We start from the raw sequence: 141,751 nt of genomic DNA on the forward strand, positions 1-141,751 counted from the left end.
CCATAAGCCAGAGGGAATTTCCCTTCTCCTGGTGGGGCGTGCTGAGTCACGCTTGGCTTTCTGGTCGTGACATCATGCGCTTTTACAAAACATAAGGAAAACAAGGCTTTCACCAGCCTGCTGTTAGCTTAGCTCACCCATCACGGGACAGGGGTGACTCAGTGAGTCTTCTCCTTCTCCTCCTCCTCCTTCTCCTCCTCCTCCACCTCCTCTTCCTCCTCGAGGTTGGGGATTTCCTCCCAGTGAGCCCTTCTCCACAGCAGACCTTGGCCCTCGCTCTCCTGGCGTTTCCTATCCCCCCCAGCCCTGGGATGTGCCTCCAGGCGGATTCTCAGCCCCCTGGAGAGGCCCTGTGAGAAGCTGTGCCGTATTTCTACATATATTATTAACTTTATATTAAAGAGATATTTTTCCCTCTGTTTGCTGGAGGATCTGTGTTTTGGCACTCTCGGCATGAAGCACTGGCTGCCTGGATGTTTTCTTATGGTTCTTTAGGAATCCCATGGCATTCCAGCAACCCCTGCCCAAAAAGTGGCTTGTCAGCCTGCAACACAAAAGTGGCTTGTCAGCCATGGATGGAGCAAAGGAACGGCAAAGGGGATGGGAACAAAAAGCTGTTTGAGTTTAAAATTTCAAGGTTACAGAGGAAAGGCACAAAAAGGAGCAATTAGCATCCCTGCAGTGCTCTGCTTTCTCTCTACACCCACTTGCTGCTGGGAAGTGTTTAAAAATATTTGCTGAGATTCTTGCTCCGCAGGCACAATCACCAGAAATACTCCTTATGTCCAAACTTCTCATGTTTGCAGTAAAGTCTTGGCAGGATGCAGGGGGGTGGGGGGAGAACTGGTTTTGCTTTGCTTGCAAACCACAACAAAGGCCGATGATGATTTTCCAGAGGGAGTTCTTCCCCAAATCCTCTCGCCATCAGGCCCCTATCACTGCCCCAGCATTCCGGGTGAGGTTTGCCCCCCCCCGCTACGCCCCCTGGCTCTGGTGTGCGGTGATGGAGGGGCGATGCTCACCAGGCTGGAACCGGGTGCTGTGGTCCACAGGCTGCTGAGGTGCCACACGCTCCTTCCAGAGGCTTCTGGAGAGGTGCAGGATCCTCCGGACGCCTCGGGTCAGACGCGGGTGACTCAGCCCAGTCCCGTGACGGTTTCCCTCCTCCTCCAGCCCAGCGAAAACACCGTTCACCGCCTCCGGAGAGAAGCCCTCCTTCCGCGCCGAGCGGGAGCGGGGTTGGTTTGTTTTTTTTTTTTTTCTGCTGTGTCATTTTTGAGGTTGAGTTTTCCAGAAGGTCAGCTCTGCCACGTCAGGTGTTGACACAGGCTCAGCACCGGTGCTTGTCGGTGACACGAAACTTTTAACGGGCAGGAAACTCTGGGAAAGTTTTTCCCATTGAGACAGAGGAGCAGACGGGGAAAAGGGATGGAGAGCAGGCACAAAGTACAAACACGCTGTGGTTGCCATGAAAATACGTAGGGATTTTGCGTTCCCAAAGGTGAGAAGGGGCTTTTTTGCAACCTACACGAATTGCTGGGGCTGAGCGTTGCTTTGAGAACCCGACTCGCGGCTTTCACCCTGAATTTAAGCATCAACACGTCAAGGCAGGGAAGGTAAGCACCCTGTTGTGATCTTCATCTCTTGTGGCTGAGGAGAATTTGGAAACGTTTGTACTGCAGTGAAACAAGCCCTGGTGGTGTTTGAACACAGCCACCTGTAAAACACATAGAAAATGGATTTATTTTATTTTATGAGAAAACCAGCAAGTGCTCTTTGCTTAAAGGAGCTCGGGAAGGACTGAGCCTGACCTGCTCCCAGATGGGCCAAACTCCAGAGCCAAGCTCTTTAGAGAGCCAGATAAAATCAGCTATAGATCTGGATTACATTTTATATCTAAACCTAATAAATGTGTTCTCTTTCTAATTTTTATAATGGCCTCAGGACCTGTGGATTGCTATCAGGGTGGAAGGCCCTCGTTTCTGCAGCGTGCTCAGCATCACCGACATCAACTGTTCAAAAATCGTGAGATCACCTTAAAAAACCATCTTTGCCCCGTTTATTTGCTGCTGGGGTTGTGAGGCTCTGCAGTTCACATTTTAATCTTTGCTCTGCAAGAAGGACCAAGGCTCAAAAGTTGCTTTTTAAAAGCAGAATAAAAGTCAAAGATTAGGGTAGGAGGGAGGGACTTCAAGAATAAAAGTGAACTTTGCAGGTCTGATATAAAAATCACAAGTGCTGACAATTTTGCTGCGTCCCTCATTTTTTTTTTTCCAAGAGAGCCCAAGGTTTTTGTCATGCGAGGGTGGTGTAAAGCTCATTCACTTCTTCAGACTTTTATGAAGACAAAGTATAACAGCAGAAATTAGATTAAGCTTTATCCTTGGGAAAGAGTCTAATTAATTGTCTTGGGGAGATTATTGATGTTATTCCGTTCTCTCCCGCTGCAGACACACCACAAATCCTGAACGGGAGGAGCGTTTGGCACATCTGAAAATAAACACCCAGCATCCAAGGCACTAAAACGTGTCGTGTTATTTCTCTAAAGGCTTCAGCAGCGGTAGGGTTTCACACGCCTGCCCCACAAGCAGCCCCGACTTGTCTGCCACCTCTGGAGGCTTTTTGCCATGAATTCCTGCGAACCCTCTGTCGGCTCCTGGGTTTAACACGTAGGTTTAAGGCGAGGAAGGAAAAAAGGCTGGGTGGGACAGAGCTGCTGGGGCTTGTTTTCTTTGCTCTAATGGTGAAAACGCTCCCGCTGGTGTGGTCGAGGCTTTCCCTGCAGCCGAGGAGCGAGTTACGGTGGGTTTGCTGGGTTGGGGGTCCCAGCTGGGGATGCGGCTTCTCTCCCTGGAGCCCACCAAGCGCTCAAGGTCCGAAATGCTCTGACACAGGGGACATGCTGCTGGCTCTTCTTCTGCAGGGGACATCGCGTGGGCAAGGCCTTGTGAAATCCAGGTAAGGAAGCACAGATCCAGCCTCCCTCATTGGTGGTTTTTTTTCAGTATTCCCGAGAGTGACGTCCAGGGCATTTCCCTACTCCGGGATGGGTCCGGTGTGAGCAACCATCTGCGCTGGGGCCCCCCAGCTCCTCGCTGGCTTCTGGCAGCGGAGGCAGAAAATTATGGTGCCAGCCAAAGGGCTCCCCCTCCGATTTCCTTCCCAAGTTTCCTAATCCGCCAGCAGAGGCCATTTCAAGATTTGGAAAATGTGGTTTATTTTATAAACCAGAGAAGAGTCTGAGGATGCAGGTAGGGAGAGGACCATCTCTTGCAGAAATCATAGAATCATAGAATGGGCCGGGCCGGAAGGGACCTCCAAAGGTCATCTAGTCCAACCTCCCCGCAGTCAGCAGGGACACCCCAAGTAGACGAGGTTGCCCAGGGCCTCGTTGAGCCTCACCTTGAATATCTCAAGGGAAGGGGCCTCAACCACCTCCCTGGGAAACCTGTTCTAGGGTTCCACCACCCTCATAGTAAAGAGCTTGTTCCTAATATCCAATCTAAATCTGCTCTTCTCCATCTTAAAGCCATTGCCCCTCGTCCTGTCGCTGCAGGCCTTTGTAAACAGACCCTCCCCAGCCTTCTTGTAGGCCCCCCTCAGGTACTGGAAGGCCGCTATGAGGTCTCCCCGGAGCCTCCTCTTCTCCAGGCTGAACAACCCCAGCTCCCTCAGCCTGTCCTCGTAGCAGAGGTGCTCCAACCCCCTGATCATTTTGGTGGCCCTCCTCTGGACCCGCTCCGTCAGGTCCACGTCCTTTCTATATTGAGGGCTCCAGACCTGCACGCAGTACTCCAGGTGAGGTCTCACCAGAGCAGAGTATCTGGAAATGGGCGACCTGAGGACCCGTGTTCCATATTTCCCTGTTCCAGGAGGATTCCCGTGTCGCTGGAGCGGTGCCCGGAGGAGATGTGCCCGCGGAGTCCAGCTGGCTCCCAGCGCATCCCCGCCTGGGCCGGCTCCAAGCACCTCCATCGCCGCTCCCGCCTCCGGCACGGGCTTCGCTTCACGTCTCCCCCTCATCGATCCAAATGTTTCAAACAACAGACTCTGATCGCCGGGAGCCAGTCCTGCAGCATTTCCATGCCTGAGAAATATTTACTTACTAAAAGAAGTTCGGGGAATGAAAGACGACGACTTTATATCCAGGGGAATGATGTCCTCGTGTACGGGGCACACGAGCTGCTGCCTCCCGTTTTCCCTCACGGACAGGCGCAGCTCAGGCCATGGAGGCAGGGGAAGGCGGCCTTTCCAACCCGACCTCACTGTACGGCTCCTCCTGGTCTACAACGAAATAAAGCCAGATCCATTAAGAGAAGAAAACACAAGCCAAATAATTTTAAAATCTGATTTCTTCTGTCCTTCATCCAGGCAAGCAGCTTGAGGCCACAACCCCCGGACGCCAGGTCCTTTGGAAGCGCGACGACGTCCCGACAGGCGGCAGCTCCCGTTTGCGATATCCATCCGGCATCGATTTTCCCTCAATAAACATCAGACGCTGTTTCCTTCACCGGGATGAAGCGCTGCCCCGGAACTGGCAGCCAACACGCGCCCCACGTCTGCTCATCCCGCACCCCCCAGCCGTGCACATCCCTGTATGTGTGCCCATAGGGACACCCCACGCACGGGGGCTGTGCACACACTGCCGGCCACGGGCACCCGGGGGCTGCGAGACACGTCCACACACGTCCACACATGTCCACGCATGCCCACATACATCATGTCCACACACATCCACACACGTCCACACACATCCACACATGTCACGTCCACACACATCCACTCACGTCCACACACGTCCACACACACATCCACACACGTCCACACAGATCATGTCCACACACATCATGTCCACACACATCCACACACGTCATGTCCACACACATCCACACACATCCACACACGTCCACACACACATCCACACACGTCCACACACATCATGTCCACACACGTCCACACATGTCCACACACATCCACACACGTCCACACATGTCCACACACACATCCACACATGTCCACACACATCATGTCCACATACGTCCACACACATCCACACACATCCACACACGTCCACTCACGTCCACACACGTCCACACACATCCACACACGTCCACACACGTCCACACACGTCCACACATGTCCACACACACATCCACACATGTCCACACACATCATGTCCACATACGTCCACACACATCCACACACGTCCACACACGTCTACACATGTCCACACATGTCCACACACATCATGTCCCCACACGGCCACACACATCCACACACGTCCACACAGCCTGGTGCACGGAGGGGCAGACATGTGGGTCCATGCGTGCAGGGATGTGCGCTCCACCGTGCACGGGGACAGCTGCTGAAGGCAGGGCATGTGCAGGGACATGCACAGACATATGGACCCATATATATGTCCATATATATGGACACCCCCCGATATATGGAGACCTCCTATACACAGAGACATATGGACACCCCCCACACACAGAGACATACTGACCCATGTGTGCACACACACAGAGACATATGGACACCACACACACACCCCGACATATGGACCCAAGTGTGCATACACACACACAGACATATGGACCCAGGTGTGCACACACACACATACACACACACACAGAGACATATGGGCCCAGGTGTGCATGCACACGCACACACACACAGACATATGGGGGGACACACGTAGAGAGACATACGGGCACACACGCACACAGACATATGGACCCAGTTGTGTGTGCAACAGACACACACATGCATAGACCCATGCAGACACCTATAGATATATATATGTATGTTTTTATGGACGTGCATGTGCACAAGTACACATGGATGTACTATATGAATAAGCCTGTGGCTATATGAATAAGCCAAGTGTATAGGTATGTACATTTATGTAAGTAACCCATGAATGTGTACCTTTGCACACATGTACACCCACATATGTACATACACACGTATGTACCACACATGCGCACACGCACGTACACCTACACATGTACACAGATACATACACACATATACATACATACGTACACACACATACACATACGAAGGCATAGACACAGGTACACATACAAACACATGCACACACGTGTACACGTGCACACACATGTACACACACACGTACACACGTGTAGACACAGACACAGGTACATATACACACACGTGTACACACACATATACACACGTACACATGTGTAGGCATAGACACAGGTACACATACACACACACGTACACACAGGTACACATACACACACGTACACACACAGACATGTGTACACGTGTAGACATGGACACAGGTACACATACACACACGTGTACACACACACAAACACGTACACACGTGTAGGCATAGACACACAGGTACACATACACACACACGTACACACAGGTACACATACACACACGTACACACACATGCACACGTGTAGACATGGACACAGGTACACATACACACACGTGTACACACACATGCACACACATGCACACGTGTAGACATGGACACAGGTACACATACACATACGTGTACATGCGCACACACACATGCACACGTGTAGACACGGACACACACATACACACACGTGTACAGGCACACACACATGCACACGTGTAGACATGGACACAGGTACACATACACACACGTGTACACACGTGTAGACATGGACACAGGTACACATAGACACACGTGTACACATGCACACACACGTACACACGTGTAGGCATAGACACAGGTACACATACACACACGTGTACAGGCACACACACATGCACACGTGTAGACATGGACACAGGTACACATACACGTGTACACACACACACACGTACACACGTGTAGACATGGACACAGGTACACATAGACACACGTGTACACGCGCACACACACGTACACACGCGTAGGCATAGACGCAGGTACACATACACACCCACGCGCACACACACGTACACACAGCGACACACACACACACACACACACACACACGCTCTCTCACTCCCCCCCCCGCCCCGCTGCCCGCAGCAGCCCCGCAATCTCCCGCGCGGGGGCGCCCTCCGCCCGCTGCCGCCCCGCCCCTCGGCCCCGCCCCAGGCCCCGCCCCTCGCCCTCGCCCCGCCCCGCCCCGCCCCGCCCCGCCCGCCCGGCGCGGCCCGGCCCGGCCCGCCGCGGGCGCTGCATGCGGGCGGGCGGGCTGCGCGCCCCGCTCCGCTCCGCTCCGCTCGCCGGGGCCCCCGGGGCCGCCGAGGCCGCGCCGCGCCCGGGACATGCGGCCGCCCCCGCCGGCGAGGAGGCGATGAGGCTCCGCAGCGGCACGGCGCTCACCCTGCTGCTCGGCTGCCTCTGCGCCCTGCTCTCGCTATCCTGGTACGGCGCCTTCGGCGGGCACAAAGGTAAGGGGGCTCGGCCGCCTCCCCCTGGGGAGACCGGGGCTCGGCCGCGGCTCCGCTGGAGGCTGGGGGGGCTCCGGGAGTCGGGCCCGGCCGCAGCCCGTGGCCGCGGGGGGATCCGGACCCTGAGCGGGATCTTGCACGCATCCCCCCCAGCCCCCGCGGGACCACGACCCGTGGGACCCCCGGTGCGGGCGGGCCCGTGGCCAGCAGGGCGGGCTGTGCCAGGGCCGGGGGTCCCTGCTCGTCCCCAGGGCGCCCGGGGAGGATGGGGAGGCTGTCGGCAGGGTCGGGGCGCGCTGGGCTTCGCTTTGGTGATGCGCTTGTTCACACCCCCACGTTTATGGTGGGAAAAACTTCGTGGGCGGTGGGAACCACGCAGGTTAAATCCCCGTGGGAGGTGGTGATGCCAGAAACTGGGGGGAGCCCTCGGATGCTGGGGAGTCTCTGGGCAAACTGGAAGGGGGGGGGGTGGATCTGAGCTGCCCTGCCCTTCCCGCACCCCACACGGCTTTTGGGGCTCGGTGCTGAGTCCCGTAACTGAAGCGCGTGTGGGACGGGTGCGAGGGCTGCCGGCTTTGGCACTGAAACCTCGGGGCTGGTTTTGCACCGAGGAGGTGGCTGCAAAGCAGGGGTGCAGGGCCCCGTCCCGGCGAGGCGGCGGGGGAACCCCACAGAGGTGTCGGGAAGATGCTCGCCGCTGTTTTTTTCCTGACAACATAATAGTTGCTTTTCCCCATCCTGTCACTCACTAAAGCAGCGTGCTGGATTTATCCTGGCCTGGAGGACGATTCTGGTTGTTGCTTTGGAATTGTGTATCTGTCTCGTGGATGGGTGTGCAACCTCTCATGCCCATGCTAGACACTCAGCTCTTCCAGTTCCTTCCCAGGAAGGGTCGATAAGGGCGGTCGGTCGGGCTGTCCAGCCTTTGACCCTCTCTTCCCACTCACTGTAGGAGCATCTCTCCCTGCTACAGTTGAGAAGCAGCTTTTGCTGGGCGTCGGATGTGACTTGATGGCTTTGCAGCCCCGCGGCACACCACGCACCATCACAAGGTGCAGCTTCTCGTGGTGTAAGGCCGGTGTCAGGGCTGGGACGGCACTGGGGGAAACTTTTTTGGCTCCAGCGGGCAGGTTGACACGAGCCCCTGTAGATGCCCATCCAGCCCAGCCGGGGCAGGAGCGCCTGGGACGTGCCATCGTCTCCTGGCAGCTGTGGGTGTCTGACCGGTGGCTGCTTGGACTCCTCTGCCTCGTTCGTCAGCCGAAGGGCTCTCCTGTCGTGCTGCTGATGTGGTTTAAATCCCACCAGAGCTGCCTTCCCGCAGAGGTTTGGGTGCTGGGCGTTTGTGGTGCAGGGGTACCTCTGGTGGACCAGTCGGCTCCTGCTGGTGAGGTTTTTAACAGGACAAAATGTTTGCACGACCAGGCAATGTTGTATGAGCTTTTAGGCAGAAATGCTAGACCATGGCAAGTTGTGCAGGGGCAGAGGAGAGCTCTGAGAGCTGCTTTCTTGTGGTTACTGCTGAGCGGTCGCTTTGCTCGTAGCTCCCTCCCATAAATGAAGTGAAACCAGCCTGCGGAGCCGTGTGGGCTCCCAGCAGTCGCTCCTGGTTTGTGAAGCAGGGCGGCCAACCCCTCTGGGCAGTCTGTGCCGCCTGGGCCGTGTCATCCTTTGACTCACTTTTAGTTTTTTAACAAGTAGCTTTTCTCCATTGCTCGTTCAAGTGCCAAAATAATAACCTTGGGTACCTCTGTCCCTGTCCTTCTTGGTAGGACTCTCCCTGGGCTACCTCAGCAACAGATTGTCTCTTGCAAACAGTGATCACTACAACAGGTCACAAATAACGTGGGTCAGGCTGTGTCAGCACAGCAGGTTTCCGGCTATTATGGTCATTTACGTATCAGGCTGTTATTCAGAACAGAGCTGGAGAAGACCTTGAGAGGTCATTCCGTCCATCTCCTGCCTCTATGCAGGGTTGGTGATAACCAGCCCCTTCCTGGCAGATGTTTATCGCATTCATTCTTAAAATCCTCCCATGACAGAGCTGCCTAAGCTCCCTGGACAATCTGACATTTAGCAGCCCTGCCGTTAGATTTTTCTTAGGATCTGAACAGAAATGTCTTTTCCTTCGGTTTGGTTTAATGATTGCTTTTCTTTTCTCCCTGTGCCCAATAAATGGAAAAAAGTCCCTTCCTTCCTTCTTTGCAGGAGCTTGTTAGATATTTGGAAGTTGCTACCGTGTCTCCCCTTAGTCCCTGCTGATACAGATTAGACCACGCTGCTTCCTTTCATCGTTCTTTTTAGGTCACGTATTCTTGGTCTGCAGTTGTTCTTGTTGCTCTCCTCTGGACCATCATCCTTCATGAAGAGTGATGCTTAACCCGCGGTACAGGACTGAAGTCACTGCCTTAGTTTCACTTAGAAGAAAAAGGGATTACTTCAGGTCTTTTACATACAATGATCCTGTTTATACGTCCCCGTGTGTTTGCTTCCTGTTGTTGCCACAGATGACTTGTGTTTAATTTTTTTTTTTTTATCCCATTGGCCCTTCAGCCATTCTTCTCCAGAACTTTTTCAGCTTTTCATTCCTCGTCTTGCATTTGCCTGGTTAATTATTCTTACCAAATCACATTACCTCACGCTTGTCCTTGTTGAACTGCATCCTTTTTTTTCCCAGACTGCTTCTTCTGAAGTGTCAGGGTTGTTTTGAATTCTGATCCTGTCCTCCTGCGTGCTTGCAGTCCCTCTCAGCTTGGTGTAGCCTTCAAAGGCAATCAGCATGTTTTCTTTGCCGTTGGCTGAGATGTGGATGAAAACACTGAGTGGTATCAGATATGGGATGGGTTCTCCTCAAACCCACTTTGGTAAGGTCCTCCCAGTTTGTGCTCAAAGACCAACGACCAGGTTGCTGGTGGTCTTCTCAGCAGAGGTGCACCCACCTTCAGGTGGCTCAGTCCAGCCCCTGCATCCCTTGCTGGGTTAGGGGGATGTCCTGCGAGGCACTATCAGAGGTATCTCTGAAATCTTTGTTTCTTCTCCCCTTCCTACTAGTGCCGGCACCCTGTCGCAGAAAGAAATATGATAGATTTGCCGTGATTTGTTCTTGATAAACAGAGGTTAGCTCCTGCTCAAGTTCTCCTTGTCTTCTAAGCACTTCAACTGAAGTTAAGCTGATTATTCTATAATTTTGTGCATCCTCCTTATCCCCATATTTTTCAAAGACAGGCTTCGCGTTTGCCAGTCCTCTGTAACATCAGCTGTTCCCCATAAGTGGCTGGAGACAGTTCTTGAGCTCCTCGTATCATTGCATTCTGGGGAAGGCTGGCAAGGTGTCCATGTTGCCTCCAGTGGGGAATAAAATGATATTAAAACGCAGGCAAAGTATCACAGAGCCTGCTTGTCTTCCTGCGCTGTGTTGGGAGGACAAAATAATTAGTCGAAAGAAAATAAACCAGGTCACACCAGCTCTAGAGCTGCAGTTCTGTGACCGATGCAGGGTTTGTTTACCGGCTAATGGTGTTTTGCCATGCTGTGGTTATTAGTAAAGTTTTGACCTCATGGTCTGCAAAAACAGATGCTGCCTCTTTCCAGTTATAAACAAGGTTTGAAATAGTCTGCTGGAGTAGGAAGGGAAGGGCAGCCTCAAATAGCACATCCAGTCACCCAGGCGGCTGATGTCCAGCATCACGGGGTGGTTCGGACGTGGACCATGTGCTGTGCATCATGGTGGTGGGTGTCTTGGCCAACGTTTAATGTTCTCTCTTTGCTGATTTTGGGTTTAAGTACAGTTTAACTTTCAAAAAATGACAGCTACCTTGGAAGAAGCTCTTCTGTAACCTGCTGTCATCAGGTTGACCTGCAGGGTTTAACTGTGGAGGGCGACCTGCAGTCGGAGGATCAGTCCTTCGGAGAGGCAAGGGCAGGCTCGGGCATTAGCACGTCCAACATGGGGATCACAGGGGCTGTTTTACTGAGGGCTCCATGAAACCGAGAAGCTTTCATGACTTTGGATAAGCAACAAGTGGAAATGGGATGAGGGTCAACAAGTTTAACCTACAAGTTGTTGGGGTATTTTCTTTCCAATGATGAAAGCTGTTTGGTTCTTACTCCATAATGTTTGTTCTCCTCTTGACTGACCCACCAGCCATGTACTGTCTCTCCAGCCCTTCTCTTTGCCCCTTGCAGCCAACACCACAGCCACAAAAGCTGCAGGATATTTGGGTTTTTTTAGTTGTTTGGGTTGGTTTTTTTTTTATTATTGAATAGGAAATTCTAAACCTGGTGTGGACCTTGTAGGAGACTCCCATCAGGCTGCCCCTCGGAAATGCTGCGTTTTGAGGTTGGGATTGCACCTCCAGGTTAGCTCGGGGTGGGCTCTGTACCCACGCTGCCTGCGCAGGCTTCCCCTGGCAGGTTTTTCCCTTCAAATTTGAATGATTTCTAGTTACCCAGTGCCAGCCAGCTCCAGGTTTCCATTGTAGAACCACAACTGCGGGCACCTCCGTACCTGTAGAGTTGCCTGCAAAGTGGGGTTGCTCTTGGCACAGTGGCTTCGGGCCCCTGACGTCCGTTCTGATCGTGCGGTATTTTGGATGTTCATCCCGTGGGAACTGTTCATCCCGTGGGAACCGTTCATCCCGTGGGCGCTGTGAAAGCTCTTCACGATAGACGTGCACAGCTCCCTGAAGGTCTCACCGCTGGCATCCTGGGGGGCAGGTCTGAGCACGGGGTCTCTCCCTTGACTTGTGAACGTGGCGGTGACCGTGGGGCAGCGGGACAGGCTCAGGCGGCGGCATCTCCGTGAAGAAATACCGCTCGTGAGGCGGGATGCTCCCCTCGCTCGGGGTCTCCTTTGTGGGAAGCAGACTTTGTCCCGGAGGGACGTTCCTCTGAGCGTGTTTACAAAGTCTTCTTATATAATGCGTAAGAGCCGTGAAGGCTAATCCGCTCGAGAAGCAGCCGAGTCCAAGCCTGTCATACTGCTAAATACGAGCCCTGTCTTGCGGCACACAGCGCTTCCCCCTGCTTTTTCATTTCTCTTACCCGCACCAGCTCGGCTTCAGGTTTTTTGCAGTTTCTTTGAGGTCTCGGGCACAGGCTGCAGCTGGACGGGTGCGAGTGAGAGCCCTGGTCGGAGCCGGGCTCGTTTCACCGCATCCCTTGGAAACGTTTATCAGGAGAAGAGAGACGCCAGCAGCAGACCCAGCGTGTGCTTCTGGTGGCTGAGGAGGTGCAGGTGGGGAACAGCGGAGTTTAGAAGTCTATCATCAAAACGTGTAGCAAATAAAATATGTGCAGGAGCACTCAAGAAGGCCAACAGCATCCTGGCCTGTATCAGGAACAGCGTGGCCAGCAGGAGTAGGGCAGTGATGGTGCCTCTGTACTGGGCACTGGTGAGGTCTCACCTCGAGTGCTGTGTTCAGTTCTGGGCCCCTCACTACAGAAAGGACATTGAGCTGCTGGAGCGTGTCCAGAGGAGAGCCACCAAGCTGGTGAGGGGTCTGGAGAACAAGTCGTATGAGGAGAGGCTGAGGGAACTGGGCATGTTTAGTTTGGAGAAGAGGAGGCTGAGGGGGGACCTCATTGCCCTCTACAACTACCTGGAAGGAGGGTGTAGAGAGGTGGGTGTTGGCCTCTTCTCCCAAGGGAATAATGACAGGACCAGAGGGAATGATCTGAAGTTGCGGCAGGGGAGGTTTAGATTAGGTATTAGGAAGAATTACTTTACTGAGAGAGTGGTCAGGCACTGGAACAGCCTGCCCAGGGAGGTGGTGGAGTCGCCATCCCTGGAGGTATTTAAGGAACGTGTAGACATGGCACTTCAGAGCATGCTCTAGTGCCCGAGATTGTTGGTTTGTGTCTGTTTGTGGGTGGGTGTGGTGTGTGGTTGTGGGTGTTTGTTTTGGTTTGGTTTTGGTGTTGTTTGTTTTTGTGGGGTTTTTTTTCTTTTTTTTTTTTTTTTTTTTGTTGGTTGGACTCGATGATCTCAAAGGTCCCTTCCAACCAAGAAGATTCTGTGATTTCTGAGAGCCTTTACTTGGCCTGTGCGGTGCTCAGCAGATGCTGTGTATAATTGGTGGCTGGAATGCAGCAGCATTTGTAAAGTTATCCTGCATATGATTTGACCAAATTCATCCCAAGAGCGAGGGACACCATGCAATCTGTCCATACGCCTTTATCAAAATAAATCTTTCACTGTCTGGAGTCACCTGCATTTTTGTTTTTATTTCTTTGCAGGTTTTGTTAGGTCTTCAAGGTGGACTCTTGACCTGTTCTGCACGTGCACTTGTCTGCATCCCATTGCTGCAGTTGTGTGATGGAGGTTAAGTTATGGAAGGGGGCTTTCTCCTAACCCAGACAGCATTCCCCGGCATAGGAGACTTGGATTTGGGTCCCTGCTGTGCCGTATCCCTCCGGGTCTCAGGAAAGTCAACCGGCTGGTTTTATGCCTCAGTTCCCATCTGCTCTCTGGGGACAGTGACATCCCTTGTCACAAGGGCTTGGAGGACACAGCCGCACTTCTGTGACAGTGGGGACTGTGTCAGTGCGTAGGAGAGGAGCAGGCAGGGCAGGTTAACACACCCCCCCCCCCCCACTTCCATCAAGTGCTTCTCTTGGTTTACTTCTGTTACAGAACAAAACCCTTTCTCGTTTGTGATTCCCTTTGATTCATCTAAAACAAATCATTGATTTGTGCTTATATCCTGAATGTTCATTGATTATTCACTTAGTGCTTAATGTAAACCACATCTATAGCTGGCTAGTTTAAGTGAAGCTGCCAGTCATCTCCAGAAAGCTTTGAAGCCTGCTAAGTGATGGAGAAATTGCTCTAGAGATAGATTGGGCAAGGCTGCTAGCGGGCTACTGCAGGTGGGCTTGGGTTATCCACGGTTCTGCCTGTTCACAAAACCCAAACCAGTCCCCCAAAATGGATTTCTCTCTTCACGGTGTAGAGAAACATGGAACAAATAGCCGTCCTGGGGCTCCTGGCTTGGCACGGGGGTCCACAGCCACCCGGTGCTTGCCTGTCGGGAAGGTGCTGGTTGGGAGCACCGTGGATGCAGGGCGATGGGGCGCCTGGGGTGAGGATGGAGAGGAAAACCTTCTGCTGGGTGTGCTTGGGGTTGGGAGGTGGGATGGGACGGGACGTGTCCCCGCTGATTTTCACTGGTGGAAGACAGTGAAGTGAAATTCAAGGCTGGAGCCTACTTGAGGCTGCGTCGCTGGAAACCTTTGCAGAGATGTGGCTGAGCCACCTGCCTAAAAGTATTTGGAGACGGAGCTTTACGTTTCACGTGAAGATTTTCCATATCATTATCGTGCCAATTCTAATGTAGACGTGTTGTTTTTCGTGAGACAAAGCCCAAGAGGTCGGTGGGGCTTGGTGGGTGCAGAGGGCTGCCGCCGGGGCAGAAGTCACTGGTCAAATCAAAGGATTACGAAAGCTATTAAAATAAACAAAGGGCTTCAGCAGGGGCAGGCAGGTTAAGGCTGTTAGGACAAGAGGCTTTTCGGGGATTGCTGATCAAGTATCTGCTTAACAGCTTCCCAGTTCGGGGAGAGGATTGTTGTCTTTGATGAAGGTAAATGCATTTTTTTTCTGCCTTTTTTATTTGAATTAAAGTGTAGAGGGTGTTTTATGCAGCGATGCCCTTCTTGGGTTTGGTTTTGAGTTCATGCCAGGCTTCTCTTGAGAAGCAAAAAAAATCCAGGAGGGGCAGATTTCTGTTTTAAATCGTCTCTTTCTGCATTAATTGTAGCATCGGCTGCTTCCCCTCCTGCTTTTGTCCCAGTGTTGAGTCACATCGGAGTCTCCAGGATCTGTGCACTAGCATGGGCGATGCAGAGACGGCTCCGTAATTCCATCTTCCCTCCTGCCTGCCTTGAAGTGACTCCCCTAATATTTAAATATTCCTGCCCTCTTGTGCTACAGATGGGATGAATGCTTACCTAAAGGTTAATCTGCATTTTGAAGTGACCAGACACGTTTGTGCAAGATGTTTTCATTTCTGCTTATATTGAAGTGGACAGCAGTAGCATTAAAATGTAAATCGTTAGGCTTTAAAGAAGCTCCTGTGCGAAAATTAATCTCCACCTGCCTTTTACTTTCATTATGAGTTTTGTTGAGTTGCAGTGACCATTTACTTGTAATGTGTCACCAGCGTGACAACTATAATTGCCACACTGGTGGTTTAGGACTTGTTGGTAGAGGGATGGATGCTGAACTGGGGGAAGAGCTGGGTGCTGGCTTGTGTCAACTCCCAGAGTTGTGGACCTGGTCCATAACTGTTTCTCAGGGAGTTTTTAGACCATCCTGATCACATTTTCAAGACTGCCTTAGAGCACATAGGGTTTTTCTTCTCTCCCTGTGATGGCGAGAGCTTTCTGGAAGTAAGGCTTAACCTGGAGACCCCTTTTTTGTCACTCGCTACTTGTACGTACGCTGCAATAGATCCTCTACGTATCTTCACTGCTCCGAGGAGTTTCATGGCTCGGATGGGAGGCCTGTGGTACCAAAACAGTTGTGTAGCCCTCAAAAGCCCTTGTACATAATCAAAGAAATGCTTCCAGTACTGAGGTATGAGCTACTTAAGAGATGGGTAACAGCGCTGGGTGTCTGTGTAGCCTGTTCTAGTGAAAGCAGAGTAGCCACGCTAACCCTGCCGGTACCGAGGACTTCATACAGAAGAAGATGGAGAAGTTTCCCCAGTGAAGACCAAATTGCTGTATTCCTCCCCAAAAGACGGGCACTTGGGGAGCAGTGCTGCTGTGTGGTGTCCCCATGCCATGCCCCCACGCTGGATGTGAAGAGCAAGAGCAGTATTTGACTGTATGGGTTGCCTGGTGGATGGGTGGATGGACCTGGACAGTGTTGGACTCTCTCAGACTCAGCCACTGCCACTGACAAGCACCTGTCAAATTAATTATTCAGTTAATGCTGGCGAAAGTGGTGTGGTGGTCTCCCCTCCCTCCTCTCTGTGCCCAGACTGTGATCTTTTGCTTTTATTTGATCTTGCCTTTCGTGTTTTAACTATTCCTTTTTCATGCCATCTCTCATTGCGCTCTCTCCGGAGCTGGCTTTGATATCTTTTCTCTTTGTCTTCCATTTCCCTCCATTTCCTCCCTGCCTTCTTCCTTTGATGTTGCAGAAAATGACCAGGATGGACATCTTCCCACACGTCTCTCCCTCTCTTAATCTTGTCCGGTTCAAGTCATCCACCGTTTGAGGAACTTTACCAGATGTTCCCCTAATATTGTGGCTTCGTTAACTCCAGGCAACGATTTTTGGGTAGAAGATGGTAAAGGTTGGGCTGCCCGGGGAGGAGGTGGTGCTGGTCCTTGCACTGGGTGTCAGGGGTTGCTCTGGTCTCTCTGTGTCCCAGGATGGGGACATGCCATGGGGATGCTCGCACGGGCATCGCACTTGGGCGCCGTCGGCGAGAGCTCATCCCGCATCTCACGGACCGAGCTTAAACTGCATTGAAGGCGAAGCGAGAATCGTGTTTAAAAGCAGATTAATTTGCTGACTTTGAGGAGCGAGGGGTATTTAGAAAAAAAATAAAAAATAAAAAAAAAAATTGGAAACGCATATTCTCGCTCAGCACAAACTTTGTCATTTGATGGCTGAAACTCGCTGCTTTGTCTTGCCAGTGAAGCTGCCTGAAACATATATTTTCCCGGACCTAAAGAGCTGACCTGGGTGGGGGAGGTAAGTGCCCGGAGCGCTGGATGAGCATAATTGGGACACGGATTGTGGGTTGGCTCCATATAGATCAGTTTGTGTTTCGTTAATGTCTGGTTCCACCCTGTCTGTCTGTTTTATTAGATTAATTTATTACTTTCTGAAAGTGCCTCTCCAGTGAACTAAAATATCTATTTACTGGAAGTATTTGGTTACCATGAAAAAGTGTATTTGGCTTGCGTTTGGCAAATATTAACTACTTTCTTCTGTTTCTTTTGCAGTTTAATTGTCTATTTATCTTGGGTATTGATTGCTGAAGGCCTTGGTAATTATTTGCTGATTTTGGAAGTAATGATTTTAAAAGCTCGGATTACTTTTGTAATATTAATCATTACCTTGGTGCGCTTGCCTCAAAGGATGGGATCTCTCTGACGGCTCCAGTTGCAGTGTGGACATTTACTGTCTGAAACTGTGCCGCCCTCTTAAAATAACAAAATCATTACTGGCATTTTGTTCCTGAAACTAAGCAGATATTTGCAGAGACGCAGACCTGGCAGCCTCAATTAGCTCACAAATTTGCTGTTCCTCTTGGCGGGAGGAGTGGCCAGATTCTGGAGTCAAATAAAAAAGATAATTTCATTTACTTTCTGCTGTTTCACTCTTTCCAAATTAATTTCATGCCGTCTTGGTCTCGACTCCGGTGCGGGGTTGGAGGGGCGATGGGCAAGCAATGCAGCTTTGCTTTGGGAGAGAAGCAATATTCCGAGAGGGTGTTACACCGGCGAGGAAATGTGCTGCCGTACAGCCGCACATCTTGCTTTGGGGGAAGGTGAGAAATCGGAAAGTCTCTGCTGGGAGCTGAGTAATTGGCACCTGCTATTATTGTGTCCCCCCTCCCCCTTTTAATGACTTGTTTATAGAGACAGCTCTCCTACAGATCTCATTACACAGCCGTAAAGCATGCTTTTTTTTTTTTTTTTAAAAAATACATGCATTCCTATTCATGTCAGGCCCGAATACCTACATCTGTATGTTTCTCTAAGGAGGAGGGACAGATTTGGGGTGGTCCAGGCATCTTTCCTCACCGCTGGGCAGACTCACGGGTGCCCGTGGGGAGATGAGCTGCGTCCCCGCCGTACCTGGAAGGAGATGCAGTTCTTCCATTAATACAAAACCTGGCAGGCGGTTAGAGTGGCTGGGAGGGGAGTTCTGTCTTCTTGTTGTTTTAGGCCTTGAAGCAAGGGATTGTGTTGGCTGTGTGAATGACGTTGGCTTTATCTCTGTCGGAGCTTACACAGCGACATACGTTACTAGAGAGCACGGAGCGCGACGTTTAGCATCCGCCCCTGGGATCTCTAGTGCAGTGAATCCCACTTCTTTCTCTTGCATCAAGTGATTTATTTAATTGCTTTTAACAGTTTCACCCTTGTTCTTTTTATTAGCGGATCGTGGCACGAAAGGGAGCTGGGAGCGTTTTTGGATCCCATCCTGGGTAATTTGATGACTAAGTCTCGTTGAGCTTCATCTCTGTGCAGGTGCAGCGGTGCATCTCCTGCAGGGGATGCGGTGGGAAGAGCATCTCCTCCTACTCCTCCCCAACGCACGGGCGGGGGAAGGAAGAGGAGGAGAGGGCAAAATCATGTCCATGACAATTGTTTTCTGATTCTTTTCATCACCTTGCAGAACAAAAATGATAAAAGGAGCCTCAGGAAAGAGGGCATTGCAGCAAGCCCTGGCTGGGATGTAATCTCTTTTCTTCGTACGGAGGTATAAAGATAATTCCAATCGGGATTGAGACAGCGGATGGCAAATAATTCTTGAACAATCCGCTTATGGTGTTCCAGGATGCGAATGAAAACCACTAATGGGATAAAGAAGGATCTAGATAATTATCTCGGCTGCATTAAATCCTGTCCTTTCAGGAGAGTACTCTTATGTGGACACTAATTTCTGTGTATGAAATGCTAAAGCTGACTAGACATTTTCAGAAGTTAGCTGCTTCCAAAATAGCCATCGTCGCTTGGCAATCATCTATCTTTTATCTACCTGGTTGGTCCTAATGAATCCGATTTCTGGTCTCTGCTATCCTGTTTCCTTTTTCCCCACTCCCTACAGCAGGTTAAAGCTGCGACACACATTCTCTCCAGGGTGGATTTGAAACCTCCTTCATCCTTTTTTTTTTTCATTTGGTCTGCTGTTTTGGGAGACTTCCTGGGCTTTTTTTTTTTCCCTTTTACATCTGGTAATGCTGTTGTTTTAAGTCTGATGGAAGAGCTGCTTGCAATATTAAGGTATGTGAGATATTTTTTAATTTGATCCATTTTTTTTCCCCCAGCAAGAGCTCTGCCTTGCAGCGCGGGGGACGGCACTGTGCTCCAAAACAAATCCAGTTACAGTCTGTTAATGAGGCTCTTGTTGTAGGCTCTTTGCTGCCTTTGTGTTTGAACCTAATGGGTGCCCCATGGATGAAGTGGAAAGGAACAGTTTCGTATTGACAGCAACCGTGACATTTGGATGAGGTCGGATCAGTTGACAGCGCTGAAAGATCCATTTTACGGGATCTCTGCTCTTTATGACCGTGTGGTCGGAAAAAATCTGCTGTTGGGAGGTACGGGTGACAGAAATGCACTTCGTAGAAGTGGCTGGTTCTTCGTTATCCCTCATCAGCTTCAGGCAGCTGCATTTGCCAGCTGTCAGAGAGCTGCTTCTCTCCAGCCTCGCACCAAGCGAACTGCGGCACGGCTGAACCAGCTGCAGCATCCTTCGGTGAGCTGGGCTGGGCATCCCACAGCGGGAGCCAGGTCCAGGGACTTCAGCTGAGACGGCTGCCCATGAGCCATCCTCCAGCTGGAAGAGGAGGATGGGCAGCCGGCATCATCCCTTTGCACACTGGAGGACAGATGCTGTGCATGGCTGTCTTGTCAGGGAAGGGCTCCATCATTCACCACATGGAGAGTGCCCAAATGTAGTTTCTCAGCAGCAGACCCTCTCAAATCACAAGGTTCCCTGTCTTTTCTTGCTGGCATGGCAGTACAGTTAAGGCTCAGGTGTCTTTTGGAAGTACAGAAGGGCTTCCTTGCTTTTGGTGAGAAGTCAAACAAGAAATGCTGTCCTGTCCAAGGTGGACTTGGGTTTCCAAACTCTTTCATGTGGCACAGAGAGGTTACGAGGGCCAATCTTGTGTTGAAATCCGAGGAGTTGGTATGTCTGTTTTTCCTGTGGGCTGGGGATTGCTCTTGACACCAGATTTGCCATTTACACAACCAACTGGAGGATGTCCTTCGAATCAGACGAAGCTCAGCGCTGCCATACCAGGCATGGATTTGGGACAGGTAGGCTGCAAGAGGGTCTGATATCCAATTAGGCACACCTCAATAAGGCACATACCTAGGAGGGCTGCATGTAGAGAAAAGAATACGCGGGATCCTTGGTGCCTCTAGAAGACTCTTTAAGAAACTAAATACATTTAAGAAACGTGGTCACCTTTCATCTTGGTGACGTGCTTCTTGAACAGCAGCTCTTAAACTGAATTGCTCACACAGAAGAGTCAGTATCAAGGTTTCTTCACCTCCTGGTCACAGTTACTAGCCCTGCAGCTGCAGGAGCAGGGCAGAATTTAACAGCGGTGCCTGACACAGGCTTTTGGCCTAAAACCACTGGCATTCTGCAGGAGGAGTCTGGTGAGGTCTAGCAGTTGACCCCTAAAAATTGATGGATTGCTGTGTAGGGCAAGATGCCCATCTTATCTCTGAGAACACCAGCCCTCCCACATGCTCCTGACTTCCACGGAGATCTTAATGGGGATTTTTACCTGGTTTTTGATATCACCGCATGCCCTTTGAATGAACTGCTTGCTAAGAAGTCTCATTACTTGCTCCTCGTTAAAGGTGTCTGGTTAGCTGAGTTGCTGGTTGAAGTCTCCTTTCCTCAGCACTGCGCTGTGATGAAGTGGTACCTGGAGCTGCTGTGCCAAGTGTCACCTCCATAGAGCATAATAAACTATCTCCTGCCATCTCCTGCTTGGGTGAGCTGTACCCAGAGGGAAACGGTGTGTTTTTCTTGGTATCCGCAGGGCTCTCTGTCTGTGCATCCTACTAGTCACTTGAGAAAGGCAGATATTTCATGTCTCTTTGGAAATCTGTCAAGACAGTGGCAGATCGCTTAGCCTGAGTGCTGTTGTCTGGGCTGTGGTTCATAGCTTCTAAAATGCAGGTCAAGAAGTATTGCTGTAATAGCTAAAGGTTAGGCAAAATGACAACCTTTAGCCCTTCGTAGCAGGAGGTGTTTTACCGCTGGGATTGAAACTTCAAGCACTCATCTGTTGTTCCAGAGCGCTGGTTAATTATTTTTAAAGCCTTCAAACCAAAAGTGGTCGTTTCACCCTGATGGTGACCCTGTGGTGCTCAGAAGCCCCAGCCAAGAGCAGGATCCTCTCTGCTGTGCCTGGAACATGCCGGGTGCACGGGGACGCCTTCCACTGGGCTAGGAGAAGTGGGTCTGTGTAGGTGGGGCGGTCATCAATGGCAGAATTGGCCATTTAAAATCCATATCTACTCATCAGCATCGTTTGGTGGCCAAGATCGCTGCAGGGCCAGGGATGAGCATGAGGGTCGTTTGCATCAGGCCTATGGATTCGGCAGAGGGGAGGAAAGGGGAAGATGTTGGCAAGAGAGGGCTCGTAGGTGCTTAAAATTTGGATTGCCAAACAGTGCAGAAAAGGCCAAGAACAACTTCTGTCTGCTGGTGCGTGGCGCGGCGCACCGGTGGAAAGGTGTGGATTTATTTGTATGTGCGCTCTTGTTTAGTTTGGCTTCCAGGAGAAGTCCTTATCTCTTCTCCTGCTGCCAGCTTCCTCGGAGTTGCCCTCTTTCCCTCTGCTCTGCCTACGTTTCTTGCTGTGATTTCAATTATTTATAGTATTTCTTTTTCCCCTTAAACTACTCCGCCGCGTGCGCGCTGTTGAAGCGGCTGTCGCTTCCCGAGCCCGTTCCGCTGATCGGCGAAGAGACGATGCCTGTGCATACAACTCGTTAAGAGCGTTTCAGGGCTCTTCAGGATGGGCAGCTATGTGGATGTGAAATTGCAGTTGGATCTTATCTTATGGAAGGTTTTGATTGCGGCTGGTGAAATAACGATCTACTCGTTAATGTAACAGGAGGAAGCTGCCGAGGATAACGAGGGGAGAGGAGAAAGAGTTTTGCAGAGGAGCATGCCCCCTTTTTTTGGTGAAATTTAAGCAGCCTGAAACAAGAGGCATATTCTCCTCTTGGTTACATCAGCGTGCATCCGGGAGAACCTCGTTAAAATAATTTAATTTCTTTTTGACGCAGGCTGGTGTCACGGAGAGGGGAATCTTTGGTGGCAGGGAAGCGCAGGCTTGTCTGAATGCAGAGCGGAGGCTGGGAGAGGCAGGTTTAGCTGTTCCGTTCGGTACTGCCTCATTTTTTTTTACCTCTGCAGCATCAAGCTTAAGAGAGGAAGCAGAAAATACTTGTTTAAATCCCTTTCTTCATTGCTGCCGTGTTCAAACTGAATTAACTCCCATCCGAAGGGAGCCTGCGCTATAGGAAGCATCTGCTGTGGTCCAAATTGTGTTTGAGGTCGGAATTAAAATGTATGTAACTGTTCAGCGGTGAGCAATGAATACGCAAATCCTGTTCTTTGCCAGCCGTTGTTTTGCGAGACATGATTTGTACGCTCCCCTTGTACCGGTGCGGTTACACGGACGCGTTATTGGAACACGCACCAGCACAACGTGTCTCAGGAAATACTGATTATAAGGTGAAGCGGCTCGCTAGAATGTCAAATAGTTCCTTACTTCAAGCTTACGTTTGTTTGTTTATTTGTTTTCTACGAACAGTGTTTCTGGAGTGTCCTCGTAATTGCTGTGAGGATGTAATTGTATTCCGGGTGCATCTGTGTCGGGGGCAATATTTATGTGCAGTGACTGCTCCGTGAAATATTTGTTCTCTTGGCTCTTCTGTCCCATGAGTTGACGTAAGCTCTCAGGGAAAAAGTACGAACAATTTTTAGAGCCGTTCTAGATATAGTCCTTACAGATTTTTTTTTAATTTTTTTTTTTTTGATTGTGTAACTGAAAAGAGCTTTTGAAAAGATAGAACAAGTCTCACGTATAGACCGGCCAGGGAGAGGCTGGTGCTTTGCTGTACTTGATGAGCTTTCAGTCTGATTAAGAAAAACTAAAGCTCCCGTTTTATGGAGTATTGTCTAAGGACTGGGTCTCTTGGGGTGCATTTGAGTGCGTAGGCTTCCTTCTGGCTTCTTTTGGGTAAAGACCGTTCAAGTTTGAAAAAATTATTCAAGTTCTTTAAATTGTGTCCCGTCTTGCAGTGGGAATTGCAGAGATAATTGCAAAATAAACCGAGGAGCAAATGACAAAAATGGCTAAGGCAGAGGTTTGGGCAGGACTCGGTGGTGTGTGCTGATGCCGTATTTCTGGTGCACGGTGGGAAATCTTGGTACCACTTGTATTTCAGGGCTTAGTTCCATGATACTGCCAAATTCCCGATGGATTAATGGATGTTTTGGTTCAGTCTGACAGCTCCCGTGGCCCCAGGGCAGCACGGTGAGGGTGGTGGCTCCAGAGGTGCCTAGAGGTGGAGGTGGGTTGACTAAAAGCAAAGCCCTCTGTGAAGTTGTCTGGGTGTCGTTCAGGCTGTTTCACAGTGGGAAATCAAGGCAGAGGAGATGTTCCCAACCTGCAAGGTGCATAAATCCCTTTGGAACCTCCCTCTGACCGTCCCTCTGGCAGCCCCTCAAACACAGAAGCCACATCTATAGAAGGGTGGGTTTGCACCTCTCTGCTGGCAGAGCAATGACGTTTGTTGGGCTGTTGTGGAAGGTCTGCGCTTATACTAGGATGGAAGGTCTGCAGAGTTGGAGCAGGGACCTCGAACGCTGTGGTAGCCACCAGGAGGATGGATGGAGAAAGCATCCACGTACCCAGAGCTGAGATGCTGCAGCATCTCACCCTACTCAGCTGTATGTTCTTCAGCAAAGCTCCTGGTGCTAGACTAAATACATGTGTGGGGAGGCAGACGATGCCAAAGCAGCAGTTGGCTATTAATTTGCTCCTAAGGATGGGTGGATTGATTGTGCTGCTGTGGAAACCCAAATGGATGAAGGGGCAGGAGGACAGGGGTGGTGGGTCATACCAGAGTCTGCTGTCAGCACAGAAGAGGGAGATTTTAATGTTTTGTGGGGCCTCTTCTCCTATTTTGGAAAAAGCTTCCTTTTTATGTGCCTGTGTAAATGCTTTATAGCCTGAGTGCTGTGACTTTTGAGTAGCTCCTCGGAAATTGATGGTGAATTTTGACCACGTACAGCCGGTGTCTGCAAGTTCCTGAGGATTCTGCGCTCAGTTTGTGATGTGGTTTTTTTTACTGCATTTAAATGAGTGAATTTATATAACTTCTGAGTATTGGCAGGCTTACCATCAATTTTTCCCCCTTTTTTTTTTTCCTTTTCTGTTCAAGCCTGTTTTTTCTAAGGGACTGAAGCTATGCCCTTCTTCCCAACAGGTTTCAAACTCCTGTTCTCGCTTTAGCCCAATTGGGCCACAGTATGGATGTCCCAGAGGTGATCTAAAATCCTCCAGGTACTTTTGAAGGTAGCCAGGAGGCCAGAAGGGAGAAGGTCTGTAGATGGCTCTGCTAGAGAATACTGTGAACCCCTCTATCAGGCGTGGGTGATCCATACAGAAGACGTTATCTTCATAAAGCCCCAGCCACAAGAAATGCTTTTATCAAAGGTTTCAGTTGAGTGTGGGACGCTCAGATGATGTGTTCTTCCCCGGGAAGGGATGTGGTGGGGTGACCGTGGCCACCACTGTTCTCTGTGCCCAGTCAACAGCTCAGCCCATCCCTCATGAAGTCCTGCCAAGTGCAGAAAATAAACAAGACCAAGGCTGTTTTTTCCCTTATCACACCTCTAGCAAGGGTTAGAAGTAACCACAGAAGGAAAATAATCTGGTTTAGGGTGGGGTTTTTTTTTGTAATGGGACCGTCCATTTCGTTATTCCTACCTATGGCGAATGCCTCATCCTCTAATTTTTATTGCTCCAGCTGCTTTGTTTTTCTTTGCTGCAATCAAGATAACGCGGTACAATATTGCACTAAGAATTTCAGCTATTCAATTACCTTTCAGAAGTTGACTTAATTGGCTCTTTGAGTGATAGCTCTCTATTGTGTGCAATCAGCACGACTCAAGGAGGGAGCAGGAAGAGGATAAGGACTTTGTTTCTAATCAATAAATAAAGGTCTTTGAAATAATACTGCTTGCAATTTGTATCACCGGTTAAATTACACCGAAGATGATAGTCTGCATGCTCCTTGTGGAGCACAGCTATAACGGAGTAATAAGCCTTTGCTATCAGCAAGCATGCGGACTATTTTACTCTGAGTTTCCAGCAAATCCCATTCTCCCCTTGGATTTTTTTTTCCCCCAAGTATTAGAGAAAAAAAAACTAAAACAAAACTGCTGCAGAGCCCTGCACAGATGGTTTGGGAAAATCTAATATGTAATGACTAATCATTTCTTTTGCACCTCATAAAGTATGCAAATGAATGTGATACCTGATGATAAATAATTCAAAATGGAGATGCAAGGCAAGGGGACATTATAGATGGAATAAATATACAGTAAACCAACTTTAAAAAAAAATAAACGAACTCAAAAGCCTAAGTTATGTTCTATAGAAACAGCTGCTTCTTGGTGCAGGTTTGTCTCCAGTGCTTGAATCCAGGGGACTTTGGGGCAGCAGGATTTCTGGAGTTTGCCGCTGGGGTTTGGCCAAAGCTCCATATCTCACCTTTGCAGAGCTCTGTTGCACCTCAAGTCATCACTGACCTTGTTCCTGCCTTGGTTTAGGCAGCAGGAAAACTTTGCCAAACAAAGGTTTATTTTAAAATTTAATTTTTATTCTAGTTATAGTGGGGTAAAAGTGATTTGCTGCTTCATACTTCTTCTTAAAGCTAAAATTACTATTCATCATTGATAATTTATTTCCTAATTAAAAATATTTTTAATCCAGAAAGGTCTCCTTGAGATTGCAAGAGGCACAAGACTGGCAGCCACCCTCAGTGGTACTGCCACTGCCTGGGACAATTCCAGCTCCTGTCACCGGGGTCTCTTCCCAGAATCCATCCCCTTCCCAGCTGTGGGCGCAGGTGGGAACTGCAGGTGCAGAACTGAGTAGAGCCACAGGTTTTAATGTTTTAGCATCCAGCAGACTCCTGGGCACGGTGCATGTCTCCACACTCCCATTTCCAACACCTGCACGTGGAGGAGGTTTCCTTTCGTTTGGGGGAGCAGCCGAGGGATGTTCTTTGCAAGGATCGGCCAGCTCAGACCAAGCTGGGGTCTAATTGAGTAAAGATGCTTCCTCCTTTGCTCCCTGCCCCATCCTGGTAAGATGTGCCCCTCAGTGCCATGTTCTTACTGTGGGAGGGAATATGGTGGGGATCCAGATTTATAATCCTGCACCCAAGAGCAGCTTGGAGATCATTTCACGTGTACTGGTTTTCACGAAACCGTGGCGGTAAATTGAGCTTGCCCTTTTACCAGCTAGAAAGGGCGATGCGGCGGTGGCCTGGTCCAGCTCAGGGTTAAGCATGTCCTTAAATTGCCAGCAATCTTCTCCTGGCAGCCGCGGGCTGGTGTCGGGCGCCTCCGTGCCCAGACGCCCCGACAAGGCTGTGTTTGTTAGCGGAGGGCTGGTACGGTCTTGCCTCGCTGGAGAAGTGGCACTGAATGGTCGTTTTGTGATGACAGTAATTGCAGCATCCGTGTAGCTTCACCGTCCGAGTGTTTTGCTGATGATCCCAAGTGCTGGGCTGATTCCATATTGACTTTGCAGAACCCGGCGGCGCTGGGAAGGTGTGTAGCATCTATTTATAAGATGCAGTCACTGCTGGTTTGCTAGTAATTTTGTCTGTGTTGGGTTAAGCAATACAGGGGAAGAAGGGCAGAAGAAACAACTTTGTTGTTGTTGTTGTTGTAAATTTACTCTGTGGCTTCTTTCGGTCCTGGAAGGGGCTGTTATGATAAAGTCTGATAGATTTTTCACACCTGCCTATGAAGAATATAGGATTTATCTTTCAAATGAAATTTGCTTGGCTGCACTGCCAGCAGGTTGTGGTTTTGTTTTGGTTTGGTTTTTATTAGCTTCTTTTTTTGTGAAATATAACTTGAGAATTTATATTGGCTCAACGCTTAAAATGTAGCCGGGGGAAGATGGAATATTCATCTTTATTGTATTTGTTTCTCCCGTAATGAGACATTACTGTCTGTCGTAAAGGAAGCGGTCCCTCAGCCCAGGGAGCATGCCCGGTTATTTTCTGCTTGCTCCATTAGCTCGTGTGCAGACCTCCTGATTTATTTTTATTTTTATTTTTTTTTATGTGCATGTGCTTTTCTACTTGTTTAATCCTGCCAACTGCTCTTCTGGTTGGAAATCCATTTCCATAATGCTGGGTATTACACAAATTTGTGGAAGCTCTTACTGCAGATAACAGGGCTTGGGGGGGCTGGTTTGCCCAACCAGGCTGTGCCGACGTTCTGCTTTCCATCAGTCACAGGGAGAGCTGTACGCTGCAGCTCGCTGAGGGCATAAAATGCACGCAGTAAAGAAAAATAAAGTTTAAGGGACAACTAGAGTGCTGTAAACATCGCTTGGATTTTGATTTACCAAGTCCAAGCACAGCACAAATTGTATGGCTTGCTGTACCCTGTGGAAATCTCTCTTTGTCTTCCTTTTATATATATTTTTTTTTTTTTTTTTTTTGAAAAATTTCCATAACTAGTAATCATGGGATCGTAGCAGAGAGCCCTTCTGTAAATAGCTTTTTGGTCACCGCTGCTGTTTACTATTACTCTGCCCTGCACGGCAAGCGAAGCTCCTCATTCAGGGGAATATTCGTAATGAATTGCAGCAGGGATGCAGGCGGCGGAGCTTCGCAGCCCCGGATTTCGGGGGTTTGTTGTGTGCGGGATGCTTTGGGGAGCAGAGCTGGGGAGCCAAGAGGCACGTTCTCCCTCGGAGCGTGAGATCCGCAGCGTTTGTGTAGCTGTTTCCAGCAGAACCGAGCCCATCCCTGCCTGTTGTGCTGTTCTGGTTGTTTTAATCTGTTGAATTTATCCGTGGCACTTTGCCTGGTGGAGAGCGGTGGGAATGTTGTCAGCAGTGGCAGAGAAGGATGCCAGACTGCTTTTTTTTTTTATTATTATTATTATTTGTAGTGAAGCCATACAAAGTCCATCCAGGGCCTCGTGGCAAGGGTTTAAGTAACTCAAGCATGCACATGCCCTTTGTTTAACCAACGGATTAGGCGACCTGCTCAAAGTTTAGTGTGAGTTTATATACTTGTGTTGACTTCTGACTTAACTATCCAGCTTTATTAAAAATAAAAGGAACAAAAACATTCTGGCACACTGTGATAGCTACAGCCGTTTTGGAAACTCTTCAGTTTCTCTCTCTTCTCTTTCTTGATTTCTTCCCAAGGATAGTTGCAACACTTTTCTTTTTTAGGACTTTGCCCTAATAATTACATCTGTGAAGATCCGCTGGGATGGGTTATCCCACAAGCAGGATTATGCCCTTAAATGGAAAATAAGCCACTGCAACAGCCAAAGTTTGGGAAAAAAATATTATTGTGGGAAAAACTAAGTTGCTGGACGTATTATTCCATGTTGTGGAGCTGCACAGTCAGGAAATGCTTGTTAGTGCGGAGAGGAAACGCTCGTGTCTTCTAAGTGCTTGTTGCATTCTGGTTTTAATTGTTGTTAAAATAGGAAAACATACCTCTAATAAAATGCCAGCTAACAGACCCTCTGCAAAAGGGACGGGAGGCGTAAGAAAACATTCGAGGGAGGTGGGGAGGCCAGTCTTGCTTTATGAATTCCGTAATTTATTTGCTGCCTCGTGCTCCCTCCCGTCCCGTCCCGTCCCATGTGCCCCCCACAAGCCGGTGGTGGTGCAGGTCCTCTCCAGGCTGCCCGGCCGGTTCCCCGTCCCCGCTGCCTCTTGGCCGACGATTTGGGCTAAGTAATTCAATTAAGCTTTGCAGCTTATATAACTCTCTTGGCTTGAGGCAGCAGCCGGACTGACGGGGATACAAAACACATCTGGAAATCGTGTACTAAACATACTACCGCGGCCGGAGCCAAAACGATTTGGACAAATTTGCTCATACGCACAAGATGTCCTTTGAACAGCAAGGCGTGTGCGAACGGTCTCCTTGCTGAAGAAGTCAAAGTTAGAAAACGCTCCTATCCGTAAATCCTTGCTCTGGCTGGGGAACTGAACTGGCTTTTCTCCTTTCCCTTCTTCTTTGGGAGATCATCTGGCTCTTCTTCTTCAGCTCCGGGGGGATCAGCCAGTCCCCGTAGTATGCTGATCATAAATAACACGTATGTTTATGTATTTCAAAGGTGGGAAGGACTTCCAGCTTCATTTAGACTTGAGTTCTTATCTGATACCCGGCACAGGAGTTGCTTTTCATTTAAACTGAAATGTAACTTGCTGTATAACTGGAACACGGCTCCAAAGAAACAATCAAGTTTGTTTTTCTCTGAGACTTCATTATAACCCTGGTAATTTATGCTAATGGTTAATCACACTTACTATTAAAACGTGGGCACTTTACGTCAGCTTGAGGATTGGGGAGAAAGAAGAACTCAGCGATTCTGTATTTCAAGCAGACCCAACATAATCCCAGGAAAAACAAAGTGCACGTTTTAGCACTCTCAGATGTCTGTTCTCCTGTTGATACCCATTACTCTCAGTAGGGAAGTTATGGGCATTAGCAGCAGAATGAATTTCCCTTCGTGTGCAGCGATATGCTCTTGTAGCTTCATTTTTATAGTCTACTGTCTGATGTTAAAGTGAAGAATGTATTTGTCTTTGCAGGTGTAGCAGGGCTGGTTTAGCATCCTGCCCCGTTCCTGGCTGCTTCCGTGGCCGGCTGCCAAATCTGTGCTGGGGAAGGGGTGTAGAAATGCCACCCCCCGAAATGTGATATACCACACACACACACACACAGAGCTGCTGGGCTCGTCCTCGGGGAAAAAAACATTCAGGGAATTAGCTACAGCCAACGTGTGCTGGCCAGGCTGCAAACGAGCGGTGCCAGCGCTGCAGGGAGGTGGTTTGGCAGAGGGTGCGTTTCGGTCCCAAGAGGGGATGTGGTGGCTGGGGCGCAGAGATGCCAAAGCAGGGCTCTGTGGCATCCTGACTCCAGTTTGGCTTTTGAAGGGGTTTGGTCACCTCTGGGCAGTGCCCAAGGATAGGCACCCAGGAGGTGGTGTGGAACCCTGCTTGGAGCTGCGCTGGTCCACACCAACGTTGGGCTAATAAACACTCAACCCCACTGACAGCACCCAGATCCCTTCAGTATCTTTGCACTAGCAGGGCTTACTCTGGTTTGTTATGGACAACTCAAGATATTTTTTCCAGTGTATGATTTCTAAGGCTGTCAGAATGTCCCTGTTCCCACCAGGCTTTGGACATGGCCATGGGAGCCTTCTAGGAGTATCTTCATTGTCATAAATACCTATGTACAAAGTCATGATCTCACAGTTTATGCATTTTGGGTTTTTCCATGGTCATAAAACTAAACAGTGAGTTCCCCAAAAGAGGCTGTGTATCTTGAACTACTCTTTCCAGTCCATGCCAGTGTTGGAGGTTACCCATCTGCACTGCTCCTCTTCAGACATGGGTTTGCTGGAGACTGTGACACAGCTCTGCATCCACTTCTTTCACATTGCTGCTGCATCTGACAGACTGGCTGCCCTCTCTTGATGTTTTATCCTTAAAGAAGAGGAAAATTGGATTAGATTTTTCACAGCAAGGCACAGCGGTGATCCTGGGTAACGAAGCTGATCTGTGCGCGGGAAGCTCTGGGAAGCTGGGTGCAGGGGTAAGTTATTTGCAGGGGACTAACCCAGCGTGATTTGCTTTACGGATGTCTCACAAAGGGATGTTTTCCCTGTGCTGTGCCAGACCTCGCTCCCCTGCGGTGGGATTTTCCCTGGGTTTTGACCTCCTGGCACCCCAGGGCCAGCCAGACTGCAGCGAGGGGGGTCAGGCCCCATGCTCCGTCGCTCCCACTGGTGCAGTTTGCTGTGATTTCTTGCAGTTTAACTCCTTCAGTGTGAGCTGTGGCTCTGCTCGGTCCTGCTGGGGGTTCATCTTGTGCAAAGCCCCCCTCCTTCTTCCAGCTTAGCTAAGCTCCGTGTTCTCTCTTGTCTTCCCCTCACACCTCCCTGAGCTTAACAGTGTCTGGGCTATTTCAGCATCTCAGCAAATCCTCCTCTTCTGGTATAAAACCGGTTGGTCCATCGATTTCATCCCAAGGAGCAACTTTGCTCTCTGGACAGCCCAATCCAACCTCATCCCGCCCATGCTCCTGTGAGGACATACGGCTGCACTGGTGCTTTCTGGGCTGCCCCGAGATATAATGGGTTTGTTGTGGAAAACTCTCCCTGTGGGCTCCTGCGGGGAGATGGGGGCTCCTCTCCTTGCAGCAGGCAGCCCATCCATCTTCCATTCTCCTTGCAGCTCCTGAACATGTCAAACTGAATCTTTCTGTAACATAGCTTCCCTCTGGGTGGGAAGTCTGGAAAACTGAGCCACAGCAGCCCACGTAGCAATTAGCATTACCTTATATATGCCACCAGTAAAGGTAACGGTGTGTGAAATGCTGAAAACCCAAATGCATTTAAATAGACATGTTTGAAGGAAATGAGAGGCGTGAACTGCGCGTCCGCTCGCGGGGAGCGTGCGGCGTCCTCTGCCAGGGCTGAACAGCACTTTAGGAATAGTCATGAAATTAAGCATAAATACCATTGTCTTGCGGTCCCGGGCTGCAGGAAGCAGACCTATTTTTGGAGGTGGTAAGCAGCATACTGTAAGGCTCGGTGCATTGTCTTTAAGCCATTAGGTAAACCTGACGTTGCAAGAAAGAAAAACCTCTGGGGATGTGGTTTCACAAGTGGTTGGAACTGCTCTCCCTTTGGGCTGTTGTCCAGAACGGCATCCTCGTTCCCCTGTGCTTCCTTTGCAGCACCGGCTCGGTCAGCAGGATGGTCTGGTTGAAAATTAATCCCGTGATGAAGGATGCTTAATTTTCCAGCCGGACCAGCTCATGGATGCAGTGGACCCCAGGGCTGCGTGGGTGTTGGTGCCGTCAGAAGAGGCACAGCATGGGGAGCACCCTGGCTTTAGATCGCCAAAAGCCACTCGTGACACCCTGCCCGGGGCTCAGCACGGGAGAGCGGGAGATGCCAGTAACATTTCAGAGCAGCAGCTTGTGGAGAAGCTTTCAGGCATCATCAACCAAAGGTCTTAGCAGTAGGACACCCGCGTAGTCAGCATCATCCTCCTCCCCCCCCAGCTGTTGATTTTCTACCCTTGAAATGTCCTGCAGCCCCCAGCTTGTGCTGTGCCATCGACAGCATCTGTGCGGCCTCGCAGCGGAGCCCATCTGCTGGAATAACCCTGCTCCGGGCACGGTGTTGGATGTGGAGCCAGGGCCACCTACCTCTGCGCTAGTCCCTGCCTTTTCAGATAGGGAAAAAATAAATCACCACAGGTTGCTGTTGCTAGCAAGCTGGGAACTCCATCTTTTTATACTTCAGTGATGCATTTTCTGTAAGGGGAAGAAATACGGGAGGTTTTTTTCACTCTAAAGGTGGCTGGTGTGGTTCTGTGGGAGGGGGTGTCGGCGTTATTTGATAACCTTTTCTCATGTTTTCTTGGCTGCTGAATGAGAAAAGGGAGAAGTGGGTCTTCCTACTCCTTTAGCGGTACGTTTTTCTTCCCGGGAATTATCCTAGCATATAAAATGAAACAGGAGCCCTCAGATAGCATCGACACTTATAGTTGGTCTAAGTGTGCTATTTAATGGCAATGTCTTGTTTTTTCTCTGGAGAGAAGAAAATGTACCCCATTAAGTGCTCACGTTACAAGCCTGCACCCTGGGGGGTAAATATTTCAAATACTAATGCCAAGTAATTTTTAAAAGGTTCTGTATGCGTTTTATTTTAAGCATTCTGCAAATTATTTAAGACTACTAAACCAAAATGCAATTGATATCAGCTCATCCCGTGATCAGCATGTGGCGATTTAAAAATCTGCTGTTGCCCACCCGTGCGGTCGGGCGCGGGTACAATAGGGAAATTGTCATCTGTTTGCTGCTGCGGGTCTGTAGGTAGACAAGATGTACAATTTACATAGACAGTGGAGCGAAGGGACCGCTCTAAATATCCTTTCACTCTAATATTACAGTCGCATGCATTGCAAATGAGTTACTCTTTTGGAAAAAGAAGTCAAACTTGACTTGCATTGAAGTTCTGAGCTATTAACATCAGCGGAGCCAGGGACTCCAGCCAGAACTTCTGTGATTTCCTTGATATCCCTGTGACTTAGTACATCGCTTTAACTTTTCCATATGTGCTCTCTGATTTATAACACAGCACTTCTTTATTTTGCTGTTGTAAAATCATTTCATACGCTCAGCTGTGCCAAAAGCTTCATATGTTATTGATTAAACAAATTCCCCCTGTTCCAGGATTCTGGCTGTTCGGAGTCTGGTGGTAACTTCAGTGGAATGACAAGTGCGGTGGTCAATAGTACAAGGAGATGGGGAAATACTGTCCTGGCCCTTATTGCTGCTAATCAATAAGCTATCCTTCCATTTCCAAAGTGGAGCTGCTTTTTCCACCCACCACTGTCACATCTCTCCCGAGATGGGCTGAGCCTGTCCATCAGCTGCAAAGCACCGGTGGTTCGTGGTCATTTGGGGGGGGGGGGGAGGGGATGATGATGATGTTGGGTTTTAGTAATGTCAGGAGGAGGATTAACAGGAATTTCATTTCGACTCCTTCACAGGCAATTAGCGACAGCTGCTGCTAGAGAAAGGGCGTGATGATTAACACAGTGACCTTTGCAAAGATCGGCTTCCCTTCTTGGAGGGCTTCCTTTCGGCTGGACTTGCGAGCCATTAGCGCTACGGCACAGAGCGGGATGCGTGGGTGCTCTGGGGTTTGATGGAACAAGGTCTCTGTTTCATTATTAACATAATTAGGATGTAATAAAAAGGGGTTTCCTGTTAGACTGCGAGGCGTTAGCTCTGCTTCAGGATTTTCTGCTTCTTTCAAGCTCCAGAGTTGGGCTTTACCAGCACCCACAGGAACGTGGTCCTGCACCCTCCAGGCATCAGCACTTTCTTCAGGGCTGTTTCGGTTCATCAGATTTACTGACTAGCTTTGGGCTTTGGTACTCGTTGTGAGAACAAGGCAAAAGGGAGAGAAATCCAGTCCGGAGGTTTGCAAGTGGTGAGAGCCAAGCAAATCCAATTTGGGATTTTATTGTGTGTGATGGTTTGCAATCCAGCGTGAAGCTGATGGCCACAAGTGGCAAATGAAACAACCCGTGGCGTGGCCAGCACCGAGACCCGTGTGCCAGGACCTTGACAATCATGGACGAGGCTTCCATGGGTTCCTGCAAGTGCATTTTCAATACAGGAGAACAACACACTTTCCCCTGTAGGTCTGTTCCTGCTGCCCTTCAGTGCATCCAAGAGCATTTTCCCTTCCATGCCATGGAAGGACAGTGCTTTAGGCAAATGCATCTCCTTTTAAACCACACACAGGTTTGCTCGGTCAGGACTGACCACCTCTTTAAATTCCCAGCCTTTTCCATTCCCCTTTTCCTGCCTTTCTTTCTAACCCTCACCCAGGTTTGCCTGTGTGATGCCCTCCCTTAAAAATCCTGTAGAGCTGCAATTATTTTGAGGTTTAATGACCCATGATTTCTGTAATGCTTTATTTTGTTCACTTTCAGCATGTTTTTATTCCCCAATCAAATAAAGGGTATTAAAAAGCCCACCAAGAACAAAGCCTTTGCTTTCCATTATGAGAGGAAAAATGCTTCGAAAGCTGTATTTCTGCTATGCAGGTAAATAATTAGATTGCTAATGAATTAGCTTCGCTTTGAAGAAGAAAGCTGCAGTGTTCCTAATTAAGTTGTGAGGAGAGACACAGAAATTTGGGGTCTTTCTCCCAAACAATGGAGGGAAAGGGACTGCCAACCCGCAGGAGGCCAGGGACCACTGGCGGGGTGGTGATTTGTCCCATCATCTCATGGTGCCTCTGTGCTTGCAGCACCTTCCAGCTCTTTTGCATTGTTCAAATTCATCATTTCAGTGTTTTTCCATGGCAGTGAATTCAGAGAAATAATATACTCTTTCTCTGCAACACATTTCCTTTTTATCAGTTTCAAATTAGTATTTGAATTGAATGGTTACTTACTGCTATATTTTGAGACAAGGAGAATGAAAGTCTGCGATATATTTTCATTATATCACTCTATTTTATATGCTTTTCATCATGAGCCCTATTATTATGACCATCCTAAAATGAATAATCTCATATATTTTTTTCTTTCCTCACAGAGCAGGTTTTTTTTTTTTTTTCAATCCTTTGATCATTTTCATCACCCTCTTCTAAAGCCCCTTTTAAGTCTGTAGTAATACTCTTTTTCAGATGAGGTGAAAACTATTCTGGGATTAGGCAGCATCATTTTAATAATGTTATAATCTTCATACTATTATTCCCTATCCCGTTCACTAAGCAGACTAACGTCTTGTTTGCCTCCCTCTCCATCCCCCTTTTTTTTTTTTTCCCCCTGGATTGCTGCTGCCTGCACAGCAGCATCAAGACACTCAGATGCTCTGGTCTCCTTCCTAGTTAATATTGTTCATGAGGAACCATGTGAAAAATACCTTGATTTCCCCCCCGATTAATTTGTATCTGCCAATTTGGATGTTAATTTACCATTCTGCTGCCTTTTCTCCTGGTCATTTGCTTCTTTGCTGGCTTTGGCGAACTTATCTCTGTGTCATCTCTGTATTTGGCTACTCCACAAATTCATCTCCTTCTCCAGATCCTCGCTAAATCTATTAGACAGCGGGTTTAGTACCAATCCGCATGGCTTCCTCTTGATAGTTAACCTTTTGCTATGATGAAAATTCACTATTTAATTTTGTCGTCTTTCTCTTTAGATCAATGGCAGTATTTGCCCTCTTCCTTTCTCTTCCTTAGCTGTTTTGCAGCAAAAGAAATTGCCATCCGATTTGTCCGTTTTCTTAAATCTCCTGAACGGGTTGATGAAAACCCAGGAAAAATCGGGAGGACTAGTTCCTTCTGCAGAAGCTGATGGTGGTTTATACCTCGGGGATTTCCTCGCCCGCCAGCGCTTTTGTTTGTGGCAGGGTAAAACCCAGGGGATTTGCAGTGATCTGGGAGCTCTTTGTGTGGTTCCGTGTGATTCACCCATGGAGCTGGGTTGAAGAAACAGATCCCAAACCTGCTCTGCAGGTACCCGAGAGCGGTCCGACACCTTCTGCTGCACCCTCTGCCCTGATCTGAGATGTTTTAGGCAGAGGTGATGGGCTTCACGGTTTGCTTTCCTAATTTCTGAGTTTCTGCATCCTCACTTTGGAGCCTGCATCCCTCCTGCAGCTCCCTGGGGAGCTTTTTGGGTCTGGGCGCAGACTTGCTCTCTTCCTTGGAAGGGGAATTATAATGATCACCATCCATGTTATGGTTCACCATCCTGGTAATAGGAAAACTACCCAGCTCCACTCCTGAAAACTTACTACTTAGGACTTTGAAAGCAAAAAAAAAAAAAAAAAAAAAAGTCTTATTTTTGGAAGGATCTGTGTGAATCTTGTCTGAACTGGATCTCAAATGCAAACAGTTGCTCCTGCTTTGGAATAATAATATATGTATTTTCCTCTCTGCTTCTGAGGATGTATGTGCTGAGACAACATTAAACTCCAGCGAGGAGATGTGCAACAGGAACATGATCAAACCCTGCTGTTGCAAAAAGAAGAAATAGTGACTTAAGGGTGCCTGCATTTCCTGGGTAGAGCCCGACAGTGAAGAGATGCATTGCATTTCTATCTCATTACGCGAAGCTGTTGAAGGTTGAAATGCTGTTAAATATACCACAGGCTCTTATTAAGTGGCTATATTAAAAAAAAAAACAAAAAAAAAAACCAAACAAAAAAACAACACACGCGCACACACACCAGATTGCAGCCGGTGGAAGAACATTCTTTATTTGAGGATCATTTTTTCAGACAGGCTGACTTTTAATAAGCCTCTTGCGCCGGCTGATGTGTTGGCTCAGCGTGAGGGTGGTGCAGTGGGATGCTCAAACCCAGCAGCCGACCTGGGGCCGGCGAAGGAGCCTCCTGGCTCCGCTGGCTGCGAGGGATCGCTCCTGCTGCCATCGTCCACCCTGGCAGCCAGTGCCTTTTCCTGGGTGTGGAGGTTGGGGACCAGTTTTTGTAACATGCCACAGGGCCTGATGCTGCAGAACGGCGCTCGGGATGGTGCTGGAGTACAGGGCTCTAAGTTGGGGCATAGTGATGGCACCAAGAGGTTTAGGATGGATATTAGGAAAAATTTCTTCACCGAAAGGGTTGTCAAACATTGGAATGGGTTGCCCAGGGAAGGGGTGGAATCACCATCCCTGGAGGAATTTAAAAGACAGGTAGATGTGGTGCTGAGGGACATGGGTCTTGGCAACGTTAGGTTGATGGTTGGACTTGGTGATCTTAAAGGTCCTTTCCAACCTAGACGATTCTGTGATTCTATGTGTGTTGGGATGATGGTTGCATTGAAATACATTATTTGGCCCCAATTCAAGATAGCACACACCGTACGTAGTGGCTGAACTGAAACAAAGTGTAACTAAAGAGCAGAGGATGAACGTAAGGAACAAAACCATAGCTGCTATTTTTGATGGCTGATTTGACCGCCCATGCCCCATCCCTGGAGGGGTTCAAGGCCAAGGCTGGAGGGGACTTTGAGCAACCTGGTCTGGTGGGAGGTGTCCCTGCCCAGGGCAGGGGGTTGGAACTCGATGATCTTTAAGGTCTCTTCCAAAACAAACTGTCCTATGACTTTGTGATCATGGTGACTCTGGTTTCTTCTTTCTACAGCCAAATAAGCAAAGGGCAATATTTTGCTTTTAATGGTATGTTTATTGTGGAGTTACTGCCAATCCCTGTGCACCTGTGTGCAAAGTGGCTGACATCTGTGTGCTCAGCTAGCCATCAGATCTCCACGTAAAGCAGGACTATCCTTTTTCCCATCTCAGGAGCCGAATTTAATTCACCGATACGGCGCGGTAACTCCTTATATCCATTTTAATGGTCTGGTGAAATTCTGTTAGCAAAATACCTAATGAATGTTGCGATTCAATCAGGGAAGTCTAGAGTGTAATGTGTGGAGCGGTGCCAGCATTATATAAATCATTAAACATCAAAACGTAAAAAAAAAAAAAAAAAAAAAAAAATCCCTAATCATCATCTAACTCCGAGAGCTCCTGTAAATGGCAGGGGACGAGGCCAGGGGTGGGCAGCGCGGGGGCCTGGCTGGGACGGGGACAGGGGTGAGTTGGAGGCGGGGGGGGGGGGATGGCTCCCTGTGCTTCTCCAGGTGTTTTTTTGGATATAACGTAGATGCTGTAGCACGGAGAGAGGGTTTTTTGTGTGTTCCGGAGTCCCCCCAGGCCCTTGCAAGTCCTAGGAAGGGAACAGTTATTAAATAAAGGGGTGCTTTAAATAAAATGAAGGAGTATAGTCACTGCAGATAAGTTTTCTGCATGCGGTTTAGTCTTCAACTCCATTTGCGTTGTGAACTGGGGACTGACTACACTTTTATTTCAGCTGTTTTGGCCCCAGGAACTCTTGCAGCAAAAAAAGGTGCAGTTGTGCTCTTGAAGCCAAGATTTTATAAAGATAAACGGTCTAGAGGTTTGGGGGTTGTTTCTAGTTTTTAAACAAATCTCTTGAAAGACTTCCTAATGAGAGGCAAATCCAGCTAGCAAAGACTTTGCATTTGCTTTTTGAAAAGATTGAATTGGAGGGAAGTCTTTGGCTTTGGCCATGGGTCCGCTCTGCTGGGAGAGGTTATCTGCGGAGAACAAAACCAAAAGTAATTGGTCCTGAAATACGGACATGTTTAAAATGCACGGTGGGCTCGCTGGGCAGTTGGAGTGAGATTCGAAAGACCAAGGCAGAATACAGAATTATAACATTCCTGACTGTATATATAGATATACACACATATACATATATACACGCACATATATACATCTGCGTACGTGTCTATATATATAGATGTATATGTGTAGATATATATAGGGATGACTATGTGAGATTTCAAGGTGGGGGTCTGATTTTGTGCCTGTTTGCTGTTTTAGAATCAGATTAGGTATTTTGATTTCACTCATAAACAGAAGATGGATGAGCAGACTGGATGCAGATGTCCCTGCCCTCACCTCTGCTGGCAAACATGGTTTGCACTTAATAGTCACTGAAATAATAACAAAGCCACAGAATTCTCCATCACGGAGAAGTACTTTTTATTAAATGGATGCTGTCTCAGATGGATGGAAACCTTTGGGAAGGCTCTGCAGAGCCCCCGTAAGGCTCCTGGGGAGCATCCCCTGAGCCCCACCAGCGTGTGCCCGTGTGCTGTGGACCACTGCATCCCGGACCACTGCATTCCAGCCATCCCTGCCTGCAGCTTCACCAGTCCTTGGCGTTGCTGCCCAGCAAGCCCAGCACAGGGATCTCAGCTGGAGGCCCCCAGCTAAAAAAAAAAAAAAAAAAAAAAAAAACACCAAAACCTGAAGCCTGGCAGCTGCGGCTGAGCACAGCCGGGGCAAGAAGGGGGAAGCCAGCGATACTCAGCTGGATGCTTCCTATGGCCGCTGCCCCTGCAGGGATACACCCCTGCTCCGGGATGGATGGACAGATGGCGGCCGGCGCTCAGCTGTGCCCGGCGCTGCCTTCTCTGGCCTGCAGAGAGCTGGCTTGTACGGAGCCGCTCGGTGCACGCCGGGAGCCGTACAGCCAGCCTGTTCCTAAAGGCGGCTTGGGAAAAGACCGTTGAGTGCAGATATTAGGCACGGCGAGGTGTGAAACGTGCGATTTGCAGGGCACCGGGTGTGCACGTGTGCTGCAGACGCTGCAGGTCCCCCGTTCGAGAGGGTTTTTATTCTGCCAGGTCTGTCCTGCAGACCGTCCCCTAACACCGACTTTATTTCTTTATTAAACCAGCATATTTTAAGCCTGAAGCAGCGCGTTATCTCTCAAGAAAAAGTAAGCTGATTCTTTTTTTGTTGTTGTTTTAATATAGCTAGGAGTTTTTGTCCTGCAATGCTCAAGTCTGGGGATATTTTAAGAGCTTTGCCATCTTGTGCTGGGAGGGAGTACAATAAATATGTAGATAGGGAGTGCTGCTGCTTTGAAAGGTAAGTAAAGGGTCTGTGCTGAACTGACACTAGCTGAAAAATTTGTTCAGCCTAATTAGCAGCAAATCACTTCTGTGTCCAAGCCTGCTTGTAGAAATGGGAGCCAATTCCCTCCCCCCCCCGACTTTATCCCCTGCTGCCCTTCGTGGCTTTTCAGTGCCCTCCCTGGCTGAGCAGCTGAGGGTTTCTGCGAGGACGGCAGATCTGCATCCACGTGTCGTTGCAGACCAGCGAGTGCACAATGGCATTACTGGAAATTCATGGGAAACTGCACACCCATCTTGGGCTTTGTCTCGGACTGTTCAAGCTGTCACCGGAACCGGTCACGATCGATCAGCTTTTAAATTTCATGAAATTTTAATTAAAGAATGGAAAGCCTACGAAGACATCATAGGACAAGAGCACTGGAAACAAATACAATTTCACTTCCAACCATTAGCCAGAAAAGCAGCAAATGGTTGACTGCACATCACCATTGCAGTCTAATGAAAAGTACAGCTCTTGGCTTCGGCGGGCAGGTCATTAGTGACTAAATAATCAGTGACATTTCCCTTCTAAATCTGACACAAACGAAGTGCAGTGCTCTGGAAAAAGCCATTAAGTGCAAAGCCTTCCCTTTACTCTGCTCCAGGTATTGCAGAACAAGAACTAATGGCAGCCTTTAGCTGTGATTTGGCTTTGATAGCATCCGTGGGATAGTAACCCCCCGGTATGCCGACAGCCAAATGCTTCCAGCCTTGCACGAGCACGGTTCCTGCCATCATGTCGTGCAAAAACAGAGACTTGTTCCTTGCCGGTGTTCACCGATGCAGCCAGTAAAAGATACAAGTAGGGAAACCTATAATCTAGAGTGCTGGGAAGCTGAAAGGTATATTCTTACGTCTGAGAGGTAGCAGGAGGTAAAGGTCCAGCTCATCGTGGAGTCAGTTTAAAGCCTGACATCCTCCTGTGAATTCCCGTGGCAGCTCCCAAAGCTGGGTGTTAACCTGTTTTTCTGCAAATTTTTAAATGTTTTCTTGATGGGAGTGGAAAGCGAGTGGCACCGCACAGGAAAAAGGAAGGACTGGTCTTGTTTGTGTCTGTCCCTCGACTTTCTCTGAATAACGTGTTGTCAGATGGATGGAGCAATCAAATGGGTGTAACTTCCTCTGCTCCCTCCCCATGTGCCGCTGGCTTTGAAAATAACGCTGAAAGGTTAATAGGAGCCAGGCTGCCTTGAGGGGGGTCCCTTGTGTTGAAGCAGTGAGAATTTTAAGAAGTTTTTTTCTGGGGGGAAAGAGACCCAATGGGGAAAACTTTTCCTAGGAAAAAGCATTACTGGGAGCTGGATTGGGAAGCACTGTTGTCTTGGAAACTCTGTGCTTTGGAGCTGGGTATGTCTGATCTTCAAAATTCCTTTTTCTTTATGGACCCCAAAATAGAAGTTGTCGATGCAGTCAGTGTATCTTTTTTCAATGACTCTGATTTATATTTAGCCCTGTGTTGGGAAGTTCCAGTGCAGTATTTTTGGTCATTAGCTCTCCTGGTTGTGTTTGGGCTAGGGGTCAGCCATTCGGTGGATAAATCTGTTTAGGGTCTAGTCCTGTCAGTTACAGCCTCACTGAAAACACATGAGTGACCACAGATAAAAGTGGTTATAAAATAATGGGGGAAAAAAACGGCCTGGGAAAGTTCATTAATGGCTAACTCCCAGCTACTGTATAGTTAGTTCTGGCTGAAGGCTCTCGATAGTTTTATTGCTTAAAAAGGGCATGGGGATAAGATGTTGTTTCAAAGTAAAAAGCTTTATTTTCCTATCAAAAGTTTCTTTAGTGCATCCTTAAGGTCCATATCCAAACACTTGGATATATATAAGCACCCAGGCAGCGATTGCCATGTGATATTCTTTACCCTGCTGTGTTTCAGAGAGGCTAGATTCCCAAAATCCCTTTGGCTGTTAGCATTTGGGGCTCTTTTCCGAAGCTGCCTGTGCCTGCCCTTGTCTGACAGCAGAGCAGTATCCCCCTTTGCCAGCATCTCATTTCCATCACCAGGGTCATCCAGGAGATGCCCTGTGCCATCTGGAGAAGGCCTTCGAGATGCTGTTCAGGGATTCTCCCAAATTACCCATCTGAACGCCCTTTGATGCGTACTCTTAAAACTCTTTCCTTTGTATGCCATAAGGAAACCAAGGCAAGGAGCAAGGCGATTGAAAATAGTGATATTCCTTGAGTTTTTCATGGCTTTAACAGGCCATCGCCACCAGTGCTTTCAGTTCTTTTTCACTTGGCTTCGGTTCCCTACTGCTCGCTCCAGCGGTGGCCGTCTCACACACCCAAACTTCTGGATCTACAGGGAGATACAGAATATTGCTCGTAAAATTAATGCCAGCACCTAACTCTCCTTTTCCGAGTATATAGTGAAGAAGAATTACCATGCAACGTATCTTCTACGTGCTTTGGTCACAGAGAACCAGGTTGTATTTCTATGTGACCCCGAAACCCAAGCTAAAGAGAAGAACGGGAGCAGCTTTTTAATTGTAGTTCTGCAACTTAATCTGCCCTCACTCCAGCCCTCTCACCGATGGGTGCGTGCTGGACCACAGCTCCCTAGATCCATGTTTTAAGGATTGTAGAGTAGGGGAGATAGGGGTGATGGGCATTGCTTTTGCGACTTGAAACCCTTCAGAGCACAGAGGAGAAAGCTTCTCTTTCTTTTCCATCCGCAGGTGACGTTGTGGACATCTACCAGCGGGAGTTTCTCGCCCTCCGGGACCGACTGCACGCAGCCGAGCAGGAGAGCCTGAAGCGCTCGAAGGAGCTCAACCTGGTCCTGGAGGAGATCAAGAGAGCGATCTCGGAGAAGCAGGCCCTGCGGGATATAAACCGGACCTGGAGCAGCTTATCTGGTGAATAAACAGAGAAGTTGAGGATCTCGGGCTGTTTTGAAGCTGTTGCTAATGAGGAGGTAGAGAGGTGTGCGTGTGTGTGCGTGTGTGCAGGGCTGCGGACAGGACGTGCTCTTCTCTCCCCCGGCGCGAGCAAAGTGTGGAGTTCAGAGGAACTTGGGAACTCTTAAACTCCTGTTTAATTACAGGTGCATATGCATCATTAAACATTGAGATTTGCCTCTGACGAGGATATTTGCCAATTTGCTTGCTTACAAGTTGTTGGGTTGTTTTTTTCTTGCAAGTCATACACGCCGTTTCCTATGGCTGCATTGAATCCATATGGAAACGGGTAGCCAAAGAGAGGGGGGAGGAAGGAGTTAGGTTGGCTGAGCACCCCTTGCCAATTTATTTGTGTGGTGTTTTTTTTTTTAAGTTGCTCAGTTGAAGAAAATTGGATCTCTACAGAGAGATCTGATTTGACCTTCATTTGATCTTCATTCTCCCCGCTCCTTCCCAAATATTTTGGGACTTCTTTAAGGCCCTCATGGCTTCTGCTGAACTTCAATTGGGTTTGTGGTAGCATGTTAAAGGTTGGCCTGATTTTTTATAACCCAGCAGTAGTCTCGGGTGGCCAGACTGCTCTAGAAAGGCTTTTTGCCTTGCAGTCTCTTCCTACCTTCCGTGCCTTGCAATTGATTCCCTTTTCCTTTTTAAGACGAAACCAAGTTAAAACTGTGGAATATCACCAACAAGAATGTGCTGCACCTTCCCACCATCTTCCATCATTTGCCACATTTGCTGTCAAAGGAGAACAGTCTGCAGCCAGCCGTGCATGTGGGACAGGGGCGCACTGGAGGTAAATGGGAATTAGTGCTGCTTCTGGTGCTCTTCCTCACCTTGGTGCCTGTCCCTCCCCTTTCCTCCGGGCCTGACTGTGGTACGGAGATGAGCAGGACTGGAGGAACGGCTGCATGCATCATGCAAGCTTCTTGGTATCGTGGCACACGGGGTGGGTAAGCCATGTCATGTCTGCGAGTCTATGGGGGAGTGCTGTCTGTGCTCTTCACTGGCACTAAAATGTTCTCGATGCTTCTGCCAGATGTTTTTTGCTGCTTTCCATCTCCAGAGTGCTCTAGACATTGCCTGGAAGGTGGTCAGGTGAAAGCACAGTTTGCAGGGTGCTTCATGGAAGCTTGAACCAGTCTTAGGAGACAAATCCCATCTGGAGTAGGACTTTGGGTAGTAGTTGATTCCCCTCTTCTCCCAAATCCCAACTGAAAACCAAGACCTGACTTATCCCTCCAAAACTGAGATGCCCATGGGAGGGGTTTGGAGAACAAGGCGGGTCTTGAAGTTGACCTTCACAGGCTGAAAAGGCCCCTAGGAGGGAGAGGGGGTTTGGGTGTTTCCTTAGGCGTCAGTCTTTTGGGGAGAAAGGAGAGAGTCTATCTGACTGCCATGGGTGCCCTGCCAGTCTGGCACACTGGGGTGCCGCTGGTCGGTACTGGGCTGGGGGACAGGAGTATGGAGCCCTACGTAGCCCAGGAACCCACCAACCTGCTGATCACTGCTGGTTGTTAATGATGGAGCGTGGCACCGAGCAGGTGAACCATGAGGTGATCATAGGAGCAGAGCAAAGTGTCTTGTCCCAGGACACCCCCCCTCTCTAAAATCTCTCCTTGGCCTCGGGCAGTGTCTGTTGTGATGGGAATCCCCAGCGTGAAGCGGGAGGTGCATTCTTACCTCACCGACACCCTCAACTCCCTCATCTCAGAGCTCACTCAGCAGGAGAAGGAGGACTCCGTCATCGTCGTCCTCATTGCCGAGGTAAGACAGATTTTTGCCTGTTTATGCCATTTCCATGGCCCCCGCTATCTGCCAAACGGTGCCAAACAGGACAGCTGGAGGCCAGCTCTGCCGCTTGCCAGGGCAGATAAGCCCAGCCTTGGGCTGCCATCCGACCAGGATCATTAGGTGCATCCTGCCCAAAATGAAAGACCGATGGGGCCAGAGAGGGTCAGGATGTGAGCAGGCAAACATTAGTACTTGCCAGTGCAGCACATGTGATAGTCTTTCTGGTCTAAATTGTGATGGCTCTTGCAGGGTGCTTGAGTGGTTGGTCCCAAAATGTGCTGGAGCAGTCCCATGGCCACATCTGGGGGAGCTCTCAGACCCGCTCCTGAAGCAGCTTCATTTCTCCACGTACCTGTGAGACAACTCTAATCCCCTCTCCCAACCCAAGAGCCTGCTGATTTGGGGCTGAAGCTAATATGATGCCTCTTCCTACTGGTGGCTGGAGCCCAGAATCAGTTGCTGAATCCATGGGTTAAAAAGCCTTGATACGTTAATCCACAAGAGCTGCTTTTATCTATGTGTTTAGATGGTTATTTTTCTCCATGGCTTTCCCCTCAGGATTATTTTCTTGAGCTTGAAGTGCATTTGTCTTAATTTCCAGAAATCCGGTGAGAAAGATAAACCTCAGTGGCATGTTACTGGGAGCGGAACAAAGATAAATGTCTGGGTTTGCTGCCTGTTTACCCATAATTTGACATTTTGAGTAGCATTTGGCTTCTGGGTCTCTGGCTGGTATTTCATACAAGGAGAAGGTGTGCAATGATGGGTGTAGCCCAAAGTGCCTGGGACAAGGTTTAGTCCTGCCTGTTGTTTCTCGTTGAGCCAGGACAGGTTTGGTGGCTGTTTTCACAGGGAGTGAGCTAAAACATGAGAGGTTTTAAGTAACTTGACCAAAAAAATCTTCTGTTTGGGACTGCAGTAATTTTTTTTTTTTTAAGTCGACTTGAAAATAGGGTCTCGCTGTGATTACAGCACCTGACTTTCTGTGTGTACCTGTGACAACAGAAGTGAACAACAGAGAAATTAATTCTGGTACCGTCAAGTGCAGGAGCACACGTGCCATAGCCCAATAACAGCGATGGTAGTTGTTGTAGAACACCACCACGGTCACTGTCCTCTCTTGCCAAGCTTGCCCTTGTAGCCACACAACATCCTCCTCCCGTGCAAGTGTCAACCCCCGCTGTGCTTGTTTGTCCTCTTCCCAAATTGTTCTCGTGTTTACCTGCACTTGGCATTGCTCGTTAGGGCTCTTCAGACTCGGGATAAGTAAATAGTGAAGAGGTCGTATGAACCTGGAGCAGACACTGGGTCATTTGGAGGTTCAGGACAACTCTGGAGCAACTGCATGTCCTTTTTGGGATGGGGACTTCTCATTTCCGAGTGTCACTGCTAACAACCGTGGGTGTCATCCACGGTGGCCGGGCGGCCTGGGAGAGCTGGGGGCTCCTCGGCTGGCAGAGGGGAGCCCTGAGACAAGCTGGCCAGCTCGGCTGTCACCAGCCTGCCCTTTCAGTGGCAGCTGGGCGCTTCGAACAGAGCTCTGCATTTGCTCCCAAAGCCAGGAGCATCTTTCCTGCCTTTGTTTTTCCCATTGCTGTTTTCTTGGCTGAGCCCTGTTTGGGAAAGGGACCTTTTTCCCCTCGAGAAAACCCTCCCTTGTCACCATTCCAGCGTGAAAGCGCTGGCCTCAGCTTGTGACATACATCCCCGGCGTCTCACTTCTCACCTCCGCCCGGCGCCGAGCGCAGCGACAACCGGTCCCGGCTTCTGCAGTGCTGCGTCTGCAAATCCACCCGGACCGCGCGGTCCTGTGATCCCTACGACCTCCCAAAACAATGCAGCCACCAGGAAACAGGCACAGTGTTCGCTCCTGTGGGTCTCCTGCCCTTTGTTCTTGGATTTTGTTTTCCTGGTCACTGTGCAGATGGTTTCTGTCCGGTGCCTGTCCCTGTGTTTGCACTTATCTCGCCTGCGGATAGCGGCGTGCAGCGCTGCTGACCTTTCCATCCCAACTCTTACAGGTTGCCAGGTTGATTGTGGGAACAAACTGTTGTTTTAGGAAGAAAAGCGTGGAAATGAACCCGAAATGAAAAATGCATGCTTATAAAGAGACCCCTCTTTTTCACAAAAGGGGTAGAGATCCTTTTCTGCCGAGAGTGTTCGCTTGGATGAAAGCCAGCATGTATAGAGAAAAAAAAAATAAATAAATAGCCAAGAAGTTAACACTCAGTGCAAACACTTGGTGCTGGCAGGGGCAGGAGTGCCAGGAGAGCCCGTGGGGAAGATGTGCAGCATCTTGAGTCCTTCGGGGTGGTTTTTGGTGTGTGTGATGCCTTTGGTTAACACTGGCCATAAAGGAGGGCACCCAGGAGTCCGTCAGCACGGGGAGAGTGGCTAAACTTGATAAAAGAAGACATGAAGGTGATACGGGGGTGCTGACAGTACCCCGGGGTGTGTTGAAGGTGATTTCTGAGCCGCGGGGGGTTAAAGGCTGAGGCTGAAGGATGTAACACTGCTTATCTTTTGTTTTCAGACGGATCCGCAGTACACAGCTGGAGTGGCAGAAAATATCAGAAACTTGTAAGCACTTCCAAATCACTACGGCGGTACGGGCTGTGCCTTTAGCAAGGCCAGGGAACGGCTTCATTAAGGATAAAATACACTCTTTTCTGCTTCCCTTTTGTATTTTTTTTTTGTTGTTGTTTGCATTTTTTTCTGTTCTTAAACTCTGGGCTCTCTTTGCTATTACCGCTTCCACTTTCTGCTTGTTCTAAAATGCATCCCATATGTAGCTTCCATTAGGCTGCTTTGTGCTTGCAGTATTTAACGCACGCCGTTTCATTTTGCGCTCTCTGTCCTGTGGCGTTGCGAGAAGATGGATTATTTAGATTTCCAGTGATCCTGGCAATTGTTTCTGTGTCTAGTGCAGCCCTCTACCTGCTCTGCGGAGTCAGAGCAAGCGGGCAGTGTGGTAAGCACACCCAAATCCTCCTGCCTTACTTTGCTTTAAAATCCACGATCTGTTTTTCTTCCCGCTCCAGCCTGTTTGGTTTTTCCCTTGTTCTAGGCACTAGTTACATTGATTTCTCATGCTAGCTGCTATTTATGGCCCGGCGTCTTAGTGGCTTTTGCAGCGTGGTTTGTGGCTGTTTAGGCAGAAGCCGGTGACGGATTATTAACCGTGAGCCGGTCCAGGCGTTAACAGCACCAGAGCTCGGAGGCAAAAGAAAAAGGTGGTGAGAGAAGAGGCTGTAACTCCCATCCAGCTCCTGCGATTGCGTGTTTCCAAGGGCTGGCCGTCGCCATAAGAAGGAGATGCAAAAGGGCAGCGCATCCTCCGGGCGCCCCGCGTCCCCGAGCCAATGGTGGGAGAGGGGCTGGGACGCGTGCGGGGAGGGTTGTGTTCCCCGGCCCTCCAGAAGAGCTGAAACAGAGCCCTCCATCTTGCTGTGCAGGAGCTGGCAGAGCTCCCCTCCTTCTGCCGGCTGGCAGGCGGACGCACTTACTGGGAGATAATGGACTGATTGTCCGATGGATCCTGATGAAATTACTGGGCGCCGCTGCAGGGAGCGCTGCTGCGTAGAAGGCCTAAAACTTTAATTGACTTAACGATGTGATTTCTCGCCTTCCCCCTCTCCAGCGCCTCCTGCCCCTCCCTGATTCACTGAAATTATTTCGCTTCCAAATTGAATGGAGGTGGTGTGGGGCCAGGGCAGGCTGGGCTCGTCTCGCAGGAGGGAGAAAGCCGTTGCTGCTTCGGTGCAGGTTTTGTCAGCTCAGTGAGATGCTTCTGTTTCGCTGCTGCCCAAGGAAGGGAAGGTTTGAAAATGTTAGCTGAAAATCTTGCCAGTCCCAAGGAGGGAATAAGGAAGGGAAAAATAAGTGAGAAGTTTTTGGCAATCTCGCTGCTTTGTCTCCCTTTGCCCCATCTCCTGTCCTCCAGGCTCTGCACAAACAAAGGAAATCAGCCTTGCACCAAATGTTCTCAAAAAAGGCGGTATAAAAATAACTGGTTTTCCCGCTTATCTCTCACAGTTACAGTAATCTCTGGATATTGCTTGCAAGGCTGTTGTAGGTACATATTTTTCAGATGGGTGACATTTTTTCCTGTTTGAGTTTGACTCTTTAAAGGGTTCTGAACCACAATGGTAAGCAAAATATATGCTGATTTTATCAGAGTAAGGGAACTAGGTAGAATTCCTGCTGGCTGTCCTAACTACAGCACAGCAGCGTTATAAGTAACTTATCAGAAATGCATAACATAATCTCTGCAAAATGGCTTTTAATTACTGATGCATTTGGAAAAATCTCTAAATGCCGGTAATGCCAGCAAGTCCTTTCTTTGGTGCACCAGTCTGCAGGTCCGTTTAATCCTGTAGAGAGTACATGGTGCTCGTGGCTGGTCTTTAAAGCTGACCTGTGTGTGCGTGTGGGAGGGAGGAGGGCTGCTGGGGCGGGGGGAGCACATGAACACAGGGCTACTAAAGACCGTGGGAGGGAGAGAGCGGCTTTAAAACTCTGTGACAGTCCCTGCCGATGTCCTTTGGCGAGGCTTGGAAGTGCACTAGCTGCTGGGCAAGTTTTGTCTTTGAAGCTGTATTTTTTGTTGCCTTCTGCAGCTCAGTGTTTACCCAGCGATTTGGTCTATGAAATGGGGCCAGTGCTATTTAACATCTTTGTCAGAGACATGGACAGTGGGATAGAGTGCACCCTCAGCAAGTTTGCCGATGACACCAAGCTCGGTGGTGTGGTCGACATGCTGGAGGGAAGGGATGGCATCCAGAGGCACCTGGACAGGCTCAAGAGGTGGGCTCGTGCAAACCGCATGAAGTTCAACCAGGCCAAGTGCAGGGTCCTGCACCTGGGACGTGACAATCCCAGGCACAAATACAGGTTGGGCGGAGAATGGCTGGAGAGCAGCCCTGAGGAGAAGGACTTGGGGGGGTGTTGGTGGATGAGAAGCTCAACATGAGCCGACAGTGTGCACTGGCAGCCCAGAAAGCCAACCGCATCCTGGGCTGCATCAAGAGAAGTGTGGCCAGCAGGTCATGGGAGGTGATTCTACCCCTCTACTCTGCGCTCGTGAGACCCCACCTGGAACACTGTATCCAGCTCTGGAGCCCTCAACACAGGAAGGACATGGACCTGTTGGAACGGGTCCAGCGGAGGGCCATGAAGATGATCAGAGGAATGGAGCACCTCTCCTATGAAGACAGGCTGAGAGAGCTGGGGTTGTTCAGCCTGGAGAAGGGAAGGCTCCAGGGAGACCTCATAGCAGCCTTCCAATACCTGAAGGGAGCCTACAGGAGAGCCGGAGAGGGACTCTTTGTCAGGAATTGTAGTGACAGGACAAGGGGTAATGGTTTTAAATTGAAATAGGGGAGATTTAGATTAGATATTAGAAGAAATTCTTTCCTGTGAGGGTGATGAGGCACTGGAACAGGTTTCCCAGGGAAGTTGTGGATGTCCCATCCCTGGAAGTGTTTAAGGCCAGGCTGGATGGGGCTTTGAGCAACCTGCTCTAGTGGAGGTGTCTCTGCCCATAGCAGGGGGGTTGGAACTCGATGATCTTTAAGGTCCCTTCCAACTCTAACCATTCTATGATTTTATGATTGTGTGGAGTGTCAGACATGGAGGTATTTGTTTACCGCTGCTTTTTTCTCTCAGATTCCCAAAGGAAATACACTCAGGTCTCCTGGAGGTAATTTCCCCATCTCCGCATTTCTATCCTGATTTCTCCCACCTGCGGGAATCCTTTGGGGACCCCAAGGAAAGAGTCAGGTAAGAATCAATGAGCTTAGATACAAGCAAAGCCTGAATTAAGTAACTGCAGCGTCTCCCCCGCTGCCTCCAGAAGGGAAAGCTCTTCTGCAGGGCCAGGCGAGGTGCTTAAACTTGCTTTATCCAAGAGCTGGAAGGATGCGGGGGGCAGGGGGTATGAACTGGTGCCAGCTTTGCAGGGCTTGCCCTGTGCTGTGGTGTTTCCATCACCAAGTGAGGGGGTTATTTTAACCCAGATGATGTTCATTTTGAAAATCCTTGAGTTTTCCAGTAAGTCTTAGGTGACCAGTTTGAGACCAAAAGGGAGAGGCCATATGCCATCCTCTCCTCCCAGAGCTATGTCACCTTCCCACCTTAAACCCAGCCTCGTCTGGCTCCCACGAGCAGTGCGGCATCCCGGGAGAGACCAGTGCTCCCATCGTGTCTGTCTCTTGCAGGTGGAGGACGAAGCAGAACCTCGACTACTGCTTTTTAATGATGTACGCCCAGTCCAAAGGCATATATTACGTGCAGGTGGGTTTGGTGCTGGGGTGGAGGGGAGCTGGGTGTACCTGCGAGTTCATGGCAGCTTGTATCCAGCTGAGAGAGGGCAAAGAGCGTGTCTGGTTGTGTGATGTGGCAGAGTGGGAGCGGATTTTAACCGGATAGGTTCAAAAGCTGGGTTTCTAAGGTGCTTTGGACTTGGAGACCTCCCCCCTAGGGAGGGCAGGAATCCTTGTTTCGTTTACCTGTTAGATTGGGTGAGAAAAATCTGCTTGGAGCGTCTTCCAAAATAAACTAGGTCTGTGCCAAAGCTTTTCTCCAGTATACGGCATGATGGCTGTGCACAGAGGGGCTCTTACTGGAACCTGGATGGGTCATTGGACTGAGTGTCTTTTCCTCTTGCAGCTGGAGGATGATATTGTGGCCAAACCAAACTATCTCAGCACGATGAAGAACTTTGCCTTGCAGCAGCCCTCCGAGGAGTGGATGATCCTGGAGTTTTCTCAGCTGGGGTTTATTGGTAACGTCCTCCCCTGCTCACCCCAGACCCTGCAGACACAGGGACAAGTGCCTGCTGGTTCTTGCAAGCATGTAAAGCTCTTGGTCCAACTAGTTGTCCCCACGAGATGGTAAAATACTTGGACTTGATCCCTCCCTATTTTTGCAGTGACCCTTGTGTTTGCACAGGGGAGAAGGATCCTCACAGCTGGTACTGCTGATGCTCACTTTTAATAAAAATAAACCTGGTCAGTGGCCCAGCAGACAGCCAAACAGCTTAGATGTGACCAGTAGCTTTTAGGCTGGATGGGATCTGGAGTTGCCTAACAGCGTGCAAAAGGAAGTTTACATCAGCACAGAACTATTTTGGGAACGGCAGTACGTGGTTGCAGTAGCTGCTTGATCTGTTATTTTGGATACTGGTTTGACTGGCTTAAAACTTGTAGTTTTCAGGGCAGGAAATGGTCTGTCCTGCAGCTGGCTGAATGTTTTTCATCCTTATTTCTCCCTGCTGAATGGAAGAGTTTTAGACCTTTTGATGCTGTCGTGACCTGTGAGACACTAATGCTTTCTAATTCTGTGATGAATATTAAATCCGGAACTGTATTAGCAATGCCAGCAGTGCTGGTACATAGAACAGAGCTGCATGCTATTTCCTTTTCCTAGAGAGATGGACACATCCAACCTCCACTGCCCCGTCTCCCAAGTTTTTTCTTCGCAGCTCTGGTTCTTGACCATTTCATACCATAGCTGCTCTGTCTCCTCCCTTTCTTTGTGCTGTAGGAAAAATGTTCAAGTCTCTGGATCTGAGCTTGATCGTGGAGTTCATCCTGATGTTCTATAAGGACAAACCCATTGACTGGCTGCTGGATCACATCCTTTGGGTGAAAGTCTGCAACCCCGAGAAAGACGCAGTACGTAAACAACCTCCAGTGAAGGCAAACCTTTTGTGTGTGGGCAAATGTATGGTCGGGCTGTGTCCCCAGAGGTTCTTTTCTGTGAGCTCTGGTGCTAACTGACTTTGCACCAAGCCATGCCATCCCTGTGGAGCCTGCTGCGGGGCAGCCTTGCCGACTGCGTAAGCAAAAACCTGGGAGTTCAGGCTTTTGTAGTCTGCAGCTATCAGAAAAGGCATTATTTCTGCATCTAAGCGCTAACAGGGTATTCTTCCTCCAGTCCTTGAGGAGAGTAGCCGTTCCCCATTCTTCTGTGTTGTTTTTCATGACAGCGTGCTTCTCTCCCTGAAGCGGTTCCCTGCTCGCTGACTATAACCCCAGAATAACCCTTTGGCTCTGGGCTCGTGTGCCGTACCCGCCTGGAGCACACATGCAGGCTGCCCAGAGAGCTCACCCCAGATGACCCAAGAGCAAGCCCGCCATGCATAGCGTGCCAAAATGAAGCCAGAGCACGCAAGGCTCTTGTCGAGGTTTCTAGGAGGGTGCAGAGAGGTGAAATGGGCCCCGTTTTCATGCTGCCATCTCGTTTGCGGGGCCATGTCTGCGTGAAGCCTTGCAGACCGGCAGCACAGAAGCCCCCATTGCCCTGTGGAGGTTGCGTTTGAACTCCCGTCAGCGGCAGCAGCAGCGAGGGGCTAAAGTGAGTGGGAAGGGCAGAGGAGGAGTGTGTGTGACAGTAAGTGTAAGATGAGCTCACCACCAGATACTCTCCTGGCTCCTCTCTGAACATATTGTATTTACTCATACGCTCGTTCGCTCTCCTCCCCCGGCGGAGAATGAGCAGCGGAGTCCCTGTGCAGCGCTGGAAGCCGGTTGCTTAGGATGGACCTCGTGGCCACAACTATTTTGTAGTGGTAAATGCTAGAGCAGGTGGTCACTCCAAGGATAAATACTGTATTTAACTGTTGGTGGGACAGAGCACCCTCAGGGCGCTGCAGAATTAGGGCAGGGATGTGGTTTAATTTGGCCTGATCCCTGGCAGGGGCCATGGCGTTGGCTCCAGCCCCTCGTGATGTCCATTGTGTCCTCCTGGCACATCACACCATCTGCTCAGGTGTGGCAGAGCAGTCCCCAGGGCTGTCCGGCAGCCCCCAGGGTCCTCACAGCCATGGGTGAAGCCAGGGTGGTGGGGTGCCGGGATGGAGCTGGGAACGATGCTGCTGTCTGTGCCCCCCCTTCAAAATCTTCAGCTTGAGCACTGATTAAGTGCAGATCCCACTGCGCAGGATCATCTCCTGAGTTCATCTTTGCTCATCTTCTCCTACCTGGCGGAGCCAAGGTTTTCCCAGGGGAAACTGCAGACCTCTTAAATGTGTTGCCTTTTTAAAAATTAACCTACTTTCTGTGTGGATTTCTGGCTCCTTTCCCCCACTGTTTGCATGATTAACTCTGCGCAGCGCCCTTTCAAACATGGCTTTCCCTTGTAAATCCCACTGTGCGGAATCAAATTGGTAGCAGGGAGGATTTGTCTTTTTGATTGAAAGTTTGTTTGACCTGAGCTTTTGGTAAGTGCTTTGCCTGCTCTGGATATATTCTGCTCTTTCTTTTTTAACTAATTTTAGATTTACCTGGGGTAAAGCTGTGTGAAAGGATGACCTTCTTACCACCAACTGAGCCATTTCCCCTCCTGGCTCGACTGAGACAACGCTGCTTTCAGCAAATGCTTCTTTAGCAGAAGGGGAAAAGGAGAGAGAGAAATCTGGAGATGCTGTAGCTCCCTCCGTTCCCCTTCCTCCTCCTCTCCCCACCCAGAGTGAGCTCAGACCTGGTGGGGTTGTGTCTGGGGTTGCTGACAGTGAGCAGGGTCTCTCCCGTTAGCATGGCTAGTTTTAATTTTCTAATGTAACGTGAGCTGGATTAGGGGATTATCTCCTCTGCAGTTCGCAGGGGTCATGCCTGGAATTTCCCATCTCCTGGTGGTGGCCCGTGCGGGCAGTCCCTGGTGGGGGCTCGGTGTGGCTGGTTTCCCTGCTGTGCCCTGTCTGGTGCCAGGCAGTCGGTGACACAGCGCCCGGCAGCGGCATTTCTGCTGGGGTTGCTCTTGGGTGGGAGGTTGCGAGAGCAGATGGTGGTAGAGGTGTGTGTGTGTTTCTTTTCTTGGAAAAAGCAAAATTCGGAAAAGAAATATCCTCTCCCTCCAGTTTTTAACCCTGTATTTTTGTCCTGCTCCCCCAAACTGAGAGAAATGAACTATTTTTAAAATGTGAGTTCTTGTCTCCACGCTCTCAGTGGTTTTCCCCTTTTGTCCTTTATTCCTTCTCCATCGTCTCTCTCCTTCCACCTCAGAAAAATCAGAGTTGGATCAGAGTTGCATCTCCAAGTTTATTTATGTGGTGGGATGGGCGGGAAACAGCCAAACAGCCCAGAGAGTGGCACATGCCTAACAACACCCGCCAACAAACTGAAAACTCTGCCCCTCTGAAAAGAGCCTGCACTTGCTACCTGTTCGCTTGGCTCTGAATCTTCCCAGGATTTACTGTACCTTCAGTGATCCTGAGCTCTGAGTTGTAGGGAAAAGGCTCTCCCGATAAACCAAGGACAGAAGAAACTAAATTCTCTGGCTGTCCGTGCCTGATAGCACCCAGAGGAGATTTGCTCAGCGTTTGCTAGGCTGTGCTTGGCAAGGAGACATTTGGCACAAACCTGGGCACTCCAGCTGCCCTGCAGAGCCTGGTGGGTGACTGGGCGAGAATCATGGTCAAGGTTCTCCAGAGTGTGGTTAAAAGCCCTCTTCCCAACAAAGGCATAAAGATGGAGGGTCAGGGCTGTTTATACCTCCTCTTTCCCTGGGGTTTGGTCATGCCCTCATCTGTTCCTCTCACAGGGGTTGAAGCACGGGGCTCTGCGGGGTTGTCTCATTTCAGAAACACTGCGACAGGCAGAAGGCAAACCTACGGATCCGCTTCAAGCCCTCGCTCTTCCAGCACGTGGGAACCCACTCCTCTTTGGCTGGGAAGATACAGAAGCTGAAGGTGGGTACCAGCTGCCTGTCCAAGCCGCAGATGGCCTTTCTGCCAGGCCTGGCCTGCAGGCACATGCGAACTGGCTGCTTTTGGGGTGGGGACATCAATGACAGCAACTCGTGGGGTGGTGGTGGCTGGATTTCTGTGCAGTAGTTGTGTTTTATTCTGAATTACAGCGAGCTCATGTAGCTCCTGCTTGTCAGCATGGCAGTGACATGTACCAAGAGTCACTGCAAGCTTTTAAGCCTTGGTACTGGTCCTGGCCACCCGTCCTGAGTGCCAAACCATGGTCCAGGCAAATGATTTCAAAGCATCTAGGGACAAACCCTGGAGAGATGACTCCTGGGTTGCTCTGACTTCCTCCCCACCCCACTCCTTGTTTCTGGGATTTGCTGTTAGCTAACTTGAGCTTGCTGAGTAAGAACTTAAATTGTTTGTGTGTGTTTGAGTATCAACAAAATGAAGTTTCCCACAGCTGTACGTGCAGGACCCATAGACACACATCCCTGGGCTGTGCCTGTGTCTATCCAACCCCCAGGTATACGGATGGTGTAATCCAGTTTGTATCACAGTGCAGTGCCCATCAGGCTGTGTAATCCAGTCATTTTATGCTATCATCAGCCTCCAAGCCGCATTCTCCTCAGGTGTGAAGACTGTTTGCAGAGCTCCTGGGGCAGGGACAGGCATTCAAGGATGCTTGGGCAATTAAGGGCTCTTTGGTGCCAGATCAGAGTGCAGAGCAGTGGTGCTTATCTGTGCTACCTTCCCCAGATCACTTCCTTCCCTCATCCTTCCGCACTGTGCAAATCACGAGCTTTTACTTTGCGGTGCCATTTTGCTAGGACTCCTGTTCCTCACGGGCAAGAGCAGCTCATGACCCTCTTCTGCCCTTTTGCTTTGCCTCCACCAAGGACAAGGACTTTGGCAAGCAGGCCCTGCGGAAAGAGCATGTCAACCCTCCTGCGGAGGTGAGCACCAGCCTGAAAACCTACCAGCACTTCACCTTGGAGAAGGCTTACCTGCGGGAGGACTTCTTCTGGGCCTTCACTCCCACCGCCGGAGACTTCATCAGATTCAGATTCTTCAAACCACTCCGCGTTGAAAGGCCAGTGCCTGGGGGGGTTCGGTGATAGGGGAACACGAGGACAGCCTGGAACATGCAGAGACACCTCCCTGTGTTGAATTTCTTGCCCACCTCCTGCTCCTGAGAGGAGAGAGCAGCACTCTTCGAGGAGGAGCATAATTTGACCCTTTTTTGTGGGTCTGCTGAAGCCCTTTGCTTTCCTGCACCTGTGAGCAATCTACTCTTTGCTAATCTGGCACAGGTGGTCTCCTTCTAAACCGTGGGCTTTCTGGGAAGGTGTCTGTTATGTTGAGCTGTTTGATGGTTCAGCTGGGGTGAAAGCCATCATGTCCCCCCTCACTTAGCGTGGGTTTCCATGGCTTTGGTCTCTTGTCACAGGTTCTTCTTCCGCAGTGGGAACATCGAGCACCCAGAAGACAAACTCTTCAATACGACTGTGGAAGTTCTGCCGTTTGACGTAAGTGTTTTATTGAGAATTGAGACGGGGGTGGAGTGGGAAGCAAAAGAGGTTTTGAGAGAAGGGAACTGCTTAAAGCCATCAGGAAATTCTTCACAAGAGTCATTGCCTTTGAGAGGTGGTGGCTGGGAACCAGGGAGTCACGCCTGGTGTGGTACCATCTCGGGAGTGGGGATGCGACTGAGCAGTCGGCATGAGAGCCATCCAGGCTTGCAGAGGGGATGCTCAGATGGATGGGATGGCTGCAGAGGAAGGGATGGAGACGGGATGGTGCAGTGGAAGGAGCAGCACAAGGGCAGCAAATGTCCTCTTGTTTTGGGGCATGAGGCTCAGGGTGCCAGGATGGGGGGGACGCTGCTGTGGCTTGGGGATTTTGGGGGGCTCTTACCGCTGGCCTTGTGCAGAGCTCCTCTCCTTCCCGCAGAGCCTGCAGTCGGATAAGGAAGCCTTGCAGGAGGGAGGAGGCACAGCTGTCAAATACCGCAGGACGCCGGATGGCTACATCCAGATAGGTACAGTGGGTGTGGGGTGGTAAACTGCCCGCTGGGTTTGATAACACAGCCCATATCCTCACCTTCAAGTGAATTGAGACCCTTAATGCTGTTTGCTTGGTAAAGAGTAATTTCTGCTTGCCAGGAGCCGGGTTGGAATCGGATTTAATTGTCATTGTCTCCTCTCCTGCCCTCCCTCTCCTCTTAGACTAGGGCTCTTCATCAGGTAGTTTCCAGTCCTGTGTTTCTGCCTGTCCCTGCTCAGAGCTGCGACCAAATTATTCAGGGTATCCATTTGCCTAACCTGGTGGTAAAAACCTCCACCACGGGCAATTTCGTGCTCTCCCTCCACAGCTTGTCTCGGTACTCTCACCACTTGCAGATTAGACTTTGTCTCCTGCCACCTGAGCTTGTTTTAGTGCTTGTCCTGACCTTGGAGAAGAATGAGAAGCCTATGGGGACCTGGTGGTGTGTGGTAAAGCACTAGTGTCCCTGCTGACTTCTTTTTTTTTTTATTAAATAGACCAATAAAAGAAAAGTTCCCAGGCATGCATAGCTTTTTGCCATTTTTGTGGTCCTCTGCATGCAGTCTGGTTTCTCCCAGTTGCATTTTCAAAAAAAAAAAAAAAAAATCACACCTAAAAATGAGACACAGCAATAGGCTGTGACTTTGCCAAAACTGTGGATATAAGCTTTTCCTCCACGGATGGATCCTGAAGCGACCTTTGTCTCTTGCAGGACAGTGCTGCCATCAGGCCACTCTGCTCCCCTTTTGCACAGCAGTGATATGTAGCCAAATACTCCCCATTTTTGTCTGTGTAGCTGATGTTTTGCTCCCCTCAGTGCAGCATTTCGCGCTGTATTGATGTCCACGCTGCTGGTTTTCAGCCCATCTCTGGTGTCGGGGCACTGGGGGCAGGGGCTGCCATGGCTGCTCTTGGTCCCCTTGGCGGGGGGGGGGGGGGGGCTGGCTGCCAGGGGACCCTCCCCACATCACCCATATGCTCTCCCCACCAGGCTCCTTCTCCAAGGGCGTTGCAGAGGGTGAGGTGGACCCGTCCTTTGGGCCGCTGGAGGCCATCAGGCTGTCCATCCAGACCGACTCCCCGGTGTGGATCATCCTGAGCGAGGTAAGATGGCCTTCATCACCAGAGGGGCTCCCCACCGCCTCCACCAGCTTCTCTCTCATCCCAGCCCTCTCTCCTTACAGATTTTTATCAAAAAAGCGGAGTGACACGGGCGTGAGGAAGGGTGGACACGCGTGGATTCCCGGTCCTGCTCCCTCCCCTCCCGCTCCTTCCTCCCCGCGGCGCCTCGCCCGGGCACAGGGGCAGCCATGTCGGCGAGGCACGGGCCCGGCTGCCGGGAGGCGGCACAGGCTGATGGGCCTCGGCAAACAGGCTGCCAGGCCGGCACCACCATCCCCAGCCGGTGCTGCGGGGCCAGGACGTCATCTTCTCCAGAAGAAGAAGAACAAAAAGCAGAAACCAATATCCTGCACAGAGGGCTGGCTTTGCTCCCCCCCGGCAAGGCCCGGGTGCTCCCTCGGCCCCTCACGGAGGCATGGCTGCCACGCGCCTCGCTCCCCGACACGAGGGACAGTTTTGGGGTCGGGATGAGCTTTAGCAAGCGTGGGGACTAGAAGCACCTTCAGCCTAGGACAGGGCTGTCTGGCTGTATTTGGGGACAGAGTCAGGGGGGGGCTGGGTCACGTTGAGTCCTGCTGGGATGGAGATGGGCAGGGACCAAGGTCTGCCTCGCCTCCGCCCAGGCACTGGCCCTGGCCCCAGCTGAGGATCAAGCGAGGGTGAAGACTGACCCTCCTTCGGCAGAGGAGGAACGAATCCGAAGGGGTTAGAGCTATGAGTATGGCAGGGAAAACAAAAAACAAACAAAAAAAAAATAAAATACGCCACACTGTGCCTGCCGGTATCGAACACAGCCCCTTAACTCACGGTGAAGTCTCCAGTGTCTTCATGCCTTGAGATTGAGTGCAGAAACCATCTTTTTAAATAACTTTTTCAGTTATTGATAGGTGTGAATTTTGGGGGGGGGGAAGAGAAGTAGCCCAGTAAAAATAGTAGGGATTAGTGTAAATCCCAATGTCTCTCTTCAGCTATACACTGGAATGCATTATACTACTTTAATGTGCTGTATTTTTTATTATTGGATACATTTGATTTTTCAAGTACATCTCTATATATAAATATATAAAATAATGTGCACTGTAATAAAAGCTAAATTTAAAGCTTTAGTGCTGTGAGAGTCACTCGCAGCAGGGAGACGCCTGGTCAGGCTCTGACACTGTGGGTGTCCCTTGGGGGGGGGGGGGGCATGAACCAGCTGGAGTCCCTACACCTGAAATGGAGTCATTCCTCAGCGCTCACCAGTACCCGATACTCCCAAAGCCTCCCTCATGCTGGGGAAAACACTTAGAGCAGCCCAGCAGGAGATGAGTAATTTTGCCCCAGCATCACAGAAACCTTTATCAGTTATTAAAAAAGGAAAGGATGGTCAGCTCTTTCTTCAGCAGGGAGCAAGGAAGGTACTTGGGCACCTGTACACCCGAGGATGCACTTGTGCAACAGTTGTCTTACAAAATACACGGCTTTTTTTATTCCCACATACAATTTAGCAAGGAGCTGCCTGGGCGATGCCTGATTTAGTTACCTGCCAATGCTAAGTTTTCAGTGGAGGTTGAAATCTAGAGAGAGAGGGCAAAGTCCTACTGGTGGGTTGGTGCTAAATGAAATCAGGGCCAAGACAAGACCATTCAAATCAATACCAAACACAGACATTAGCCTTTGGACTGGAGTCAGGCTTTTTTCCCCAAAGTTTAGATAAGATTTTAGGACAAGTTTAGCCATCCTTTCAAGTTAGTTTTAATAACAGCAGCTTTTCCCATGCAACCCATTCCCCTAATCTTCAGATGTTCTCACACCCAGCCCCCAAGCACCTTTGACAATCACAGGTGATTTGTACTGAGGAAAGGAATTTATTTTTTGTATATCCACGGTGTGATCCTTCAACAGAGATGATTACAGCAGTAAGGAGGAGTGATGACAGCGCATGGGTCGACCTGGGCTCCACGAGGCAAAGCCAAAGGCATTAGAGGTTTTAGAGCAGACAGTGCTACAAAACCCAGCTGTGAAGCCCACAGGCAGGGGCTGAGCAGCATTTGCTTTCTAGAAAGGACATTATCTCTGAAGAGAGCAGAGGTGTGCCAGCATCCACCTCCCTTCAAAGGTAAGCGCAGTGCTGGGGAGATACTCGATCCATGCCATGCAACTCCCTCCCCTCCAGAGAGGGCAGGCAGTGATTTGGGGAGAACAGTGGTCCTGCTCACCAGCCACTGAGCAGCTGGAGGGGCTGTGCCAGCACTGCCGTCCATGTGGAGGAGCCGGACAGCAGGAAATGTGCCAGGAGCCCAGCCACGGCCAGCCCCAGCAGCAGCCAGAGCAGCCGGGCACTGGCGTAGAGTGGCCCCAACCTGCTCGGGGAGAAAACACCATCAGACACTGCCAGCCGACATAGGGCACAAAACGTGCTGGTGAGAGCTTGGTGTCCCCCATCCTCTGAGACTCTGCTGGGGAAGAGCTGGTGGGGCCAGAAGGGGAGGAGGAGGAGGTGATGCAAACCTGCCTCCAGTCCCACCCGCCGGAAGGAGACCTGCCCCGGGGGACCCATCCTGCACCCAGCCTCCCTGGGTTGGTTTGGGGTGCCCACAGCCCCAGCTGGGTACTAACCGTCCCTGCGCAGCCATGGCATATCCCTGGAAATACTTGAAGCGGGCGTAGAGGTACAGCAGCCCACACACCGCAGCCACACCTGTGGGGGAGAGGGGAGCAAAGTCCTGATGGGGACAGGGGTCCCCACACCCTGCCGCATCTGCAGCCCAGCTCAGTAACCCGTGCACCATCTGCAGGGGCAAGCTGGGGCGCAGCCACAAGAACCAAATGCCGAGGGACTCGGCTTTAAAACACTGTGGGTGTTTAAACGGGTTTATTTCCTTCCCTTTGTGTGAGGGATGGACTTCTCTGCCACCCAAATTTGCCCCAAGACTTGGGTTTGCAACGGTCCTTTCTGCAGTCCTTCCTCGCATCTTCCCCATGGCGGCAGCTGAATCGCCAAAACCCACTCGGTACGGGGTGGACAGTGGATGACTAATTGCTTGGGTTACGGTTTCTCGCAATTCGGGTATCATGTTTTAGCTCTGCTTCAGCTTGCTGCCACCCTGGCTCCACGCGCCATCCTGACCTTATCTAAGAGAGGCAGTGCAGGGGAGAGCCAGGCTCTGGTGAAGGAACACAGGCTCCCGATGCCACCAAACCTCTCCTCTGGGCAGAAGACCCTCTTGGCTGCTACCAGCAGCTTCATGCACACTGGAGTTGGGGCGCTCGTCAGGGAGAACTTTGCTTTCCCCAGGTAACAGCCTCACGGGTACAGAGAGGACGTGCCTGAGTTGCAATGGGATTAAAATTGGGTCTTTTTTTTTGTTGTGGTTTATGCATGCGGTTTGGGTTGGGGTTCCCCCTCCCCCTTACCTTGATGGAAGAAGATTCCAGCAACCCAGAGGAGCGAGACAAAGATGGGGAAGTACTCTGAGCAATTCACCCTGGTGAGAACCAGAGATGAGAGTTAAAACTGCAACCTCGTACGTTAGAAACCGGTTAACCGAGGTCAGAGAGGTGAGCTGGAAACACACATCGGAGCAAAATGAAAGGGCTGATAAGAGGCGCTGACGTGCTGTGCTGGGGAGAAAGGGCCTTTTCTGCGACTAAGGACACCCAATATCTGTATTTTAGAGAGGAAAAGCACCCTAACACCTCACAGCATTCACCTCATCCACATTCACATGGACCCTGCCATGAAGAGCCGTGGCCGAGATGGAGATTTGCGTTTGCTGGACCCTCCTCCACAGGCTCTGTCCTCGGCCCCACGCACGGTGCCTTTACAGACATCGAGTGCAGCTACAGCTTAAAAGCTGCAAGGGAAGAAGTTTCTTGACAGTATTTAAGGAGCATTCTCTCTCCCTTGGGTGAGAACAGCTCAAATTTGGGTGTCACACAAGCCATGCTCCAAGAAGGAGCCTTCCCCCAGATTTAATTCAGCAGAAGGTGATCAGATCTGCAGCCAGGTTTTCTTTTCTTCCTTCTTTTTTCTTTTGGTGAGAAAAATACAGATTTTCTGCAAGAAAGGACAGTGGGAACTGTGCTATAAAAGACAATGATTTTGTTTCTCAATTTCTCCTACATTTTACCATTCCCTAAGCAATTTAATCTTAAATTTGGCCAAAAGTTTACCAAACCTCAGGGAACGGAGCCAGATTAGGAGCTGGAAAAAGTCTGAAGAACCTTATGCTGCAAATGTAGTTTGAGCCTCAGCAAGGGGAGGCTGCCAGGTTTCCATGAGTGAGTAATAAATCAATATCTTTCCCCCTCCTTTTTTTTTTCTTTTTAATATATCAAAACAAATTATCCATTTGTATCTTTTTTCCGCAGGGAAAAGAATAAAGTGATGAAAAAGCACACAATGAAGAAATATCTTCTCAAACTCAGGTTCCCTGAGGTTGCCTCCTCTGCAGAATATAGCGGAGGGCTTCCCAGCACGCCAGAGCCCACAGCATGACACAGTTAACGCACGGCCCAGCGTTTAATTAAAAGTCTCATCAACAGCTACCCAGCTAAGCAAAGGCTGATGCCTCCCGCGCAGGCTGGCCTTTCACTGCATCGCGAAAGGACCGAAGCGGGTGTTTTTGTCACTCCACAAATGTTTGCCGCACGCTGGCAAGGAAACGCAGCTGCTTTGCTGAGGTTTTAGTGCTCGAGCTCCCCTTCAAACCACCTCCGGCCAGCTCCTTTCACTCCCTCATGAAACAGCACGACCGAGATGAAAGACAGAATCTGGCGCTTGCTGGAAGCCAAAGGGATCTGTGAACGCTTCCAGTTTAGCTCCAGCATTGCTCGCTCCATAGGAACGGAGCAAAAAGAAACAGCCCTCGGCACGGACCCGCGAGTGCCGACTTTTCACAGTACAACAGCTTTAAAAATGGGAAAAATTAAAACGTCCTCGTAAGCTGGTTCTGCCAGCAAGGCCCTTTGCTCCAATTCCACAGGAAAACACATACAAGCAAATATTAGGTTATTAATTTAGCTTCAGCTGCTCTCGCAGTTTGGAGGCAACGTTAATATCAAATTTAATCATTGTAATGCATTAATGCTCAGCACCTCTTCCATACAGCCACTAATTTGCAATTTGGCTGCCTCTCACGATGCCAGAAGGAGGATTATCATGGACGGACAGAAACACTCCAGCCAGAGCAAAGTGCTCAAAATGAAAACCCAGACCTCTGCACACAAAGTATTAAAAAAAAAAAAAACCCACCCATCCCAATCTAGTATCAGCAGCAATAAGTGGAAAGGTGACTTGGGGGTGACTTCAGTCTTTCCTGGTAGTGACATTTGACTCAAGTCATACTTAGATGGAGTCACCACAAAAAAAAAAAAAAAAAAAAGTCAAAGTCTTACTGAGCTCTGAAGATCCGCTCAAATTCAGGGTGACCTGTTGTCGCAGGGGGGGAGATCTTGTACTTCCGCCGGGCATAGATCACCTGCAGCGTAAAATAGGCTAAAAAAAAAAAAAAAGAACACAGGAACGGTAACAGCCCAGCAGCACCTCATTTAGCCAAGCTTTATCTAGCTTGGTATCGAGCAAGTGGTTAGGGAAAAGAGCTGATACTGTCTGGGTTCATAGTCCAGGGCTGTCACACACAACCCGGAATAAATGTGCCATTTATTTCACGCTCGCGCTTTAAACCCAGATTTGGTTTTCCTGCCGCAGAGACGGCTGGCGCTTTGCATAGTCTCACACAGCAGTGGAGCCCTCGGGGCTGCTCCCCAACAGATCCAACACACCCAGGAAGGCCAGAAACGCACATTAAAAACCTTACTGAGTCCACATCCCATCACAGAATTATTATTTTTTATAATGTCACACTCCGTACTTAGATTGTTGGTACACCCTCAGCCAGTCCGATGGAATAACGTATAACACCTCCCGCTACACCCAGCGGGTGCAAAGCTTTTGTACAAGGACAGCACCACGTCACAGAGCAGCATCCAAACCGTGAAGCACTGGGATGTCATTAAGTCAATTAGAGATGCTGTTAATCATGGCAATAGAAGGAAACGGGGAAGGGGGTGACTATTTCCTCCACTTCACTCCTGCAGGGTAGCCCCAAGGCGTCAGCAGGTCAGGGAGCTGCCAATGACTGCTCTCAGCCCTGGACGAGGTACTAACTGTGTGTCTGCTACATCGCTCCTTTGTGCATTTGTAAGGGACACGGAAAGTCTCTTCAAAATGATGAAAACTTGTTAACGTGAAGATTTGAAAAGTCTCTTCAAAACGATGAAAACTTGTTAAGGTGAAGATTTGAACCGTTTCACTATTTGCTGAAAGTTCTTACTCCCACAGGTGATTGCTGATGTTTCAAGTTTAGGTGCAGTAACCATTGTTGCCTTTATTGAAAATGAGAATTTTCATATAGGAGAAAACTAAATTATAAAAAATAAATATATTTTTAATAGATATAAAAATTATAAAAACCAGTTCCTTCGGTGGCCGTGGCAGTGTGCTGCTAAGCGAGTCACTCCAATTAGGAAGGTCCTATCGTAGCAACATCTCCAGAGCATCAAACAGAGAGCCAAGGAGCCAGGCTGCAAGGATGCCTCATGGACCGTCTTACTCCAACAAAGAAGATAAAAGCAGAACAGCAGGAGAGAGGAGGAAAGTAGGGACAGATGTTGCAAGATTAAAGACAAGACAGATCCATGCATGCCTGCAGAAAAGCATTAGAACATATGTAGAAGAAAAGGGAATTAGAAATGTAAATAATCGGATGCTATGTGACCTGTGTATTACACAACGTATTATCCATTTCAATACACATTCATTTAAGAAAACACCCGCGTGTTCTAGTGACTTCCACACTGTGTGCAGTGACCCAGCCCCGCACGAGAGGCTGTTTGGTGCTCCCAGGGTCTCCTTCCAGACGCCTCTCGAGGCATGGGCTGAGTTAAGCTGCTGCTCTTGGCTTGTGGCATAAGCCTGGCTGTGCTGGGCAACGGTCTTCATCCTGCTTCGTGCCATCTGCACCCTTCCTCACCTGGCGTTCTTGTGACCGATGAGCACAGCAAGAACAGTTTCAGACCCAACCCCTCCATCAACTCCACGCTTAACAGCTTGCCTGTGCACAGGGGCAAACATTCAGACAAATCCCGCCGCAGATCCCTTATGCTTAGGGATGGATAATATATAAAACAACCACCCAAGAGGAGCCAGAGCCTTTTGGAGGGTGGCTTCCTGTCCTCCAAACCTGGTGTTCAGGTGAAGAATCGCCCTCCAAAAGCACTTCTCTGAATGAGGTGTCGGAACACCCCACACTGCACAAGCCTTCTCAGCCTGGATTTTTAGGGAAAAGAGTTCCATCTACTCCGCAGAACCTTTCAAACTAATTTTTGTGATTCATGTCTCAAAGTTAAACTCCGGTGTGGATTCCCACACGGCTCACAGGAGCTGAGCTCTCCCTGCACTTTGCTCCTCGGTGGAAGCATCGGCCAGACCTTCACTCTCCATTTGATTATGCCCACACGCTTGTCAAACCCTATTATAGCTGGTACCCACCGCATTTGGGTGGACCTGGCAAACGAGCTCTGTGGGGACCGACAGACAGCGACACCGCGTAAGCTTTGTTTCCTTTGAAGCCATTAAAAAAAGGGGTGTGGGGGGAAAAACAACAACTGTGGCAGCATTGTTCTGCTCTCGGGTAGCATTTAACACAGGGCCAGGGGCACGTTATCTACAGAGCATTAAGCTCAGAGCTTCGCTGAACTGAGCATAACTAAACTAAAAAGGAGAAGGTTACCTGAAAGAATGCGGAAACCGTGGGCTCCCAGAAAATAAAAAACAAAAATCAGCCAACACTCTACTAAGCTCAGCCATTGAATTGTCTCCTACATCAGGAGGTGATGGAAGAGTGCGGGTTTTTTTTTGGTGCATATATCTGTACATACGGCGCACGTCAGTGTTTCAGCGCGCTGCATTCTCAGGATGAACCTCAGGTCTGTAACTCACCTGTAGAACCGTCCTTTCAAAAACATGCAAGAAAAGCTACTGCCCAGCTCTGAATCAAGATGACACCGGCACACGTATTTCCTACTAGCGGGGAGAAAGGAAACAGGTACTATCCTGTAATTGCTCCTTGGCTTCCCATGCAGAGACCATAAACCGGGGCTACTTTGTGCGATTTACCGTAGATAAGAGGGTGCCAATAGTGGCTCTATATTTATCTGCTGGTTTCACACCTAGGTACCCTTCACATGGCTTGAGAGCAACACGCCTCGGGCTGCAACTTTAAAAAAAAAAAAATATATATATATACACACTTGAAGTTCTGATTAAACAAATATATTTGAGACAAAACTGCTATCTGGGGATTTGCTACTGAGGGTTTCCTAACGGAAAGGGCTTAGCAACCTCCCCGTAACTCAGTTTCAGGTTTTCTCCATGCCCTTCCCTTTGCACACTAAACACTCCCTCCGTCCCCGCTTAGCTTAATAACCAAAAAAATTATAAGAGAAAAGTATCTTCCATTTGTAGTAGCTGATACTTCTACGCAGAATGAGAAGAAATTACTGATAATTCAGAAACCTCGAGCTCTATTCTTCATGTAGCATTTTTGTGTTTTAAATGATGTTTATATTAAGAGACTGACCATCTGATGGCTGAAATACCTCAGGCTGCTCAGAGATTCACATTCATTTGTAAGTAAAGAGGTGCAACAGCTCTACAGTGAATTAATTCAGTAATAAAATACCCCACAAACAAGCCTTCCCTCACAGAACCGTGAAGATTTTAATAAAATGGGGGGCTCTGGCCGCAGCCCAGGCAGTGGCAGCATCCCCTCTTCTGACCCTCCCGAAGCCCAAGGGGGAGAGGCTTTGCCCAAAGGACCCACAATTAAACACGAGAGGTAGAGAGAGCTTGGCAGAGCTACTGCTTCTTCCCAAACAGTCTAAATCAAAGACATCTATTTAAATGACGAGAAGTTGCCGAGTTCCTCCGAAGATGCCTGTGTCTATTTCTGACCAGGAGGGCTTGCGTTAGTTTCCAAATTACTGCCCGTTATCGACTCATCTTGTCATCTGCTCCCTGCAGCGAAGCTGTACGAATCGAACACACAGACACACATGCAAGCACGATGCTCTTTCCACGTACATAGGATACGTTTGCACACTAACCTCTTCATCAGCATATTTATTAACCTGTCTTTACTTCTGCTGCCTCCAGCCACTCTAAGTTACAAATTACCTGCTGAAATTCAATCACAGAAAGTTATTTTACTTTAAAAGAGATTCGATTGTTGAAATTGTTCTAAATTTAAAAGTTAAACTTAAATTTCATTTCCTTCTAGGATACTGATCCGCAAAGCTCAAAGCCATTTTAGTCCTTAGTAAGGAACAAACATCCTCAGGTGTGACACTCCCACCACGACCAGCCAAACTTTTCCATCGTTTTACCACGTTGGAAAACAGCAACTTCCATTCCACAGAGACCCCAAGCAAAATACAGGAACCAAGTTCCACAAAGTTTAATACAATTAGCTTAATGCTACCTAGCATTACATAAAGGACATTTACCTTGCTCCAGGACTCCCAGAACCGTGACGGTGGCCAGCAGATCTATCTGATTCCTCATGTTGCCGACCGGGGAGCAAAACCCCTGGCCAGGTGTGATGAGCTGCTCTCCTCCAGTCCTCTCTCCCACCCTCCCACTACTGCATCCTCCACAGCGGAGCCCTCTTACTGCTCTGCCCCAACACGTGCTTCCTCCATCACACATTAACTGTCCCCACCCCACACACACAACCTTCCCAAGAGCCAGCCACCAGAAAAGGTCTATTCGAGACAAGTGCCTTCTGCAGAACTACAACGACGGCAAAAGCTTTGCAAGCACCAACTGGGAAATTTCTTGCAATTGTATTTACAGGTTCTGCACCGGGATCGCATTACTTATTGCCGGCAATTGAAAGATGATTGGAATTTTTCCAGCCCTTTTATTATTGCCAGTTTTAATCAGCTTTGAAGTATCTAAATTACGGGCGAGGTTGTAAAAATTATCAACAAGCATTTACAAATTAATGACTTGACCTTCCGCTCTTACTCCAAACAGCAGAGCTGACCACAGGAAAGATTTTCTAGACTTCAGCTGGAATAACTCAATTCTGTTACTGGATTCTGAATTTTTTTTGAAGAGCACTCAGGTATCTTAGATGTCTGCACTAAGACAGCACTTAGATATCTGAAAGTATACCAAATAAGAGTACTGTACTTTTCTAGCGCTCTTGTAGTTTTCTGGTGGTTTTAAAATTCTGCTAATTTTAAAATTAGCCTTGTCCTGGCTAACATACAAAGCAAAAGTTCTCAGTTCAGAAGGGATGGCAGCACAGGATGTAGAAACACACGGGCCCTCAGAAATGTTACACTGTCATCAGAATTATAACTGGGAAATGTAAAGTTTGAAAAAAACCAGCAGTATTTTAGCCCTGAATAACTTTTCTCCCCAGTCCACAGAAGCAAAATAAATATGCATCAGTTCAAAAAGCTGGTAATTCCCCAAAACACAGGATATGGATAAAAAACTATTGACTTCAAAGATTTAAAAACCAAAAAGGAAGAAAAAAAGGTATCATTCAGTATCAGTTAAGGTTTTCCCTTAATTGTGGTGAAGGGAGGGGACAGGGTATGGTCGAGCTGTTGCATTTCTCTCTGTACAGCCACACACAAAACCCCAGCACAGAATTTGTGCACGATACCAACACGAAGTGACCAGACCTACAGTTTCTCCCGAGTCGGACACAGAGAGTTTGTTCTTCTGGTTTGGATCATTGTCACCTCAAAACCCCATCCTGACAGCTTATCAAACCGAACACTTAATTCAAATAGGCAATTGTACATTTGTTGTAAAACACGCTAGTAGAACAGCAAAACCGCTCCCCTTTCTCTGCGAAACACTCATAGGACATGACTTTTGACCCTCCAGGACGCCAGCAGACCCAGACTGAAAGAGAAATAAAACAATTAACCCGAACAGAATCTATCAGTGACCCCAGATTTCAGCTGGGGTGTCTAAAGTGAAAGTCAGAGGGGAAACGTCGCTAAGAGTCTACTTCTGCTTACACCATTTCAACAAGCAGCTCAGGCTCTAGAAAACACTTCCATTACAGAGCTTCATCAGCCTCAGGAAAAACACTAAGCAGGGAAAAAACAAAATAAAATTTAAAAAAAAAATCAGTTTCTGAGCAAAGGTTGATCACAAGCTGCCACCGACTCCTTCAAATCCTTGTACAACCACGCACGTGCACCTCACTTCAACGGGGGACGGTTTGGGAAATTTCTGTTTTACTCAACATTAAATACAACGCAGTGCTTTTAAGAGGACAATAAAGCAACAGTTAATAAAAGCAGTACCTTCACAGCTCCCCACAGGCTAGAAGCAGCTCATCCTGCTTCGGCAGGGGAGTTGGACTAGATGATCTTTATGGTCCCTTCCAACTCTAAAAAATTCAGTGAAATTCAGTGAAATCCTGGTATTGTTACTTATTATTACATTTAGTTCTTTATAAGCTTCTGGACTTACAGGTGTCCCCCCCCTCTCCCCAAACATAACGCAGAGTAGGAATATACCCAAAATATACTCAGATAAATCAGGACGCACTTTGTGAGGAAATCTGAAGGCTCTGAGCTGGAGCCTTAAACACAACAGGTATATAATAAGACACCAACTTCAATGGTTGGAGAACGATCCTTCAACGTTTGCAGCTGACTAATAGGGAGATCCTTGAAATTACACTAACACGAAAGATGAGCACAGCCTTAGCAAGAAATGCATGTGTCACATTTTTTGTAAACTCTTTATCATTACTGCTAAATCTGTGGTTGGAGAGATTGGAGAAGTTAGTTTAGACTTCAGGCTAGATATCATCAGTTAGAAGGCACACTTGAGAAACAGGAAATACTACATCAATAACTGAATTCTTGGGTCTGCTGCAAGCGGTACGATTCACTAAGAGAACTGCTTTGAAATGTTCGATTCGGAGTAATTTGTCAAGTAATAAATCGTTAACAAGAACATATTAACATCCAAACACACGCCACTAAGGCTCGGCTCCTTCGAGCACTGATGGAGCCACAGATCCTTGCTTCACTTCTAACCAACACAGGTGTGAGCGTCCACCTCCGGAGGCTCAACAAACCCAGCAGAGTCCAAAAGACCGATTTTGTCATTATTTTCCACATTCTGTTCAGCCCCCCAGCTCTCAGCCAAAACCTTCACCCAGCTCCCTGCCAGTATTTGGGTCCTTGTTCAGGAACAATAACTCCCGCTTGCAGTACGTGTTCCTCATTTCTCAGTTTGGGGGTTTTTTTTTGGTGCAATCTGCCTACGTCAAACAAACATAATCTCTGTCTTTTAAAAAGTCTCAAGGAAACCAATTTGAACCTCCAAGGCCTGTTATTTTGAGGGAATCTGAGCATATATTTTTTTTTTTTAATTCTACAATTTTTGCACGTGAGTAGTTATTAACATACTTTTCACCAGTAACAACAAACCCTGTAGTCCCATTTCCCAGCTGAATGCCTACAACTACATTAAAAAAAAAAAAAAGTCCACAACCGGTGGATGTAGCACAAAGCCTTGTTTTCAAAAATAAAGCTTTCTAAAGCCTCTTTATGCAGTTCTGGGCCTGTTTAAATGGACTTTCTGAAACCGTAAGAATTGGTAAGACACAGCAGAAGAATTTGAGCCTTAGTAAAGGGCTGACCAAAATCGTGTGCGTTGGGATGAAGCGAACCATCTCACTAGGAACAACAACGCTGAAACTCTGCTCAGCTCACACAAACGTATAAAGTCACACCATGTATGTTTAATACACTAGCAAAATATTTATTTTATAATGATAAAACAGAAGTGAAGGATTTCTTTTTGGTGTGCACCAGTAATTGTAGTAAAAGAATAAGGGGATTAATGGACTCTTTATACATTTCAATGACAAAAATTCATAAAGGTTAGCATCAAATTCAACTGTTCTCCATTTACAAGCATAAAACTTACCATAATACCCCCCAAACACATATATAAAGAATTATAGTTTTAAAATCTATAAAAAGTAAAAAATATACAGTCAGAAGATCTAACTCTTATTCAAATCTTTAATATAAAATTGTAAACATTTATTTACACAAAGGAAATGTGTATAACAAAATTTCGAGCACCCTTTTCAATTGAATGGTGGTTTTTGGAAGGCAGTGGATGTTGCACAGTGACACTCTCACCTTTCCTACCCAACCAAAACCGCAGTTTATAATATAAATAAAGCCATGGGCGGCTGGCTAGGTACAGTTCAGGGGAGATACGTTTTTATTGCTCTGAAGCTGCAGCAAATGGAAAGCCCAAGTGCATATATAGACAGCTACATGTCAAAGGGCATAAAGGCAAAGCCCAGCCCTACCCATGCACCTATGTACATCTAAACCGTATTTTCATTTCCATTGAACTGTTTCCGCTTTGTTACAGTGATACCGTATTTCCAACAGTCTGATGGTATTATGCGGACAGGGACCAAAACCAGAAGCGAGGGCTGTTTTTTCTACCAGGTTACAAGCTGTTTGGATCCTGTCCACATACGAAGACCAACAGGCGTTATAAGCCAGTTTGCCTAGAATCCCACTTAATTTTACTTCAACAGTACCATGAAAAGGCCCTGTCATCAAATATAGATACCTTCCTGAACAAACCCTCTGGTCAAGCAGGGCAATATCCACCTTAGCTTCCAGAAACAGTGGAGGAAAGAGCACATCTGCATTTTCCTGGACATTTAACTGGATTGCCTTTTTGGTAGTAATAATGCAAACAGCAGATGTTCTTTTCCTCCAATTAAGAAATCACAACTGGATGGATTGTATTTTGACTTACTCAGAACAAAGTCTGTGTGCAAAATCTACTGGAAAAGGTAGCAGATTTCACCACAATCTAAACAGGGAAGAAAAGCTGAGTCCTACTACCCTGTTATTTCTCTCAAGTGTTTGTAAGGGGGAGAAAAAACTAGTGACATTGAAGGATGCCACTTGAAATTATGAGGTCCCAAGCACCCCCAACAGGAAGGGAAGGCACACTGGTGCAAAGTTAACCCTTAAAAATAAAAATACAGCAAACACTCCTTCCCCTGCCATTGCTAGTTTATATCTATACTCTTCTAATGACACTTACCTTAGACCAGTTTTTGGTTTAACTTCATAGTAAACCAAACTCACTAGCTCTTTTCTTAGATTGCCAGTATAAGAAAAGTTAGCATCGGTTATTTGCATCTCGTCTACTTATTCTAGAAAATATCCGAAGTGTCAACAACCAAAGTCACTAACACCTTCGTCTTCCCATCCAAAGACAATCTTTATGTTATCTTTTCAAAAGCTCTACGAGGGATTAAGTCTGCTTCAGTGAAGTTTTATCCACTATTCAACGGTGGGATCCACTGATCAATGCACATCTTTCACCAACAGTTCAATATGATACAACATCAAATCTGTTCAACAGAGCGTAATTCATCCACACTAGGTAAGTGTGCTGGACAAACCATGTTCCATGCATATTTGGAAAGGGTTAAAGTATTAGTGTTAAAAAGCAGTTTTTAAAAGTGCAAATTGTCTCATAAAGGAGCTGCAGATACAGTAAAATATTTTCCTTCTTTGAAATCAACGTTATCCTTCACTTCCCTTCACCCACTCTGGAAAAAACCCTCTCTCACCCATCTCTGCAGTGCAGAAAACTCCTGAAGAAGCCAGTCCGTGTTGAAGGAAATCGCTTTTAGATCACAATGCTGGGTTTGATTAGAAAGTTTAAAGGAGTTTTCCCAAAAAGTGGACTTCAAAGGGAAGAGGTATTTGTGCATTTAAAACAAAAGCTTTCAACTTTATTTTCATTTTAAAAATAAAGGTTAAGGCAAGGTGGTTTGTTGGTGGATAGGGGATTTTTTTGGTAGAAAGTAAGGACTTTGGAACACTGACTGTTCCCATTGCGGTTTTTTGTCCTTTCTGGGACTGACCCCAACACATGGAATAAGAGGTCTCCTTGGGCTGAGCTGAAGATCCAGCATCTGCTTCAAGGGATATTAACAAGTAAATCCACCAGTCTATAGAAAGATTATCAAACTCGTAACCCAGTATTTAAAAAACAAAACAAAAACATTTTAAAACCAAAAGGTATTTAAAGGGGGAGACTTCCATATTGGAGCAACCCTGATACAAGTATTCTCCCAGGCTGCCTGTGCCATTATTGCTGATAAGGACTTTCCACCTCTCAGCCAAATTCTTTTTTCCTCCTTTTTATCCTGAGGTGACAAAGTCTTGTGCTCACTGCATCATGGCTAACTTTGGGGAATGAACAGATCTCAAAAGTTAGTTTTACTTTTTACAACAAAGAAAACTAGATGAGCTGTCATGAAGCAAAGCCTTCACTTAAATACAACTACCTTTGGAAATAAGTTATGAAGAAACAGGTGCAAAGTAAATGGCTTTACAATTCATGTTAGACCTACTAGAGTTTAAAAGCTCTCCCATAAGAAATTCCCCCTTTAAACACAGCAAGGTATAAGCCAAGAACTGTGCCTCTCTACAACAGAGTGCAAACTGCAGCTTAAAGGACTACAATCTATTAAGACGACTACCTAGACTAACTGGCCAGGTTTTAATACTTTCTTTCATCTATTACCAGCATCTAGAAATAATTACCGTGAAATATCACTTGCTTATCAAGAGTACAGGCACATGCTTCAGCGATGGGGAAAAGAAACAATTCCAAACATTTTGCAAGCATACTCAGGTGCATAGAGCCTCTTCTCAAACAAAAAGTCAGGAGTTTGACGGACAGTACTATAACAGCACGTCAAGCTACGATCAAATAATGATTGCAAGTAATAGCTGCAACAGACTAAGCCCTAAACACCATTTGTGCAACTATTTGCTTTCTTTCTGCGCTATTTCTGTGGAATTTTATTTTTAAATAATTAAAAAATTTCATTTTAGAACACTGCAACTGAAATTTCTGAAAGGCTGGCTAGGACACGCACAATATTTTTTGACCTGTTCAAGTGTGCGACTCCTTAGAGACACCAAGATAAAGCGCACTGTTCCTGCAGACCTGCTTGGTGCGCCATTACCACGTCTCAACACTCATTGAGAAGCAGCTCCAGTCCTTTTCCCAACCATTTACCTCTAATGCCTGCAAGTCTCCTCAATGCCACAGGTTTTTTGGTCCAAGTGTTGCTTATATTTCATGAAATAATTAAAAAAAGTAGAACCCCCACCCCCGGCCCCATTTTAATGAGTTCCTAACAACTCATCCAAATCATTCATCCACTCCTCTGAAGTCCTGTTTTTCAGCAAAGAGTCTATCAGATCTGTGTCCCCAGTTAAGTTCTGAAGTCCATTATTGCCCGACTGGCCACTGTAGGCAAAAGGCAGCTCTTGACTGGTTGTCCTCACAGGGTACCCTTGACTACAATGCAGGTTACCTCTGTTGGGCATTTGCTGATTTGGATTCTGGTTGAAAGCATTCAGTTCTGGAACGCTCTGGTTCATGCCAGGCAAGACTTGCTGTGAGGGTACCTGCTGTTGCGTAGGTGGGTTTGTCCGCTGCTGCGCACCTAAAGATGATGACAACATCTGCCCAGAGACGGCAGCGTTCATAGAGGTCATCGGTCTGCTGGTGCTTAGGCTTACCTGAGGCATTCCTTGGGCAAACTGTTGGTTGGCCATCTTTAGATGGGTTTGCTGCATGTGGAAAGAGGAGCTGGCAGTAAACGGTCCCAGGCCACTGTTTGCTTGTGTTTGGTTGTTAATATTAGGGATACCTTGGTGTTGCCACGATGGATTTTGAGCCCCCATAGCAGCTGGTACTCTTGCCATCTGCGGCTTGGATAAGGTTGGATTCAGTGCACCTTTACTGTGCTGCTGAGAAATTGTTGAGTTTGCTAAGGTGTTCTGCCCGTACCCCGCAGGAACAGCAGCACCCTGGCCCAGGCTGCCTTGTCTCTGCATCGGTGGCTGTCCATTGGCACTCTGCGTTGCATGCTGGGGAACCATCTGTGTCATACCGGACGCCAAGTTGTACAATCCCCCTCGCTGAATGTTTTGCATATTGGTATATTGAGACACCCCCCGATCCTGCTGACCGGAGCCCGACTGGAGCGAAGGAACAGAACTGTGTCCAGGTCCCATCTGCATCATGTTCTGGGTCTGAGGAAACATCCGTGGACTACTGGAGCTGGACTGTCCTAAATTGCTGACCCCAGGCATGGCTGAAGATGACCCTGAAATACAAACAAAAGAAGAGTGTGACCAGCAGGTCGAGGGAGGTCATCCTCCCCCTCTACTCTGCCCTGGTGAGGCCCCATCTGGAGTGCTGCCTCCAGTTCTCGGCTCCCCAGTTCAAGAAGGACAGAGAACTGCTGGAGAGGGTACAGCAGAGGGCTACAAAGATGATGAGGGGCCTGGAGCATCTCCTTTATGAGGAAAGGCTGAGGGACTTGGGTCTTTTTACTCTGGAGAAGACTGAGGGGCGACCTGATCAATGCCTATAAATACTTAAAGGGTGGGTGTCAGGAGACCGGGGCCAGTCTGTTTTTCAGTGGTGCCCAGGGACAGGACAAGAGGTAACGAGCACAAACTTGAACATAAGAAGTTCCATCTAAACATGAGGAGGAACTTCTTCACTTTGAGGGTGGCAGGGCACTGGAACAGGCTGCCAGAGAGGTGGTGGAGTCTCCGTCTCTGGAAACATTCAAAATCTGCCTGGACACGTTCCTGTTCAACCTGCTCTAGGAGGACCTGCTCTGGCATGGGGATTGGACTAGATGATCTCCAGAGGTCCCTTCCAACCCCATACCATTCTGTGATTCTGTGATTTTGTACAGTAAATACCTCGGTTCAACCAGAGCCAAGCAAGGCTTGTAGACACTATAATCCACAACAGAGTTGCACCTGCATTTGTATAAAGCAACCTTTGCAAGACACGCAGACAGCAGTACTTTAATTAAAGAGTGGCAATTGTTGCTCCGTTTAGCACCTCCACCTTGATCTCAAACACAGATATGCCAATGTCCTAAAAAAATCTGAATACCACTTCTAAGAGTTCAGCATCATCAATTAAAAAAAAAAAAAATTAAGAGTTTAAAGGCAGGACTCTGCCTTTCTCTGTGAACAAAGGTATACACACTTTGAAGCGCATGCACAATTTGATGGGCTGTTAAAAAATACCACTTATTGCACACATGCATCGTCAGTTATTCCATGCATACATTGTGTATCTCTTATTGTACAACTGCAGGGTTTCCAGTCCTGTGTTTTCCCTATTCCAGAAATTTCTTCTATTTTATATAACTTTCAGAAATTTTTGGTCAAGTATCTTTTGGATTTCCGCAGTGAAATATTGGCTATGTTAATATGTAATGCTGACAACCAAGAAAGATGACTTGCAAAAATAAGTCTTCTCGGAAAACCAAAAAAAGTCCTCTGTTCTTATAAATTCTGAGTAAAAAAGTTTCTTCCCATAGAAGAAACAGCCCCTTACTTAAAGCAAAAAAACCCCACCACTGAAGTGTAATGCATATAATCCCCACCTCCCGCTTCTTACAGCTGACCAAGGGAAACCTACCTACACTAGTACTTTCTCTACTTTCAAACCAAAAGGAAAGCTGCACAATTTTTTTTCATATTTTAAGATAGCTGAGGAATATTGGCTCTCCATTATTACTAATTCAATTTTTATTAAAATATAATTTTATTCAAATATATTAAAATATAATTCAAATTATATTGAATTAGTTATCAACAAAGCACACCATAAAAACACAGATGTTATTGCGGGGGGGCTGGATGGGTGGGGGAAGAGTCTTACTGGAACACTACAGTGAAAAGGTAGAACACATACCAGGATTTCAGATGCAAAAACCAGTTACAATTATCATAACAAGGAAAACAGTTTTAATTATACTGATGTTCATTACTGCAAAACATACTCTATTTCTAACAGGTGTCCTACTGTATTTCTGTAGTAAAGTGGTAGGAGAAAAAAAAAAAGTTTCAGTGCAATATTTGAAGGATGCTACTGATCCCCGTGTTAACACATAATCCCTTCGTATCGGTATCAAGTTTTTTCAGTCAAGTAACAAAACCCAGCCATAGCTCTAGGAGACACTGCACAGTCACCAGCACTGTCAGAACGAGGGTAGCGCATTTCTATTTGGATCTTTGCCCTTCAGTATTCATTTCTGTGGGAACACAGAGAGTAAGGAAACAAAAGGAAGGGAATAAGCACTTTTTTGTACTCCAGGTTTATCAAAAAAGACAACTGGCTTCTTGATGCCCCATTAAGTAAGGAAAGTTTTTACTCTTCTCTAGTTCTTCCCCATTCATGGAGCTATTCCGGCTTAACGGTAACATCATCTTTTATTTATCAGTGCTAATACACTAAGGACATACCAAGTTGCTTCTCCTACCAAAAAACCCATGTAGGACGCTAACGTGTAATGAAGAGAATTCAAATTGCATTCCCTTCTAAAGGTATCAGGGATAAGAATATTAGAGAATTTTAAACTCATTCTAGTAGATGAGAGGAATAATACATCACTTATTTTTCTTTAATGAGGGCCTGTGACAGGTACAAGCAGTAGTGATGTTAGGCTTCAGAAAAAAGCTGAATCCTAATACCACACAAATATATGGAAGTTAAGTAGAATTTACAACCTGTAAAGGGAAACAGTAGTACAAGAAGGCCTTTAGAACAATGAAGGTACTTGAGAATTTTACCCACTTCCAAAGCAATATTAAAAATCAGAAGCTTATGTTGTCCCAGGTATCTGGGACAGGGGAAACTGTTAATTTGCAACTGAACCAGAGGACAGGTCTCAAAGTTTTAAGGCACAGTGATGTGGGAAGATGTTGTAATAAATTAATTAAAAGCTATCCAATCCAGGAAACTTGAAGACGCCTTGTTTTTTCACTCCTGATATTTTTTCCGCCACTACTTCAATTGCCATGTTTACTTACCTGTGAACTGTCCAACCTGTTGCTGGTACGGGTTCTGCGGCTGATCCTGGTACTGGGGAGGTGGCCGCGTCAGATGCCGCTGCAGCTGCTGCTCTTGCTGCTGCCGCTGTTTCTCCTGAGAAAGGTCCAAACGCAAAACAATTAGGAAACAAGTCAAGCTTTTTCCAAGGGTGACTATCTTGGATAAAAACAAGCTATCTGCATACTTTTATGGGGAGCTGATAATTAAAGGGGCTTCTACAGCATTGAAGTCACTTCAGACCTTTGTTCTCAAGGTTCAAACACAGTCAATTTAATCTGTGACAAGTGACAAGACTGGGAACTCAGGGACAACAGGACAACAGCATGCACTGCAGGAGTTACTGCAATCTACACCTGAAGCCTTTAAACATTAAGAATCTATGTTAGTCTTTTAATCGGCAACATAATCAACAGGCATTTTTAGCAATACTCTAAAGACACTGACAGATACAAAAAGCAAAAGCAAGCGTGTATGAAAAAATTCACACATACTTTTTTGCTCTTTACCTCCAGATCAATTTATTTTAGACCTCTCTTTAGAAATTAAAGTACAAGTCATTAATATCAACGATGTTATACAGAAAATTAAAAACTGAACATGTAAATATTTTCTAGCCCTTGTTTTCAAAAATGAAAAAATATACGTAACCCCAAATTCTTATAAACCACAGGTCTTCCTAGAAGATTCTGAAAAACTGCAGAGCTAGGTTTATAACAGGAGCTACACAAGTTTTGTGATCATTGTTCAAAACCATTTTCTTAACAATGCACCTATCAACTGAAACAAACCCTACTAATGATTCAAAACAACTTTGCCTTTTTAAAAGCACATTCAACAGGTACTTACCTTATGATTGTAAGAAATAAAAGAAGCAAATTTTCCACTAGGAAACTTTTGGGGAAAATGAAATTTAAAACATCGATGGAAATGTTGAGAGTGTATGTACATGCACTAATAGTACACTCGGAGATCTCAACAGAGTAAGCAGTCAACAGACTGCTTTTACAATATGAAACACATCAGGCATAGCATTTCTGGCTCCTCTTCCACGGGTATCTTCAACCAGACAATTTCTGAGATAACTAAGTAGTGATACAACGCACAGCTACTTACTCATCTGAAAAGTTACACAGAGCACAGAAGGGGACAGAAATTCCCTTCCAAGAGTACTAGGGTAAAGACACAACAATAAGCCTTTACAGAAGAGACCAGTGCAATGTAATCAACAGGCAGATGCGCATTACTACCATCCTTTGGAAATGTCTAACACTACGAAGCTGTTGAGACACGCAGAGGAATGAAGAGGGCAGGCTGCCTGACAGAAAGGACCTGCTGCTTGCAGGACCAGTCAAACCTGAAAGAGGCTGACCACAGAAGCCAAGAAGAGATGCCATAGTTCTGAGAGAAACCTAGAGCTGCAGAACCTGGCTCAGGAAAAGGAAAGAAAAAAAAAAAAAAAAAAAAAGATGCAGAATACCAAATGCAAAGACAGCTCTACAGTGGCAGGAAATGGCCCTGAAGCTACCCGAAACTGCAACTCTCCTGCAAAATAAAGATCAACTGATTCAGAAATCTTTTTGTAAAACTACATCCAGGGGGGTTGGAACTCAATGATCTTTAAGGTCCCTTCCAACTCTAACCAGTCTATGAGTCTATAAGTATCAAATTAGAATGCTAACAAGATCTAGCTTGACTGGGCAGCATAAGGCCAAGAAAGATGGCAAATGCAATACCCAGGTCTTTTCAACTCCAAAGCAAAGCTGCTCCTTATTTGGGATCAAATACTACACCATTCCCCTCAAAACGGGCTTTCACATATTTTCAGTTCAGAGGAGACTCTTATCATTTTCTTCTTTCTTAAATAAAGCTTCTGATGGACAGCTGCTGCAATAAAAGTTAAGGTGTGTGTCCCCACACACAACCATTATCTGACCTTCTCTCACCACCTCTATTTTCCAAACTATTATTACAGTGTAAAAAAAAAAAAAAAAAAAATCTATTATTTGAAGGACTCCACAGAGCATCTAATTATTTTTTTTAACATTTTTTTAATTCTCAGAGATAGATGTAGTTCACATTTTTTCCCATTAAACCACTGGCTTTTTTTTCCCCTCATTATCCCCGAGAACAACAATTTCTGTGGCTCTTCCCTCCCTCCAATATTTTCAAAGACAAAACTTGTCAGAAGTAGAGATCATTACACTTCTTACAGAAGATCTGTATACCAGGTTCTCCCTGGGTCTCAAACCTTCTTTGAAAGTTCATCTTCTCCTTCCTCCATACCAGATAGTAATAATTTCTCTGTATGTACAGTGACAGTGCCTGGAATGCACCTGCACGAACTTTTAAAAATGCAGAAAAGCACTGACGACAAGAATAAAGCCTTTTGGGTTGATTCCCAGCTGAAAGACTTGCAGAAAGTTTAAAGCTTAGAAAGGTTCACACAAGAAGCCCATTTCCCTGAGAGAGGCTAAAGCAGCTTTCTGCAGTTGGATGGACAGCAGAGTTAAATTCTTTTGGCAGGATAAGATGCAAGTTAGATGCAGATGTCTAATTATTTTGTCCAAATAAACAAGTGAAAGATATTTTTAAATTGGAAACATGAGCTGCTGTGAATCTCACAGGGAAGAAAGGCAGAACGTACAATGAGCTTATAGAGTCCCTTCTTCATTGCTTCCATTTTTAAAGCTCTACAGAACATATCAACAGTATCCCAACTGTATCTTTTATTTTTGCTCTGATTCCATTTGCCTTCTTCCACAAAGAATTACACCAGTGCTGGTATGATACATTCTCTCCATGTAGGTATTGTCTTGTATTTTCACACTACTATTTCATTCTTTTAATTCACCACAGTGCCTTGTAACAACAGAAAAAATAAGTCTCAGCAATCAAGTGCTACATATTTGGGTTACTTTTCTAGAAACATAAAACAGCAATTATACTTACGATACCAAAATGCCTTATAGTTTACATCCCCTATTTTGTAATGTGACAACTGTTTGACAAAATCTCAAATGCTGTTTCAGCCACCAAAGCAAATCAGCACTGAGAAAAAAAACAAGACTGCTGGCCCCTCTCACCTGCTCAGCCAGAAGATGTTGCTGTCTCTGCTCCATGAGGAATTGCTGCTTCTGTTGCTCCATGAGCAAGTGCTTTTGTTGCTGCTCCCTCTGCTTCTGCTGGTCCATCAGCATTTGGTGTTGCTTCATCACTGCTGCTTGCTGCTGATTGCTGAGATAAGGTGGGTTGCTGTGGTTACCTGCCATGGAGACATTGGGAGCCTGGGCACCCACCCCAGGGCCCGGGACAGAAACCGGGACGCGAGGAACATTAGGAGAAGGGTTTTGATCCTGCAGAACATAGGAAAAGTGACACGAGTTACAGAAAGCGATTAGTCTTCCAGAATTTAGAAACTCTATGTAGTTACACAGATGAGGAAAGGTATTTTCATGGTGATGACCACAATTTGTGTTATTTTTATCATTTCACAGGACAGGGGGGGTAATCATAATACATCTCAGAAAAACAGAAACTGTCAGTTATTTGTCCTTTGTACATTTACACTATTAAGTACAAATTAGATCAGTTCCTTACATTTTGCCATCTTTATGCAATAGCTTCTTAACGGAAAAGGCAAAGTGTGATACAGTTTCCAGTTCAGCTAAAGACAATCAAAAGCCCATCTATAAATTGCCAGACACAGAGTAACAGTTCAGAGTTAAGGTCAGAAGCTCCACAAGGTTTAGGAACAGAGGCTTTAACTTCAGTCTCCCAAAGTCCAGCTCAAACAGGCGAGTGCAGCTCTGCGTGCTCCTGCTCAGCCAGAGGAACGGCGCCCGTTACACACCAGCTTCGGTTTACTTAGGTAGCAGCTTTTCAAAGACTACATTTTAAATTTTTATCATACAAAACATTTATTTAAATCCTGCCTTTTCTGTCAACATTTAATTCTGCAAGTGTTTATGCCTCCCCTCCTAAAGTTGCTTTTTTTAGTATCATAGTATTTACTATTTTCAGGTGAAGAGGGAAGGCGGCTATCACTGATCAAAATGAGTCTTATATTCCACAGAGAAAAATACTACTACAGATAAGCCTGTTATTATTCATTTTTCATAAGTCTGCTTTTTTTTTTTTAAGATGGTAACTTGGGATAAGCTAAAATAACATGGAACAATTTTCATTCAAGATCTGATACTGTCCTCTTTGTACCAGCAAATCCATTTGAAATGTAACAATTTTTATCATTTTTAAGCACAGTTCAGCCTCATCTCTAATTACATAAACAAAGAGTACTTTCAAGTTTATAATTCAGCTAATTTGGGCCACAAAAATGATCAGAGGGCTGGAACACCTCTCCTATGAGGACAGGCTGAGAGAGTTGAGGTTGTTCAGCCTGGAGAAGAGAAGGCTCCAGGGAGACCTTACAGGAGCTTTACACTACTTAAAGGGGGGCTTACAAGAAAGACGGGGACAGACTTTTTAGCAGGGCCTGTTACGATACAAGGGGTAACGGTTTTAAACTAAAAGAGGGCAGATTTAGACTGGATGTAACGAGGGAATTTTTCGCAATGAGGGTGGTGAAACACTGGCCCAGGTTGCCCAGAGAGGTGGGAGATGCCCCATCCCTGGAAACATCCCAGGTCAGGTTGGATGGGGCTCTGAGCAACCTGATGGAATTGAAGATGTCCCTGCTCATTGCAGGGGGGTTAGACTAGATGACCTTTAAAGGTCCCTTCCAACCCAAACTATGTTATGATTCTAATGGGTTTGGCTGTTGGTTCTTACTCTGCAGTTTCGTAAGAAACCATGTGCCAACTATAAGTAATGCTGTGCAAGCTTTTCAGAAATTCTCCAAAACCATTCATCAGTATTTCTGTTAATTCAGTGCAAACGTGGCAGTGTAGATGGAAAGTCACTGAGGGAGAGATGTGACATACACAATCATCTCTACCATTCCCCTTTTTCTTCCGTCAAGATGTTGTTATATTGTTACTTCTGCTAGTTTTTAAACATACTGGGTTTTTTATGCCTTACGAAGCACACATTGATCTCAGATGTTCATTTGTACATCAGTGTGGTCTTTATCACAGACTAATCAAATTTTTCCATGGGTTTTTTGTTTTGTTGAGGGAACATATCAACAGCTTTTGCTAGAGGAGCTTTAATCCATAGAAAAAAAAGACCTTTTTTCTCAACAAGCCCTCTAGGATGTGCACTGCAGGCATGTGTTACAGAATCCAAATGAGTCTATACCTCCATCTACTACATAAACTTTCACCTGCAGCATACCTGTAACATCAGTTATATAAAAGGCAAAGAAGCACCATCTGGAATTTTCCTTTACAGGAAAACCTGAAGCGTATTGCTTCAAGCAGACAAATATTTCTATTCTTTATTCTTAAAGATATAATTCTCTCCTATCCCATGCTTCCCCAATCCCCAGAGACTTAACCAAGAAAAAATTCTTAGATTTGAAAAACCTCAAGGAATACTCAAGAAATCAGGAATGCAGCCCCCACTTCCATCTTTCTCCAAAAAAGAAGCAACCAAAGGCATGGCTTTTTATAGTAAGCCAACTCTGACACAAGTCAGGGACTAAAAAGAAGGTAAAGAAATCAAAGCTTCTTTGAGAACACTGTTTAACACTACAGTTTTATACGAGTTATTTTAGGCAAAAGTTTACAAAGCATCTATTCATCTTCACAAGCAGAAGCTTCTATGAAGTGTGACATAATTTGTTGCCCACAAAGTATATTAAGCTGGAAATCACACATTACCACATGACCTAGAACCAGCATTAGAAACTCTCCCCAGCAGAAAATAGAGTTCTTGATTCTTGTCTCAGCTTATTGCATATTACCATCATCTTCTTTAAAAATCATGTGGCAACTGTTTTCAAATAACACCAAGCAGTCTGTACTCCAGCCTTACCTATCCAACACCCTCTTGCAAAACCTTAAATCTGCTACTACACAAGGGTAACAAACCCCAGAACGCTCACCTGACTGTGCGGCAGGCGGTAGGCAATGTTTCCAGACTTGGGTTTCAACAGGATCATCCCATTTTGGTCATCGCCCACGTGAGAGAGCGGTGCCTGCTGGCGCTGTTGTATGTAGGCCAACATGGGAGTCTTGTTCTGCCCAGGGACCGTAACCCCCTGTTCACATTCCGCTTTGTAATGTGAAAGAGGTTTGGTGTTCCCGTAGTCCAGCATAGAGCCTTGACTGTTCACAGGGTTCTGGTTCAAGCTGTTTTGCTGATGACCCAAAATGTTCACATGGTAATTGCCTCCAGCTCTCGGAGAGCTTTTATTTCCCATATTAGGCATCATGAGTTTCTGATTGTTGAAGTCTGGCTGGTAAACTGATGGGCTGGTGGGATTTTCCATGGTATATGGGACAGCCAGTGGACTATGAGAAGGCCCAGACTGTTGCCATGTAGACATCTGATTTGTTTGGTGGACTTGTGAAGCTTGCTGCTGGTTCTGCAGCATCTGGTCTCTCTTCTGCTTGGCAGCAATCTGCTGAAGCTGATGAGCAGAAGACATTTCTTTGGCACTTCCTGCACCCTTCCCAGGTAACAACACATTGGGAAGAGGCCTCTGGACGTTCTGAGAGTGGTTTGATGCCTGCATCATGGACTGATTAGGATTTTCAGTCATCGACTGACTGGAAGGCTGAAACATAGCCTGAGAACTACCAACCGCTGGAGAAGCGGCACTTACGGGTGCAGAAGCAGCACCAATAAATGCTTGACCTGATGAAGTAGATCTCACCTGGGGAGATCCCATCTGTTCCTGTTCAAAGGGTGCTGGGGAAAACTCAGTCTTTATGTTAATATCTTGTGGCAATGGAGTCTGTGCAGCTGAATTTGAAGAATCTGCATCTTTTTTCTCTTCAAAGTCTTCATTAAACAGATCCTTCATGTCTTCATCGGGCACTGATCTATTAAGCTCCTCAATAAGTTCCTTCCATTCTTGCTCATTAAGATTAAGATCAGGCATCAAGTTATTCTGAGATATAGACCCCCCTGCTCCAGCAATCATACATGGAAGATCATCTACAGGCTCCTGCTTCAGCTCTTTGTTCAGACTCAGAGGAAATGAGTCATCAGCATCACCACCTCCATTCATCTGCAGGCTGGAATCTGGAAGACACTTCTTGCTGATGCCATCTAGCCCCATCGGATGTTTTCCATTAAGTTGCAAGGTATCTCCACCACCAGATTTCTTGTCGAGATGATGGAGTGGAGACACAGGAGGCATTCCGTTGGAAGAACCACTCACTCCACCAAGACCATCATCACGACGCAGTTTCTTGGACACAGAAAATACATCACCGTAGCCATTCTGCTGGTCTCCATTCTGAGGGGAAGCAGCACTATCAAGCTTTCTTTTCACAGTCTCATGGAGCTGCTGAAAAAAAAAAAAAAAAAAGGAAGGTTTTAGTTATTTAGTTTCATAGATTAGGATTTTTATTTCTTACTAGAACATTGCCTAGCTCTGAATGAAACATTTTAGGAAAAAAAGGTTAAAAAAATTTACATCTTTGCTTTGATAAGATTTGTTTTATAAGTCATCACATGAGATTACTTCCTTACTATAATCTCTTAAACTTCCAAAAATACGTACTATATCAGAGCCCCCTTCTTCAAACAAAACCAAAAGCTACCATATACTTTGACAAAAACAAAAAGTTGAGAAATGGCTGTGTAGTAGAATACGTTATTTTTTTCCTATTCAAAATGAAAAAAAAATTGAAGAATGTTAAGATTCAAATTTTAGATGAGAATAAAAACCTGTATTTTATTTGGCCCATGTACACACAGTATAATTGTCCTCTAATATTGCTTTATAAAGCAGTGTCACATTTAAATATTTACAGAAAAAGAAAACTATTTATCTTATGATTATAATTTTTGGAGAAGAACTATGTGTTTTGCACACAATCACATTTTTGGCACAAAACCAAAACCAGTTTGTCACTAAGCGACCACGGTTTCACACATGTAAAACGCAATTCAGAGTTCAGTCAGTTCTATCACAGCAGAGTAAGTTTATTCCTTTCCTCCTTTCTCCCAGAGTATTTGCCAGCTGCCCCTTCTATGCCCTATGATCACCAAAGCCCCAACCAGCTCAAGAGTTGTCTTCTCGTAGCTAGTGAATGCACATATTCTTTTTCTTGTAGTGCCACCTAGAAGCAACCAGAGGGTACAGCAACACTTTTACAAGCAGAGCTTGAGAGCCTTTGTTCAACGTCTCTTTCCTGGCAGCATTCTTTCAAATATAAAGTTCTTTCCATTGACCTCAAAAACATCTGAAAACAGAATTCACGCACACATCAAAGATGACTATAAACTTTTCCTTCCCTCAGGTGCATTCCGTAAGAAAAAAAAAAGCTGTGCTTTGCTTGTGCTGGAACGCTACACCAACACAGAGAAACCTGTAGGGCAGAGACACTGCTGGAACAGAGCAGGGAAGTCAAAAGAGGGGAAGCTCCCATCAGCTCCCCTGACCTGTAGGAGATGCCTTATTGCATCTCAGCCGGGCACACAAGCAGAATCCCCACAAAAAGCCACCCTGCTGAAGCACGGTTCATCGAACAACAGCTCTCTCAGATGGCAGAAAAGCAGCTCGTTAAACAAACCTCAAGACAAGTATGCTTATTTTAATATTGCTCGCAGTCTCCACAATGCAGTCCACTAACCCTTGGGGGAAACTGTCTCATCCAAGAGCAAACAGGGGAAACCTCAAGATCTCAGTGCTCAAGCAAGAGGGTGTATGTAGAGCCAGCATAAATTATCAGAAGAATTTTACAGCACTTGCCTGGGCAACAGCATTCTTTGATTTAAGGACAGAAGGACTTGTTCACGGTTAATTGTTCTAATTTTTTTTTTTTTAAACAGTCTACAGTTAGCTGATCTTCAGAAAAAACCCACTATTTGTTCAATGCTTGCATAGGTAGCAGCAAAATTGTGTTTTGATCTGAGGGACAGATTGCAGCTTCCCAGGAGACCACGATCTTCTAGATGGTTCATGGAAATAGCAGGAGAGTAGTGAGATCTGCAGAAGACCTAGTAGGACGACGTGAGGTCTACATTTGCAGAGGAGGCTGAAACTTGAATTCTCTTAATTTCAACATTAGGTCTACAGCTTGGAGGAGCTGTGAGTGAATCTAGAGTGAATTTTTCAAATACAAACTTGAAAGAATAATGGAAATTTTTTTTTTTTTTTTTTGTAAAAAGGCAAAACAACAGAAAGCAAGAAAGCCTCAACGAAAACACAACATTTGGCTTTCAGCAAGTTTGCCATTGTTTACTTAATACTCCAACCAGGAAAACTGAAGCTCAAGGTGGATGAGTAACTTGCCCAAGGTCATATGATGAGTCAATCACTCAGACTTTGGGAATGGATCCTCCTTAGTTCTAAAGCACTAGGAAAAAAACACACTCCCAGATGACTTACAAGTAATAACAGAGTTGTGTACACTGAACATCTTCCCATAGTTGAAGCAAATTTCTATATTAAAACAGAATATATGCCCATTGGGGTCTCTGCTGTAATTATAATTCATACAGACAACTCGAGGCAAATAAGATTTTGGTGGTGTTATAGCTATAATTGCACACAGCTCTTCACAGACTGAAAAACCCACCTGGGTTGCTGGACAAATATTCCAGAAGTTAATCTATCCCAAGATATTTGCTATTGTACTACACTATTTGCAACATAAGCAACTAACAAGTCTAAGACTAAATCATCCATGCTTATAAACTACACTTGCTGTAGTCTACAAAAAGATAAACCCCCTAATCTCCATCACAGGCTCTTTCACTCAAAAAAAAAAAAAAACAAACTAAGAGCTTTTATATCTGTATAGGTTTTAATGGTTATAACACTTATATCTGATTCTTGGTGATATCTTGACTTTAGTTGAACTAGACAAAGTCCTTGTTTCACCTAAAACTATATTCCTTTATTAAAAAAAAAAACACTAAAGAAAAAAATAACTTTAATAAATTCATTACTGATGCAGAATTTGGGGGTGACTGCTTCCAGCCTTGCTTCACCTCAGCTAAATCTAAGATTATTTGAAAGATATCCTACCTGTACACAACAGCCAATAGACACAGAGGAAAGAAGAAAATCTGCTTATCTTCTATCCGTATCAGAAAAGACTGAGCCCAGTTTGTAACCAGGACACTTAACTTCTGAGTTTTAGAAACTATTCACCAACTGCATTTGCATCCCAGTTCACTTTTCACATTACAGGAGTCAAAAGTGTACTTGGATATTGTGGCAGCAAGTCTATACTCAGATTTATGCTACTGTAGTTACACCATCTACAATACCTCCACCTTAAAACAACCCAGTAACAGTGCTCCATTTTCTACCTCCTTTCCTCTCTCAAGAAAAGACACTGCTATAAAAATTTGTGGGAGCCAGAAGTTACAGGTTCCTTCTCCTCTGCCATTAGAAATAAATCCTGATACCAATTTACTCGTGTTTAATTTTGAGTAACACAATCTGAAGTTCTCACACCGAATACATTCATATAACTAGTCTGCAAATAATGCAACTTTCTCTTGTGAAATCCCTTTCTTATACGCATTTCTTACATACTATCTCAGCCCTTGATTTCCCAACAGAAAAAGAAATATTAAATTCAGTTCTTCCCCAATTTGTCTGTGTCTATCCAAATAATCTGGTTTCGGGGGGGGGAAATAACAAAGAGTATGTGAGATACAAGTCCGACTGCAAGCTATCTACATATCAAGCTGCTCCAACAGAGTTCTCAAGGCAAGAAAAACCTGTTCTCTTCTGCCAAAACTCAAAAAAAAAAAAAAAAGCAGCACCGACTAAGTAAAGCATAGCTTGCTACTCACTAAGAAAATCCCTTTAGCTTTAACTTTGTTGTCCACTATGGTTCTGTAAGGCACAGTGCCCTCTGGTATGCTGTCCATGGTTTCCTTAGCAGAATCAATCCGTTTTATTTATAAACACATGACCCAATCCTTTCCATTGTCACAAGATTGGACACAGGAATTGATTCCCATTTTCTCAGCCTACTCAACTTCCCAACAGAAGATGAACCTCCAAGATCTCTGCTATTTATCTTTGCCTAAAAGTATCACCCCAAATGCATTTATCCGAAGTATTTAAACCAATATAGGAACGACTTAACAGTTTCTCAAAGAGCCACCGAAGGGTTAAAGGCTGCACCTCCTCCACGTCACATCATCAGAGCTGTATCTCATTCATGTGAGCAAAATGGAGAGTCCACAACATGGCAATAAATACACTTTGTAGAAGCACACATGCAAGTCAGGCCACAACTGTCGATTCCTCAAGTGAGGAACGCAAATCGATAAAACCCAGCTGTCATCCATCGCAACAAAAGGGGTCTCCAACACAAGCACCCCCTGATCACTAACTCACAGTACACACACATTGTACTTGACTAGGACACAGGACCACAATGCCGGAGATGGATGAATGCCCAGTCAAATGACAAGGCTTCCATCAGAAAAAGGAAAGCACACAAATAATTCTGATAAGCTATTTTCAATCTCAAGCCTTAAACCCACCAGCTTTACTACAATGATGCTCAGCCATACTGTGCTCTTACTGCAGGGGTGAGTTGGCAGACTTCATAAAAGTTGTCCACAAACTACCACAGAAGCCCACCAAGAAGAAATCAGAAAAGCTTTAAAACTTCGTCTCAGCCTTTTCTGCTGGCACTGGCAGAGTTCAAAACTCTGCAGAGTCCAGTGCAGTGCTCTCTTACTGCCTTGGTGGGAAATGGGGAATGAATCGCTGATCAAAACAGTGGCTCAAAGCTCTTCTGGTGGGGTTTGTTTGTTTGTTGGAGATTTAGGGGTGGTTTTGTCTTTTTTTTTTTTTTTCCCCAAGAGAAACAGATTATTCCAGGAATCAGTGTGAGACACCCAATACCTAAAGCTAGCTTTAGATAATAATTCGAAGCCAATGATATTTCAATGCATTAAACTTAACAAGCACGAAAGTTTAGTTCATATCGTTTGCTTGAAAGCAAGAAGTCCTTCACAATGCAGAATTTTAAAACTGAGGACAGTCAACTAAATTACTTTTGTAAAAATCCAGTGATTTGTTATACTTTGAGTCCTGTAACTCAAGACAGTAAATAAATATATAACAGAAACTGCATGCAAGTTTCATTTTTTCCTAAAAAAAAATACCTCCTGAACACAGCAGAAACAAAACTAAAAAAAACCTTGTTCTGATACTGCACCTTTTAGGCTCCATATAATGTTCTTGTTTAGTTTCGTTTAAGCATCTGCTACAGAGATTAGAATATTCTTACAAGATTCAATAGAGCTTTATTTTTTTATATTTTATTTTGGAATAAGTTTACCATTTCAGTCTCAGAATTAAGTTATGTCTACAAGGCTTTGTCATGAAATACCAGCAAGAGAAATACAACGCTGGTCATTTTCAAAGAGGAAATACTATATTACTCTAGAAACATAAGAGAAATCTAGTTCCAATACGCCTCCTAGCTAGATACCAGCATTCTCACCTAGACAGGGAAACCAAAATAAAATATATCTGGTTTTCTGCCGTGGAAGTGGTAGTACTGCAGCACAGATAAGCTCCCATGAACCAGAGCTTACAGTAGGTCCTCTGTAGGCACAGATTCTCCTCTCCTGCCTGGCCAAGGACAGGAACAACAAAGATGATAACCTCTTAAGCTGGAAGAACAATGGAAGTATCAGAAATTGCAGTGTATGAATTCTGGATAGAAAACATAACCTTTTGACTACACGACATAGTAAGACCTCCCCATTTACTGTGCATCTACCCACAGCTTCCAAAGTTGCACCCCCCCTGCAAGGAAAGCATTTTATTACCCAATGTGTTCCTGCATTCCGCTGCCTTGTCAGAACCAAACTGGAGGACTAATTTTGACTTTAATTCCAGAAGACTTTTGTATTTGGGTGACTGCCTGCTGGAGTGAAGAAGGGCTGTGGATATGCATGTCTATAAATATCCCAAGCCTGCATTAGTCACAAGGGGCAGCTTCTGCTACAGGAATTGTTCTGCTGAATCAAAAAAAAACTGCTGTGCCTTCAGCTGCAACGCCGGATCCTCCACCTCACTTGAACTTAAACAGCAGCAGCAGACCAGTCACTCTCAGAGCCTTACAATTTAGGAAGCATCACTGCATATCTAACTAATCTAGGAAGGGAAATGTTTCAAACATACAACAGTACCTCACACAGAATTAAAAGGAGACAAAGAAAAACCCGTCTGAGTTGTTGGGCAACAAACTATCAGACTTGTCAGCAAAAACAAACAATGGTGGCAAGCCTACGCTGCACTATAGTTATGTATAAATAACGTGGAAATAATTTGCTATTTTTGTGGTAAAACGTAATTTCACAGTTTAACACCCCTATACCACAGCTTACACAAAAATGAGGTCTTCTGAATTGTTCTTGTACTAGTCTGAGCTTCGTTAGTGGAATGCTATTAATGCTTATCAGTACAATCCAGGCAATCTCTCCCCTTTAATTTATGACTTTAGGTTTTTTCAACCGGGAAATATTGCTTTTCTCTCCTTTTACTTAAATTTCTTCTTAAACTTTTTACTTGGTGCCCTTGCTTAAATTAGAACTCACCTATTATTAATGTAAAAACTTTTATCGCTCCCAAATAAATGCTGGTCTGCTCTTCAGCTTTAACACAAAGCATTCCCAAGATGGGCCACCAACTAGACCGTCTCTGCCCGTTCCAGAAATTCTGTTTGTGGTTTTGTGGCAGCCCTAGACAAAGCAAACCATCCACACAACAACTGCTCTCAGGTGGGGGGGAAAAAAAAAAAAATCCAGTAAGACACAGGGAGCAAGTCTCCTTCCAAGGGACCACATCATAAAACAAGGAGTGGAGATGAAAATTCAGACTTTGCCATTCTCCCCATTCGCATGTCAATGAAACACTTTCTGTTCAGCTCAGGGATATGCTACATCATAGTCTATCAGAGAAATACAAGGAAGCCAACCTTTCTACTGCAGAGAATTTAAACAGCGTTATTACAATGAACTTTCTCAAACCAGAACCTGGGCAAAGAGAAAAAAAAACGTTCTAGAGGACAAGTCCTGTCTCTTCCCTGTTTTTCAAAAATAGAAGATTAACAGAACTGACAATACATTATCCAAATATTGAGCATCTTTGACTTTGAGCATAGACTTAATAATGTCATCTTAAACAACAGAAATGTGAATTAAATTTCAACATTTGAATTTCCCATTAAATAATGGTCTCAAAAAAAAAAAAAAAGGAAGCTAACAAGTTTTGCATCTTTTTCTTCAAATGAAGGACAGGCCTATGTGGTGCACAAATCATCCAAGGCATTTCTGTACCAATACTGTATTTTCCTGGTTTCTGTGGCTCAAATTTTAGAGCTGCCTAGTATGAAAACAAAGGAAGAATCTACCCCTTACTCCTGCTTCTAAGCAAGATCCATCCAACTTCAGGATCTAAAGCAGAGAAAAGACTAAGAGAAAAGAAAATATCTGATTTTGGCCACATGAAAAATCATACAAGACGTTAAGAAAGAAGTGGCAGCACAACCCTTTTCCCCATGGCTACTATGAATTTACAGAAGATGCTCTGAAGTACAGTATCCGGGAGCTCACACATTGTCTACTGCCCACACTTGTGGCAATGCAGCTTCATGTCTTTCTACTACAAGCCCTCTAACACTAAATCACAAACTCTCCACCTTTACACAAGTTGACTTCTCCTTCAAGGATCAAAATAAATGCTGCATCAACTTTCAACACCAAGTACCAGTTTCCAAGAGAAGATTCATATGCAGCCTCATGGAAAACTCTGGATCGTAACAGCAGCGATAGCTGATATAATGCGTGTTTCGCTGATCTAGCAGCATTCTTTGGAAAGGAATGCATCCAGGATATTTTAAAACATGATAATTTTGGTGTTTCTCCAAACTTTATTGAATATTGTAAACCAAACCCATGTCCTTCCCCTACAAAGCACATGCTTGGTCTTGATAACAGCTACACGACTGCTAGAGGTAAAATACCAACCTAGAGAGGCACCTTTTACGCCAAAGGAATGAAATGAGCAGCAGAGGGGGTTTGTTGTTGTTGTTGTTTTTCAAAACTTGAATTACTAAGCAAACTAACTTTATACCCTAGTAACGAGGTGATGAATCAGCAGCTGCAATTAAGCTTACAGTCATGTATCCTAGGAAGGAAACAGCAGGCCAGCATGAGGAAGAGTCATTCATACACTAAAACCCTCTTCTGTTGTGTAAATTGGCTGCTGGCAGCAGCTTCCTGTACAAGAAGGGCTTCCCCAGATGTGCAGTGCATTTCAGAACCTCACTGCTGTTGAGAGCCCTCATTATAATGGCTGCTAATTAGATCAAATCCACATCCAAAGCAATTTAAAAGAAACAACACCAATGAATTAAAGACATCTTTCTTTTAAAAGATCAATATGAAGACGTGTGGTGGCAGTTTAAGCAACAGGGTTTGACATGCTAAAGAGCTCTGTGTGTATACGCATTATTAATGGATAGAGCCCCATATGCAAATAGCCTTAGATCCCAGACAGGAAGTAAGTAGAAATCCCAGCAAGTCTTTAGATAATAAAACACGACTTTGAGTCACTTTTGTTCTGACACAAGTTTACATTCAAGATCAGTCTACTAAACAACAGCTACCCAGAAAGTTTTACAGAATCGCTGTCAGGAACGCACAAGGTTTCCTCTCTTCCTCAAGTACCCAGCTTTAACAACCAGCTGAAGTGCTCTAACTGTGTCACAAGTATCTAAATCTTCAGAAATGTCAGCAAGTCCTAGATTCTCACATGTATATTAGCAAGAATAGAAACATTTTCAGCTCATCTTGTACATAGTACAAACCGCACACATGCTGCCTAGTGCTAGTTACATTAAGGATGAGCCCCACGTTTCAATATTTCACATCGTGTCCAGTCATACCCAAGTATACAGTAAGCTCTATCGTGATCCTGCTTTAAAAACTGTAACTAAACTAGGTCCAAGACAGCAGAGAAACATATCCTCCTTCCCTTCCAATATGATCAAAAATCATACACCATCTTAAAAATATGATTTCATCTATATATCAATCTAGAAATGTCTCAGGTTAATCCAGTATCCCCTTTTAAAGACACTCACAACAATACTGTATCATTTTCATGCAGGCCACCATTTAGAAATACCTGGTTTTAAGACAGACAGGTATTAAGAGCAGCAGCCTTTAAGAGGTTATCCTACTAACCTACATTACTGACACATTACTACATGGCCGTATATTTAAAGGGCTCAGAATAAGTTAAGCAATAGCTATCTTGATATACAAACAGGGCTGCATGAATATATCCTGACAACCAGAAATGCTAGAGAAGCCAGAGAAACATTAAGATTTTGAGCTAAGCCAGTTTTTAATGGGTGGAGTGGGATTCCCATAGTGTTCACACCCACTAGCATGAGTGGCAAATAAGCAGCTGCCTTTCCAGTGAATTTTTTTCCAATATGTACCAGAATTAACAGACACATTATTTCTCTTAAAAATCCCCCCTCAGTAATAAGCATATCCTCATCAAGTGACCCCACTAAACCCTGACGACCTGAATTAAAGACATAAGCAAGCAAACAAAAAAAAATCCAAAGCCACCGCAGTATTAATGCCTCTCTGACAGTTTCTGCAAGGAGGTTTTAGGTGAATTAGCCAGAAACATTCAGAACGCTGCTCGGAACGCCTGTGGCCACCGCAGAAGGCCATCCCTTATTTCTACCTCAGCAAGCAGCAGTTTTCAATGTACTCCTCCAGTGCTCAGAGGTGACAAGGGAGAAAATAAACCGCCCGCGATCAGCTGCAAAGCTGGAACAGCGCGGACACTCCGCAAAGCGACGCCAACCTCCGCCCTCCCACCGCGGGCCACCGCACCGGCCGTGCGGGCTTCCCTCTCCCCCCACGTCCAGGGGGGAAGCTCACGGTGCCAGCCCGCCTCCACCGCCCCGACCGCCGGCTGCCTCCACGGCCCCAACCACCCCCGCCGGCCCCGCCGCTTACCGCGATCAAGGTGCTGCTGCTGCGGCCGTGCTGCTCGCCGCTCGCCGCCTCGGCCTCCAGCCCGTTGGCTCCGGTCCTGTCGGCGCTTCCCGCGACGGCGGCGGCCGGCGGAGGGGGCGCGGGCGGCGGCGGGGCCGGCGGGGGCTGCCGGTGCTTGCCGGCCCGTTTGGCCTTGGCCTGCAGGCAGCGCTGGTGCAGGGCGAAGGTTTGCTGGCGCTCCAGCTCCAGGCGCTCCGGGGAGACGGCCTGGTAGCGGGACTCGCAGGCGCTGTGGTGCCGCCGGCAGAGCTCGATGCGCCGGCGGAGCCGCTCCATCACCGCGCTGTGCCGCGGCACCACGAACTCCGCCATGGGGCAGGGGGGCAGCACCATGGACCGCAGAACGAGGGGGGCGGCCGCCGCCGTTCACCGGCTCCTCACACCGGCCCCCGCCATGGCGGGGGGCTCCCCCCCTCGGGCCTTCCCCGGCCTCCGCCGCTCCCCCCTCCTCCCGCGGGCCTTACCTGGGGTCCCCACCGGGCTCGCCCCCGGCCCGGTTCCTCCTCCCGGCTCAGCCCAGCGCCCGCTTCGCTCCCCCCACCCCACTTCCTCCTTCTCCCCCGAGGCCGGTGCCGCTTCGCTCCCCCCCGCTCCTCTCCCTCAGTCCTGCCCGGCGGCCGCTGCCCGCCCTCCCCGGGGCCCGCCCGGAGCCCGCTCCGCTCCCCCCGCGGCGCGGCGCGGCCCGGCGACCGCCGCTCTCAGGCACGGGCCGGCCCGAACCCCCGACTCCCCATTGTTATCCGCGCCGCCGCCATCTTGAAATTGTTTTTCCCCTCAAGAGCCGAGTTGAGAATAAATAGGCGGAGCTTCCTGGGTGGTGGGGTACGTCACGCCGCGTAGCGCGTCACGAGCCGTGAGGGACATCCCTCTCAGCCAATAGAAAGGCGAGGATGCGCGAATGGAGGCGCAGAGGCGTGGGCGGGAAGGGCGGGGCTCCGGAGGCGGCCTTCGGCGGGTTTAAAAGGCAGGAACAGTGAGTGGGCGGGGCAGCGGCGGGGCAGCCATTCAGGAGCGTCGGGAGGCGGAGCCAGCGGTGATTGACAGGGAGGGGTGGCACCGCCCGCAGGAGCGGAGCGCGGCCCGGCTCACCTGCCGCCTCCGCAGAACCGCTGGTTTTGGGTCAAAACGTGAGTTTTGGCTGCGGAGCCGGGGTGGGGGGGGAACGGAAACTAGTCCCGCAGCAAGGCGAGTTACCCACTGGATACCGTCACCTCCTCTTCATCACTTGTGCCGCCGTGTCCCAGCCCAGACCTACTCCCGCTACTTCGCATCGAGCAGAAGCTATGAAGACTGCGGTGGTTTCGCTAATTAGACAAAGAAAACCAAACAGGTTTAAGTTTCTTTATTGATTAGTTTTTTACATACTTTTCTTTTTTTCAAGTTGCATCTACAGGTACCTTTATGAAACGGACAGGTCTTTTCCGCAAATGAAATCACAGTCCTTGTTCAGCAACACCAAAAAAAAAAAAAACCCACAAAAAAACCACTAAAACCCTCTTTTTGAAACCATGAGGCAACAATGGTATTGACTGGGGACCAGTTAGGGGTGGAGAGCGCGGTCACAGCCCCACAAAGGTAAGGACAGCTGAAGTGGAGCACTGCTTTTGAGGAAGGAGAGCAGGAGATGGAGAGCCCTGGAGATGCACACCTGCTGCAATTAGCCCTGGTGAGAATCCCTCCTCGGGTCCAGGACTCGCAATGCAATTTACAGGTCACAGCCTCAAGCAGTGATAATTGACAATTAGCCAGACCCAGAGAGGCTCAAGTCCCATCCAACAGCTCTGGAACAGGTTAGTTGGTTAGATGCATCTTTACCCACTCCCTTTACTGAGCACCAAAAACCTTTTTTCAGCATTTCTACTGCCTTGCGCTTCAGCCCCTGCCTGCACCTAACTCCCCCAGGGTTTTGGTTTGATTTCCCATCCCAGTCTAACCACCACCATCCCCAGCGCTTGCTGGTGAAGCATCTTTTTCAGAAGCCGCCCCTCTCAGATGCACAGGTACAGTATTTTTTAAGCTCCAACCCCAGCTCACAGGTTACAACCAAGCCGAGCTTCAGTACTTTGAAAACACAGCTACACTTTAAAAGCACTCAGGAGAAAAATCAGATAGCTGATTTTTTTTTTTCCTCCTTCCTTCCTGTTCTTAAACATAAGAGTGATTCTGAGGTTAAACTGAGCCACCTGAGTCAGAAAGCAGGATAAAAAGTAACTTTGGAGTTGTCTATCCATTTTGGAAAGTCTTCATTTATTGTAGTGATTATTTAATAAGCATACACTATGGTATCCAAAAAAAAAAAAAAAAGAAAAGCCATAACATGCAGACAGGAGACCTTTTCAGGAGATTCAGCAGAAGCAAATGTAGATTTACAATTAGCTTTAATATAATATTATTTAAAAGCTGATAGCAGATCTTAAGTTCACTTTTGATGCTTCGAAAGAACATGTATGCACATGAACTGTTTGGGAATTTAAGGCAATTTGCATTTAAGATAAAAAAACCATTAGATTAATAGATTTTTTTTTTTTTTTTACGTTGTGCTCAAAACATTAGCTGAATTGAAACCATTTACATATATTTCATCTCAAAGGACTGAGAGTCATAAATAGCAGCTGCTCCTTGATAAAAATACAGTCCTGAGAACAAGCGAGTAGCAATGCTTAAGCTATGACATCTTCCATGTCAGAGTATAAGCTATTTTTGCAATAAGGAGCAGTTATTTACCAGGTGTTCAACAGGCAAAGGCATTTCTAAACATGCAATAGCTCCCAACAGAAGTCTGAAATTACTTCCAGTATCTTGCTTACAATAGTTTATTTGCACACCGCAGAGAGATCAAGAAATCCTGCTATGCATTTGTGATCACTAATATTTCAAACACAACAACCAAGGGATACAACATGAGGACAGGCAGCAAAAAGTGTATTACAAAAAAAAAAAACCAACCCCAAAACAAAAGGTTTTTTTAGTAATTGGTTAGATCATTTGCAAGGTTAATTGGAACACTCAACCCTCCCCAACCCCAGGGAATTATTCCCCACACTATACCTATGCTATGACCAAACAACACTGGAGTGTTTAAATTCAGTGCAAGAAGAGTAATTTCAGGACATTTAATTTCACTCTAAACAAAGGCAAAAGTTTATCTATATAGACATCCAAACGCCAACGTATTTGGTACAGTGTAATGAAGTTACATAGATTTCACCCTCAGAGGTATGCTCTTGTAGTAATCACCTGCATTCCACAAAAAAAAAAAAAACGTGTTTGAAACAGTATAATATGGTAGACTCCAACGCTTTAAAAAAAATTTATTCAGCTGGAATTGGAACTCCCTAACATTCACAATATAATTTAGGATGCACTTGTTACATGAAGAGCAGATAAAGACTTAAACAGTTTCACATACCAGTTAAGATATTCCACATGCTCCTTCCCCACCTACAATACTGACATCTTGGTAGTTTTTTTGTTTTTGCTATTTTTTTTTTTCTTATTCCTTAACAAATACTCAGTTCAACTTGTCTACCTGACTACCTCCCCCCTTTCTACAGGAGTAGACATACAGTGATAACAGTGAGAGGATACGGGACACTGTCCTATCCAGTGCTTGGACCCTGGAAAGGAGTAGGCCTAGCTATAAAAATAAGAGTTCGACGATGAGCTGAGAAACGAAGCGCTTCAGCAACTGAGGCAAAGCTGCACTCAGGAAAAAGAAAAAAGCTGTACAGTCACAGAGAAAGGAAAGCATCAGTGGCCAAACAGAGGGGAAAAAGGGGAAGTAGCCTAACCCTCCCCCCCGCCCCCAAACAACCCATAAGCTTTACAGAGAGTTCAAGAACTAAGAAAATCCATTATCTGCAAGGTCTGGAGGATTAAATGCCACATTAAGATGACCCACTCCAAATCCTAGATCATTTATCAACAGGCCTTTAGCCATGCACAGTATGCATATTCTAAAGACTAACCCCTTCCTTCCACCCTTCTTCCTCTTTCCCCTCCCCACAAAATAATTAAGTTGATTAGAGAGTTTCACTACTGTTTTCCCCATACACCCCCCCAGTTTCCTTTTAGTTTGAGGGCAGAGGGGCTGTCAAATGTATCGACAACTTTTCTTTAAACATTTTATCAAATTTTAAGGGATATAAAGACACTGGTACATTTAGGAATTTACATCTTTGTAAAAAAAAAACCTAGTTATAAAACTGCAGTTTATCACCTAGCACTTTCAAGATTCATTGTTATTTTTCACTAATTAATATATTAAATTAAGCCAAGGTTTGAGACTGGAAAAGTTCTACCAATCTACTTAAAAACAGAAAAGAATATTTAAAAACCAAAAATGAAAAGGTTAGTTATGTTACATTCCGAAATCCACAGCCCATTATGTTAAATGCATTCTTTCTACAGGAATGATGTTCTTTAAAACAGATGATTGCAAATATTTTACTGCTAGACACTCCATTACATTGGATAGCGTGACTGGAACCTGTGGATGGTGAAATCTTGAGGTTTGTCCAAGTTTCAATGTAAGGTGTCCAAGGTCCTCTCCCAGAACCATGTTTGAAAAAAAAAAAAATTACAGATCAAGTTCTTATGACTTTTTTTTCAATCTTTCCTTGGCTTTCTGTTTCTGGGTGATCTATTCACAGTTTCCTCCTCCTGCAAGAAAGTAATTTGTGTAAACGTCAAGGAAATAAAATCTAAGAATAGCGGTAAAAATCATTTTGAGAAAAGCTACAAAGAATAATCTACTTTCAGTTCTATGTCCGGATTTAATTTTTGAAAGGACCTACTGCTGCTACTACCCCTTCCTTCCTATACACAGCAAACACACAGATGCTCCCGTTTTCACAGTGCCTGTGCACTATTTGCTGCGAGTACTCAACAGCTGCTGCTGCAAGAATCCCTTTAACTTCAAGCAACACTCCGCCCATTTTTAAGTCAGCCATTATGTCAGTGTGGAGCACTTGAGGTCACATCCTGACTGTGTCTCAAGCCGAATAAGCCTTTTGCCTCACAAAGATGCATTCCACACAATCCCACCCCTCTCACAGGGCAGGGTCTACAGCAGCGCCTTTAGCAAGGTGCCAGCTCTGCTGAACTTGGCCACAGCAATTCCTGCTCTGCAGGGTGATTGAGTTTTCTGAAGTTCTGACATCAGGAGGGAGTTTCACATGAGCCAGGTTAAATTTTAACACTTAAGTCATGTAGAACAAGTCCTACTAAAGGAAAAAAAACACACATAAGACTTCCCTTAAAGATTAAGCGCTCTTACCTCTGATGCAGCTTTCCTATCCTCTTCGTCCTCCTCTTCCTCCTCCTCTTGACTAGCACTTCCTATGTCAGCATCACTTTTCTGCTTCTCTTCTAAAGAAAATAGGAAAAAAAAAAATCTCATTCTCATTTCTGATTTACCTTCAGTTCACCATTGGCTTTACTCCATGTCTGCCAATCCTCCTGTTTTATTCTATCAGAGAGAAAACTCAAAACCGTTTCAAGATTATCCAGTTTACCTACCTAGCTTTTCCTCATTTACTTCCTCTTCCTCCTCCTCTTCCTTGTCCCCTTTATCTTTTTCTTCCTCTTTCTCCTCATCCATCACGTCCGGCTGAGGAGCATCAGTCTTTTTGTATTCTGCAGCACTTGGCTGTTTCTAAAGCAAATTGTCAAAACCCAGCAATTATTTGTGACATTAAGGCCCATTTTGCTAGATCTCTTTTAAACATTATACTTATTATCAGAGGAAATTCATACCTTCCCAGAACAGTAGAAAAGTACCACAAGGAACACCGGCAAAGCCACAGTGAGGATGTAAACTACCCAAAGCCAGGGACGCTCTTCAGCAGCTGCCATCATCTGGCCCACAACACCAGGCTGTAAGACAAAAACACCTGTCAAATTTCACAAATTTCATCCCATACAGCAAGTTGTAGTAGTTAAGGTTAAGCTACAGAATTTTCAAATAGGCTTTTTGCAACTTTGATCATTGTATTTCATATCTCAAAAAAATTAATGCTAACCTGCACAAGCACTTTTCCCATAGTTTACAAATTAAGAATTAAGGTAAAGTTAACAGTCCAATTGTCAGAGCAAAAACCTCACAAAAGAGCAGCAAGTACTCATTGCTATTTATAGCAACCATTACCATATTGTAATTAGGAATTGAGATTCCTGTCTGGTTTATCACAACCCCTAGCCATGGTACATATAAGTATGTATCGATAAAGACTGTGGGAAAGAACAGCAGCAATGCTCCCACTGTTCCAATCACAAGCACACAATTAAACCTTCATTTCTCACCTCTGCAGCACCATCAGCTGCCTTTTTCAGTCCCCATCCATCACTGGCCCAATCATCAGCCACAGCTCTTTCAGTGCAGATGATAAAGTTGTCAAAAAAGATGTCAGAAGTCATTGACCATAGCTCAAGTCCCACAGCACTGAAGGGAGTCATCTTGAAAGGTTCCAAGTCCTCAAAGAAATCTGGGTTTGGGATCTTCCTAGGTTTCCATATACCCTGGAAAGACAAGACATTCAGCCTCACCTGCTGTAATACAATTTTTAGTTTTCAGATTTTGAAGCAAGAGGAAGACCAATTCATTGCACTTAATTACAATGCCTAGGGGTGCAACTTGTCAGGTTTTGGGAATCAATTTTCATTTGTGCCACAAAGAAATGAAGCCAAGTAAAAGAGCACTTGAATCTGTCTACTTGAAACGCAGTACAACCATGACAGTATTTGCATTCTTAATTACACTTGCCGAATCTAAATCGGAACGACTTTTTATAAGAGCAATGCTGCATTGGCCAGCAGTCTAAGCAATGAAAACACCAACCTGGTAGTTCACGTTATCAATCATAGGAGGCTTCCATTTGCCCTTGTAGTTTGGATTGTCAATCATTGGTCGCTGCCAGGTACCACAGCCAGGGGCTGTCTCACATTTAGGATTTGCAATCTGAGGTGCCTCCCACTCACCATCCATATCCTCATCCCTAAAAAGAGAAATTGTTTTGAAGTCTTCCCCTTATCTTTATACAGACTAAGACTTAGACAATGTCTGATTTATGGGAAAATTAAAATTCCTGCCATAAAATGGAGATACTGAAGCTTTTATAGCATAGGCCTGTAGATAAAGACACTGCAGAAGGAATGATTTCAAGAAGTAGCTTGGAAGCACAGAGGTTCAACAAAAGCCTGTCCCTGTGCACAGCCTGCCCTGCCGTCCCTTCCAAGCATGGTACAGCTGCAAGATGACCCCTGCCCTGTTCAGCTTACAATCATAGCAGAATTCAAAAGTGTGCAGGTGAATGCAAGACAACAAGACTCCTCAGACCAACTCTGCCCTTCTAACTTTTCAACCAAGACAACCTGAATTGACAGCTCTGTTAGTAACCAATAATGAACTAACTATTCTTATACTTGTAAAAGCCAGTACCAAAGCTGTGAAGTATTTGCTGTCATTTGCAACAGGCAGTAAACGTACCAATCTTCAGGCTTCTCAGCATCAGGGTCCGCTACATATTCTGGCTCATCATCCAGCCAGCCCTCTGGTTTCACAGCATTTTCATCTGCGATCTTTGCAGGAGCATCCTCGTCCCTTGAGAGCAGAATATTATGTATTAACACACACAACACATAAAAGTTCTTAACCCCAAGCCATTATTCTACAAAACCTGAACAAGCCCACTGATCTAAACGTATCAGAAGTGAAGCTGGCTGGTTATCACTGGGATTTCAGAATGGAATTGCCTTGCCATCTGTTACCTATACCTGTGCCTCATGGGACAGTCACGGTGCCAACTGTAAGGTAACACTACTAACTTTTTTAAAACCAACCTACAAAAGGCATATTACAGCAAATCCCATATCTTAATGGTCGCTGCAAACACACATTTGAGCTTGAAATTGAGTTTATGGTTCACAAAGCATAGGTTCAAAGGCTGAAACCCAGTATCAGTTTCTGATTTAGGATGTCAGGTATTTCAGTCACTTGTAACTACGCATTACACAACCAACAACAAACATCTTACAGTTATACCTTCTGCAGCTCATCTTTTGATCTCATCAGGGATGAGAGCATCAGGTAGCATAGATGTTTCAGTAAAACCTTCATCTGTGGCCAGCACAGTAACACGAGCACTAAACAGTTAATTCCCAGAGGACACGGATCCTGTCTTCTTTTTCTACCAAACTACTGCTCAGGTGCCTAAACTGACTGTGTTTTGATTACACAGGTGAGACCCAAAACCTTCCACAAGTCATATAAGACTTTTTGAACAGGACAAAATTATCAGGCTAAGGCCTCCCTCAATTCCACCCCTCCAACAGCTTACCAGTCATCTGGTTTAACAGCATCTGGGTCTGGGATTTTTGGTCTCTCATCCCAGTCCTCAGGCTTCTGGTCATTCGGGTCCTCAATCTCTCGGGGTGGATTCACAGGAGGTGACATGTCATTTAGCAAATTCCCACTGTTGACAACCGTTTGATCAACCAGTATTTCAAAACTATTATCAGGATTCAAGACTGTAAGGAAAAAAGTTGATGTAGCCATGACACATATGATACAAAGTGCATATCATAAAGCGTCACTCACCCCCACTGTACAACTAAAACTTCAGCAGTCCAAGCTACCACTGCCCAGCAACCGTTTTAAAGAATTAAGAATCCTTCTCCTTATGCCAAAGTATAACTAGTGATGATGTATCACATCTCACCTTGTGGCAAAGATGACTTATTGCAGGAGTTCTACTTTAAATATGCTAAAAGCACAAAGAAGCTTGTAGAGTGATTTACCAGTTACCACAGCAAGTTGCCTTTGGCACAAAAAGTATTGTTTCAGTAGTAAGAATGCATGTATTCGCATTCTACTCTAGAATAAGACTCCCTGCTACCAATTCACAGGATTTTAAGCTCAATCCTTTATCCATTGCTGCCTCTTAGTAGGCAAAGCTAGAGATCCTCCTGAGTAGTCCCTGCCTTGAAAGATTATAGTCATAGCTACTATACCAGACCAGACAAGAACCACTTGTACTTCAAGAACCACTGAGTTTGGTGCTCTGAAAGCAACAAGAAAAAAGACTAACCCTCTAAATCTAAAGCCCAATATATCCCAATTTACTAGGGGGCAGCATTCAAGCAGTTTATAAACGTTGATAATTATTTTGGATACACTTAGTATATCAAGTTACTCATGACTGCTCTGAAATTCAGTTCTCCTGGAACTATTAAGCTCAAGGTCTCATGACCTTTCTTACATGAATAAAGACTCCTTGCAAGGAAGAAGTAAGCCTTTGTATAATAAGGCCAGTTTTTGCATTCAGAGCTTTCAAGTGGTTTTTAGTCGTATGGGGTGTTGACGCAAATACTCAGTTGTTCATCTGGGTCATTTTATCAGCTTTTGAATCAGGAAATATAGTAGCAGTTATTAACATGCATAGTTAACAGTCACTGTACCTAGAGTATAAAGATGGGTCTTCTTATCAGTAAAGTATGTCTTCAGGTCTGCATCTGGACGCTTTGCATGCTTCTCCTCATATTTGCCAGTCTTTGGGTTTTTGTGCCGGAAGATGAAGTGCAATTTATAGTCCTCTCCACATTTGTCAGGGCCAAACATGATTGTATACGGAGTTTTGTCATGGAACTGATCCTTTAAAAACAATGCAAAACTTCATTCCATCATTTTGAAATATACTTAAGTCACTGCCAGGCATAAGAACTCCCAATTCATTAGAAATTATTCTGCAACTTACATATCAAGCCAGTGAAGTGCCCACACTGAAGTTTGTAGGCTGAATACAAGCCTCTAGAAAAACCAATGGAATTATCCCAGCTACTTGATTTTTGCACCTTTGGTCTCTACTTCCCAGATGGAAAACAACAACTATTCAAGTGTTATCAAAGAGAAGTGTGACAACCACAATGCTTAAGTATGTCTCTACAGTACAACAAAGGATTCTGTTGAGAGTTACTAGTTGTTTAGCTTAAATAAGTAAGTTTTAATTATTATTATAATCCTAAGTAATTTATTATACAGTGCGATTTTTGTTACTTGCTTAGCTTTACTTAGCATGAGTGGCTAGATTTGCTGAAGCCTTTAGGCTGCAATAGAGTTAATTTTCTTAGTAGTTTGCCTAGCAGCTGGTACAATTCTGTGTTTAGTCTTTTAGTATAAGGAAAATGTTGATAACACTGATGTTTTGGTAGGATTTTCCCTAAGTCTGGTACTTTTCAGTTCCCCATGTTCTGCCAGTGAGCCCAGGTACACAAGAAGTATAAACCAGAAGATAAAGAGGCTACAACCATCAGCAGAGACTGCAAATCAACAAGATAAGAGTAGTCAGCAGCCTGCCTGGATGCAGAAGAATAATCCATTAAGACCCCAGACCAAAAAACCACCATTGGACTAAAAGACACATGAACAGTGTGCAAAGAGCACATGAGGGGCAGGTGTATACATCACAAGGGGTTGATTTCCTGGGGATTTCTTTGTTCATGGCTCATGGCCCCTTTGCGCAGGCACCTAACTAGCTGACCCTGCTGCTGTACCTTTCAATTCAGTTATTTTTATAAAATCTGACACCTGAGACTGCTGCAGCAAGCCCAGGGTTGAGCCCAGAGGAGGGAGCACACCCGAGAGTAATGTGTGAGGAATGGAAAGGGGCACCCATCGGCTCACTGGAGTCACCCACGGAGAAGGGACCCTGGTCCGAGCAGTTGGAACTCGGGTGTGGTGTGTGCAACTCCTTGAACAGTGTGTGAATGCTCAGGCAAAGGCTTCTCCTTTAGCAGATCTTAAAAGCTATCCATATAGAAGTATCAGTTACTGGTAATAATGAGTGACTAGCTAGTCCAGTTTCTTTCACGCAAAGTGATAAGCAGCATTAAAAGTGAGGCCAAGTTGTACTTAGTTTACAGTTATAAACTGGTGTACTGCCTCAATTTGAGAGCTAGCTGGATATAACAAATCTCATCATTGAACACTGCAAACAAGTCTATTGGTTCTTGCTAACGTTATCTTAAAATTCAATGTACATATGAAACTGGTTACACAGCCAAGTAGTCTTCTGGGTGTCTTTTTTAATATTTTGGAATCTGTGTTAATACAAATCAAATGAGACTGCAGAAGGTCAGAAGAAGGAAGGGTAACAAGTCATAAAATGTACTTCCTATCACATCTAGGAAGACGGCAAAAGAAAACCCATAGGCTACAAAAGCCTATGCAAGGTGACCCAGCAGTTAAGCTTTGTCTGAATAGGCTAAACCACTTTAGGCAGGTATACGATTGACAGGAGAGAAAATTATTCTTAATCCTTGGGAGTTGTAGCATTGTCTCTTCCATTGACCACGCTTTTAAGACAATGCATTCAAGGGGCATTTATGAAGCTAAAGATTCTATACAGTGAGCGTGTGCAGCTGAATGTATAAGGTTCTATCCAGTCCAACCTCTCAAAACTTATTTTAAAATACACCCAGTAACTAACAAGTGGGTTCACCTGGCAAATGCAAGGCAATAAATGCAAGGTATATTTTTTAGTTATTCGCATTAGTCTACTTTAGAAAATGAAACATGGAATCTTTCTTCTGTGCAACAGCTTCTTGAGGTTTCTCCTCATATACTGGCTGCTTTCATAAGATACCTCCTCTTTGGTCCTAGAACCTAGGAAAATCTGAAGTATTGCAGACTTTAGCAAAGGTCTAGAACTGTTCAGCTACCAGGGAACTCCAGTCTTCACTGAAGAGGCCACAAGATTTCAATATTTATCCTCTCCAATTGAAAATAGTGGGAAACTGCTGAGTGCAAAGTACTTTGGTGATCAGGCCCTAAATATGCCCTCACTGCCTTTACTGAAGAAGTTTCTTCGGGCAGAAGAAAAGAAAGCAAGCTTCCTTTAACAGCCAATACTCAAAGTAGCAGCGTTACTCACCAGGTTCAACTCAGGTGTTTTTGAAAGCAGTTTCACATAGGCCCCACCACATTCTATTCCATTTTGGAAGTTTACTTCATACCTAATTTTAATTTTGGACAGAGAAGGGAAGAACGTGTTATACATGAGGAAAAATTACTTCTGTAATATACAACAATTTTCAAGTACAAATAAAGAGTAAGACTGTTTTAGTGTTGTTTGCTTTAAATCATGTGTCCAGTGATTACCAAAATACACGCTGCACCCAAAGTACTAAGCAAATATTCACAAGGGCCTGAGAAATAAGAAAAATTGAGGATTTAGAAGACTTTTTTTTTTGTGGTTGGACTCTATGATCTCAAAGGTCCCTTCCAGCCATGAAGATTCTGTGAGAGGAATTGAGTGCTGGTCTAGAAGACTATGATCTAGAAGTAGATAAAAGGAAGGAAGGAAAAGCTTTCCAATATGTAAGACACTGCAACAGAGATTAAAGCAAGCCAATTATTTTCCCCACAACTACTACAGCAGGCAGACAGACAACTCAATTTGTAAAACTATCAAAGCAACAACAACTGGATCCTAGGAGAAGCCCCTTTAGGGTTATAAGCATACAACAGTATATTTAGGGATGCCAAGGAATCTGAAAAAAGCAAAACCTCTCTGTCAGGAATAGGCAAACTATGCTTGATCCTCTCTCAATGCCAGCGGCTGGAGTGGATGACCACTGGGATTTATTTTTAGCCTTGTATTTTGAGCCAGAACTAAACAGTCATGCAAAGCAAAGTGACCAATTCATTATCTCACACAAATACAAATTAGCTTACTCTTTGTTTAAAACTGATAAAGCAGGTAATCTGCAATTCAACTGTTCACCCTGAATGATTTTTTCTCCCGACTCACTAGTCTAACATACACACAAGCAGATTCTTCTACATCAGTCATGGCCAGCATTGGGCAGGCTATTCACCTCCCATGCCAGATGGAACCAAGACAAAGGAAGGAAGAAACGAGCGTATCTTTAGCACTCCATCCACTCCACCCTGGAAACACGGGGCAGTTCACTGCATAAGGAAGTACTCCGACCTACATACAGACCAGCTTTTGTCCAAAAGGACAAGCACTTTCACAATTAGCAGTACAAAAGTCAGTCGCCTGACCTTGTTACTACAATCAAATTGAGGCCCCAACACAGGTTACCAAGTTTTCATAGAATTCTTTCCTTTTAAGGCTCCAGAGGTACCCATGCTGTTCCCTAACTTCCCACTTCGGGAATCTGAGTTGCTGTTTTACTCTTAAACAGTATAATAATAGGTTACAGCATCTTGTGTCATTAAAAACAGTTGACAAAAGCTCAGTTATGGAATTAACCTCAGCCTGCTATCATGTCACCCTTGAAATAACAGAACACTGAGTTATCCTTTACTTACTGTATAATAAGGGGTTTGGTATCAAATACAAAAGGCTTTGAAAGTTTGGATGAAATTGCATGATGCTTGGCTCGAGTTACCAACACAAGCCCTTTGTCTCCTGGAAGCTTAGTGTCCTTCATGTCTTGAACTTCCCATTTACCTGGAAAGAAATTAACCGAATGTTATCAAAACTTGTTCAAGACAGTCTTTGTTTAGCCCAATTTTGAACAAGATAGTCAGCATTCTGAAATAACACACTATCAGGTACCTTATAAAGTTATTAGCGTATCATCTTCACTAATAATTATTTCAAAATCTCCAAGATATTTTGTCTAAACCAGAACTGCACTTCATATTGTTAGCCAGGTATATAAACACTCCTCCCATTTTCTTCAGTAAATACAATTTTAACTGGGAAACAGAAAACAAAGACTTGCACCTCTATCAGATATGACAAAAGACATCAGAAATATTTATCATCCAAAACTTGTGTTGGACTCACCATCATATTTGGCAATCTCATCATCTGTATCATCTTTTTTGGCTCTGGAAAGGATCCATCTAGAAGACAGATATCCAATTACTAGAAAACCATACTTTTTCCCCTCCCAGTAAAAACTCTGCCCTTAAGATAACACCTGCTGTCCTATGACTACACCCCAGTGTCTTGATCCCCCAAGGAGTTCTATCCCCACACCTGCAAAGTTTTCTGCATTTGCCACTTCCCACCCCTAAAGCATGACCACAGCCTCAAGCATCTTGCTCAAAAAAGAAAGTAGTACCTCATCATCCTCACATTACCTGAAGAAAGTAAAAAGTCAGATGAGGATTAAAACATTACACATGTATGGCTCACCTTCCCCTTGTTGATAGAACTTAAGGAAATACTAGTTTAGCTCAGCACTTAAACATACAGCCTCATCACCTCATACAGTCACTGCTGTAATCCTCCCTAACAACTGCCCTTTCATTCAATTTTGAGTAACACAGGCTCTAGAGAAGGTTTCATTGCCCTTCACCATAATTTTTAAATTATTTGCTATAGTGAATCATCCTTTAGATTATACTCACCCATCCAGAGTTCCTTTATCAAAGGACTCTGCAAAATACACCTCGCCAGTTGGGACTGGGGCCTTGTAGGTAACCTATGGGAGAAGAGAGGCATTTACGCACCTTCCAAGGCATATTCTCTGCCCTAAAGAAACACAGGCATATACAGTTCACATTCCCCCCTCTACACTCAAGTACAGCTTACCTAGAACACCCTTGCAGCATAAGTACAGAAGTTATGTAAATATTGCTGCTTGTGCCAAGCCACTGTGCTCTTGTCTGCAACTAAAACTAAAGTATATATCTAGCTGGAAACATTAGCATTAACTCCTGATAATCACATCACAGACTTCAAGGGTGGATCTACGTTTTCAGGAAGAACATGGGGAACACAAGAATAGGAACGAAGCAGCCAGGCTTAATTCCAAGCCCTACTCACAGATAACATCTTTAATAACATCACAACATATTAAATGTTAGCAAAGTAAAGACAACTCTGATCAGACTTACATTAACCACAACACAAACAGTAATTCAATTTTTAGAAGAAGTTCCATGCCAAACCTTTGGAGTCGGAGGAGGAGCGCTCGTTTCAGGCTTTAACTCTTCTACCTCCTCAATGCCATCGTCCAAGTCATCCTCAATATCAACTACATCATCACCATCATTGTCATCATCCATATCATGTGCCTGGACGGCAAGAGTCCCGAGAGCCAGTAGGGTCACATACAGTAGCCATTTCAGCTCCATGATCTGAATAAATAAGACAAGGCAAAGAAGTCAAGCCAGCACCGTACACAGAGGGAAGGAATACAACATAAAGCTAAATATTTAATACCAAACAGACATTAACCGATCGGAGGACCATGTGGGCAAGTTCTGCAGATGCGTCATAATTTTGCTCTTACACTGCCACAGTCCATAAGCAGAACAGTAGATACACGTACACACCACCACAACCTATGTACCTGCAAAAGCCTAAACAAACCACCTATTTCTTGCTTATGAAGGACTTAAGATGCCTCATGCAGAAAGTGAAATTTTCGTTCCATTCAGGAATTGCAACACTATTAGCTAGATCTTTCAAGCATGGAGTAATCTATGAAGTAATGAATCCTCTCTCCACAGTTCATTTTTTTTTTTGTTCCTTTCAACCATGGGACACTGGCGTTTTCATTCACCAGTCCCCTTTCCCAGGTTTTATTCCTGAATTACTGCCAACAGTCATTGACAATACTGGCAGATGTCTATAAACAGATACTGAGACAGACTCGGGAAGAAAACTTCTCACTATTTAACAGTTGATTTGATTCCCCTCTTTCAAGCTCTAATTTAACAGGATAACCAAAGAAGAAGAAAATCTGTAACAGGAGCTTTAGAGAATTTAAGTATCACACTAACTAATTTGTAAGGTGCCCAATGCATTGTCACATCTAAAATATGGTAGATCTTGGCAAGACGTAGCTCAAAAGACCTTGTAAATAAACGGGGTTTCAATTTGGCTTTCTTTAGGTTGATACAGAAGGTAACACTCCTAGCATTCTGCTCAGTTTATCTGCCCAAAAAAAACCAAACCAAACCTGTGCCTTGCTCACCTTTGCTCCTTTGAATCTCATTCCAAATTTTTCTTCCTAAACCCGAGCTGCAACTAACACTTTTTGAAAGTATAAAAGCAAACATCCCCTCCTTCCCTTACGCTGCTGCCTCAGGCCGCAGCCCCGTAGACTTACAAACAGAATTCAAGCAGAGTTAATAGTGTCTGTAGGGGCACAAGTTCATGCTAGAAAACAAACTTTCAAATTTCCAAAGCATGTTTAGGCAACCAGAAGAGTTTAAGAGTCTTAAAGGCTTAACAGCACTATCCAATGCTCCAAAACTACGTTGCATACCACATCTGCCATTCTTCGATTATTCTTTAACTTACTTCTGATGATGAAGGGGATGTTCTATAACTACAACAAAACCGTATTTTGAAGACTTTTGCTGAGGTCATGTCCAGTTTGTCACTACAGCAACATGCAACCACAGCCAGTTTTCTAACAATAGTGATGGCCTTGAGGATTACGGACTAAATTCATGCTCACAACCCTCCCCCTCATGGTTTGGGCAACTGCACCAGAACACCTCTGAGCCAAAAGGACATCATTCACAGCATGAACAGCTGACAAAAACTTTCAAGTGTTGTTACATATGAGCAAAGCTTGTTTGCTTAATGCACAGTGTACAACCAAATCTGAAAACAGTTACAGACCTTGTAGCAGCCCATAGCTCTTATTACTAATGTGGGAATCACAACACAAACTAAGGCATGAAAACTGCCAAGCAAACATCGGTTTGGAAGTTCAAGTACCTCTTACATAGATGGCATGTCCTCTAAATAAACTCATGCCCCCCAGCATAAGAACAGTACAGAAAACAAGAGCCTGAAACTCCATTTGAAAAAGTGATTTTTAGAGCCCTGGATGTGTCCTGTGTGACTGAAGCAGCTACACAGGAGATGGCACCGGGACACCTTTCCAAGGGAAGTGCTGAGCTTTGTCTTACCTTACCAACAGGGCCTCACCAAATACATTTTTAGCACAGCTAAATTCAGGAAGATTTTACGCCTAGTTTTATAACTGCTTTCAAATTACATTATGCAGATAGAATGACCGCTTTGTGATTTGGAAAGTGATACAAGGAAGTTTATCTTAAAAAGATAGCAAGGTTAAAGATAAGTCAATACTCCCCTCTCCTTTGAAGCGGAAGGAGTTTCTGCATAACTCCTCCCAAGCCAGTGCAAAGGATATGAATGATTTAGTATACGAGTAATCCCTTAAGTAATCTCACCACTAGCCAACCAGCAATAAAGTTTTGGTGAAAGAACCAAATAATCCCCCTCTAACTTTCATGCCGGTACTGAGTCCGTATGTAATAATTACCTACTTCACAATCCCACCCCAACTACAAGCCTTGGGAAATACCTGTCAGCAGCAAACTGACTTTGGCAAATGCCACCACTTCTTGCTTGGCTCAGTGGCAAAGCTGCACAGCCTCAGAGCATAGGTCTACAGCTGAATTTGAGGCCTCATCAAACCTCAGTTCCAGGCAGAAGTACTACCTGTTCACATTCCCAAGCAAGGTTCTTTTTTTTTTTTTCCTCCCCCCCAAAAAAAAGAAAGCAAAACGCATGAAGAGAAGCTAATCCATTTTCATGTTCTTGCCTCTCTATCATCATTGGCAAGCAGTATTCACAAGTTTATATCCCTACAGAAAACTGTTTAGGACACCTCCTACATATTAAATCAGTCCCAAATTCAACATAAGCTACCATTCATACACCTTGAGTACAGACTAGTAGCATCTCCTGCAACTGCCAGTTGTCAGGCCAAGCTCCTTATCCTGTTAATTCTGTATCAATACACGAACTAACTAAATTATAAGAAATAAAAGACACTATGTTCTCAGAAGAGCAATTTCAGTAAAGCACGCATTTTTGATATTTCAAAAGCTACTTTTATCCATAATGGATGTACTGCTACAGGAGAAAATTTCAACTTCACTTCACTCAATCCTTAGGGACACAACATAAATACGATTATGTCCTAGTAAATTAGGTTATTCCTAAATAGAAGACAGAAAGGGAAGGGAGGGAGAGAGAGAAGAAACTCAGGTTTTATACAGAAGAGGCATAAACCAATTCTTCAGTGGAGCTTTAAGCTGCCAGCAACTACAGGTGTTCCATTAGTCACCTAAAATGTAGTCTAACCTTCAGACACACAGCCACCTACTCTATTATGATCAGATTTCTCCCTTGAAGAAGTGTCCTATTTCCAAGCAATTATCATCATTAGCCATTTTTGACTCTGCCTGCACTTCCCTTCCTTAGGTTTAACTGTGTAATATTTCTGAAGGTTAATGTATTTCTGATCACGTAACTGCCAAAAGCCTTTAACAAAGGAACTCTTTCATAATAGGCAAGAGCTGCTGATGTCTCCATTCCTCCATTCTACTTCAATGCAACCCTCATTTTCACCATAACACTGCTGCAAGTCAGAGACAACCAAAACTCCATCTACTTTTTTTTAAAAAAAAAAAAAAAAAGGTCTTCAGACACTTAAGAGACCTTGGCACACCACTTGGATCTAAGGGAAAACTACTGCAGTATAATACCAAAGTACTAACTAGGAAGAGAGCTCGAGACTGCCAGGGCTAACAAATCGCTGGTTCTGTGTCTGTGCATCCATCCACAGCCAGTTTCTACACTAGAAAAAAAAATATAAGTGACATTTAAGTACTGTTCACCAACTCCTGATTGTCAAAAGGCCAAAGCATTTTCCCCTGGAATTTACAGGAGCTATAGCACAGCACTGAAAACAGACACCTGGAATGGCCACACTACACAGACTTTACTTTTTACAAAGTAAAAACTAAACCAAATTGGAATGAGATTCAGAGACAAAATCAGCTTCTTGCCATACAAGCAGCACTCTTAAAATGCAGGGCTAAGTGACTCCTACCTTTGGATTTCAAGGCTTTCAAGGAAGTCATACAGCTTTAGAGATCTATTTTTATTTAGAATTCCCCCTTCACTGTGCATAAAGGGGAAGTCCTTCTTAATTATTGGCGTAACATTGGAAACATTTGACCCATACAGGAGACAGTTGCCACCGCTCTCTAACACACGTGTCCTGGAGAAGGACAGACCGCAAAACTGCCCACACAAAGGATGCTATCATACTTCTAGAACATACTATCTAGAAGGTAACTTCCCTGTCAGGTCAAACAGAGCCTGCAAAACCAGTTTAATCATCTCCTTGGTTACTAATCTATTTGAGTAGTTCATCAAGCCAGTTCTTAACACTGCATATTTCAGAATGCATAACCACACTGGAATTGCTACTGGCTATCTAGTTTACTACTGCCCTGATTTTAGCTGGAATAGAGTTAATTTTCTTCCTAGTAGCTGCTGTGTTTTGGATATAGGATGAGAATAACGTTGGTAACACATTGGTTTAGTTGTTGCTAAGTAGTGCTTATATTACATTGAGGACTACTTCAGCTTCCCCCAGTACATAGATGGGGTTGGCTGGGGGGCAGGAATTCACAATCACTGCTTGGGACAGGCTGGGCAACAGATCATCAGGTGGTGAGCAACTGTATCACTCCCTCATTTTATATTTTATTTTTACTATTATAATTATTTTCTCTTCCGTTACTATTCTATAAACTGTCTTTATCTCAACCCACAAGTTTTGGGTTTTTTTTCCCCTTTTTGTCCCTAACCTGCTTGCGGTAGGAGGGAAGCAAGTGAACGACTGCGTGGTCCTAGTTACCTTTTTTTTTTTTTAAGAACTAACAGTCAGATGAACCGGGGCTTATTAAAAATAAGTCACTGAGAACTACACCTCAGCAATTTAACTGGAAAAGCATCAGTGGTTTATATTTCAGCAGCATCTGAAGTGACAGCTGAATGACTTAAATAAAGGAAGAGCAAAATTTGCTAGCAAAGTTCTGTGTTCCAAATACTGGATTTCAGTATGGTATTTACAGTGGAAGCACACCAGTAAAAACAAGCACAATACATCCTCACACAAGGCAAGAATTACCGAAGAAAAATTTAAAGGCACAAAAGTAAAGAAATTTATCACAACAAAAAAAACTACGCAAGGAGACAAGAACAGAAAGGCTGAGACACAGATACTTATTTTCCCTCTCAAATGACATTTTTATGGTTTCTGAGCAAAGCCTGGCTACCCTACTTAGTAGTCCACTAGCTGCTGCTTCTTAAAGTCAGAACTACTGAACAACAGAGGAAACCATTTCTACATCTCACAATCACTCCACCTTCCTCATCCTGGCGCCTCTGCGGTGCCAGGGTAACTGTTTACACAGCCTCATGATGAACCAGCAGCTGGTTTAAGATGGCTCGAAGTCCTTCTGCCGTGTTATTTTAACCCTGAATCAATACCCCAGTCCAATTCAGTAGGCAAAGGCAAAAAAGAGCTGTAGCAGGACAAGTGAAAGTACTGTGAGATAAAGTAAGTAGCCAAGGATAAAGGAAATTAAGCTGTTGGCAGCAGAGTCAGCTTAATGCCATAGTTTCGCGTGCAGTTCTGTCATCTGCGCTTATCTAAGATTTGGGAGATCTACACTCTATGGCAAAGCTGAACAACTGTGTGGCCAAACATTATGATTTCAGCAACCAGTACATTACCTCATCATTCCTCTGAGAGGGATATAATATAATCATATTCATATATGCAGCAATTTGTATGATGCAGACAATATTGTTTTTCCCCTTAAAAGCTTAGTTTTTCGGCTAAACAACTTCCAGCATTGTGAAGATTCTGCCTTTAACATCACAACCCACCAAACGGCAGACAAGGCTAAACTAAAACTACCTTGCTCACAACAGGCCAGAGGAAGGAGCTCTGTGAAGGGAGTAGTGGGATTTTTTTATAATTTATTTTTAAGGAGGGGTTGGCTAGGATACGCTGCTACATAAGGTTTGAGGAAAAAAAAGTCTCCTGGAAAGGATTAGTCAAACCTCTCCTGGAGAGCTTGACAGTCCCACAGAAAAAGCTGCCTTCTGTTTGGGTTGTAAGGAGCACAAACCAGGCAAGAGATTAAGTGTGAAAGGTGACAGCAACAAAGCTTGCTTTTATTAAGCATTTCAAATATGCCAGTTTCTAAAAATAATGTAAAACAGTGCAGATACAGAAAGGGAGAAAACACCATGTACTGTTTGTCAGCAAAGAAATCATTCCCGCAGAACTGGAAGTCCTTGGAGGGCAAAGACAGAACTGCAAGGCTTTTTGACCATAAAACAGATGGGCTGCTAGGGAAATTACATTAGGCGGGGGGGGGGGGGGGGGGGAGATCTGGAGGTGCCCCAAGATCTTTCAGACCACCATGCCTAGAAATCAATTCAAGTTTGCCCTGCTACAGAATTGATTCCAGCAAGAACAGGCTGCCATCGCAATCACTACTGGAAGCAGAAATAATGAAAGGCCAGAAAAGGAAGTCAAGGGCAGGGCTAAGTACAAGTTACAGTGTATTCTCAGTAAAGGATTTATTCATTTACTTAGGGGGGGAAGTGCCGAAGTACATCAAATGAGAGGGTAATCTAACGGAAGTTGCAAGCTTTCTTACTGTTTTGCATTAGGCTTTCCTTCCTGATACCAGGAAGCAGTTTACATCTTATGCTCAGCTCGTGATGTTGTCTGTGAATTGTACAAGTATTCCCGACATAATTTGGGGTTTTTTTTATTAGAAATACTAAGACTTAATATAAACAAAAAGTTTAACTCAAATCTTTTCCCAGCTTTGCTAAGTGTTTTGGATAAGCCCATGTAATATGACCAAATCAACAGGAAGGAGGTTTTTGAAGTCACTTCAAGTGCATCAGAGTAAACCTAGAGCAGCATATTTCAACCTGTATTTAACCTGTATTTTATCTGTATTATCTCATGCATTACTACAGTTCCGCTATCTCCTTGCAATACTTTAGCAACAACCCAAACCACAGCGGGTAAAGTGTCCCATAAAATCTCCGTGTTAGCTATACTTATCTGACAATGTTAAGAAAACATACTGCATTTAGAAATACACTACACTCCTTGAGACTAGTTTTCAGACATCTAACATACTCTAAATAAGTTCCAGAAAGAGCTTTCCACAAAGCTCTGCAGAAATGCTGCAGCGTTAATTACGTTAACACTAATAATAAAGTCTGGACCTTTACCATTACTACTAGTACTATTAATACACGTCTGCTTCCCTTCACAACCAAATCACCTGCAGCATTTCTCCTTCTACAGCCTAGAAAGTTCTTAACCACAAAACTGCCTGTGAAAGTTCATTCTTTAGAATCAGTACAGACAAGAAAGCAGTAGGCTCTGCAGGCTTTAATTCAAAGGGGGGGAGTTGTTTGAAAAGCACACAATACAACCCTCAGCCAAAAAATGAGAACCAAAATGTCATATACACTATATATGGTGTGGGTGATATACTATATTTGTGTGGTAATAATCAAAGTATGGGTTTTAAAACCCCCAAAATTCCACAGACCTTACTGCTGCGGAGTATCCTCGTCTGTACTTCACCTTTGGCCTCCCTCCCTCTTTGATTACCACATATTCCCCACCTGTTGGGCCTCCAGTTCTGTGCCTTCATCTCTCCCCTTCCAGAGACTTCTCTTTCCCCTCGCACAGCCCGGACCAGGCCACACACCAGGCTCCGCACCCACCTTCCCTTCTAGCTCTGCGGGCCTTCCTACTCACGGCCAGCATTTTGATGCAGCTTAAGACGATTCCCACACGTTAGCGGCCGACGTTGGAATAAGAAGCCAGATAAAATCCAAACCCACAGGCCAGCCCACATCCACCTCCGACCTCGGCCTCCCTCCCCCTCAGAGGCCGCTCCCTGCCGGGGGGGGCACAACCAAGTGTCCCACCGACCCTGCCACAAGCCGCTCGCCAGCCGAAAGGTCCCAGAACTTACCAGAAGCCCCGCCGCTCCCCACCAGGCCTCTCAGAGGCCTACAGGGGCCGAGCGGGCTCCGGTGGCGCCTACAGCCGCCCCATGCCCGCCCGCAGCCGCCGGGCCTCCCCAGGCACCGCCACCCCTCTCGCCCCGGCTCCCGGGGGTCCCCGCCTGCGCCTCGCCCCCTCATCCCACCGCCCCCCACACCCAAGGCCCCGCCGCATCTCGCCGCCCCACCGGGCCCTGCCCGCCGCACTCCCCCCCCACCCCCGGGCGGGCCCGGCTCCCCCGCCGCCTCACCCCGCCAATCCCCCGGCGTGCCCCGCGGGCGGGCCTCTTGTCGGCTGCCCCAGCCCAGAGGTGGCGGAGCCGCCCCGGTGAATACAGAAGTAGGGGGGGGGGGGGTGGGGGGGTGCACTCACCCGCCGCAGCCCCCGTCCGCCGCCCCCGGCCTCCCCTCCCCTCCGCGGCCCTCACCTCCGTCACGTGTCCGCGCCCAGCACCGCCGCCGCCGCCGCCCGCCTATCTACCGCTCGCCAGCCCCGCCCCCGGCCCACCTCGCTCCGCCTCTCCCATTGGCGCCCGCCCGCCCACCCCGCCGCCAGTCCTACATCTTGATTGGCTACCACTGCCGCCGCTCAACGACCCGCCCGCCTCAAAACACGCCCCAACGGCGCTGCCCTTCGTGGAGCGCTGTTATTGGTTGGTGGGGTTGCAGGAAGTGGCGGGTGATTGGCTGCTTGAGGGGAGGCCGTTGAAATGTGGGCGGGGACCCAACGGCTCTCCGTCCAGGGGCGCTGCAGGCGGCTGACAGGACACTGCGGGCGGCAGGAGGGGGCTGAGGCGGCGACCGCCCCCCCCCCCCCCCCCGCCACCTCACGACCCCCCTGCGCGGCCCTGGGCACGGCTCCCCCGCCGCCTCACGGCCCCCCGCGACGCGGAGATGGCGGCGCCATCTGTGGAGGGGCTGAGGGGGGCCCTCGGCCCGCTGCCGCCGCAGGCCCCTGAGGCGAGAGCCCAGCGACCGGGATCGCTTCACCGTGCGGCAGCGGGGGAGCCCTGGGCCTGCCTGTGCAGCTGGAGACGGCGGGAGGGCTCACCCGGGAGGTCTGTCCGGGAAGGTCGCGGCCTGTCCCAGTGCCAGAGCACCGTGGTATTAAACAGCAAAGTCACCTTTACGTCTGTTTTCTCGTTCCTTAGCTCCTTAGTAAGGGTTGTTGAGGGTTTAAGAAAGGCCTAAAAAGGGACACATGCTTCAATGCATTCAGAACACGGCAGTGCTGCTCAGGGAGCTGCTTGTTTAAAGGACTTGTTTCATATCAGAAGCTTTAACCTGTGTTATATTTCCAAAAATAACATCATATATTTCTGTAGAGGTGAAATACTGTGTAAATGCTCAACATCTACACATCCGGACAAGTACAGAAGCACAGGGAAATGCAGAAATAGCTGTCCCTGATGTACTGACGGGGAAGGAGAGGCCGGAGGAGGTGGCTGGTTCGCACAGGACCATGCCAGAAGTTGTCCGAGCAAGCCCCTGGATCCTGCTGTGTACAGACGGCAGCGTGGGATGGCAACGAACGAGGCCCCGCGATGAGAAGTCCTGTTAGCCTATCAACAATACCACTTTTAAGTTATATCTGAGCTGCTCGGGTTGAGAACAGCAAAATGGAAAGCTGTATCTGAACTACCCAGTGTAAAGCCAGCTCCTGTGCGGTCTGTGGGCTGCGGATAGGAGGTATTCTGTAGGAATACCAAATTCAGTAGCGCTAGGAGGGGTGAGAAGATGGAAGAAAGAAGAGGGTGGGTTTGGTTTTTTTTTTTTTTTGTAAACATAAATCTGTTTTGAGTTGATGCAATGAGTCAGCAACATAAGTCTCCCCACAGAGAAAATTCCACCGCGATGGGACAATGCAAGCAGGGCCCCAGCGCTCAGAAATAAGGCTCAGCATAAATGAAATGAGCAAATCCCTGTTTACGCTGAAGTTTGGAATCGAACGCTCACATTTTTCCGGAAAGCCACCAAGCTGGCTCCTAAACCTCCCTGTTGACAGAGCTACACCCAGAGACCAAACAGGAGATGCAGAGAGACGGGCAGCACAGGAGGTACCGAGTGCTTTAAACAAGAAACTAAAAGCACCACAGAGGAATACTTTAAAGGGTAACAAAGCAGTAGAATTTAGCAGGCTCCCTCCCCAATCTAGGCAAAATAATTTTTTTTTCCACCAAATATTTTTCAATATCTTTCAAATATCTTTCATCTCTTTTGAAACAGGTTATTAACTCCAACACAACTTCGCGGGACAGCACAATAACACCACTGCAAGCGCCGGGAAGTCAAATACCCACCCGCATTCCTGTCAGTCACACGTGCTTCCCCTTTCTCTCCTACCCTTTCCCAAAAAAGACGACATTCCTTCCTTTTACAACCTGCTGAATCATGGCACAGGCAGCCCTGAAGCCCGCTCCTGCCTGTGCTGCTTTGTCATCGAGGGGAACAGAACAGCCCAAGCTTGAAAAAAAAATTAAAAATAAAAGCAGCTGCTAAAAACATATCCTACGCTGTGATTTTCAAGATGTTTGAACTTAGATAAAAGGAATATAAAATCAACACAAGAGAGAGAGATAATCCAGAAAGAAAAAAAAAAAAAAAAAAAAACAAAAAGAGGGATAAAGGGAAGAGAAGAAACATGCACAGAGTTTTAACTGCTTTGGCAGCCGAGAAGGGGATATTTTTAGAGCAGGCTACGGAGTGCCAGGGCAGGGGCGATGAAAGAACGAGGGATGGCAGATACCACACGGCAAACGTGACATCGTCAAGGAAAACCATTTCGGTGCGTTCAGGTTTTGCCGCAGATTTGCCTCGTTCCACTGATAAACGCTGTTCTCTGATTTCAGCAGTAAATTTGGGAAGGCAGAAAGCAGGCAGCGTGGCGAGGCTGGCAGAGCCTGAACACGCAGAACTCAGAGGTGAGAGGCAACCCTCCGCTTATAAGGGAACCACAGCTTTGAATAATTGTATTTTTGGGAAGTTTTCTTGCCCTGACTGTTACCAGCCAGAGAAAATTCCCATGCTTTCAGTTGGTACTTTCCATTCTTAATTCCCTCTAACCTCGATCTCCGGAGTGTTTCTCCTTCCTTAATTCCTGCAGGGCACTGCCACATCGCTAGCGCTCTCCTTGCATTTCAAGCATCAGTAGTAGATCTTTTCAGACTCGTTCTCCTCTGGAAAACTGGCAAGAAGTGAGTGGAAAATCAAGCAGGTCGGGGTTGCGGGACATTAGTGACACCGCACTGCCAGACAGCCCGCAGGCAGGGCCAGAGGACCAGCGGGAGAACCCTGACTTTTGCTCTTTCAAACTTTGAACCACAGGAGGGAAGACAAGCTCACATCTCTGTACGGGGCAACGTCCACGCGCCCTGGTACGCTTTTCATGGAAAACACATTTCTTTCCAATGACATCTCTGGAGAGCACGCCTGAGGAAAGGATGGGAAAAGATACACGTAAGTTATCAAAACATAGGGGGCTGAGTGTCTGAAGGAAATAATAAAGTCCTGCCTTTTTCAAAGCCAATAAATGTGAATGTAAGAAGTGTTAGAAATTAATTGTAATAAGAGGAGGCAGATTAAGCATAAAAAGGAAAAAGCATCAGAGAACCAGAAGCAGAGCACTAGCAGATGGATGGGAGGAGATGGGGAGGCACAGTTCTGAAGTGGAAGAAGATAACCCATCCGTCTGGTTACCAGTCACACAAGCTAGGAATTACCCCGGGAACAGGGACTGTACAGAAAACTTCTGGGACCCAGAAGCTCAGAGTTACCCCAGACAAGACAATAGGCACAAGTTTGGTCTGGACATAAACTAGGGAAATCCTGATGGTTTCCGTGGGTTGTACACAGCTTTCGTGGCTCCCTCAGGCATCACACCAGTTTGCTGGGCACCGTTTTGTTCCCACTGTGCCCCTTTCCACCAGTTCTTCCGCAGACCAGATGTAGGTTTGCTTGAGAGTGGCCCTCAAATATCCCCAGGATTGTGTCCCCCCTGAAGGTCTCACACGGCTGCAACGCCTGCAACAGGAGCTGGACATCAGATGCCTTCTGCTGCCTTGAGGGTTGTGCTGTTATTCCCTCACTAGGGAAATGCAGATTATCCTTTGGATGCAAACACAGCATCCCCCCACCAGCCAATGCCTCCCAGCGATAGCAACAGGCTGCCACCACCGGAGTGGCCTGAGAGCATCAGCAATGCCCAGAGCTTTTTGCAAAGGACAAAACCCTCGTTCCACACAGCTCTCTGAGGGCCAGGGCACAGAGAGGGGCCAAAAGAAGCGTTCCTGTGCAACCTGCTCTAGGAGGACCTGCTCTGGCAGGGGGTTGGACTAGATGATCCCCAGAGGTCCCTTCCAACCCCATATCATTCTGTGATTCTGTGATTCTGTGACATGGCCTCCTCCAGCCCCCACCCAAGAAGCCTGGCATCTGGGGCCAAATGCAGCCCTGGAGTAACTGAGTGCTCCCTGGGCAGCTGCCTGCCTTCCCCACCACCTCCTCTTCTTGAAAATCAGGCAAAAATCATGGTAGAGCAGCTGCATTCCTGACATGCCATGTAAACAGCACAAGGCCACCTCGCACCCCTGGCCCGTCCTAATCCCGACTCGCTGAAGTCAATAAACAGGGAATTAGCAGCGCTTAACTCGATGACCTCTCCGGACCTGCCACTCTCCCGCTCGCAGCCATCAGCTCCTGGCGCTGGGGAGGATGGATTGCAGGAGACAAATATTTCAGTCCTTTTGGTGGGTCTTTATCCATGTCTGACCAAAAATCCCTCATCACTCTCTTCTTTTAAGGAAGACGGAAAGCCAGATGTGGTTGGTACTCTGCACTCTGGCTTTTAAGCCCTATTTTTTTTACACTTCTGTGCTGTTTTCACTTAAATCCCGCATGGGGTTTCACACTGAGCCCACTTCTCTTTGCATTACCCTTGTGTCTCCCTCCGTGTCGCTTCCTCCTTCGTGCTCAGGCGGCTGCGCCGTGGCTGGAGTCGGGCACCCGTCCTGACCGAAAACAAATTCAGCAAAAAGACACGTGGTTTGATCTCAGCTGGACTAGCAGATCGGCGTTTGTAGGAGCAAAACACATGTAGCTAGTTATGCTTGAATGACTTGTGAAATTGAATCTCTAACACCCAGCGTAATTGCTGATGAAGGTAGGTTTGTGCTGAAATATTCCACTATGAATCAGAACGGCCGAGGTGGGACATACGTCCTGTTCCCTTGGCCTTGCTATGGAGCATCATCTTCTGGGGGATGGCCCAGGTGGAAAACTGAGCTTGGCAACCTCTTAAATTGCCATCAAGAGCTCTGTCAGTCAGTAACGTGCAGGAGGGACTCGCTTCGGAGAAACAACCCTCCCAGGGAAAAGCTCCTCCTAGAAACAGCTCCTTCCCTGCCACGCATGAGATGCTGGGGAGGGCACATGCCTGCAGGGAGAGTCACAGCACAGCTGCGCGGCCACCGTGGCTGCGACCGGCCAACAGGGATTTCAAGTGCACTCACTGGATGCCTGTTAACCACTCGGTCACACGTCAGAGCTGCAGGGCAGGGTGACTTTGCACATTTAGCTCCCCCCTCCGAAAACAGAAACGGTGCTGGAGAAGCCCTGCTCAAGGGAATGGTCCATGCTGCGGGTGGCCCGTGCCTGAGCTCACCCCTGGAAGGTTTCAGCAGATGGAGACACAAGGTAACTCTGCGTGTGCCGAAGATTTCTGTCCATTTCTCAGTTAGAACTTGAATTTGTCATTAATCAGGTGAAAATATTTCCCTATAAATGGAAGTTACTTAAGAGCCATTTCCTGATGTCAGCTTCTAACTAAGCTTATAAACCCACCAGAAGCCCTGCAGAAGCTGCAGTGACCAGCAGCTTCGGTCCTTGTACCTCCCCTTGGCCTGGCCGGTGGTGCTCCCTCCCTGCATTTCCAGGGCTGGTTTCAAATCCCTGAACTGCACATGGTGTCTGTGTTTCCTTCCACTGCTTGAGGTGTTCCCTGACCCAACCGTGCCTGGTGGGAAGGTGACCTGCACAGCCTGAGATTTTCTGCCCCGAAGAGCGGCGGGAAGATCTGGCACGTTTGCCCCAGCGTGGGATTTCTCCCTTTGCAGGCAGGACACTGCCCGCTGTGCCCAGGGGGCTGCAACGCTCCCAGCTAAAACCCACCAACACATTTTCTGCCCTACGGCTGCTTGTGCATCCCTGGAGACCGTCCCCACCTTCCTGTTGTGATGTTTTTATTTTCCTGTCTTGTATAGCTATTACTCAGGAAAAAAAAAACCAAAACAAAAACAAACCCAAAAACACTGATGCACATTTATTTCCCAAAGAAAATGATAACAAGGCTCTCCTGGCAAGCTGCGATCCCCTGTGCTTTCCCTAAGGACAGCGAAGGGGGCTGGACGAGAGGACTATAACCAGGCACAGCGGAGGGAGAGGCTCCTTCTGCTCTTTCTCCCAGGGGAAGGTCCTGCTGAACACCCACTGTTCACATCTGCAGCTCCCCACTGCCTTCTGGTGGCAAAAATGCATTAAAATCTCCCTTCCAGCCCAGGTTTCTCCTCCCAAGCCGGCGCCAAACACTTGTGCTGGGCGTGTGGTTTGGGGCTCCGTCTTGCACCCTTCCTGGCATCGCCTGGCCCTCCCCTCCCTGCAGAGTCACTCTGAAGTTCCTCCTCTTTTTCTGCAGGAAAAGGCTCAATTCTGTCCATAAAAAAGAAAGGTGGGGAATAAGCAAACCTATGTTTACAAGTACCTAAAGGGTGTGTTGAAGGATGATGGAGCTGGACTCTTTTCAGTGGTTTCCAGCGATAGGATGAGGGGCAACAGGCACAAGCTGGAACATGGGAAGTTCCATTTAAATATGAGGAGAAACTTCTTTCTGGTGAGGGTGCCAGAGCCCTGGAACAGGCTGCCCAGGGAGGGTGTGGAGTCCCCTTCTCTGGAGATTTTCAAGCCCCGCCTGGATGCAGTCCTGAGTGATGTGCTCTGGGCAACCCTGCTTCAGCAGGGGAGTTGGACTAGATGATCTCTAGACGTCCCTTCCAACTCTGACAATTCCGTGATTCCGTGATTTGTAAGGGTCCGACTCTGCCTCCGGGGATGAGACATGTCTCCAGCATTTCTCTGCTTCGTGGGGGCTCTCGGCTCCTGGCAGCCCTTTGCCAACAGCTCCAAAAAGTGCAGGCACCTCTGAGGCTCTCTCTTGCTCTGTCTGCCCAGCCTTAGCTGTTTGGGAATGGCGAACAGATTTCCATCCCTGATTGCCAGGAGCAAAGCAGCCAGGAGTGAAGGGCTTATAGGATTTGCGGCTGCTTGTATTTGTGATAGTCATCCCCTAGGAAAGGATTAGCGGCTGGGTCCAGAGGTGGTCCCGTGCCTGCCTGGCCTCTGAAGTTCAGCAGGAACAAAGTGTTTGCTAAGGACTTTGTCACCACCGGAGCGAAGGGCTGCCAAGCCGTTCTGTAAGCAGGAATGGCAGGGAAGTCGGCACGGATGCGGCAGCAGGACGGAGAGGAGGACCGCGGCTAACCCCCACTGCCAGCCCATTGCCTGGAGTTGTGTTCACCGAGGGCGACCTCGGCTGCTCTGACCTGGTGGTCTGCCAGAACTTTCTGTGGGAATACGCTGCATTTTCTTGCATTGCTGTGGCTGACAAAACCAAGATAATTGGTTTAAAACCAAGATAATAAGGCATTACGGTGCCATATGCATTCCCTCCCTCATTTGAAAGGTTACAGAGGAAAATTTCCTTTGGTTTGCTAGTTCTTGTCAGTCTAAATAATTGCCCAAAAGCATCGGGTAATGGGCAAAAGGTGTGCACTATGGAGAGGTACTGGAGGTTTCTTTCATGAGGATACCTATGTTTATATTGTACCTGAGGTGAGTGCTCCCAGGAGCTCTCTCTGAAGAGTAGGGTGAACCTGAGACACAGCCTGTGGTGTCCATATTATCTTTGTGGACATCTGAAAACCCTTTGGATGGGAAGCCAAGGCTGTCCGCATCACCAGCGAGTGCCCATGAGAGCTCTGCAGCCCTCCCCAGCGGCATATCTAGGCAAGAGCGTGTGAACCAAAGAAGATGTAAGTGAGAATCTGGAATCCACTGGCTTTTCTTCTGTTTTGGAGTAAGGAGAGTGATTAGCGTGGCCCTAAGGGTGTGATGTTCTCGCTGTTCTTTACAGTCCTGAGCTTAGATTCGCCTCAGTTTTCAGCGAAGCCATCTGAAAAGCTGGAAATTGTTAAAAAAAACCCCAGACATGGCTGTTCTAATAATGTTTCCAGGGAAAACGGTGAGTCACGGATTGAAAAGCAGCAACTGTGGCTGTGTGCAAGCGCAACAAGCGGTGCAGTATTCTCTGCAGAGTTAGAAGATGCAGAAGCTTTCTAATGTAGAAACCCAAGAGAGTGTGGAGGTGGGGATTTATTTCAGAGCTGGCTGGCTATTAAAAAATCAAACAGAAGTTGGTGGATGAGAGGCTTCCTTTGATATATGGGCTGATAGAAAAATGAAGGTACTCTAGAGCCAGTCACAGAAAATGTCTGCTTGGCACGAGAGTGAAAGGAATGGTTAAGGTTACACAAGTGAAACTCGACAACCTTTGCTCTCATTTTCAAGTCAAATAGCTTAGAGGTAGATCTTATCACTCAAGACTTGAATTAATCATGGGGCGAGTATTATAACTGAAAGAAATAGATCAAATTATAAAGGCAAGCTGCTTCCAAGCTCAATAGAAACTTGAAAGAATGAGGAGGTATTTAAGAGATAGATCTGATTAAGACTAATAAAAATATCAGCTGTGCCTCAGGGAATGTTGGTGTTCTCAAACACAAATTCCAGAGTCAAAAATAGGGTGCTTTAGTTTTCCATCAAGAAACCAGGCTAGGTAAGAGCTGGAACTCTTTAACCCCGATGAGAGGAACAGGATTGCAGCTGAGCTGCCCCCTCATTTGCTTCTTAGAAACTGTGGATTACAACTATCCAGCGCGTATCAGACAAGCTCACTATTTTGGTTTTACATTTCCAGTTTGTTCCTTTCATTTATTCTAAACCTTTCCTCCATTGGACTCCTTTTTTTGCAAATGTCTATATGTGGAACTGGAATTGGTCGCCGCCTTTATAACAGCACATCATTAGCTTCCTTTGTTACGTTGGGACATTTTAATCTAAGACCTTACCCTGTGAAAAGGTACATTTTTTCATCTGTCCTTCAACTCAGTGACAAGGGCCTTTCCTTTTGTTCCTGCTGGACAACCCTTATCCAAGATAGAAGTGGACCGAGCTGCAAGCTTTCTGTAATCCAAGGTAGACTTTGTTAGAGGTTGTTTTCTGATGCCTTTTTACAAGGCTGCAAAAGGAATCAAAGAGATCCTCCCCCCTTCATGAATATAAAGATGTAGATCTGAGGCAAAGTCAGGAAAATCCGCAAATTACATTTAACGTGAAACCTGTTTTTAATTGTTTACTAATTTTTTTAACGGATTACTAAACCATGGTTTGCCTTACAGCTTTTCATCCTTTTTTTTTATATACACACATGTAAATATATATTAAAACCCTGTATCTATATTTTTTCACTGAATATTTCACTGAATTTTAGAGTTGGAAGGGACCATAAAGATCATCTAGTCCAACTCCCCTGCCGAAGCAGGATTGCCCAGAGCATGTCAGAGCATGTTACTCAGGGCTGCATCCAGGCGGGGCTTGAAAATCTCCAGAGAAGGGGACTCCACACCCTCCCTGGGCAGCCTGTTCCAGGGCTCTGGCACCCTCACCGTGAAGAAATTCTTTCTCATATTCAAGTGGAACCTCCTATGTTCCAACTTGTGCCCGTTGCCCCTCGTCCTGTCACTGGCAACCACTGAAAAGAGTCTGGCTCCCTCCTCCTTCATCCCACCCTTTAGATACTTATAAGCATTGATAAGGTCTCCCCTCAGCCTTCTCTTCTCCAGGCTAAAGAGTCCCAGCTCTCTCAGCCTTTCTTCATAAGGGAGATGCTCCAATCCTTGAATTATCTTTGTTGCCCTTCGCTGGACTCTCTCCAGTAGTTCCCTATCCCTCTTGAATTGGGGGGCCCAGAACTGGATGCAGTATTCCAGTTGTGGCCTCACCAGTGCAGAGTAGAGGGGGAGAATGACTTCCCTCGACCTACTGGCCACACTCTTCCCTATGCAGCCCAGGATTCCGTTGGCCTTCCTGGCCACAAGAGCACACTGCTTGCTCATTGTCATTTTGCTGTCTACCAGGACCTCCAGATCTTTCTCTTCAGAACTTGACTCCAGCAGGTCCACACCTGACCTGTATTGGTGCCTGACATTCTTCTTCCCCAGGTGCAGGACCCTATATGTATAATAAAAATCTATATGTAATAAAAATATACATAATAAAAATCTATATTTATATATCTGGTTAAGAAACCCCGTATTTAGGGTTAAGAAGATCACTGGTAGAAGAAATGTTAATTACTGAAAGGGTTGATCATTAGAGGACTTTGGGAGGAATTTGAACTCATTTTCACTGAAGTAAAAAAAAACGCGTTCTGCAGATAGCAGCTGACCGTGTTAATCTATTGTAAATAGTCGGGGATTTTTCTGTTTTCTTTAGTAATAAACTAAACATTGCCCCCTGATAAGCCCTGTACAAACAGACTGGATTGTATATTCCTGAGTAACCACATCCCTCTTTGACAGAAGTTAAAAATTGTAGAAACTAGGAGTGTCCTAATAAAACCTTGCACAAAAACTTGAATTAAGGATATCTCTCTCAGGACCTTGCTGTCTGCTTGGCCTCCACCCTGCTCTTTATCAGACAAGTCAAAAGATTTCTCCTTGCAGCATAGCCTTTGACGGTTCTTTACAGAAAAGGTGAGACTGATCCTTAAAGTTAACGTACAAGAAATGCCCTTGTAGGTGAGCATCCACGTCCTCCTCCAGATACGCTTTTCCAAATGGGGGTTCAAGCTGAAGTCCCGGTTCTCTTGCCCACCTTCCCAGCCCCGGGTAACTGGCTCAGGAGGGATTTTGCTTGCTCGGTTGGCTGTAGCCAGGCCCAGAAGCTCTCCGGTTGCTTCATAACTATCACTTCTTGTCTCGCCTGCATTGGAACGTCTGGCAGACGGGCAGTTATAACCAGCAAGCAATTACTAGTTTGGTGATGTCAATGAATTAAAATCCTATTTGGCTGCCTTGGCCCAGGCAATATCCTTATAGCATTGGATTATATCAGCGAATTATGAGCAGTCATACGGGTTATTGCTAATTCTCTTTCTGTGGCACGTGGCTTAGTGAAAGAACTTTTAAATAGATTGTGAGACACCAGTGCTCCTCTTGGGCAATTGCAGGAATTTGAGATTGAGCTCCCTTAAATCCCTTTCTTGTATAATCTGCTTTTATTTTTAATTTCTAGTGCTGTTATTCCTGCTGCCAAAAGCTTAGTTGTCACAGAGATACCAGAGCTCTTTTGTCCTCTCAAAGGACAAGGCAAATTATTCTTTGGTATTTGCAGAACTATAGCAACGGCCAAAAATGTAAGAGGGGTATTCAGGAGAAGACCAAGACAGTGAATAAAGTGCACAAGCTGTTACATGTAATCACTGAAACTGTACAGGGCATAGCACCCGTTTGGGATCTCTACAGGGGCTAAACAAAAGAAATAAATTGTGATGAGCAGCACTAATGTCAGGGCTTTCAAATACCAAAGCCTAGGCTCCTGTGTGCTGTGTTGAACTCTGCTTTGCTGTGCCAGACCCCGGATAAGAGCCTGCTCCGATACTGCAGGGGTCGGGGATGGACGCTGTCCTGCAGACAGAAGCCTGCGTAGCCCGGAGGCATCGAGCACTGACTTGGGCATTGAGAATTTGCTTAATGGAAGTGGCTACCATCAAGATGTGCAAAGTTATTAGGCAGCATCCCAGTCCTGTGCCGTGTGGAGCAGTTAGATGGATGCTGGAAAACGGGTTTCCATAAGTGCAATGCAAGGGGCAGCGGCATCTACATCCCAGTACTGTCCGTCCTGCTTATTGCCACCACAGGCACCAGTCAAAAAGAGTGTGTCTACATGGTTTGCAGACAGTGTATTGAAAGCGTGATGGCTTGTGAGGGATTTGTATCGCTCAGAAAGCAACTTTTCCCTAAAACAAATATTGCATGCAACTCACTGGAAGAGGGCAATGGAATTATGTCAGGAAACAGGAGGCAGTGGAATACTTCTCAGGTGAAATCTGAAATTATGGCAGGTTCTTTGCCTTTTTCCCCAGCAGAGCTCCAGGGTACCAACAGTGCAGCTCTAACCAGGGTCTCAATAACTGCCCAGTGTCACACGGTGAATCCTCTTCTTGTCAGAGCACTTACAGGCACCATCCATCCCGCCTCCAGGTTTTGGGAGGCAGATACGTTTGCCAAGTAACATCACTTTGATTGTCATATCAGCCTCCCAGTGGTTAAAAGCAAGGGTGTGCAGGCAAGTTTGGTATTTAGCACTGTTTCTGGTTGTTCTATTCTTTTACACAATTGCATCATGCGACCGTTTCACACCCTAAAAATAAACCCAGCTGGTTTTAAAGCAATTCCTTTGTCCCAGTGTGGGATTGGTCACGGCTTTGTGACTGCTGAGAGGCCGTTTCTTGCCTTTTGCAAAAGCTCCCTGTTTTTGATGAGCTGCTTCTCAAAGGCCTCTGGGAAGAGCAAGATTTTCTAACTTAGGGACACTGTCTGTCCGTCTGTCTGTCTGTCCTGGCTTCCCACGACACAGCCCCTGGCTGCCTGCCTCTGTGGGCCGGCACCTCCATAGCTGGAGAGGCTGAAGTTGCTGAGAAGGTGCTGGAAGAAGACCGATGCCAGGATGGGTGCCTGCTCCCAGTGGCACATCTGGGACTGCCCTTGGCCCAGCTTTGCAAGCCAGGAGGGGGGACAGAAGGGGAAAGGCTCAGGAACCTCCATTTCTGGTACCTTAAGTGGTGCTCCCCAACTGGAGACACTGGGGGTAGGAGCTACCTGGCTGTGCTGGTGGACATCAGAGCTGGGTCAGCCTTCATGCAAGGTCTGGGCTCCACGTGCCGAGGAGTCGCGCTCCCATGGCACCTCTCCCCAGGGACTGTCCCCAGCCCCGCTCTCCCCACAGCTGCCGCCGCTGTCGAGTGTGCCCAGGTCAGCTCGACCTCGGCTAGACTCCGACACACAAAGGCTAGAAGAAGTAACAGCCAGTACCCAGAAACGTGTCCACTCCCAGACTCGTGTCTGGCCCTGTGACCTGTGCCTGCCGCTGGCTCCGGGTCCCGTGCCAGCAGGAGATGCAGAGACCGGCTCTGTTTAACTTCTCCTTTGGAGACGGGAGAAGGGACAAGAGCCCATTCGTGCTCCTCTGGGCTCAGCTGTTTACGTGACCCGGGCAGCCTCTTCACATGGCTCCCGCTGTACTTGCAGCCTCACGGCTGCAGCACGCTATGTGTCCCCCTCCCTGGCAGCATCCCACTCGGTACCTGGGCTCCCTTCCCTGCCCGGCTGCCCCGTCCCCTCAGGCACATCGTTCCAGGCATCTTCTGGGAGCACAAGAGTGAAAGAGTTCAAAGAACAACAGTCCAAACGATGACCCGCTCTCATCCGCAGCATCTGCCTTCAGTTCCTTCCCAAGACGTATTTCAAAACCTTTTAACAGCACTGACGTCAGAGGAGCTTTACAGAAGCATCCATCTGTCTCCTAACACATCCGGCTGTGCTGCCCCCAGCATCTTCTGCCCTCACAGGAGCTTTTCCACAGGCCTTGTCCCTTGTCCCATGCCGGTGGCTGGTGATTCCATGGTCTCACCCTCTGTGTTCATCCATCTCAGCTGCAGCCCAGGGCCATGGATGAAGTGACACGGGGCAGAACGCTCGGCAGGATCCAGGTCCTGCAGCGCCAAGCAAGGAAAGCAGAGCAAGTTCACTGAGGGTGACCGGGACAGGCACAGCCCAGGGATGGCCATGCCAGCCCATCGCAATGAGTGACATCTGAGAAAGTCAAGGCAAATGGCTGGACGCAGGTGACCATGGCAAAAAACAAGTGCGAGGGCTTGAGGTTAAATGGAGCTCACGACCAAACCAGGGAGCCCCCACAGAGGCTTTTCACAGCTCACACGTCTCCCAGCCTGCATCTCTGTCCACATCACGCTGCTTCCCACAGATGTCCCCCCAGACCACCCCCCTTGTCTCCCTGAAACTCCTCCTTTCCCCTAACCCTGCACGGGAGAGGACTTTGGTGTGAAAGTCACCGTAACGGCAGAGGGACCACTGCTCTCCCGGCTGCCCCATCTCTGCACACAACACCCTACCCAGCAACACTTCCCCAGTTCAGGCAAATCCCCCCCTTCTTTCCCTGTGCCTGGCAAGCCAAGGGCCTCTCCTTCACAGGAGACCTATCAGGAATCCAGTCTCCCCCCAGAAAACATCTCCTTCGAGCTGCCCTCGCTCAGCCCCTCTCCGATGCCCTGCCCAGTTCTATCTCATCACTGGGCAGGGCTGACCGGAATCCAGCTTTCTGGTCCAAACAAGCTAGAAAAGCTGAATAGCTCTATTTCTTCACCCCTATAATTTAGGGAAAGGGAAGCTGCACTCCATGACCACTCTTCACCCTTTGATGTATTTCGATGTGCCCTGTAGCCTTGCAATTTTTTCCCCCACATCATTACAGGGTAATACTAAGTGTGTGTTAACATAAGAGCTGCCAAAGATGTTTGAAAGGCTTGTTTGTCCCTCCGCAAAGGGAAATCCTCCCCCTCCCTGCCATATGCACTTATCACTCCAGAGATTCATTCTTCCTTGAGTTAGCCAGAAGTGCAGTTGCCTTTCTGGCGCTGTTCTTTTTTGTTTATTTGCTATTTCTGACATTCTGCTGAAAAGGGAATAGGAAAATTGGCAAAACACATGGAAAGGAGCTGCCTCATATGACAATAACATGAGACGAAGCAAGACAAGAGAGGGATTTAATTTGCCTGGTTTAATATTTTTAAGAGATGTTGACTATAAAAGAAGGGCTATTATTCATTTGCATGTATCAGTGCCTTTTGATGATGGGGATTTGATTAAGGGGAGAATTTTGACATTACTTTTATACTGATGTGCTCTCCAGTCAGATTTAATGTGCATACAGATAAAGCTCACCACACTCCTTGAGAAGAAAGCATTAAAAAAAAATCTCTCCAAATTATCCCTAACTAAATGAGTATCATATACTCATCATCTACTCATTTATGTAGTTTCCCAAAGCCTCGGCTTTCCATCTTGCTTTTTAGAAAATGGCTTTGAACGTTTTCCCCGTTTTATCTTTAAAGTGAAGCCCTTCACCTTTACGGAGATGAGAAGTGCTGTCGGTAGGAGCACGGCCACGGGTCCTGCTCCACGTGGTGACACTCAACGCAGAGGGTTAAAGCAGCCCAGGGAAGATCGGGTTTGCTGCTAGAAGTTTTGCTGTAACTAAACATTTGAGAACATTTATGTGACGTCTCGGACATGCCACAGATCCGGAAATCTCAGGAATATCTGTCTGAAATCCATCTGGATGAACAGGCTAATGCACATCTCCATCACAGACTGTTTGGACTCCAAGGGATGCTTCGCGTAATGCCAGCCTGGATGTTGCTGGCAAAACCAAGCACCTGCTATTTTGCTGTCCGAAAGGAGGTGCCTCTGTACAGATGCACATTTTGGGAGGATGTGGTAATTCTCCTCACGCAAAGTTTTTATGGTTATTGCAAAATGCAGAGCCCAGGACACATTTCAAAAAACGCTCAGGAGATCTGAGCCAGTTTGCGCCTTGCTGGGAGCCCTGATGGGAACCACAGAGCAGAAATTCCCCGCAGCTGTCCCCGCTTCCTACGGACACGGGGCCAACTGCACCTTCGTAAGGGGTGAAATTGCAAATTGGTCTTTTCTGGCCATGTTTTTAGCCCGTCCTTCCTCTTACAGCTGCAAAATTCAAGAATTCCAGGAAAATCTCAATACATGTCGGTCTGAGTTAACGAAGGCTCCGCAGGCATGGGGGGAGGGGGGTGAGGACGGCGCGTTGCCCGGCCTGAGGGAGCTGGTCGTTGAACAGAGTGAGGTGCTTGGGGCTGAGCTCTCTTTCATTCTCTCCAACTAGAAAAAACTCTTTTTTTTTTTTTTTTTTTTTCCTGTGTAGTTTTTAATTCTTTTGAAAGAAAAAACCTCGATTGTTTTTCCAAGTGGCTGTTAGAAAGAAACTGACTGTTCTCACACGCAGTCCCGTGGTCACAGGTCTGGATGTGCTCAGCGGCTGCAGAAGCATCCGCAGGGAAAGGAAGCACATACTCCAACGAGATTAGAAAATACTTCCATATTGTTACAATACGAGTGGAAAGGACGAGGCGCCTCCACGCTTCACGGCTGAATGGTAAAGTTGCTCAGCTGCAAAATGTTCCTCCTTCCACTAACAGAAAGCTCTTGGCCCGCTGTAGTCTCATGGAATACGTTTCTAGGGGGGTGGTATTACCTGTAACGGTGCCGGACTCGGTGCTGCTGCCTTCTCCTTGCCCCGCTGCTCCTGGGGAGCAATAAGTTACTGCAAACTCTGTGGCTGCTTTAAAACCCCTCCAAGCCTTTTGCGTTGCTTATTTTTCTTCCCAAGATTATATTTAATCCTGACCGGTGCTGCAGTCCGGCTCACAGTGCGGCCCTACGGTGGTAATTAGGAGGCGTAAAGGATTAATGGCTGCAGGAGGAGGTGGCAGAAGCAACCGTGGGCAGAGAGAAATGCCTCTGGTGATGAGTCAGTGGGAGGTGCGGGGGGTTTGGATCGTGCCACATCCAGCCGCCCCGTGATGCAGGGCCACGTGCGCACGGTGTAACCCGGAGAGCAAAGTACACGCCGGGGAGAAGGAGAGGGGGACAGCATTCCGTTAGCTCCCGCTCGGCAAACCCACCCCGAGGTGAGCCTGGCGCCGCAGAACTTGGCCTTTGCTCAGGAGGAAATCGGGCCGTGCCAGCCTCGGAGGGTGAGGTTTTGCAATACGCTTCTTCCAGTGTTGTTGCGGGCGGATGATGACAGCGGTGACGCCTTGTCCCCGTCTCCCCACCCCGGCAGCCCCTCTCCTCCGGCAGAGACAGGGATGCGGTGGTCGTGCAGCCCGCTGGGCTTCCTGGGCCACCTGCAAGCTGGTCCCCCTTTGCCTGCAGACTGGAGGGTTTTCTGACTGATCAACGGCGTGATCCGAGTCACTGCGCTGTTGCGTAGTCGTTAGGTCGGATGCAAATGGGCAGGAAGGTGGCGGAGGCCAGGGTGGCGACGGAGACCATGTCTGCTGGCCGGAGCCAGATGTAGCACCCTCTACACAGGGATGCTGGTGGCCGTTTGTGGTCCATGGGATGCTGAGGCTGTCCACCAGTGACAATCCCAACATCGAAGGGCATTTGGTGCTGGGAGGAGGGTACTCGTGTCTGCTCCTTGCAAACACCGAGTGAGAACAGAGAATAAGTCAAGTCCTGATGGTGACAAACAGGGACAAGAAAAACACTGTGCCCTTCAGGAGGTAAAGACAGCTTGAAAAATTATGCTTATGGGGGAGGGAGGAGGAGGGGAGACATCTGTTCTTGTTTATTCATTCATGTTTCCACTAGCCTTTCTTGTATTTAGAATACGCTAGGTGATACTAGAAGTATTTTGCACCTAACGATGATCTGGGGAGTGGGAGAGCTCTTTGGCAGCCTTTACAGCTCCTCCTGGCCCAGGTTGCCTTACACATACATATTTGACACCTTTGATGCAGGTTCCGCTGCACTGTCACCGAACGGGAGTGTGAGCTCAGATCTTTTTTCTTCGGTTGTTTTGCTTTATATTTTCTTTTGCTAGCAGGCTGTAATCAGACAGGAGCAGAGGGAAACCAAATGTCATTAAGCACCGCGAGACCTCTGCCCTTTCTGAGCTGACACAGGGAAGTCCTTAATTTCTTTGACAGCTAAATGGGAGAAAACAAAACTCCATGTTCCTTGTATTTTTAAACAGTTGCTGGAATGAAAAAGGATCAATTCTGAGATCATAGAATCATAGAATGGTTAGAGTTGGAAGGGACCTTAAAGATCATCTAGTTCCAACCCCCCTGCCATGGGCAGGGACACCTCCACTAGAGCAGGTCGCTCAAAAGATGAAAGAATTAATCTTACAGCCGGTGCTTGAAAAATGGTGGTGTCTCCGTTTGATGTTTGGAGAAATACTAGGCTGGGACATGGTTATAGCCTCTGCGGGTGCCCTTGTAGAGAGGCAGAAAACCGAAACCAGCTTATTGCTTCTTAGAAAGTCTATGAAGGACATCAGGCATACAGTGTAATTTCTGGAAACTGCTTTAATCTGATCTTATTTTCTATAATAGTGAGGTTTAATGATCACTTTGTCTTAACCCGCTTTCCCTTTTCCCTGGTCCGAAGGAAAAATCATTCGAGTGGAGGGAGAGGAAGAAAACAGAGCTGGCAGCCCCAGCAGCTCGCAGCCCTGCCGGCTTTGCGCTCTTAGACAGGAATTAGCCGAGTGGGTCTCCCCTGACATGTGAAAACATTCCTTTTGCTATATCCTGATGGATTCTGCAGGCTTTTACTCACAGAGAACTCTCTCTGGTGTTTGTGATAGAGTTAATTTGGCTGCAAATTGATCAGAAGCTTTAAACGCACAGCTCCCAGCCTTTCCAGTACAAGAGCCGGCTCTGAAACCCTCTTGGTGTCTGACAGTCGTTCTGCAGGACCCACCCCCAAATAAAGCATCAGTGTGTGAGACAGATCTGTACCTTTTATACTTTATCACATCCTATCTTACCGTCGCGGGTGGGTTTTTCACTCGGGGGCTTTATTTGATGCTGTCTCAGCGTCGTGGCTGTAAGCCGTGCTCTGTGCCCAGCGCGGTCTGTGCAGGCAGAGGTACCTACCATGAAACGCCGCCTGTCCTGATGCTCAGGTGGTACAGAACAGCCCAAGCGGGGCTGTGGTTTCTCTTGCAACATCAGCAAGAGGGACACGCTTCAGCCTTCCTTAGTAGTGGTTTTAAGACAAATTCCCCAGGGGGAGCAGATTGCTGGGCTGTTGGGATTTGTCATCCCGTTCAGCTCCCAGTTCCCTTCCCTAATGTGCTCACTCTCTGCTGCTAGCTTCCTCATAACTCATTCCTGGAAAAGGGAGGGTGGGAACGGAAATTCTCCATTAGACCTCTCTCCCCCAGTGCCACAGTGCATCAGTGCATATGATAATGGACAAGCCAGACTCCTCCTGGTTTTAAGCACCACGTACAAATCTTCCCTGTTCGATTACAGCAAACCTACGCTGCCAGCTACCACCGCCGACTGCCGCATCAACAAGGACTAAACCTGGCCAGAGGAGCTTCTGATCAAGAAAACAGATTTTCTAGGGCCCGGAAAAGTCAATATGTTGGATCAGATCCATCTGCTGGCTGCTGTGACAGTCCTAGGAGTCCTGGAACAAGGTAGGGATCATTGGATGCACATGCCCAAGTATTTGTTGGGTCAGCCTGCTGCACCTCCATTGACTTCATTTCACTTCCATATTTCATTCCTGCTGTTGCACTGGCACTTCCCTGCTTTTCAGATAGTAGACTGATATCTTGCCTGGGTTTTGAAGAGTATTCAACAAAACCAGCGCGTGGGAAGCCTTTCCTCTGAACTGACATACCTCCTCAGTTCAGAAATTTCTTGGTAGATCTTCTCCCCTGCAAACATGTAGAATTTCTTTCTTTGAACAATAGGTTTACAGCAGTTCCTGAGGCTCATGTAGACATTAGCATACAATGAGCACTGCGGTGCAGAGAGGTGGAATAAGGGGCTGCAGTGGGTCACACGGAACATCTCCCAGCCGTGGTTCCACATTGCAGGACAATTGAATTCAGTGTCTGGGTTGCTTATCTGTGGCATCAGTTCCCTGACAGTTCCCTCAGCTGTCAGGATTTAGAAGGAGAAAAAATTAAAGATTTTAAAAAACCTTAAAATTAGCAGTAAAAAAGCGCATCTGAACTGTGTAACAATTTCTGCAGGTAATAGATGACCTGTTAATTACACAGGAGAGAAAGCAGATAGCCGCTGGTGGTACATGATTGCGTACTCCTTGCTTCGCTGTTGCACTGGGTCATTAATTTTCCTTGTCTGAAACTTAATCTGGGATTTTCATCCAGTTTTCTCTGCTATGTGGGGGTGCAAGGTTAGGAAGAGACTGCAGACCTTTTGCCCTTACCTCTGCCAGACTCCTGGCCCCCACTGTGCCCAGCAGAGGACTGACCACTGCTACTTTTCTCCCTTTTGCTGCAGCCTACTTCTTCCTCCAGGTGATCTATGCCAGGAGGGCGTTTGGCATTTCTCCTCCAAAGATCTCAGGCCCACCTGAATTTGAGAGGATCTTTCGAGCACAGTAAGAAACTCGTTTTACAAGATGTTTTCCAGATCTCATGGCTAACGGCACTGCCCTTCCCCTGCTTTGCCATTCATTTCTCGGGACTGTAATTCAGCAGTTACCCACTTCTCCGGGATTAAGTTAATGGGCTTAAGAGTCAGCATCGAGACTGTGTCCTAAACACACCAGCCACTGGTGATAAAAATCACACAGGACACTCTGCTGTAGAGTGAAGGGCTGCTAAAGACATAGTTGTTGGCGCCTGAGACTTAGGCTGATTTTAACCAAGCGGTGTCAAAGCCTCAGGCAGCTTCAGCCCTGCTCTGATCCCCACTCGCGGGGAAGGACAAGCTCCCAGAGAGATCTCAGCTGTGGCTGGGAGCCACAATCCAGCATCTCTGCTGTGGCATCTGTGCTAGGGCTGCAGTGGGGAGGGAGGCAGAGAGGGAAAAAGCTTCCGCTTTTGCTGTAGCTGAGCACTGAAAAAAAAGCAACCTGGCAGCAGGAGCAAGATCCCCTCGGCCATCCCCTTCTCTGCTCCTTTGCCAGCCTGGATTCAGCCTCATCCAGCTTCTCTTGGTCCTGCTACTTTGTCTTTGGGGGAGGGGGGGGACAGGGCATGGCGTACAAACAATCCAAACAGCAAAGTGCTCCCTCCCGCTCTTGCATGAAGTCCAAGGTGCTCCGGCCTTATCTGCTTAAGATGCACTTCACCCTAAACGTGTCTGCAGCCTGCTGGGACAGACCTTCCTGCGGCTTCGGGGCTTTCACAGCAGGGTTTAAGCTGCAGCACTCGGGAAGGGGCAGCGGGAATGGTTCATGGAGCCTTTTTGTGCACGGTCTGACCTGGGTGTCTTTTACTTAATTTCTTTTGCTCTGGAAACCCAGTTCCTTCCTCTGTTTAATTCCTGTGGATAAAGGTGGGACAGGAACTGGGGGGGGGGGGGGGGGGGGGAGGGGGGGAGAAAGGGCAAGCCTGAAGGTTTTTACGGTGGCATCAGCTCTAAAAAGCAACAGCCTCTGGAAACTGCTAGGCGAAGCAAAAAAGGAAGATCTTCCCCCTTTCCCTTCTTTATGGCCTTCCTCTTTCCTTCCAGGGTGAACTCCTCTGAATATTTTCCCATTTTCCTGGCACTTCTGTGGCAGGCTGGACTCTTCTTCCATCAAGGTGAGAACCCGTTTCCTGGTTTGTCACTGGATCTGTTCCCGAGTGCTGGCTCAGTCCTCAGGTCCTGCTCACCTTCTGAACAATAAATTAGGCAGCGATTCTGTCTCTGATGGGAGGGTAGAGCCAGAGGACACAGCCTCTATTCCGTCGCTCTGGGCTACCTGCTTGGCTCAAAGGAGCTCTACCAAAGCCTTTGGAAATGGTCACTGTGATCTCTCTTAACTCCAGGTCTGGCTGCAGCCTTGGGTCTGCTCTATCTCTATGCCCGCTACTGCTACTTTATGGGATACAAGGCATCATCCTCAGCAAGGTAAGTGCCTCTTCCAGCCTGTGGGTTTGCCTTTGGGAACAGAATGTGCTTTGAGGAAGCTCAGGACTCCCTCTGGCTGCTTCGGGGTCTCTGTGTGACTCAGCCTTGCCAAGCTCACCCTGGGACATAAGGTGGGCATGGGTACAGGGCTGGGCCCAGAGACACAGATACCGGGCAAGGCTGGAGCTGCCTGGAGCCATTGTGGGTATGTGTGTGCTCCCTCGAGGCGGGAGCATGGCATGGGACCCCACACAGGGGACAGGGAACAGCCAGGGGCTGCCTTTCCACCCCCCTTCTCCGGGGAGGAAGGGACTGTTCCCAGGCCAGAGCAGGGATGCTCGGTCTCGGCAGGCTCCCTCTCTCCCTTCAGGCTCACCCCAATATACTTTAGCACTGGAGTTCTCTGGATTCTCGTCGGAGCATCAACTCTTGGCATTTTGCGTTTCTTCCTCTCTCACTACGTGGGGCTGAACGTCTTCCAGCTTCTCACAGCGTGACCTGCTCCTCTGTCCCTCATCGGTGATCTCACCTTGGAATCCTGCTCCCTCCTGACCATGGTAACAGACTGGCTGTACCTAATACAGCACAAATGTCAAGTCCACCCTCACCTGAGGTTTTAACGCCTCCCTCCCCAGTGCCCAGGACCGGCACGAACTGCTGAGCTCCTCAAGAGGTATTTTTCCCCCCACGGCACTATTGGTGCCAAGTGCTCCATATCTGGCAGCTCTTTCATGCCTGATGTGGAAACAATGCTCCAAAACAAGGAGAATTTTAGGAAAACCGGACACATAAAAGCAAACTCACCTCAGCCTGAGCTTCCCAGTGAGCCA

At 46.8% G+C, this 141,751-nt stretch overlaps 5 protein-coding genes across 8 annotated transcripts in view; 2 read left to right on the forward strand and 3 right to left on the reverse strand.

The window, feature by feature from the left end:
• The first annotated feature begins 7,173 nt into the window (after positions 1-7,173).
• Positions 7,174-60,122, forward strand: MGAT4B (alpha-1,3-mannosyl-glycoprotein 4-beta-N-acetylglucosaminyltransferase B). Its single transcript, XM_074155361.1, has 15 exons — positions 7,174-7,398; positions 43,141-43,320; positions 44,018-44,158; positions 44,996-45,129; positions 47,690-47,736; positions 50,824-50,937; positions 51,375-51,450; positions 51,826-51,940; positions 52,702-52,832; positions 55,739-55,846; positions 56,749-56,942; positions 57,300-57,378; positions 57,803-57,890; positions 58,887-58,999; positions 59,080-60,122. Exons 1-15 carry the CDS (start codon positions 7,185-7,187, stop codon positions 59,101-59,103), a joined length of 1,758 nt encoding a protein of 585 aa, XP_074011462.1. The 5' UTR covers positions 7,174-7,184; the 3' UTR covers positions 59,104-60,122.
• A 1,089-nt stretch (positions 60,123-61,211) lies between these two features.
• On the reverse strand, positions 61,212-68,624 carry LOC141470314 (leukotriene C4 synthase-like). Its single transcript, XM_074156282.1, has 5 exons — positions 68,567-68,624; positions 64,397-64,496; positions 62,414-62,484; positions 61,616-61,697; positions 61,212-61,359 (listed from the first exon to the last, which is right to left on the reverse strand). Exons 1-5 carry the CDS (start codon positions 68,622-68,624, stop codon positions 61,212-61,214), a joined length of 459 nt encoding a protein of 152 aa, XP_074012383.1.
• A 6,674-nt stretch (positions 68,625-75,298) lies between these two features.
• On the reverse strand, positions 75,299-96,530 carry MAML1 (mastermind like transcriptional coactivator 1). The gene is made up of 5 exons (XM_074156221.1): positions 96,159-96,530; positions 85,054-86,466; positions 82,133-82,402; positions 79,028-79,142; positions 75,299-76,290 (listed from the first exon to the last, which is right to left on the reverse strand). The coding sequence occupies exons 1-5, from the start codon at positions 96,528-96,530 to the stop codon at positions 75,299-75,301; spliced, it is 3,162 nt and encodes a 1,053-aa protein (XP_074012322.1).
• Positions 96,531-98,424: 1,894 nt separating this feature from the next.
• Positions 98,425-119,546, reverse strand: CANX (calnexin). 4 transcript variants are annotated; one of them, XM_074156584.1, is made up of 15 exons: positions 119,506-119,546; positions 111,127-111,315; positions 110,584-110,657; positions 110,015-110,073; positions 109,531-109,672; positions 108,125-108,206; positions 105,654-105,846; positions 104,534-104,723; positions 103,684-103,797; positions 103,036-103,192; positions 102,501-102,716; positions 101,955-102,074; positions 101,718-101,853; positions 101,476-101,567; positions 98,425-100,859 (listed from the first exon to the last, which is right to left on the reverse strand). In XM_074156584.1, the coding sequence occupies exons 2-15, from the start codon at positions 111,310-111,312 to the stop codon at positions 100,806-100,808; spliced, it is 1,815 nt and encodes a 604-aa protein (XP_074012685.1). In that variant the 5' UTR covers positions 111,313-111,315; positions 119,506-119,546; the 3' UTR covers positions 98,425-100,805. The 4 variants fall into 4 exon arrangements, with proteins under 4 accessions (XP_074012685.1, XP_074012686.1, XP_074012689.1 ...); XM_074156585.1 differs by having other exon boundaries at positions 119,451-119,526; XM_074156588.1 differs by lacking the exon at positions 119,506-119,546 and adding an exon at positions 112,158-112,292.
• Positions 119,547-138,274: 18,728 nt separating this feature from the next.
• The window catches only part of LOC141470294 (leukotriene C4 synthase-like), a 3,816-nt gene continuing 339 nt past the window's right edge, over positions 138,275-141,751 (forward strand). Inside the window, exons 1-5 of the mRNA XM_074156253.1 lie at positions 138,275-138,526; positions 139,362-139,461; positions 140,541-140,611; positions 140,840-140,921; positions 141,292-141,751. The exon at positions 141,292-141,751 is cut by the window's right edge and continues 339 nt beyond it. Of these exons, the coding sequence (XP_074012354.1) occupies positions 138,469-138,526; positions 139,362-139,461; positions 140,541-140,611; positions 140,840-140,921; positions 141,292-141,418 (438 nt within the window). The 5' untranslated portion in view covers positions 138,275-138,468 and the 3' untranslated portion in view covers positions 141,419-141,751. The remainder of the gene's footprint in view (positions 138,527-139,361; positions 139,462-140,540; positions 140,612-140,839; positions 140,922-141,291) is intronic.

Source organism: Numenius arquata, chromosome 11, assembly GCF_964106895.1.
Source record: "Numenius arquata chromosome 11, bNumArq3.hap1.1, whole genome shotgun sequence".
Classification (NCBI taxonomy): domain Eukaryota; kingdom Metazoa; phylum Chordata; class Aves; order Charadriiformes; family Scolopacidae; genus Numenius; species Numenius arquata.

Bases quoted from the DNA above. Each gene is read 5' to 3' on its own strand.
- MGAT4B (XM_074155361.1), top strand. From the start codon at position 7,185: ATGCGGGCGGGCGGGCTGCGCGCCCCGCTCCGCTCCGCTCCGCTCGCC. The intron at 47,737-50,823 runs GTAAGCACTTCC...TTTTTCTCTCAG, and splicing joins GCAGAAAATATCAGAAACTT to ATTCCCAAAGGAAATACACT. The intron at 57,379-57,802 runs GTAAGTGTTTTA...TCCTTCCCGCAG, and splicing joins TGGAAGTTCTGCCGTTTGAC to AGCCTGCAGTCGGATAAGGA.
- LOC141470314 (XM_074156282.1), bottom strand. From the start codon at position 68,624: ATGAGGAATCAGATAGATCTGCTGGCCACCGTCACGGTTCTGGGAGTC. The intron at 64,497-68,566 runs GTAAATGTCCTT...TTTTTTTTTTAG, and splicing joins TCTGGGAGTCCTGGAGCAAG to CCTATTTTACGCTGCAGGTG. The intron at 62,485-64,396 runs GTAAGACTTTGA...GGTTCTCACCAG, and splicing joins GAGCGGATCTTCAGAGCTCA to GGTGAATTGCTCAGAGTACT.
- MAML1 (XM_074156221.1), bottom strand. From the start codon at position 96,530: ATGGTGCTGCCCCCCTGCCCCATGGCGGAGTTCGTGGTGCCGCGGCAC. The intron at 86,467-96,158 runs GTAAGCGGCGGG...TTTTTTTTTCAG, and splicing joins GCAGCAGCACCTTGATCGCG to CAGCTCCATGAGACTGTGAA. The intron at 82,403-85,053 runs GTGAGCGTTCTG...TATGTTCTGCAG, and splicing joins ACCGCCTGCCGCACAGTCAG to GATCAAAACCCTTCTCCTAA.
- CANX (XM_074156588.1), bottom strand. From the start codon at position 112,178: ATGAGATTCAAAGGAGCAAAG. The intron at 102,075-102,500 runs GTGAGAAATGAA...TTTGTCTTACAG, and splicing joins CAGCTGATGGTGCTGCAGAG to CCTGGTGTTGTGGGCCAGAT. The intron at 101,854-101,954 runs GTATGAATTTCC...AATTTGCTTTAG, and splicing joins TTTTCTACTGTTCTGGGAAG to AAACAGCCAAGTGCTGCAGA.